The 144,179-nt window shown below is 35.0% G+C and overlaps 1 protein-coding gene across 2 annotated transcripts; it reads right to left on the minus strand.

Annotated features, from left to right (window-relative positions):
- Positions 1–27,726: 27,726 nt before the first annotated feature.
- PLPB (PAS/LOV protein B) lies at positions 27,727–119,894 on the minus strand. 2 transcript variants are annotated; one of them, XM_089788651.1, is made up of 9 exons: positions 118,878–119,759; positions 117,132–118,686; positions 116,788–117,004; positions 116,575–116,639; positions 81,907–81,986; positions 81,613–81,668; positions 81,378–81,441; positions 55,868–55,945; positions 28,070–28,356 (listed from the first exon to the last, which is right to left on the minus strand). In XM_089788651.1, exons 2-8 carry the CDS (start codon positions 117,805–117,807, stop codon positions 55,895–55,897), a joined length of 1,209 nt encoding a protein of 402 aa, XP_089644777.1. In that variant the 5' UTR covers positions 117,808–118,686; positions 118,878–119,759; the 3' UTR covers positions 28,070–28,356; positions 55,868–55,894. The 2 variants fall into 2 exon arrangements, with proteins under 2 accessions (XP_089644776.1, XP_089644777.1); XM_089788650.1 differs by lacking the exon at positions 55,868–55,945 and having other exon boundaries at positions 27,727–28,356; positions 118,878–119,894.
- Positions 119,895–144,179: the final 24,285 nt, after the last annotated feature.

Here is a 144,179-nt window from a genome sequence, read left to right on the forward strand (position 1 = left end):
CCTCAGTGGCAGAATTTACAGCCCCTCGATACTCAGCCTCAGTAGAAGACAGATCAATAGTAGACTGCTTTTTTCTCAACCAACAAACAGGACCTGACCCAAGTGAGAAGCTATACCCTAAAGTAGACTTATGATCCTCAGAATCACCTGCCCAATCTGAATCTGTGTAGCGCACCAAATCAAGCTCAATACCTGCTGCATAGTGAATCCCACAACTATGAGAACCTTGAATGTAGTGAAGGATCCGCTTGGCTGCTTTCCAGTGTAACTCATGGGGCTCCTGCATGAAGCGAGAGACCATGCCTACAGCATAGGAGATGTTAGGTCTCATATGAGTCACATAAATGAGACTCCCAAAAAGTTGGCGGTACAAAGTGCCATCAAAAAGTGGAGAAGAACATTGAGCCTCAAGTTTGACTCCAGAAAGGAAGGGAGTCAGAGCAGGCTTACAGTCAGCCATATGAAACCTCGAGAGTAAATCTAGAGCATATTTGGATTGTGTGATGGTGATCCCAGAAGGAGACTGAAGGATCTCAATCCCGAGAAAGTAATGTAACAAGCCAAGTTAGTCATCAAAAACTATCCTGAAGGGCCACTTTGACAGCCTTAATGGTGGGTGAAGAACTTCTTGTGATCAGCAAGTCATCAACATACAAAACCAAAAATAGAAGTGAATCACCCTGTTGCAACATGTAGACATTAGGATCAGAATGGCACTGAGTGAACCTAACTGATAGAAGGAAGGAGTCCATCTTGGCATACCAAGCCCGAGGAGCTTGTTTGAGGCCATAGAGAGACTTTTGAAGATGACACACAAGTGAAGAATCCTTAAGGAAGCCCTGTGGCTGCTCCATGTAGATCTCCTCATGAAGGTCAACACGAAGAAAAGCACTCTTCACATCCATCTGATGTACTTCCCAACGATTAGCTGTAGTAATGGAAAGAATAATTCGAATGGAATTCACTCGGGCAACTGGCGCAAAAGTCTTAGAGTAGTCAATCCCAAGAACCTGAGAGAATCCTTTGGCGACCAAGCGAGCCTTATGTTTGTCAACTGACCCATCTGCTGCAAATTTTGTCCGATAGATCCACTTACATCGAACAAGTTTTCTTCCTTTAGGAAGAGGGACAAGATCCCAAGTGTGGTTCCTCATCAAGAAACTATACTCTTCCTGCATAGCTGTATCCCACTCAGAAATACCAAAAGCCTCATGAAAGGACTATGGATCTGAGGCAGTAGCAATGAAGACATGTGGAGCATCCTGGAATTGTGAACGAGTTCGCCTAGTGTCTGATGGATCCCCAACCCAATCACCTAGAGACTGCAAGGTCTATCTAGCCCAAAGTGGGCAAGAAGATGGAGAATCTAGAGGGGAATCATTAACCTCTGAATGATGACTAGGAGAGCAAGGAGGTGAGTTCTCTGAATAACTTTCTGCATCAGAAGTAGAGGTAGAAGATTGTTTAGGTGAATCTGACTCATCAGAAGATCTGTCATGTATTCCAAGTGACTCTAATGTCAAGGTAGAAGGAGTTGGAGAAGTGATAGAAAGTGAGCTTGAAGATCCCTCCTCAAACTGAACACTCCTCTCAATGAATAACTCATGTGTAGTAGGGTGGAGCAACCGATAACCCTTCACACCATCAGGATAACCTACAAATATGCAAGGTTTTCTTTGCGGATCCAAGGCCGTACGTTTCTTTGTAGGAATGTGGGCCCATGCAGGGGAGCCAAAAACTTGAAAGTGCTTAACTGATGGTTTTCGACCACTCCAAGCTTCAAAAGGAGTAACTCCCTTCAAAACTCGGTGAGGAACACGGTTTTGGATATAACAAGCACAGTTAATGGCTTCTGCCCAATATTGTGGTGTAAGAGATCTAGAGTGAATCATACAGTTTGCCATTTCCTTCAAGGATCTATTATTCTGTTCTACAAAACCATTTTGCTGAGGATTGTATGGAACTGAATGTTGTAAATCGATCCCCTCTGAAGTGCAAAATCTTTCAAATCGATGGTTGACATACTCACCACCATTGTCTGTGCGCAAAACCTTGATGGCTTTCCTAGATTGCTTTTCTACAAAAATTTTGAAGTCTTGAAAATAATCAAATACCTCTGACTTCTATTTAAGAAAGTACACCCATGTATATCGAGAAAGGTCATCAATGAATGTGAGGACATATCGAGCCCTGCTGAAAGAAGGATGTTGAAATGGACTAGCCAAATCACTGTGAACTAACTCTAGTATCTGTGAAGCTCTCCTTGCCTTACTTTTGTCAAAATTTTCCTTAGGATGCTTACCAAGAATGTAACCTTGGCAAACACCTCCTGAGAATTGAACCGAAGGCAACCCTATGACCATGCTCTGCTGGTTGAGCTGATGTAAATAGCAGAAGTTAAAATGGCCAAACCTCTCATGCCATAATTTACTCACATCATTAGAGTGAGTGAGCAAAATAGATGAAGGAGGATCAGGAACAAAGTGAGAAAATAGATAGAGCCGTGACTGATGATCTGCTCTCCCAACTGCAACTACAGAATCACTATGCAACTCACGTATCTCCACTGAATCAGGAGTGAACTCAACTCACTTGCCTAAACCTATGTGAGTGATTTGGTATATTGATAGGAGATTAGTTGATAATGAGGGTACACAAAGAACATCATGGAATGTGCCATCCCCCACATCAACAGACCCTCTCCCACACACCTCAATAGGAGTGTCATCACCCATCAAAATAGAAGGCATAGTACATGGCTCCAAGGATGCAAGTTCTTCCTTAGATGAAGCCATGTGGTGCGAAGCACCCGAATCAAGAACTCAAGTGGATGGTGAGGAAGCAAATGCAACAAGAGCTTTGCCCTTTCCTTTCCCCTTGTTGTTTTCTTTTGCCTTGTTAGACTCTTCATTAGAACTTTGTTTGATAGACTCAGTAACACTAATATTATTCTTCTCAAGAATGTATGTCAAGTGATCAATTTGTTTCTTCAAACATTTATGTTCATCATCATCGGGTCTTTTACAATAGGCACATTTAACCTTTTCTTTCTTAGGCTTATCGCCCTTAGAGGATGAGGTATCAATAGTTGCTTTTGAAGTAATTGGTATTTGATCCTTCTTTTCCTCACTATTATTTTGTTTCTCATCCTTACTATTGTTGTTACTACTTTGTCCTTTTTGTTCTTTTATGCCTTGGTTGGTTGCTAAGGCATGTGACTTAGAGGACTTAAGAGTGCCCATCTGGATTAGCTTGTCCTGTTCTCGAGTGAGATTGACAACAAAATCATCTAGAGATGGCATGGTGAATTGAGTACCAAGTGCACCCTTAGTAGCATAGAAAGTAGAGACAAACACAAAATATTCTAAACTTAGCTTAGAGAGAATACTGAGAATCAGTTGTTTATCTTTCTTTTCAATTCCACATTGTTTTAACTGCAGCCTTAGTGATTTCAATTTGGTGAAAAAATCTTGGATTGTGTTGAAATTTCCTGGACTCAAACTAATTAATTCATTTTCCAACATATGACCCCTCATTGAATCTTGTGTGCCAAATAATGTTTCTAGCTTTGTCCATACTTCATTTGGTGTATCCAAAGACTCAATGTGAAATAGCAAGTCAGGAGAAACAGACAAACATAATGTTCCATATGCCTCATCACATTTGTTAAACCACTAGGCTTGTCTTCATCTTTAGCAGGTTCAGTTTCAAGTCCCATAGTTATCCTATTTAATCTAGCTTTTCTTAAGTGAATTATCATGCGTTATTTCCACTCAAAGTAATTGTATGGAGTTAGGATGGGCATATTTGTTTGATCCATGATGAAGAAATGCAAAGAAATGCTAAAAAGAAGAGAACCCAACCACGACAATGCCCCCCCTCTTTTTTACTCAATCAAAGAACCCCCCCAAAGAAATATGATTTGGCACTTTATTTTAGTGCGTTTACAACTACCACTAAAAAGAAATACTTAGTGGTCTTGATTTCAGTCTATTACAAACCCTCATGAAGAGCATATGCTAAAAGTGAAACTTGGGCACAATAATCAAGGAAACAAATAGCACCACTACGATCTACTCAAAAAATTATGCACTTTCAAAAAAAGAATTGCCTCGATATGAGTTCGTATGAGAAAGTTATGATCCTTCGAAGTTTCCAAAATGAGAACTGTGCACAGTCATGGCTGAGAATCTGCAATTTCTAAAGAATTCATGCATGAAAATCAAAAAACAACTCCACTAGTGGATAAAGCATAAAAAAATAGCCAATTTCATAACAAGAATCATCAAAATTGGAGTCCATATGAGCAAGAACGAGACATTTGAAAACTGCATTCAAATCTGTGACTACCAACGGAGAGGGGTATGGTTGTAGCCTTTCATGCTCGATTTTGAAAAATATACACCTTGCATGCAAAATCTAAAAGATACCCAGATGGTTGTTTGAGGCTGCGAACAAAACCCAAAAAGTGTTTTCCTTTCTGATGTATAGAAGATGTTGTTGTAGTGTAAATCAGACGTCTTTAACAGTAAAAAAAAATGGCTCCAAAAATCAAGAAACGACCCCAACAAACAAAATATGACATGCAAATGCTAGATCAGCTTCCTAAGTCCATTAATGGCATGCTGGAACCTGCAATATTGATTGAAAACTCCAAATATGCAAGTTGGTTGTCAGATTTGAGATTGAATCCCCAGAAAAAAAAATCCTTTTTGTCAAAACTTTTCTGATTCTCAAGATCATCCAAAGATGCAAGAGAAGAGCATACTTCATTTTTCAAAAACTACAATAAAATTTATTAGCCCCCCTACCCCCCCCCCCCCACCGAATCTCTCAAATAAGAAAACTAAAATCTACTCTTGCACATAGAAAAGCTTTGATACCATGTTAGAATCTGAAAAGATTAACAACCCAGAAAACTAGTGCAAAGAGTAAATATTTAAACTATGAATACAAATGATACAAAATCAAAATAGCAACATAGAGTTAGTCTCCAAGAGAGTAATGCAAATGCTAGAAGCAAAATAGCATTACGAGGATGCAAAAACAAGAGATGCAAATACAAGCTAGGTAGCATGCTTATATAGGCTAGGAAGAGGGAGGAGGTGGCAACACCAACCAATAAGGAGCAACCATCTATCGGACTAAAGATAGCAAAGTATCTTCCCAAGATAGCTAATGGATGCTCACATGTAGGAAGGTGACACCTCACAACCATTCACCTAATAAGACATGCTTTATTAACCTAAGCGAGATTAATAAAAGTGTAGGAAAAACTTAGCAAAATAGGAAAAATAAAAAACTACACTAACAAAAACCACCACCTGTCTAATGATCCAATATCTGCAGTGTTTAATAAATGCCATATGTTGACAAATAAATCTTTCCAAATATCATATGTTCACAAATTACCTTTCTTATTTTTTTCAACTGAAAAACAAAAATATTGCTCGGAAAAAATAGCTTTGGCCAATCAAACAATAAAATAAAATTACAAAATATCACTTTAGTAAAAAAATTGTGCAAATTATAGGATAAAAGTAATGGGCGCAGTTTCCAAAGAATGAATTAATAAGACATGAAAAATTTAGTGTCTGCCTATTTATAGGTGAGATTAATGAGACATGGTGATTAACACTAAAGTCTACATGGGTAGAAATAATACACATAATAGACATAAATGAAGGATGGAATAAACAACGATAGATAACAATGATAATGGGACAGTCCACAATTATAGATGACACATGGCCTTGATTAAACACTAAAAAATATCATAAATATCAAGAATTGAAAGGGAAGTCAGTATATGATACGACAAACTCAACTAACATATTAAAAATCAATAGATATGCATAGCTATTATTATTAATTCCTTTATGGCTATGAGAAGAAACAAATAGATCAATGTGTTACGTGCATTATAGGCATGCTATTGGAAATAACAAAGATCAATAAATAGTAGTGGTAAAGTATGTGGAATATATATTGAATATGTATGGAAATTTAAGAAGAATATAAACCAAATGTTGTATTTAGAAAATAGAGAGATCTAACCAGCGATGAAAGGATTTGATAAATTTCAATAGCCCAAGGAAAGAGTATCATCTTGGTTAACTATATATGTCGGCATCTTGTGGAGAAGCTTTCATATACAAAACTATAATTAACGAAATATTATATGAAATAGCAGTAATAACAATAAACAACAATCCAAACTATCTATGATGGTGATCAAGCTAAGGTTAGATTCTAAGTGATTTCAATCCAACCTTCAAAACATGATAAAGCCTCTACCAAATATAAAGTATCAATTGACCAAATAAATATAATGAATACTCTTACATGATATCAAAGGAAGGATATTATTGGCTATTAATTCTTTATCATTTGCTATTTAATGGGCTACAAGTTATATAATTAACAATTATTCATAGAGAAGCACATCAGGACCAAAAGTATTATCCATGAAGTGATGTGGTCATGGAGGGAACATATTTATTTCACAAGTAATACAAAATTTTAAGAGTTGAATTTCATTCATAGAGGAGATTATGAAATCTTAGATCATTAAGCATACATGGATTGTTGATCAAGGGATTGTGAGGATGATTAAAGATAAGAGAATATAATACATATATTTCTTTTTATTCCTATTAGGTATAATCACTGAGAGTAAGTATCATTGGGAATATTAGTTCCAAATCTTAAGGTTCACATTGCTCCCTTGGCATATCAGGAGTTACAATAAGGGCATCCTTTTGAGACAATCACTGAGAAGGGAATGCCATCCAAAAATTAAGAATGGAGATAACATCCAAATATCTAAGAACATTCGACATAGGGAAAAGAGAGCAGCAAGTATAATTTTGGAAGAATACGTATATTAAATAAAATTTATATTCTAACAAAGAAGAAGAATACAAGTTTGTGTAATGCCTCACCTGGAGATCCTTGTAAATGAGGATAACCAAAGATGAACATTTTGAAAAAAGATAAAGTATGGGCACAAGAAATTATAAACATAAAATATCAAAAGATCACAATGGAAGACTTAAACAACCTCCAAAGACCCCCAAGAATTCATTACTTACAACGCATTCATTTTGAAATGCAAAGCATAATTCCTAAATGATTAAAAAATACAAGTTCATTCTAATTAACATAATGGGAACCCAATGACCAAGTTCCCAAAAAAGCTCGATATAAGATTTGATATGATCTAGGAAGATGCAAGACTCTAAAAGGAATCCAAAACTACAAGTCAACTTTCTAATCAGTCTTCATACACAGTTACTATTTTTCATACCACCAAACAACTTGTCAAGCTTGTACAAATCAGATATGGTTGTTCGATGAGCTTTCTGCACGAGCCATACAAGTAACCTTCTAGGGCTCGTACAAGCCAACAAAGGTCTATACAAGTCTTTACATCCCCATACAAGTGAATTATTTCCTCGTACAAGACTTTGTAGTCATATATGACCTTAGGGAAACAACATAGCACAAAGTCCAAATAATTAAGGCAAGAAACAAGGGAAAACCTCCACTCTAGGGGACACCAAAACCACCAAACTCGAGGAGAAAACACTCAAGAGCATCAACGAGTAGAAAGAGAGTAAACATACCTAACATAACATAATACTACTCTAATCTATGATAATTAATGTCCTCATAAAGACATGTACATAAAAAACATCACAATGAAGGCAAAGTACAAGCATAAGATGCAATCAAACTAAATCAACTATGTTCATCTCCTCCCAACCTTAATGGCATCATGAGATCTCATGGATCTTATCCATACCCTCGAGCATGAATTCTTAAAATGCCAATAAGGTCATTGTTGTTATCTCAAGAGATCTATATCTTACCAATAAGCATAAAAACATCACATGAACAAGTACATCTAACATGCTAATCTACCAATAACACCACTAATCCATAACAATGGTAATAAATTTCATCTAAGTAATAAGATCTATAATCATGACAAGGGTATGCAACAAGTAAACATACTAAGCATCATCTAAAACAAGATATCAATCATCCAAGGTAAAACATAAATAACAAGAAAATATACTCCAGATAAACCAAAGGACTGAGTTAACATCCAACATTGATCTCAAACAAGAAGTAGACCATCTTCGTACACCAACCCCCAGTAGTGGTATAGATAGCTACGCCTCAAAACCATGTGATACCCATAGATCCACTCCCATCATGTTTATGGAGAAAAAGACATGGCCACAAACACATAATACAATCAACCATGGCTAACACAGATACTAATCAAGTAAGATACCAACATATATATTCTTATGAAGATAATGCAGTACATTACGTCAATTGTCGGACCCACTAAAGGATAACTAGAATCAAGTAGAGAATAAGTCACTTGGTATCAGAAAGCCCAAGTTGTCTATGGTGTGGAAGCAACTCTCTCATGAGGTCATCATACCAGTACAAAATCAAATCCAACAGGAGGCCATCACACCATGCCCTCAAACCCGATACAAGCCTATCGTACAGGTGTTCTCTTATTTTATCATTAATTTTTATTTCACATTTAATAATTTTCATTATCACTTTTTAGATCCTCCTCACATTACCTTGTCAAACACTTTAGCGTCAGGGTACACGAGATAAGCCACTCCATAGCCTACCCTACATACTTGTGCTCATCACATGATGAGTGTCCATAGGCAATGCAAGTTCCCAACCCAACCACAAATGAAGCAATCTCTCAACTAGCCTATATCTAAGAGTTCAGGTCTCACAAGATTCCATCATACACATGCGCACATGCTCATGTGTGGGCACAACCAACTTCACAAATATAATCAGGTAATACCAATGCAAGGGTTGGATATGACAAACACAACAATGATACAAGTAACAAACTCACTCGATTGATCTATATCTAGGAGTACAAATTCAACACAAATCTTTATGTTCATGAAATAAAAGAATATCATGAAAGGGAACATGGAATACAATCCATTTCCACAATCCAAGAACACAATGTCAAAACACCAACAAAATATGGGTGGTGCGCAAAATGAGACAAGAATAAAATACCCAAAATCCAAACTTCTCAGATAGAAACAAAACTAAAACCCCAACTCAAGAATAGGATCACAAGACTAAGGGTCCAATAAAATTTACCCAATAGGCTCAAATTTACAGACCAACATATCTGGCAAAACTCACAAGTCCACCAAAACCAATATCAGGGCGTATTTTCTTATCAGGAACTAAAATACCCCAAAATGTGCTATAACCATTCTAATTCCATGATCTTGATCATCAAGACAAAGACTGCAAATTGAAACCTCTAATTAAGCCAAATGGAAACCCAAGAAAAAACCACATAGCACGCAAAATATGACGATGCCAAAAACACCCAAAATTAAAACACCTTGGAATTCGACGAAATATAAAACCTATTGAGGAAACATGCCCAAAATGAGGAAAATCAAATAATATATGACTTCCAATCAACCACATAAAAATTGGCATCATAACAACGCCTAAACATGAATTTATAAATTCCTACAAAATAGAAATGCTCAACCCTGTCCAACCAAGTGATAGAAAAACATAAAAACAAAGGGTAACACTATTTTTCCACCCCCTAACATTTAGCACTCAAAAGAATAAAATAAAATAGATTTAAATTAATTAAACTAGAAAGCCCTGCCTTGTAGCCAAAAGGGAAAAACAAGAATTGTTGTCATAAAATAATGGGACCATTGAATTGGATAAAACCACCGGTATAGTGCACCAATCTCGATACGAATCCAACGAGACTGATTCAAGACGATCTGTCGAGCCAAAATCCTGCAATAGACAAAACTCTAAATTCTCACAAGTGGGTTTTGAGGAATTTCCTCCAAAACCAAGAATAGAAAAGTGAGAAGTGAGAATAAACTCATTTTAAAGCCGATATATGCATTTTTACAGTGGCATAATTAGATTATTAAAATAAAATAATCTAATTAACTCCCTTAACCCAAATAAATAAGGCAATCCCAATTGCTTGGGATTTAACTATGACAAATTAGTCGGCAATAAAATAAATATTGAATCAAATAAATAAAATCCCACTAAGCCATTAAAATAGTTTTTGATTTAATATTTTTTGTGACAACTACAAAAACCTAAATGCACACACACACTTATGGGTCTAATCACATAATGCATTATGAATATGGATTTATCAATTATCAGAGGGTAAACATAACACTAAAAGATACATTGCCCATGCAATGACGATATTGGTTCAACATAAAAGGTATGATCACTAACACCATGTGCCACTGTCGGTGATATAATTCATGTACAATTAATGAACACAATCAAGTGTAGATGCACAATATATCACAACCAAAGCAACAAGTACATAAATCATGTAATTAAGGCATCTAATTAATTTCATCTAAATAGCCCATTTTGCATAAATTACTAAAAGAGACAAGATGAATATTCATAGCACATAAAAAAATGAATGCAATATGGATAACACATTTCCAATTGTTTTAAGCATTTAATGATGGAAGCAATACAATTACTCAATAACTAAATGATGTTATAAACATATGAGTCAACATAGTCAAACACATGAGTAAACATTGCTACAAGAACCTAGTGAAGTAGAATAGGACAAATAATACGCAATGCAACCACTAATTACATCTCAAAGTAATCACATGACAACATCAGGACACCATATCGATCCAAGTAACCACTAATAAAAACCTCAACAAAACCACCAAATACACCATAATCTCATAAACCAAGCATAAGCATAATCTAATAGCTAATGCAATAATATAGATCAAATCACCCCAAGGGTCTAGACCACTCATGGGTTCCAATCATGATCACTCACAAAGAAAGATCATCAAGGTTGCATCCATTAGGATGACTTACATAAATCAAATGGGAGAGGCACTACATCATCAACCCCAAAGATTAGGCTTATTCCTGAAAGCCTCTAATCCAAGAATAGAAGAAAAATACACCAAGAGAGAAATCAAAACAAGCAATAGTCAAGAAAAACCTCATTGATTTCTTCACAAGTTGAACCAAATCATTTGAACACCTAAAAACCATCTCATCGACCCCCAAATAGGTCAACTACAAGAAAAAAGGTGTCACATCGGTATGAAGTCCTTTAACATAGAACTTCTTATGTACTAGGAAAACTCACCTAGCCACAAACTCTACACTATGAGGCAAGGAGCATATTGCCCAACATTGTCGTCAAGTTCCCAACTACAACATGCACCTACCAAGGCAAAAACATTATACCGTTCCAAATCAAATTGAAAATATGGGGAAGAACCACCCTAAAAGTGCTCAAGACACTAACAAACCACATGAGAGAACCCCAAAACCTATCCAAAATCTCATTTACTCACCTTTGAACACCATGGATGAAGATTCCCTGCCAAAATTGCCTTCTAATGAAGGATACTACATCCAACTTAGGGAAAAGGAGAGGTACAAATACACCTAGTTGCATAATCACAATAATAAGCACTCATAATAAAGAGGCTCAATAATGTACTTCTTCCTTACATAGGGACACTCACCATGAAACTTTCCACCAAGCATAAGAGCAACATAACCTTTATAGTACAGGAAGCTCCACTATCACTTAATTTCCAATCTTGAGGAATCCATAAAAGACCAACTCAGCTAAGGTAGCAATAAGAAATATATGCATAAGGATATACCACTACGAAGTTTCCTTCTCAACCTTCACACTAAGTCATTCCAAGAAAAGTTGGGGAAAACACAAAATAACACCAACCATCTGACGCTCACTCATCCCTAACTGCACTAGTGGTATAATCACACCCAACCTTATCACTCTCAAAAGTGGAATAAAAAAGGAGATGTGTCAACATCAAGCTCCAGAATGAGGCTATAAAATCCCAAGTGGACCAAGTCACTCCCAAATAACCAAGGCAAAATCCACCCACAACAGAGAACACTCATAATCCACACTTCACATCCTAGAAGTAGACTAGAGACAAATAAACACACAACCCTAAGCACGAATCCCACTCAAGGAAAAGTAGATAATGAGGAATAGGAACTCATCCTTAAGACATAATAGGAAGGTTTAAACTTCTCCAATAGCCATGGATCCAATTTGTTATGATTGAATTGGCCTCTACTCACAAAAGGGTATCTGGAACACCAATTTCCACCTTTGAAACATGAGCGAAAGTGCTTGCTATTTCCAAAACAACATCTATCTTTACTAGGGTCTCATATGAGTAAAGATGCATCCTAGGAAAATTATTTAGACTTCCCATATGAGAATCCACATTAGAAAGTTTTTCTCATATGAGATTTTAGGAACAACACAAAATTGTCTTCACGCAGAAGGCCATAACTTTCATGTCCAGACTTTGATTGACTCCATTCAAATGTGTTGGAAAGCCTCAATGAGACCTATGACATAATGGGCTTAGAAAGTCTTAGGACCTAATATTTTTAGTCACCACTGAAAGGAATGAAACCTAAGTAAAAGAAAGCAGTCCTAGTTACCAAGACAAGCAATAGATGAATTGTCCTAAACAACCAAAGAGGAGACATACCCAATTTGGCATAAGACATGAAATGAAAGATAATTCACACATTCTAAACCAATATTACTTCATTTTCACAATTTCATTAATTTAACTATATCACAAGCATCTATGAACAATGAAACTGGAAGGTTTTCAAAGCAAGGTTTCAAGAGTCAAATACCATATAAAAAAGTACGTATCTTTTCAAATTCCTTGCAAGAATAACATTACATTTAATCATCATTTAAACAAGTCAATTTTCATTAACAATTTTCCATCTATTCACAAACACACTAGTATTTCTAGTGTGATATTATCCCTTGTACATACTACCAGAGGTTTGAAATAAACATGATAGAGTCACAAAACAAGACTAGCTAGAAGTATAGAACATGCAGAATAGCTACAGTGAAACAAAAGAAAAGCCCAAATGGGGAATTTTTCAATTCCAACAATAATTAACCAAAATAGCTAATTTCAATAATAAGACAGGTATGACAATTTTTCATGAAGAGAGAGAGAGATAGAGGAATTTGATGACTAGTCCAAGAAAGGTAAATATCAAAAACCAATGCTAGCCCACACAATTTGTGGAAAGATCCACCAACCAAATAAAATAAGACATCAATCAAGTCACATTATATGTGATGACTAAGAATAGTCAGACAAGAGAGACAAATCACCACACTATTCTAAGGAATACATCATCCTAACGACATTAGAGAACACATTCACGGACAACAAATAATATAACATCAATGACCTCATGCATATGCATACTACAATATTCTTATGAATGCAAGAGCATGAGATATCAGTTACAATTTTCCTAAGATTAAGAAACAATTTGTTTGGGGACATAAGTCATTATCCCAAATGGTCTAATAAAAAAATTTACCTCTTTTACAATGATTCCACAACATATAGTCATTTCTTTCAATCCAAAGGAATCATTGCAATATTATCATGAAGTGACAATGAAATACAAGTACATTTCATTTCTTTACTTTAAATAGGATAAATACAAGAGGCACTCAAGGAAAAAACATGGGCACCAATTAGTGACATTGTCTAAGGGATCAAACAAGCAACTAGCCATACTAAGGCACATCGATTCCAACTGCATAACAAGGGTTAACACAATGCATTAGAATACATGCTAGACCAAAGAATAAAATAGCTCCAGCTGCCAAGGCATCCACATGCATGAACCACACAAGGGTCATGAACCATTCAAATCCACGAGAAACCACCCCAACATAGTCAAGTGTGCTTGAATGAGGTTCCCACTAAGGGGTATTATCCATCCCTGAAAGGTACATAGAATCAAAAGAGTCGATTCCTTCTCCTCACGTTACTCAAGTCTAATCTATTGGATAAGCAAGTTCATCCCAAGTAGGTACCCAAGCAACATGATATCATGAGCTCACAAAAAGACACACACTCACATAACAACAACATCAACCATATGGGAAACATATACATAGAGATCTCAATGTTTGAACATGGGCTTTGATACCAGAAATAATGTCCAGTCTAGAGATCCTTGAAAACAACGATAAACAAAGATGAACATTTTTTTTTTTTAAGATAAAGCATAGGCACATGCAACTATAAACATAAAAGATCACAACAGAAGACTAAACACCAAACACCAAAGATCTCTAAGCATTCACTACTTATAATGCATTCATCTTAAAACCCAAAGCATTATTCCTAAATGATTAAAACATACAAGTTCATTCCAATTAACACAATGGGAAACCCAATGACCAAGCTCCCCAAAAAGCTTGATATTAGATCTATTATGATATAGGAAGATGTGGGACCCAAAAAGGTATCCAAAACTACAAATAGACTTTTCAATAAGTCTTCATACACATTCACTATTTTCCATATGACCAAACAACTTGTCAAGCTCGTACGAGTTAGACTAGCTCCTCAATGAGCTTTCCCCACAAGCCATACCAATAACCTTCTAGGCTCATAAGAACCAACAAAGGTTTGTACAATTTTTTGCATCCCCGTACAAGTAAATTTTTTCCTTGTACGATACTTTGCAATCTCGTCCTATACGACCTTAGAGCAACATCATAGCACAAAGTCCAAATGAAGGAAAGAAACAAGGGAAAGCCTCCACACCAAAGAGTGTCAAAACTAGCAAACTTGAGGAGAAAATAGTCAAGAGCATCAATAAGTAGAAAGAGAGTCAACAACCTAACATAACAACATACTACTCTAATCCATGATAATCAACATCCTCATTAAAAAATGTACATAAGAAACATCACAATGAAGGGAAAGTACAAACATAAGATGCAACCAAATTAAACCAACTGTTGGGTGATGCGACACGCTCCCCTGCCCACAGGTGGTTAATTATGTGGTGTTCCATGTTCACTAACAGTCATGGCTTTTGGTGCAATGGTAAATGGGCCCTACAATTGGTATCAGAGCCTAGTTTTGGCCTGGTCATGGGTTCAAATCTCCCCGGTGCCTTCCCGACCCGTGTAAGCACCTGGTATGTGCGTCAAGGGGGAGATTGTTGGGTGATGCGACACGCTCCCCTGCCCATAGATGATTAATTATGTGGTGTTCCATGTTCACTAACAGTCATGGCTATTGTAGGGCCCATTTACCGTTGCATCAAAAGCCATGACTGTTAGTGAACATGGAACACCACATAATTAACCACCTGTGGGCAGGGGAGCGTGTCGCATCACCCAACACCAACCGTTCTCATTTCCTCCAAACCTGAATGGCATCATGAGATCAAATATCCTAACCATACCCCCCGAGCATGAAAACTCAAAATATTAACAAGGTCATTAGTATAACCTTACAAGATCTATCTTACCAATAACCATAAAAAATCATCACATGAACTAGTACATCTAGCATCACGAATCTACCAATAGCATCACTAATCCATAACAGTGGTAAGAAACATCATCTAAGAAATAAGATCTAACATCATAATAACAGAATGCAACAAGTAAACATACTAAGCATCATCTAAAACATGATATCAATGCATCCAAGGTAAAACACAAATCATAAGGAAACATACTTCAGATACACCAAAGTACCAAGTGAACATCCAACATTGACCTCAAACAAGAAGTAGACCATCTCCTTACACTAGTCCCTAGCATTGGTATAGGTAGCTATGCCTCCCAACCACATGGTATTTATAGGCCCACTCTAGTTGTGTTGATGGAGATAATGAACCCACCACAAACATATAAGACAATCACCCATGCCTAACACACACACACACACACACACACACACACACACACACACACACACACACACACACAAATCAAGTAAGATACCAACATCTATATGCTCATGAAGACAATGAAGTACATCAAATCACTGGTTAGACCCACTAAAGGATAACTATGTAGAGACTCAAGCGGAGTGTAAGTTGCTTGACATCAGAAAGCCAATGTTGCATATGATGCAAAATTAAATCCCTCGAGAGGTCATCACACCAATGCAAAATCAACTCCAACAGGAGTCCATCACACCATGTCCTCGAACCCGATACATGCCTACCATACATGCATACACATGCAAACCCATTATAGGCCTACCGTATAGTGGTTTTGTTATCTTATCATTAAGTTTTATTTTCTATTTATTAATTTTGGTTCACTTGTCAAAACCTCTTCATGTTACCTTCTCAGCCACTTCTAGACTGGGGTACATGAGAGAAGCCACTCCACTGCATACCCTACATACCCATGCTCATCACACGTTGAGTGTTCGTAGGCAATGCAAGTTCCCAACCCAACCCCCAAATGAACAATTTGTCAACCAACCTATACCTGAAAGTTCAGATCTCACAAGATCCTATCACACACATAGACACATGCTCATGTATGAGGACAACCAACTTCATGAATATAATAAAGTAATACCAATGTAAGGGTTGGATATGAGAAGTGCAACAGTAATACAAGTAACAAACTCACTCAATCAACCCATATCTATGAGTATGAATTTGACCCAAATCCCAATATTCATGAAATAAAAGCATATCATGAATGGGAACATGAAATACAATCCATTTCCACAATCCAAGAATACAATGCCAAAACCCTAGCAAAATATGGGTGGCACACAAAATGAGGCATGAATAAAAAAAAACCCAAAATTCAAACTTCTCATATAGAAACAAAACTGAAACCCCAACTCCAGAATAGGATCACAACACCAAGGGTCCAATAAAATTCACCAAATAGGCTCAAATTTACCAACCGACAAATCCAAAAAAACTCATACATCCACCAAAACCAATATCAAGACACAACTTTAGATCAAGAAATAAAATACACCAGAATATCCTATAACCATTATGAATCCACAATATAATTAAGCCAAACATATGATTAAGCCAAATAGAAACCTAGAGAAAAATCACATGGCATGCAAAATGAGACGATGCCAAAAACACCCAAAATTAAAACACCTTGGAATTCAACAAAATCGAAAACCCATTAAGAAAACATATGCAAACTAAGGAAAATTAAATAAATTTGACTTCCAAGCAACCATGTAAAAACCAGCAGCATAAGAGTGCATGAACTTGCATTTCTAAATTCCTAAAAAATTAGAAATGCTCACCCACATCCAATTGGGTGATAAAAATGAGTAAAATAGAGGTGAACACTAGTTCTCCACTCCTTAACATTTAGCAATTGAAAGAACTGATTAAAAAAAATTTAAAGTAATTAAATCATAAAGCTGTACCTCGTAGCCAAAAGGGTAAAATGATAATTATCGTTGTAAAATAATAGTGTCGCTGAATTAGATGAAACCATCGGCATAGTGCATCAATCCCGATACGAATCCAACAAAATTGATCTCACAAACTCCTGTAACGAGCAAAACTCTGAATTCTCACAAGAGGTTTTTGAGGAATTTCCTCCAAAACCATGAAATAGAGAAGTGAGAAGTGAGAAGTGAGAATAAACTCACCTTTTAGCCAATATGTGCACTTTTATAAAGTGACATATAAATTAGATTATCAAAATAAAATAATCTAATTAGCTCCCTTAACCCAAATAAATCAAGTACTATTAATTACTTGGGATTTAACTACAATAAATTAGCGAGCAATAAAATAAAAATTAAATCAAATAAATTTAATCTAAGTCATTAAAAGAACATTTAATTTAATCTTTTTCGCATGAACTATGGAATCCTAAATGCACAAACAAGCTCATAGGTCTAATCATATAATGCATTATGAATATGAATTTATAAATTATCGGAGGGTTAAAATAACAATAAAAGATACAACGCCCATACATGGACGATATTGGCTCAACATGAAAAGTTTGATCACTAACTCCATGTGTCACTTCCAGGGATATAAGTTCTAATTAATTTAATTTAAATAACCCATTTTTGCATAAATTACTAAAAGACACAAGATAAATATTCATAGCACATAAATCAATGAATACAATATGGATAACTCATTTTCACTTATTTTAAGCATTTAATGATAGAATCAATATAATTACTCGACAACATAAATGATGCTCTAAACATACAAGTCAACATGGTTAAACACATGAGTAAACATTGTTGGAGGAACCTAGTCAAGTGTGATAGGAAAAATAATACATAGGGCAACCACTGATCACATCTCAAATAATCACATAACAACATCATGATATCATATCAATCTAGGTAATCAATGACACAAACCTCAGTGAAACCGCAAAATAAATCATGATCTCATAAACTAGGCATAATCATAATCTTCTAGCTATTGCAACAATGTAAATCAAATCACCCCAAGGGTGTAGACCACTGATGGGTCCCAAACATGATCACTCACAAAGCAAGATCATCAAGGTTGCATCCATCGAGATGACTTACAGAATTAAATGGGAGAGTCACTACAATTTGTAAGTATAAGATAGTTTATAAAATATACAAATTAGATTAATTAGAATCGAAAAAATTTATACCTTGATGCAAATCATATTAAGTATAAGGATAATGAATAAATATTTTTTCAACAAGGGAGAGATCAAAGGTTATCTTATTTGAAGTATGGAAATATTCACTTTCAAGTAAAGAACATTATATTGACTAAGCAAATTTCCATTTCTAAACACAATCTAACCATATTGGGAATTTGAGGGCATATTATGAGTATTTGTAAATGGGAACACTACAAGGGTATTTTTGAATAAAACAACAATGAAATCAACTACAAAGATACGAGTTGCAATTGTGTGATCACCAATGATATCTAATGTTGTGTACATATCATATCATGATTAAAACTTTCTTTTAAAATTATATGTATGTACATATTTGTACTTTATGGTTGCAAAGTTCATAATTAAGGCCATTATAAAGAAATAAATTTTGTAAATCCTTTCCTTAGCCTTAGCTCAATGCAAATTGTAAATTGTAGGAATCTAACAATACATGTACTATGTGTATACATCATGTATGTCTCGTTTCTACATACATTCATATGTCTACATCTTGTATGCTTCATGTTTATATGCATCATTTTGTATGCTTCATATATTCATACATTCATGTGTCTACATCGTGTATGCTTTGTGTCTTCATGTGTTTAATTTTTCTTTAAAGTGTACAATTTGTTATAGCTCTATTTTTTTGGTTGATCTAATAGAATAGCTATCTCTCAAAAATATCCCAAACTATATCATGTCAGTCCTTCTACTCTCTAAGGATATTTTATCTTTGATTGAGTAAAAAGTGAAATGTTTTCTTTATGGAGATGGTCATTGAATTTAAAACTCTCTACGAGTAGATTGACAGCACCAGGTCTCATCTACTCACGGTGGGTTGGATTCCTCGTGCCCTAGCTACCACTTGCCACTTGTTCCTGTGATCGATTGGAGATCCCGTGCCCTGTCCCACGCTTTTGACTGGTGATCTAGTGACAAAAATTTGTGCTCGTGCCCTACCGTAGCATGGCCAGGGTCTAGGCTACAGTGAACAGACAAGGAGCCCACATTTGGAGATGTTGTGATGTGACGTCGTGACGCCATGTGCAGGTTCTAGTTCATGCTCCATTCCCTCTACAGGTTGAAGTTGCGGTAAGCCATTTTACGTGGGCTATAACAAAGCCATTATACCCTGGAGGGGTCAGTTTGCAAGTTGTTGGTGCTTTTTCTGGTTGAGGCCCAAGTGTTTAACAAAATACCTCTGCAAGTAGATTATCCATTGCAAGACAAGATTGTGTGTGAACTGTTTGACATAATGTCGGGTATAGTATCTTCTTTGGTTTATTAGTATATGGGTTAATTTGCTCTGTTACTGGATCTTATCATGATTGCACGGGAAGTGTTTGACAGAATTTCGAACCTTTATCTGTATTGATTTTGGGTAGATTTAAACACAGAATGGCAGACCTTGGTTTGTCCACTTTGAACTCCCAATCCGACCCAATCATAGTTCAACAACTACTCGACCGCATGAAGAAAATAGAGAGTGACAATGCAGCCCTAAAGGACATTGTTGTTGATGCATCTTCGCTCTCTCTTAAGCTTTGTGACAAAGTGGTCAAGTTAGAAGCTGACAACATCATATTGAGAGATCAGATTGGGAACCTAACGGCAGAACTCACAAATCTCAAACAGTCAATTGAATCAAATATCAAACATTTTGCAAATACCTTCATCTCCAAAACAACAATGTTGAAATCCAATATTGGGGCAATTATAGAAAAACTTGTTGAACTAGATAAAATCAAGGATTAGCATACCGAAATGGTTGCGAAAATGAAACAGAAGGTGAAAGCATGGGCTTCTCTTTACATCAATACTGATAATACTACTACTCTGAGATTGAGCATAGAAAAGATTGTTCAAGGTAAGATTGACGACGAGAGAGTGCGGCGGGCACATGAGCTCAACTTGTGCGTTCGGGGTCTTTCACCCAATTCTGACCCTGCTGCTATTGGGCATGGCTTTCTCTCTGAGCAACTTGGCATCTCGAACATCACCTTGGATAGATGCTGGTTTCGTACGGGGGACATCCTTTTTATCAGATTCTTCTCTTTTTCGAATAGGCTTTGTGCCCTTAGAGCAAAGAGAAATTTGTTCTCTCTCCCCTCTAAAATTTATCTAGATGAAGATCTTACTAAGGCACAAGTTATAGAACTTAAACAGGCTTGAGGTATTGTGGCGGAGGCTAGACGTGCTAAAAAATGGGTTGTTATTCAAAATCTTAAGGCAGTGGTCTGTGATTCTCCTCCTATTGGTTGGGTAGAGAGGACAACCTCCAAATTGGCATGACCGTTCCGATAACAGTCTGACAAGAAGAGATGTTCTTCTCTTCTTGTCAACTGCTGGAATAGTAATGGCTCTTTATGGTCATTACCTGGCCTTTTTCAGGATGTGGTGGGGTCTTCAGATATTTTGGCCATTACTGAGACTCATGAGAGCCCTATGCGTCCTCTTCTAGGTTATCATGGTTATCAATAGTTATCAGTGTGTAGGGATGAGGTTCGGACGTCTGGTGGGGTCCGTGGGTCTGGGGGTGTTGCTTGTTTGATTCAAGATGATATTTCACGGTTACGTCGATTGTTCACTTTGATGCCTTTGCCAGATTTATGTGGGTCCGGATTGGTCGGCGGAAATATAGACAGAGAGATATTTTTATTGTTGTTTGTTATTTTCCTCTGACATCTTCTTCCTATGCTATTCATGACTCGGAGGATGGCGATCCTTATTTCGACCTTCAGGAGAGTATTTCACAGTTTGAGGCTTTAGGAGATATTGTTATTCTTGGTGATTTCAATGCTCGTACCAAGGATCGTCAAATCCCTTTACATGATCATGGCTCTAATTTGTACTACATTTCTGAGTTAGATCCAATTAATATGGGCCTGCAGCGCAGTTCGGAGGATGTTCTTGGTTTGTTCTTTGTTTACAGTCGCCACCTCCTCCAACTTTGTGAGTCTTCTGGGTTGTTGATCCTGAATGGTTTATCCTTTCTTCCTAGATTAGACCTCTTTACCTATTGGCCACACTATGGTGGTGCGAGTGTTGTTGACTATGTCATTTCCTCTCCTTTCATTTCTTCCATTCGCAGTTTCACCATTTCGCGTCTTCCGCTAGCCGATCATGCTCTTCTTAGCATTTCTATTTGCATTTCACCCCATCCTTCCTCGCCCTTGCTCTGCTTGACTAGTACTGTCTCCCTTCCTACTCGCTTCCATTACCCTGAGAATGATGGTGAGCTCTTTAATTATCACCTTAGGTGTCTTTTGTCACCTGCTAGTTTTGATGACTCGCTGGCTGCCTTAGACATGTTTGATTCGCTTGCTTCTACCATATGGGATTCTGCTCTCCTTTCTATTCCCCACCGTTCCCCTCTCTCTTTCACAGCTAATTGTCAGAATACCTGTCCTATGAATAAATAGTTTGATGCCAACTACAAAGCTTTCCATCGTGTCACCTTTGAGTTTCAGTCTCCTACCTTTACCCATCTGTGCGTTTCTTATCTGCATTTTCATCATAAGAAACGTTCCTTTGCCTCTTTTCAGTGCAGAACCCTTTGCTCCACGCTTATCCAGAATCCCCAGATCTTTTGGTGTACCCTTTTCCCTCGTTACTCCCCCCCATCCTCCACTCTCGACTATCGTTCTCTAACCTCCCATGTCAAGACGCTTTATGACATTCCTGGGCAGCCTCCTCTCTACTCCATTCCACCTCCCCACTGCCATTTGTTCACCTATTCTAGCATTATGGAGGCCATCAGATCTTTTAGATGCAGCAGAGCAACTGATGAAGAGGGTTTTCAGGAAGAACTTTTCAAACTTGGTGCTTCAGTTCTTGGATCTTACCTTCCTACACTCTTTAATAGAGTGGTTGGCACTAGGTTTCCTGATTCCTGGTCTAGACATGTTGTTTACCCTATTCACAAGTCTGGGCCTATTTCTGATCCAAGAAATTACATAACTATTATGATTGATCATACTTTTGCCAAACTTTATGCCACTGCTCTGAACACCATGTTATCTAGTGAGCTTGATAGATGGGGATGTAGGGCAAGAGTTCGGGTTGGCTTTCGGGAAAACTACCAAACTATGGATCATGTTTTTACACTACGGGCTATCATTGAGGAGGCTAGACACCACTCTCAGAAGGTCTATTGTTGTTTTGTGGACTTCTGTAAGGCTTTTGATTCTGTTCCTAAGTTGGCTTTATTTCAACGGCTTTAGGAGATTGGGATTTCAGATATGTTATAGACTGCTATTTTGAGACTTTATGAGAAGGTTACTGGTAGGCTTAGAACTCTGGAGGGCTTTTCTGATCCGATTCAGAGCACCATTGGCATGAAGCAGGGTTGTCCTCTTTCCCCTATACTGTTTGGCTTGTATATTGATGAATTGGAGGATTTCCTTATGAAATCCTCTCAACTAGGAGATGGGTGTTATTTACATAAGGTTTTGATCTCTATTCTCCTCTTTGTTGATGATGTCATTCTCTTGGCCTCTTCTCCCGATAGCTTACAGAGACTCCTTGATAGTCTTGCTTTTTTCTGTACTCAGCGATAGCTTGTGGTCAATTTATCTAAGACACAGCTTATGGTCTTTAACTGTTTAAAGACCTCTCATCTCCATTTCTTCTTCCAGGGGAAGGAGGTTGAGATTACTCCCTCTTACATGTATCTTGGTGTGAAGTTCTCAGGACCACGTTTCAGTTTGAGACCTGCTATTCAATTCAGAGTTAGTAAGGGTATGCCCTCCCTGGCTTTGCTAGAGAGACAATGCTTCAGGCATCATTTTCAGGATATTTCGTCCAAGTTGTCCCTTTTTGACTCCTTGGTTCGTCCGATAGTCCTCTATGGTTATGTGGTTTGGGGACCTTCTCTTATTACTTCTGATTGGGCTTCTATTGAGCGGGTCCAAACACTGTTGTTGTGTCGTATCATTAGGTGTTACAGATTCACCCCTCACAGCATTGTTTTAGCGGAGTTTAGTGCTCATCCTCTCAAACTTGCCATTATTTTTTACTTGATTTGGTTTCTTCATCAGCTTCGTGGTTTTATGGAGACTACTGCTGACCGACATAGATACTCTTTTTTGGCATATTGTTCTTCGGTGGAGATTATGAGATCTGACACTTTTGCTAGATCAAGATGTTGGTACACTCAGGCCACCTCTTTGTTGGGTTCGATCGGGATTGAGATTGATCATCTTCCTCCCTATCAGTTTTCGCTGGATGCCCCAGCTCATCTTCTTCCCTCTCGTCAGGAGTTGAATGAGCATGTCAGACAGGATATCTATAGGCAGTACATTACCACTACTTAGTGTCATCCCCTGGGTGGTTTGCATCTTAAGATGGCCTTCTATGTTGAGCATTTTTTTGTTATTTAGGATGGTATTGTTGTTCCCCTTGCCTATCTTTATCGGCCTTGGAATCATGCATTACGGTTCTCTTTGGGCTCTTTTAGGGTTGGTTCTCATCATCTCAGGGCTCGAATTGATCACCATATGGATCAGGCTAATCGATTATGCTAGTTATGCACTATGATGGAGGTTGAGACCAAGATTCACTTCATATTTCATTTTCCTCATTACTATGAGATCAGAGGGAGATTCTATTGCCTTTTCAGAGACTGTTCTTCTCTCTCGATGTTCTTCAGTTATATTGATCAGCGATGTTTAGCACTTTATCTTCAGGGGGCCACCCATCTTCGAGAGAATACCCTACAGTCCTTTCATCAGAGACAGACTTCTAATCAGCTCATTACCACCTTTTTCTCTCCCTTGTCTCCTCTGCGGGGTTTGAAAAGGCCTTCCACTACTTCACATTCCAGATCTGTCAGACATTGTACCAGTCTCTACAGGCAGCATCAGTCCTTTAGGGGTTCTTCACGACATCCGAAGACTATGGATTGTCTACAGATGTACCTCTCTATTACGGATTTCTTTGTGACAATGAAGGACCCTTAGTCCTTGCCTTGTCTTTCTTTCTTCTTGTTGCTTTGTTCCTTTTCAGTCACCGTTTGGTGCCTTTGCTTGGTTGGCTCTTCTATTTGTATGCTCAATCCCATAAACCGTTTTGATTCTTCGTGGACATTAATAATTTTATCTTATTTCATTTTAAGATCATGAAAGACTTATTGCTCACACTTTAAATAAAACATATATGAAGTTGAGTTGGCAAATTATGATGTGACAAAAGATGGATCATGAATAAGACTCAATCTTTCTTGAAAACAAGAAAAAAATGAGTTTGAGGGAGGAGGACTGTGATGTCCTCATTTCCAAATAAGTTTTAATTAATTAATTAATTAAAATTTTAATAATATTAGATTATTATAATGATAATATAAATATTATCATCTATTATTATATAAAAATTATATTATATAAATTTAAGATATAATGATTTAAATCATAATATATATGTATGTATGTATGTATGTATGTGTACATCTGTATGTATATGTATATATATTAAAATTGAAATATTGACAAACATGTATACAAATATAGAAAAGTTCAAAACGACAAAACAATCTGAAATTATGTAAGAGCACCAATCAAAGATACAAATTTGAGAATGGCTTTCTTTTTTTATTGAAGAATCTAGGTTGATTATTAGTCTAAGAAGGTCAAACTAGCCCAAGCAACTTACAACCAATTTTGGCAAGATATAAACAAACTTACATTTGCACCAAGGGTGATTAGGACGATCTTCATCGGCGTCTCTAGAACAAGGCTCAAGTCACAAATAAAAAAATTGCTTGTCATTTCAACGTTGAAGATAGATGAAAACAATGTTGATGCAGAAGTACATAAACAATGTTGACCTTGGAGCACATCAGACAAGTGTCGTGAGGTGTCAGTTAAACATTACTGACTGAGAAGTTCAATCAAGATTCGCAGCAAAAACAAACACATTTGGGACATATTTTGGTCATATGAGGATTGTTTGGCATGTGTGTAGAGAAGATATCTAATCTAGAAAAAATCAAGCATAAAGAACATGTATTTGAGGAGTGTAAACAGAAATAGAGAAAAACATAAATTCAAATTGCATCACTGTATTTAAAAACCCTTGGTTTGATAATATACTGAAGAGTTGAGAAAATATATTGAATGTTACTATCAATTCATAATCCTTACTTCAAAACTTTTCATTTTACTAGCATTGAGTCCATTGTATTGATTTTTCTTTTAAGATATTAGACTCTTTATGACAATATGGAATTTGAACACATTTAGCTTTAGGCCCACAGTTTTATCGTGGTTCAACAGAAAAAGGGCTTAGCCTTACAGGTTGGTAGTTTAGCCAAATAAGTGTGAATTATCTTACTATTAGAGCATTTATGGGTTCTCCCCCATCTCGCACCTAAATAAGACATTTAGGTACTAGAAGACAAATTGCTTGTCTCCAAGATGGCATGTTTTTCTTGTCTAAATAATATTGTTGGCAATTTGAGTTGTCATATCCCCATTTTAAGATAGAATTTTAATAACAATTAGATAATACAATGTTATTAAATAAACAATGATAATAAAATTATATTAAAATTAATATCAAAATATTAATCTAAGAAATAATAATTATTTAATAATAATATTTAGTATGATATTTTAAATAATTGAAAAATAATTAAATTTCAATGAGTAAATAAAGAAATAAATTAAATGCAAGAATATTGTAAAAAGTATGTAAACTTTCTAAATAGAATTTAATAATAAAAACAAATAAGTAAATAAATAATATAACATAGAATAATATAAATTAACTAAATCTAATAAAAAGTCGAGATGTTTAACAAATAGATATGACTTTTTAAAATTAAGATATTAAAGGAAGGAGAATTTATTTAGAGGGAAAAAAAAAAGAGGAGAAGAGAGGAGTCAAAAAAGAGAAAATGGAAGAGGAAAGTATTATGAAAAAAATAAAGAAGCGACTTTCTGAATAGGTATCAATGATATTGAAAGGACATGAACCTTTGAAAGAGGTATAATTATGAATAGTTGTGACTATTCAAAAATATTATAATTATAAAGTATTGGAGTTTTTCCAAAGGATTTTATTTATGAAGTGTTGTGACTTTTGTAAAAGAAGAAACAAAAGTATATTTTGTCATTTTCTTATAATTAAAAAATAAAGAATTTTGAAAAGTAAATATAGAGTCGAGATAATCTAGAAGGAATAATTCATTGATAAAGCCAAGCAATGACTAAGGATAGAGCCACATGAACCAAGAAAATAAGAAGGTAAGAAATATGTGTTTGAAGACATTCTTAAGATTGGGGTTAAATTAGAGAGTAGAATAATATAGTTATTTTTGTTATTGGTGTGATTCTAACCACTATTTGGCAGAAATTACTTATCCCAAACTAACTCTCATAATGAAGACATTACACGCCAAAAGAAAATAGAAAAGATAAGAAATAAGATGTTCTACAACTGATTATTATGCTAATTGAAAGTGTCCATGATTTATAACCATAAAAAAAAAAAAAAAAAAAACGTTAAAATAAAGATCAATTTGTAGCATTAAAGATATGGTCTCATTAAAGCATGAGGTTCCAATTGGTAGACAACGATAATAATTTACAAATCCTTGTGGAACCACAAATTTAGCATACAACTTTGACTAGGGAACTTTGAAAACAGGAAAAGGAAGAACTGGAGGAGGAATAAGGATGTTCCATAACCATCGAGTTCCCAAAAGCTAACAAAAGCTAACAAAAGGACTAAATTTTATTTATATACAGCATATGATAAGATTTGGAGGGTTAGATTCCTATGCAAAATTTATATGGTAGAACAATGAATATGGAAATGGTACAATTGCATCTCATGATTTATTAAACCAATTTAATATTACATTAGGTTTTCTTAGGTTTTCTTACTTTCAAGTCCAAATGCCACCGTTTACAATATGGTAGAAAGGAAGGAATCACACACACTGTCTTCATTTCTACAAGAGCACATAGACAATTCATTCTCTTCTACCAGTGAGATGAAAGGAAAGCACAAGACAGCAAAACTGAAACCCTTTGATGGTGTCTTTGCTTAATGCCCATACTCGAGAAGATGATACCAAATTTTCCGAAGTTCCATAAATTAGACTCGGTAAAGTACCAAACTTTAGGAAAGTAAAAGAATAAATATATTTCAACGTGAACCTGTGCAATTAATGCTACCTGCCTTTACAGTGTATTTGTAGGGCAATCCTAGGACACGATCAGTTATTTCAACATTTATCGTATCCAGGAAAAAAAAGTTGCCACATCTCTTAACCAATAGTAAGATCCTCTTGTACAATGGATGTAAGATACCTGTCTTGAAAGCTAAGGATATGTTACTATCTTTGTACTGAGTTAATTGGCTTCAATTTATGGTGTAACTAATATGACATAAAAAAAAATTCTCAGAAGCCTTGAAATGTTGATTATTGTCTTCCACATACTGGATTCTCTCAGAGAGCTATTTCAATTAAAGGCCTTCAATATATTGAATGTCAATGGAGTACATTTCCACCAAAGTTTTGGAGAATAATGTTACATAGAGCATTTCAGCTCGTGCTATAGAATTCTCTAAAAGTACAGATAATATCTTTGTTATCTTGAGGGTTCAACACCTAGTAAGCTGCGGACAGCAACCCGAACTGCACCTACGGCTCCAAGCTGTTTCATGTTTAATGTCATACCATTATCTGTTTGCTTCTCTTCTTCAATATCTGTGATATCTAACTGAACGCCAACATAGAAAGCTACCTGTTAAAAAAATCCCACATTAAATTAAGATGAAACACAGTGTTGGTTTGGCAAGCAACAACCACATGTACACAGCATAACAAATGATAAATCATATCTACAGAAACAAGTCCAGATAAAAATAATATGAAACGTGCATGTTTGATAACTGGTGTATGGATTTTTAGTTCAATGAGTCTTATTCATAGAATCTCTTTCTGTATGCTTACCATAAATATGCACTATGCAAGTTACCTGCAGTGTGTAAGAAAAATAAAGAACTTTGACTATGCAAGTTAACAGCTTTTGGAATCAAATCTTTTAAGATAAGCCTTGCAATTTCCCAGGAATTTATAGCATGAAAAAATGACTACCAAATAAAAAACCAATTGTAATAAGCAAGGTTTAACTACAGTTAGCATATCAACATTCACAGAGATTAACAAAATACTAAATGTCACCGGGAAAATCATAGAATTTGTAAATCAAGTTTATCAGTCTGTTTTTGTGAACCATAAATCTATTACCTTGATAAGTTTGGGCGACATCTTTTTCAGATATTCAACCAGTTCTTTGCCTTTACCGATGCCTGTAAATCTGTTGAATTTGTTTCGACTTTCAAGGATTAGCTACTGAAAAAGCAATACCACTAAACTTGTATCCTTTTCCTGCTCTGAATTGGTGTACTTGTTTGAAATATTTATTAAAGTAATTAGGTTAATCACCTAATTAACTATCCAATTAAGTCCTTTAATACTTTATTTAGTTCATTACATTTAATATTGCTTTTTCTTTTATTAAATTGGGCTACTTTTAGCACCTGATGTCTCATTCATTATGATGTGACCACTTGTCAAGTTCTCTTTTAATCTTCCTCTAGAGTTTTTTCATCCTTTCTACAAGGATTCATTGTATTTGATAGTAATCACTAATCTTTTGTGAATCAATAAAACTCAGGTTGTTGAGGAAATCTATCTTGCTTGATCTCCATTTGTGACAAGAATTTTGCTTGCAAGTGATTCATCGGCTTGTGAGGGGTTGAACAAACAACTTAAACATGATATCAAAACTTCAAATCTACTATGTTCCAATCCAAGGTTTGAGAGATCCATTATTGAGCAATCTTCTCATGTCTCTTCATTTTTAGAGGAAAAACTACTCAACCCCTAGGTGTAACTTTTTCCATTTAAATTTTGACGTTTAAAGTAATAGATACATTGATAAAAATAAAAATCGCTTTTCTCTTCGCTTTCTAACTCTTCATTATTTTATTTTGCAGATGCATGGTGGCAAAGTTCAAGTGGAAATACCACAGATTTTTTTTAAATCGCCCTCATAATCTTATGCTAGCCTTGTAGTTCATCCAATTGTGAGCGCAATTGGAGCTTGTTTGAGGCCATCCACTCTAACAAGAGCAACAAATTAGCCCAAAAACACCTCAATGACCTTGTCCTCATGCAAGCTTCTAGGACTAGACCCTCTCGTTGTACCTCTCCCTTAGTTTTTACTAGAGCTGAACGAGAAAGATGCAACTGTTATGATGTATTTACTTTTAGTTTTACAGAGACTATTTACCATTTTGCTTCCATCCATTACATTCCTCATGAGAATGCAATTTCGTACCCATTTTGCATTTAAATATATCTAGAATCAACTTATTTCTTTTGAGTTCTCATTAATTGACTCATTGGACACATCTTCTCATTGAATTTTACAAAAAAAAAAAGAAGAATTGTTTATTAAATTTATCTTGAGTTTTTGCCAAAAAAAGTTTTGCTTACAATGACTAGGTAGCACCAGAGCAACCTCCATTGTTTGCCAAGGATGACATTAATGTTTTGGAGAGGTGGGCTATGGAGGGTTTGGATTAATATAAGATGACATTGAGGAGGATGAGGAGGTTTAGGATGATGAGGAGTCATTGCTTGTACTAGCAACATCTATATCCAAGATGGAAGTCAAGCCACAACCTATCATGTTGAGCGAGGATGCACAACCACAGTGGACTCCTAGGACTAGACCCTCTAGTTCCCCCTCCCCCCTAATTTTTACTAGAGTCGAGAAGAGAAGATGTAATTTTTTTAGGTATCTACTTTTACTTTTACAAAAAAAATTTACTATTTCAATTTTACTTCTGACTATCAAATTACCTACTGCCAACATTCCACATGAGGATACCATTTTATACCCAATTTCCATTTAAGTGAATTAAATATATCTAGACTCAACTTGTTTCTTTAATGTACTTATTTACTGACTCGGTAGATCCATCTCATTGGATTTTGCAAGAAAAATGCATTTCTATTTTAAACTAAGCAAATTTTCGAGTTGTTCATTTTTTTGGAGAGTTTTTCAACCTTTGTGAACTTTTGCTTTAGACAGGTTTTTCAACTATGCTTTGTCCTAGGTTTAACATCAATAGATATTGCAACTTTTCCACATATTTATGCTAACCTTTTATCTCCAAACTTATCAAATCCTCCATTCTACCTGTTAAGACTAATAAACTTTCTTCTTATCACCGGTCAGGTGATTGGAACACCCACTATCAACCAGCCTAGTATATTTGCATAAAAAGAAACCAACACCATCATTGATTTTCATTGTCCCTATCAGTTTGCAAGGTACCAAACATCTTAAATCCTTCAAAATTATTCCTTTTATTATCAATTCTCAGGGCCATGAAGCGTACTTCATCACTTGAATCATTTTGATCTTCATCTTCTGAAGAACTAGTATCCTTATAATTTAGCCTTTTTAAACTTCTCATTTTTGTTACCATATTGGATTCTCCAAAAGGACATTGAGAAGCATAATGGTGAATTCTACCACAATTCAAACACTTAGCAGGTAACTTACATATAAATTTTCCAGTGCCTTTCTTCTACCTTCTTATAAAGTGTTCTTCGACATCTTCAAAACCATCAAGCTTATCAACGCCATCCTATATCTTCTTGCCATGTTGAATACACCACCCTCTTTGGAACATCCTTGTCAAACTCTCATTTCATGTCATTAAAGTACCATACAATTGATCTAATAATTATTTATCCAAGTCATTTCTTTCCTCGATGGCAGAAACTATAGCTTTTTGGAAGACATCTAAGAGTTTTTTTTTCACAACTACATCTTTTATTTTTCTCTACCAATACCTTTGATGCCATTTACTACTTATACCCAAAGCATATAGTTAGCAAAGTCTTCATCTTTAGCCATCCTCAGAGTTTCAAATTTGATTCTGAAATTTTGCATCCTCATCCATTTCATCCTATTGTCACCTTCATATGTCATTGCGTTTGTATCTAATTTCTTCAGCACTAGTGCAATGCATCAACTCTACAAGTTTTGGAGTCACAAGTTCATTCGTGATGGCATTTCTTGTTTTTCCATTATTTTGATATGCCCTGATCTCTACAGCATCTGTAGGATGACCTGCAAGAGAGTATAACCATTTTCAACTAAGCTCAAAACACCAAACCCAAACGAGGATAAATGTGCTCCATTCTTACTTTCCAAAGGATGAAGTTTGAACCGTCAAACTTAGGAGCCTTATGAGATCCATCATTTTCCATACCAGACCTTCCTCAAGCAGGTAGCTTACTCCAGAGAAAATTTTCTCTTACACTGATTGTTGAACACACCTAGAGACTAAGAGGGGTTGGGAGAGGTGTTGAAGTATAGCATCAGTTGAGGTGTTATACTCATTACATTGAGTATTTGTATTCATGATTTATATGAACATTGTTTTATGTCTTATATTATTGATAAGAATAATATATATCATTTATGTAATATAATATATATTATATATTATTATATAATAATATATTACATATATGGTTAATATATTAATATTATATATATGCTTAAAGGTGAGTTATACATATAGTTAATTAAAGATGATTAACTATAGGGACATGTCTCTTCAAGAGACATGTCTCCACTCATATTCATATGAGATCCAAATCTGAATTTGGAAATCATCAATCACATTGGCAATGTTAGTACACTTGCAGAAAATGATCCTGTTACTTAACATGGTATCAGAGCCAAACTACAAGTGTACGGAAATAAAGAAGGAACACATTAGATGACAAAATGAGTAATGGGAGAGACACGATCTAATGCTGAGAGAGAAGCAAGATTACAGAAATAGATATTTTTCTATTGGCAAACAATAATATCTTGTCTATTCAAACCCAAGCTCATCACCCAATATTTGGGCAAAACAATAAACAATGGTGGAAGGTGTTTTATATATTTTAAAAACCTCTGGGGGAAAGGATGATCATCGGTTAAGTCCACTACTTCATGCGAATACAAGGAGTCCAAATTCATTTTTCCCACCACAGAAATTAAAAAAAAATTCATCTTGTCTGCTTTCGAAAATTGGTTTTCAAAAAGTCGGGAAACAAATACTCAACAATGAACAGTACAAGAAAGTGAATAAATCATCTCCAGCATATATGATGTATTCACAGAGATATTGATACAGGAATATACTCAGCCAATGGAAAAATACACTGCAACGTAAAGGAATCACATATATAACTAAGGTAGCAAACAGAAATTAGTATATTGGAGATGTGATTCGCTCAGTCAAGGAAATACTAATGGTGTGATACGTATGTATGCATTTACATAAAGTTTTGACTTATGTAAAATCGATGATATGAAACTATGGACACTTGCGGCAGTAATATCACAAGAAAACTAATGAGTTGGGATTACATTTAATTTAGAGTTCGTCAGCGTCACATAAACACAATGATGAGGACTGTCCATTGGCACATAACGTATGACACAGATTATATATCGTAAGGAATTTTTACAAAGTTGGGTGTCATTACTCTTAAGGAAATTGGATCCTAGTCTCACTTTCTCTTTCTTTCACAATTTCATACATTTATCTACAGAGGTGGCAGCTAGTTTGTAGGTTTCAACTTTACACCTTGTAAATTGCATTTTCTCAACAACTTATACCCACATTCAAACTCGGTGTGTACTGGCATTTAATCAAACACTTGACATACATGTGTTAAACCAGTCCATGCATTTATAACTTTTATGTCATGGATAGCATTACTCCCAAGCACTCCTCTGCATTGTTTTCATTAAAGCATCGCAGGTTGTATAAAGAGGTTGCTAACTGTCACGTTGGCATGTTAAGTCAATTTGTTTGGTTGTCGACTTAGCAGCCTAGGTGCTGGCTTAACAGGCTGATGGACCTTGAATGGAGACCAGCTTCCAACCAAAACAATGCATGCAGGTTGAAAAATTGTGTCACTTCAAACAAAGTAATTCACCAAGTATTGACAAGGTTCTGCTGATAAATACTACTGTTCAGAAATAGGCAATGTTAAGACACTCACAGTAATCAGTAAATGACGATATATATGGCGATCAGAAAATAATGTGTTAACGATTAGCATTATAAGAATTAGGGAGAAAATAGAAGTACATCAGGGTAGCTCCATTATGGGCCAGAATAAAATGGTATAAGAAGTATCAAATATCAAATCCTATGAATGGTAATAAAGGCAAATGTACAACACATTGTCCTTTTCATGCCTTATGTATTTGTTAATATTTCCAGAGCACATTTCTTTAAAACCTAATGCAAAATAAATAGATAACCACATGAATGGATCCATCATATTCTCAACAATCAAAGTTCCATTTGATGAATGGAGGAAAATAGTCAAAAACCCATCGCAGAAGGGGCAAAGGGGAGAACCACCAACATGGAAGGATTTGCACGGATCTAATAAGGAAAGAAGAATATTCAAAATAGAAATGAAGGGAAGGTATTATGAGAAAAGCGCACATTCAATGCATATTAATGTCCCACCTGCTCCATGCAATGACGACAGTCAAGGGACATACAAATGGAGTTCAAGGTTGAATACATGTATATATAATTAAAGCATACATTTAATAATAGCAATACTCCAATACAGAAGTAAGGGATCGGGCAACTTTAAAAGAATAGTCGCAATCGAGGACATTGGAGGAGATCAACGAAAACTTTAGGACATGATTAGTATACAGCCTGATACACTCGAAGAGGCATCGCTTCACAATGAAAGCATTTCTAGTGAGGTTCAAGGTAATATATGTAATAAACATACAAATCACTAATTGGTAAGTATAAAGGTATGAGTTCATTTCACAAATATTGATTTCTATGTTCAATGTTTATTAGATATGTTTTTTTATATATTCGATTATTTTGAAATACTTGTCATTTCAAATGGACAAATATCTAATAAAATAAAATGCATATATATGTGATCATATTTTTTAATTTAATAATTTGACATTATTTTATGTAAAAGGATTAGTTGATGTGCACCAAGATTGTAATATAATTTATTATGAATATAAGTGAATCCTTACATTAAATTTTTATCTATATTTAAATAATCGTATATTATTACGCAGAATTATTCAATATCCTTGAGTATTTTATTTAAAATATAATAAAAATCAATGAAGTCTCTCTCTTATTTGTATTAGATGTATTTTTATAAGAGCTGTGTGCCTTGAATTTTTCCTCTGAGAATGTTCTTGTAGGAAAAGAGGAAGATTGAGATTCAAAGGGAGACAAACATTTCAGGTAATCTTGAAAGAGAGGAAACATGTAGAGGATATGATTCAGTCAACCTTGGTGATCTTGATCATATTAATTCAGAGAGAGTAAACCACATTGTGATAGATTCACCAATGATATAAATTTGGAATGCAAAGATTGCAAGATGTCTGTAATATTGGTTTAATCAAAAGATCAAACAAATACCTTTGCATGAACAAAGGAAATTTGAGATGTTAATGAAACTTTAAAGAATTTATTTGAACCATCTACAAGTCTCTCCTTGATGACATATGAGTTCTAGATTCATTCACGCGGCACAATTATCCTCAATCAAGATATTGGTGTATCATGGATGAGTTTAAGAAAATGGAAGGACATGTTTGCTTCTACTATTAAGCTTAATGAATGTTTGGAGCTTCAATGGATGAAAAGAGCAAGTTGGAACTTAGAAAGAAATTACTATATTTGATGTGATTTAAAAGTGTTCAACGATATAAGAGTGGGAATTTTACATTGTGGGGGGGAATAATAGCCAATGTTTCATTCCCACTTGAACCATTCTTAGAAAAGGAGATGTTCCATGACCCTCATGGGCAGATAAGTACTTGTATCTTTTACATTTATCTATTCATTTATTTGTAATTCTATACATACTATAAGGGTTATTGGCTTTGATCTTTTCCTTTATGTTTGAGAATATTTTTACAAGAAAAGAAGGTTGGTACTTTACATATGCTACCAAAATTGTGCAGACTCGATCTAATGATAGTACTTCCAAAGACCCTAATGATCAAGATGGATAAAATAAGGCTCTCATATTTGATGATTGAGATTATGAGATTCTTCTACATTACGAGGGAGTATGACACTTCTCCAAAGGCAATGCAGGAGCTTAGAAGATTGATACTCAAAGGGAGTCTAGAAATACATGTGAGTGATTGCATTATGTTGATGGGCCTACTACGTATATCATGAGGAGTGATTAGTTCGATAGGCATCCTTGGGTAAAGAGAGTTTCTAAGGAAGTAACTAGAGGACCTAACTTCCTAGGATCGATGTTTAGCGGGAGAAATTTTGAGATACAATCCTTTGTGGATGATATCTTCTCTTTGAGGAGAATTTCTAAGAGAAATTCTTTATAATGCACTCTACTCTATGAGAGAGAAGTATGAGGTGAAAACCCTTTGTACCACTCTCTGACTGGGTTCATGGTGGTTACCATTTCATATATGATATGTAATGAAAGGTGATGATCTTTCACTGACATATATAAACAGAAGGTAACCATTATAAGATGATGATCTTATAAATGGTAGACCTGTTATCATGGTTCTTTGTCCCAGATTTTGCCGGACACCATGATAACAAACAAACAGAAGGTAATTTTTGTAAGATGACGATCTTGCAAATGATAGGCCTATTATTATGATAGTTTTTGTTTCGGATACACTGGAAGTCATTGATAATGAAAGCATTATAATTACTCTAGATATTGTTTCCGACAATTAGAGATCATTATATATGTTATGATAGTGTTCATAACATTGTGATTGTAGTTATTTGACAAGTCACCATTTCAGAGTGTTAAAGTCAAATAATATGTTGTGTATAGATATCCTTGATACTGATATCTCATAAAACGTTTTTTTGTGACTTCTCCCTTGCTAAGAGGGAGTGTTGAAGTATAGCATCAGTTGAAGTGTTATACTCATTACATTGAGTATTTGTATTCATGATTTATATGAACATTGTTTTATGTCTTATATTATTGATAAGAATAATATATAATATATATTATATATTATTATATAATAATATAATACATATATGGTTAATATATTAATATTATATGTATGCTTAAAGGTGAGTTATACATATAGTTAACTAAAGATGATTAACTATAGGGACATATGAGATCCAAATCTGCATTTGGAAATCATCAATCACATTAGCAATGTTAGTACACTTGTAGACAACAATTCTAGTTACTTAATAGAAGGGAAGGGAGGTGAATCAGTCTTCAACAATGTAGGATTTTTACTTTAATTTCACCACATGTAACTTTAATCAGCAAAAGTGAAAGATAAAACAATCAATACCAATACACAAGAGAACACCAAATTTACATGGAAAACCCAATGAAGGAAAATTTGTGGTGAGAATATGTTCCAATATAGGAAAAGTATTAAAAGAGGCTCATTGGCGGACTTGTAGCCAAGACTCGCTATCTTAGAGCAAGATACAGATGACTTGCTGCAAACAATTGCCATCTCCAAGAAAGATACAGAGGACCTCTAAAGGAGATTTGTCATCTCAATGCAGGATAGAAGAAATGAGTTACAATGAATATCCCTAGTACAGGAGCACCTTAGGGAAAGGCAATCCCTAATATCGATTTTCGCTTGTAGATGGTCTAGCCAACCATTCACCTAACAAGGACTAATCATGAAGTCCCAAGGTGTGTTTAGTGTGTGTGGATAGGTTTGAGCCTAATTCTTGCTCTTGGTTAAGTTGATAAGGCCTAGTTGTTGTTCTAAGGTCCTAGTAGAGTCAAACTTGGTCAAAGTTGCAAAATACCTCAAAAATGAGGGATAAGTGTTAAAATGTGGTCCATAGGTGTTTTTGGACCAAATTGGATGGACATGAATCAAACTCGACAAGTTGGGAGTGATATAAGGTCATATTGACAAAGTTGACAAAAGTTCCCCATGACAACTTTGCAAAGTTGCCATGGTAACATTTCCTCAAATGTCGGAGGAAGCATTCGTTAGGCTTGAAGCTCGACCTTAGGGTCCAGACAGGTAGAGCTGGAGTATTTAAGCTTATCCAAACCCTAATCATGGGTGGTGGACATTTTGTACGGACTATATCAAAGAAATTGAACTGACTGCTATGACAGTTTGGGTGTTTTTGGCTTTCATCTATACTTCAATGGATTGAAAGGCTGACTATTTCAATTGAATAAGTTAAGGTTTACCATGTCATTAATCTGTGCATTGTTATTTTGGTGTTTTGGAACAATCTACTACTGTTTTGTAAATATTCTTGTTTTCCCAATTTTGTTGTCGTATACATAACTATTTGTGTGAAAATGTCTACAACTTAAGTTCCAACTGTGGGACCTTGAAGTCAAGAAGTATACACTGTATATTATGTAAATATGGAAGGAGTTGATTGGAGTCAGTTTAGTATTTTTGCAAGCCCTAGGCAAGCCTAGAGTAGTTTGGCTAGGAAATGGAACACTTGCAAGATAGTTTAAGGGAGTTTGCTTGATTGATTTGAGCCAATCTTGCTTGGGGCAATGATGTTGATGTAGTCAAGTGACCAGATGCCAAAGGAGAAGATCTGAGGAGAAGATCCAAGTACATTGTGAAGACAAACAAGCAAAGTTGTTGTCATTGCCCTAAAAACCCTTAAAAGTAGGGTTTTTCAAAAACGTACAATACAAACACTTGTAGGTTAAAACCTATAAAATCCTTGAGTCTAGGTTGATGTGATGAAAAACTTAGGAGACATCAAAGGGTCTTGTTAAGACAATTTTGGAGTTATTCCAGTTCCCTTGTTTGTAGGAGGCCTAATTGGGGCTCATAGGGCTGCCAGGCCTAATAGTGCCAAACTTAGATTTTGAAGTTTAAACCGTTGATAGATGGTGTAGAAAAGTTGGGAAATGATCAAGAACCTTATGAGGGTGGTCGAAGCACCTATTTGCCTTGTTGGGGACCAAAGGTGTGTCTAGGTGCTTGTTTGTGCCTATAGAGCATAATTGCAGTTTGAAGGCTTAAGAGGGTATGTTGAATTAATTGGGTGAGTTTCTAGATTGGAGAGGACTAGGAAGAGATCCTCTAGGGTAGGGTATGGAGAAAGAACCCTAGGAAGGCTAAGAGAAAGCCTTGGATAGAGCAAGAAAGATCTAGGTGTGAGGAACTCCCCATCAATCCCTTCAGCATAATGCTTCCAACATTCTCCTTTGAACGTAGATGACTTTGACATTAGGTCTCAAGCAACCATTATCAATTAAGTTCCACACCTTCCACCACACACTTGCCTCCTTAAATTTGCATCTTCCACGTCTCACACATTCCATGCTCTCTGCAACTAATTTGGCCTTCTATATATACTAATTCTAGACACAATGCAACACCGCGGAACTTAATCACTGCTATGTGATCACATAGAGATGTTCCTTGAATAACCAAAATCATGCCCAAGAACATATTTCATGTTTCCTTATCGATCCAGTCATAGCCATTCAAACACAGCCAAGAATATGCAGTTATGAAGAAAAAAACATAATTGCAGTACACTTCTCTACTAGAACTTTGAACTAAGAAATTGTACAGACATTATTAAAATTCCCTTAAAGCTGCAACACTACAAACATCAATGCGGAGAAATAAAGAGTCTTTTTTGCATCAATCCTGACAAACACCCAAACTACCAACACATTGCATAGATCAAAGATATCATGACAACACTAGGGACCTAAAAGGATAGGGATGCAACATCCACAAAACATATAATCTATGTTTCAAAGGAAGAGGAATGTAGAGCATTCTTCTAGATGTTGAAGATTGTAGCTGCGATAGAGATCTTTATCTCTGATTTTATGAAATATGACCGTTATAGTCATCTTCATCTGATAGAGAAATTTGTGATAATATTTAAGATAATATTATATAAAAAGACACATGCCATATGCCATGAGAAGAGGCATGCATATGGAAATATAAGTGTTGAATATTTGGAAATTTGAAGGGTCTAAAATTTGGGATTTGAAGAAACCTTCGTGTGTAAGATGAAGAGTCTAAATGCAATATATTTATGTGATTGCTGGTGAATTGTCATTATTAAGTGGAAATCCTTGTACTCAAACATTTTTATATCAATAAAAGTCATATTTTGCTAGTGAAGTTAGGGTTTTCGCTTCAAGTGGAAGGGTCTTCCCAAGATAAATCTTTTGAGTCTTTTGTAAATTATTTATGCTCCTTTATTGTTGTTTATCTCTAATTTTTGGGTTAAAACCTTTGTTACTGGGTTCACACCCTACAACCGGGATTTCGGTCTAGGTTTACGCAGGTTCAGATTCACGTTCGAGTTCGTTGCGGGTCTGGGCAGCGTCCGGATTAATTGTAATAGATTTTCACAAACCATGATATTATATTCATGCTTTTAGGTAAGATTGTGCATGAGTTTATTAGCATCACTGTTTCGGATCATACTCAATGATCCAAATCATACTCAAGGGTCTAGATTTCAGATTGTGGGTCGTCCGGGTCTTTGTTGACACAAATCCAAGCGAACCAAGTAGGACCCGCAACAGTAGGGTCCAAAAAATGAAATAAAACAACTTAAAATAATGTTTATTTTTTAATAGTTTTTTTATGTAACCCTAAAAGGAGCCTAATAAAAAACATTTCACTCATCTAATCTCTCATTCTCTCTCATTTTGGTGTGTCCATTTTGCAAGTTTTTAGAAAAGGTCGTCGAGATTATTTGTTCGAATAATGAGGGTCTAGATATAGTTGCAGCAGGGGATGAAGTCATTGATCCCTCATGGTTTGATGACCCATTTGACCCTTGAAGGGCATTTGAAATTGATACTATGACCATTGATAAACTATTAAACTCTTGCCATTTATTATTATGTTTCAAAATTTATTATTTGATGAATGATGCTATGTTTTGAAATTTCATTTTGCAATTTAGTAATTCAATGTATGATTTTCTTTACAATCATGAACATAGATTAATGAGTGGGTATTTAATGTATATCTTTGACATTTGGCATTGATCAATGATCAAGCAACATATATTCATACTATGAAATGACTAAGTTTTGCAATTATGCACATTTCTCCTTTTTTTTTGTATATATAATGCATATATATATATATATATATATATATATATATATATATATATATATATATATATATATATAGACACACACACACTCACGAACCCACTCGTAAACCCAAATGGGAAAAAGATTGCTCGAACCCACAAACCCTAACTCGAACCCAACTTTGTCCTCGACCCGAATCGATAACTTAGGTTGAAACTTAACATGTTATCAAAGCCAAATTAGATAACAACATCAATTAAATCTCATGTTCTTTATTTGTATCTATTCAAACATATTTGAATATTAATGGGAACGATTGTGGTATACATCTATAAGAGGCTTCTGCTCAACATCCTCTTGATTGTCAAAGCAGCTATGGTATCTATCTTTATTCTCAGTCTTCATTGTTCCTGTTTGTTCTATTCATGGCTTTGTTTTGTTTGGATTCAACTTGGTTCGAATTCTTTTCAACTCATTTCATGGTATTCCTTGTGAGTATTGTTGATATGGCATATTTAGTAATGTTTTGGCTTTCGTGTCCACCTCAACAAACTCTATGAATGTCTTTTCACCATTTCTTATGTATTGTGAGTCTTTTGTGTTCTTTGCCATCTTCATTTCTTGTGTAACGACAAGCAGTCAAAGGCTATTTTCACTACATTAGAAATGTTCAAGTTTGTCGATTCTTTTCCTTTTCTCCTAGACACCATCATTGAGCTAGTCAACGTTATCTTTGCTTCAAGGCATTCGATCAAGTGTTCAGGAAGAGGCAGAGAATAATTCCTCCACTCTCCAAGATATCGAAGCCAAGCTTGGAAAGGCCGACCTCAGGCGCCAACAATGTCATGAGAGGCCGAATGACAATTCCATACGACGCCAAGTGATGGAGGATGGTGATGGAAGGGCGGTAATAAAGTATCTCTTGAGTGTCAGCTGCTGATTGAAATGTTGTCAAATTAAATCCAGTGGTCTCTGGTATCGTCGGGATTTAATCCCTGATTGTTTTCTTAAGCACTCCAAGGTTGTGCTGGCATGGGCGTTTTTGATAGATTTCTTGTAACTGACATCTCACTTTCGCCTCCTTTGCAAGTTTGTTAAAAAAAGATCTTTTGGCAGTTACATGTTGAGCAGATATCCTTGTACTCACAGGAATTGTTTGATCAAGAACACAAAAATGAGCACTGTCGTGATCATTGGTCAACTTTATTAGAAGTGTGTGTTTCAATTTTTCTTTTCACCTTTTGTCAGATTTCTCTCTTTTACCATCGATTCATGCAGCCTTCTTTATCCCTGGCGGTCTGTGCTTGTATAATTTGTGTTCACTGACTCGTGTTTATAAATGTCGAGAAGTTTCGTGGCAGAGAACGCATGTTTCTTTTGTTCGATTGTTCTTTTTGTGTTTAATCTTGCTGTCAGAGAATTTCTTGTGCTAGTTCAGAATCTTTCTGATATTCTTACGAGTTTGTCAGTTTTTGGTTCCTGTGCCAGTCATCTTCCTTTGATGTCAATGATTGCCTTTTGTATGTTCAGTGGCAAAGGTATCGCTCAGTCATGATGGTGACTTGAATGATCACATTAAAGTGTATTAAGCGTGAATATCTGTCAATCAATGTGTATTCTTTTGTATTTGCATCTGAGTCTCCATAGTGGACATTGAGGAGTTATAGGCGCTACTGTACAAATAAAGAGTTATTTTCTAAGTTATGGGAAATTAGTCATTCCAAGAATATATGCACTTCAGTGGGGAAACCAAGAAACACAGTAAGGGAAGATAATGTACTGTTTGCAGAATGGGTTTTGTCCAATTCTTTTCAAAAGAGCTCTAAAGATCAGGAAGAATATCAAAGATTATGAGGATGCAATGATCGCAGGGTAATTGCAAACAACAGTGTACCCAAGGACAAAGGCAATCAGGAGAAGTTGAAAATTTTAGCACTTTCGTAGAATGATGTGGACATTATGAGAATCACAAAGATGATATCTGTTAACATGGAGAATACTTTGAGACAAAGATACAAAGTAGCTTGAGTTGAATGTCAACAAAGATTGCTAATTTGGCATGTGTAGCACTTACTATAGAAAAAGGAATCTCTTTCCTAAGAGAGGAAGAAAATGACATTATATCAAAGCTAGCTGGTGATGGGCAGGAGATTGAACATATTTTTGATATAGGAAGTTGGTGTCGCAATAGTAAGAAAGAATTTCACCTCTCTCGCGTTCATGGTACTTTGATTGTAATCAATTATCTTGAAAAAGGAGGCCAGCCTTGGATTGTCACAGGATTCGAATTGGAATCTGTGAATCTAGTGCTGCTGACAGGTAAGTATTGATTATTATGTTTTTACTTTCTCATCGATTTTTTTTGAAGTCCGGAACTATTATACTTATCAAGTTTGGGGCTTGATTAATATTTGATGCTGACAGATAACATTTGATGAATTTGATATGCGAGCAGTATCATGAGTATTGGCTATCACCACTGGTGAAGGGAATTGCTTCTAGTATCACAGGTGTTATGGTTCCTTGACATTATGAGCGAAAGTTGTTTTCTGACTTTGATTGTTTTCAATCTCATAACCTTCTGTTGGGCAAGTGTTTCTGTGACATAATATGAATTTGCACAGACTTGCAATAGTTTGCAGAGGCCAGATCTGAAAGGTAAAAGTAGGACTGGTTTCTGAATTTCATAGGCACTTCAAATAGTTATCATAATTTGATCAATTCTGCTTTGATTTTCGTATCATTCTTCTACAGCAATTACTTTCTATCTCGAAATGGGGCCTATTATAGTTTTGCTCTTACACAGAATAGCTTAGATGTTTTGATGCCTGGAGACAGCTGCTATTTTTGGTAACATTGTAAAAAGAAGAATTGGAAGGAGGAACAAGTCAAGACGCAGCCCTGGTAAGCTCCTGGGGTGGCTTTGGGAAGTCTGTTATTTGTTTTGATTCAGATAAACCTTCCATAGCGACGGTGTGGTAATGTTTTCTTTTCTCTCACCTTCAGGCTTATGTTTTCTTCTTTATCTGCCATCAATTTATATTTATATGGGCAAGTAATATTGTGTAAGCTTTTGAAAGGAGGCTTGTATGCTCGTATCTCCATATCTTTGTGGATCACATAGAAATGTTCCTCGAACAACCAACATCATTCCCAAGAACATATTTCAGTTTTCCTCATTGATCCAAGCTGCCAAAATCATTCTAACATAGAATTCTTCATAATTAGAAGGGCAGGAAAACACAATTATGAAGCATATCACTGTTTACATACTTGTGGTATACTTCTCTACTAGAAATTTGAACTCGGACACTGCACAAACATTATTATCATTTCCTCAAAGTCCCAACACTGCAAACATCAATGCAGAGCATTTTTCAGACTAGTCTTGATAGACGCTCAAAGTTCAAACTACAAACACACTGCATACATCAAAGATATCAGGGGCAACACCAAGGACCTGAAAAGATTGGAGTGCAACATCCATAGAACATACAATCTATGTTCCAAACCGCAAGGCCATACCATCAAACATGAAGAAATAAAGAGCATTCTTCTATAAAAAAATTTCTTCACTAGAGCACTTCACTGCAAATACACTCTGCAACCTTCTCTAATGATCAAAACACCTTTGTAGCAGCAATAACTTATCAAGAGCAACAAGAGAGATACTACAACCACCTGTAGCATCACACAACTATCTGGACTAAAGCCATGTTTCTAATCCTCATCTCAATTATCATGATATCATCATTGTCACCATCTCTCCAACTCCAACTCTAACTCTAACTTTGCATATCAACACACACCATTGTCAACACAGTAGAGGGTTGACACCCAATCTTGCTACATTATGAAAACAATTTTGACCAGCAACATAACATCTCACAACAATGTCAACATTAGCATCCCAACCACATCATTACCATCACCTCAACACAACACAGTGTAGACATCAACACCAAGAAGATAGACATCCAAAACAGACAATACCATTAGCCACCAATCACTTTCCCAAGCTTCTATATTCTGCAACATACCAATACTAAAACATCACATTTGATCTTCAACAAACTTCTCCATCTCTTCACAACCATATCTGTAGAGGGCTAACACCATAATCATTAACAACTTCCATTACACACTTCTGCTTCCTTAAATTCACATCTTCCACACCTCTCACACGTTCTACACTACTCTCAACTAATTAGATCTTTTGTTTATACCATCTAGTCTTCTCCATATCTTTGCAGCCATATCAACAAAGGGTTGGCACCATAATCATCAATGACAACATCCTCACACTAAAAAGAGGATTGACATCAATAAGTCAACACAACAATGCATATCATTGTCATCACAACGATAGCATCACTACACGTCATCAAGCTCTCAATTGCAAGCAAGTAGAGGGTTGACATTAATGACAACACCAACTACCAACAAAGGCACTATCTAAGACTCCATCTAAATTTGTCGAAAACAACTGTCTAAAAGATTTGATTATTGGGGACAAAGCTACAAAATCTTAAATGAGGATATTTGCTAGTACATCAGAACATGCCAACCAATGGTCGCTCTCCAAAATAGAACCAAAGAACTTAATGAAAACAAGTGAGGACAAGCACTGATAAATGAAACTTAGGAACAAGTTCCAAGAACTTAGGACAAGAATGGCCTTGGCACTGAATGGGTCTTCAAAAAAAGTTGAATGAGGATGGCCAATTTGATTTCGAAGATATATTTGCCCCTATTGCTCATTTAAAAGCTATAGGGATCTTTTTAGCCCTAGCCAATTTTAAGAATGTCAAAGTCTACCAAATGGATGTGAAATCAGCCTTTCTCGACGAAAACATGGAGGATGTGCATATTGAACAACCTAAAGGGTTCGTCCTATTGGAAAATGAAGACTACGTTTGTAGGCTAAAGAAGGCACTTTCTGGGCTATAAAACAAGCCCCAAGGTCTTGCCACTCAAGACTAGACAAGTATCTATAACAAAATGGCTTCATGTAATGTCCCCATTTTCGGCCAGCATAGGAGTTTGAGAGATTAGCCTATTATTGTGATCCTCGTAGGCTGATTATTGTGAATAGAGAGTCTTCTAAGGCAATGGCTTGGCTTGGGAGGGTCTTGTCTTCTCCACAATTCACTAAGCTACAGATTGGTCTTCGTTTGGATCAGATTTGTTGATGTTTGGTAGCTTTTGTCGAATAAACCTATATATAATTATATATGAGATATAATTTATATATATAAGTTTATTGTTAATTACAAAGATAAATACATCGTTGGCATCTCTATTTTTACAACACATTTGGTATATGTATTTGTTGCACCTAATCGTCATTTTTGACATCTTTGGAACTGTTGTAGCTGCACATTCTAGACCTGCGATTTGCAGTGAAGCTCATGGTTGAAAAACTTAAGAAATGCTAAGAGTGGGAGAGGGTGAATCAGTATTTCAAAAATTTAAAAGTAAATGCAATTGAATGAAAACAAAGAAAAAAAGACAAGGATTTGTCTCGTGGAAACCCTTTTGGGTAAAAAGTTAAAACCACGGTATCAGTAATCACTGCAAATGTGGGCTACAACCCAGTACATCCAAGGCTCCAACCTTCTCACCAAAAGCAGGCTGCAACCTAATCAAACTGAAGCAACTACCTCTAGAGGCCACAACGTCTAGATAACTGATGAAGCAACTATATTACAACCAGTTTTTAATCTTGTTTTATCATTAAGTGATAAAACATTGTAGACAAGAATACAGATATAGCAATTTCTTCCTTCCCCATTTTCTATCACTATCTTCTTGCTTCAAATGAAAATTTCACTCTAATTCACCCTCTACTTGAAGAATAGAAAAACCTTTTTATGTTCCCCACTCTCTGCATGCATATCAAAATCATGTCTCTGACATGGGTACGCAACCTGTACACAATGTTTCATTGATACCTGCATGAAAGTAACCACTAAAATATGATCATTGCATCCCACCAAAAATTGTTCTCTGTTCAGCTTCAGCGCACAAAAGAACATTTGTTACCTTCAGAAAATCAGAGCATCTACTATGCTGTGCAGTAGTTTGCAACTTTGTGGTTTGAAATTCAAGAATCCCACACACAGAGTGTCGATAGTTACAAAGGGTGCAGTGAAGAAATACTACCGACTAAAAATATTCTCTAGTGGACTTCACTTTCCCGTGGACTAACATTCTCTCGTGGACTTAACTTTCCTATGGACAACTTTCCCGTGGACTAACTTTCTCGTGGACAAAATTTCCTCTGGACAACTTTCTCGTGGACAACTTTTTTGTGCACAAACTTCTTGTTGACAACTTTCCTGTGGACTTCATTTTCTCGTGGAAACACAAGCGGACGACCAGTTTTCCGTGGAATACCATTTTCCCATGGAAACAAGTCACTCGGCCTAGAAGATTAAAATGAAAAATACTAACAATGGTTTACAGTGTCACTCATTCACTCATTCCAAGTTCTATGTTTTTTTTTTTAAATAAATGATAAATGAATGCTTGTGATACAATAGTGAATGATTAAAGGAATTTTCAGTTTATGGTTTCAGCATTAAATTGGAATATTGCCTTAGCTAGTAGATTTATTTGTGCGAAGGAATGAGAATGTAGATGATGGATATCTGGAAATATATGAGCAGTTAACTAATTCAGTCAAAGCAAACTTAATTATATCCTTTAGCATGAGAAAGTAGTAGCACGTAATTGCCAAGTGTTTGATAAAATGCCTAACTATTGATTAGTAAAGGGAATCGGTGTTTAACTGGCTAAGAGGGTTATTACACTTTAGAAGAGAAATTGTGGATAACAATTGTTATAGTGAGAATCAAGGCGATGACCTATTGAATATTGTGGCGTATGTGGACTATATCATTTTTAGAGATAGCAATTACAAGATGTGCAAAGAGTTTGCCATGAAAACATAGGAGCTTGAAATGTCAATGCTTGGTTTATTGTCCTTCATTGGGTTGCAAACTTCCCAAACAAATGGGGAAATAGAAATCCAAGGTTGCACGGGGACAAGGGTACTTTGGTACTTAGGGTAGCAGTATTGGTACGACTATTTTTCAAAATAGGCAATGGGAGTACTTGGGTACATCAAACTTTTTTTAAAATATAATTTAATATTAATAGTGAATCTGAAAACTATGAGTCATGACAATGGTTTTCCAAAATAAGAACAGTGATAAAGTTTGCAGATGTAACGTATTATTTTCAGTTTCAGATTTGCAATATGTTTGTAATAATAATATATGATAAATGTTTAGGTGCATAACAGAGAAGACAGACTTTAAACATGAACAAGAAGATCATAAATAATAACAATGACATGTTGCGAATGATAAACTTGAGCAGTGATCAAGTTTACTGTTAATTAATATTGTATCAAAGCTTCAAACTGATTATGTATTGAATTAAGCTTGATAAACAACAAGCTGATATAGAAACCAAAAACCGAAACAAAAATCAGAAATCTTAATCAAAGCCCTTAGCTATGATGCTCTCCATTGAGTACCCAGTACGTGGGGTACGTGTACTGAGTATTTGGATAAACATCCCAGGCGTGTGGGTATGTGTACCCATGCAATCTAGCTTATTTCACAAACCAAGTATATTAAGGAGATGTTAAAGAAAATCGAGATGTAAGAATACAGTTCAGTGAGCACTACCCTAGTTACAAAACACAAATTGAGTAAAGATGATGAATCTCTAGAGGGATAATCAAACTCTATAGAGGTCCATGATTGGAAGTTCATTACGTGGGACAGCTCAAAGGCTTGATAATACGCAAGAGGCTGTTTGGTGGCATGGTTTCAGGCAGCACCAAAGAAAACTCATGTGAAATAGGTGAAACGAATATTCAAATATCAAAAGGAAACCATGGATTTTGGGTTGGGGCATCCAAGAGGCGAAATTTCATGCTTGCAGCATAGATAAATGTAAATTTTGCCAACAATATTGATGACAAAAAGTCCTAGTAGAGGAGCATTCTTCTTGGGTAATAGTCATGTATCTTGGTTGAGTATGAAACACGCTTCAATTTCTTTATCCAAACCAGAAGCCATAATACATCACAGCAGCATTTTTCTGAATAAAGGTTGAATTTGATCACCCCGTTTCTATATTCTATGATATGATAGCAGGACTGCAATAAATATGTTGAAGAATCCAGTTATGCACTCCAAGACGAAAATTTCAAATAAATTTCATTGCTTAAGAGAGTAGGTGGTTGAACAGAAAGAGACTTTGGGAATATATTGCCAAACAGGAGCATAGAGCAGACATTTTCACAAAGCACCTTCCAAAAGATACTAATAAGTACCTAGGGGAGAAATTGGGAGTGATATCATTCTCATCGAGTCACTAAATTCTTCTGAAGAAGCATACGTTTAAGAGGGGCTAATTCGTTGTTTCATCTTCTATCTGTAAAGTCCTTGCCATTGATGTCAAAGGGAGGGGAGTAGAGTAAGGTGGGGTATTTCAGTTTGGAAGAGAATGTTTGCATTCCGAGATCATTTCTACAAGAGATAGTTATCAATGGCATAGGGGAGTTTGTTGGATTATTGTCATTGATGTCTAAGGAGATCAGTGCTGGAGTGAACCAAAGGCCAAAGGCCACTACATCGAAATGTAGTTTTCAATTGCAGAAATGTTATTAAATGAAGTTCCTTATTTAATGCTGGCCTTGCCAACCTTTCTCTAGGTGGTACCCATATTAAGAGGTGTTTCTGGAGCCCCATATGTGGGTCTAAAATTAGAAATAAATTATTTTTCAAAGGGCCAACTTCCTTGAAGAGTCCCCCTTCATAAGTGAAAGGATGTATTTGGCAAGGTATACAAGAAGATAAGCCTGAGATGAGAGAACCAAGAAATTTCCATTGGATATGTTCTTTATGAGCAGCAGCAATAAAATAGACATTTAAGCACATTTATAAGAGATATTGGAATAGACTTATCACAGTTGTTTGAAAGTGATCTTCAGCAGATTTTGACAAGGTTATCAGCAGATTTAAGAAGGTGAATAAGAGATGTTATCTTGAATGTTGGTGCCTTCTATCTAAGGAGATCAAGTGGTTGATACCTCTCATTGAAGCAAATTGGTGTCTTGTGCTAGGTTGGTGCCCAGTTGTATAGAATGGAGTATCCTGAGGTTTGGCAGCTACAAAGCTTCATAAAGAAGACTTCATTTTGCTGAGGCTCAATTTGGATGCTAGATACAAGAAGCTATTCACCATGGTCTTCTCCTGAAAGGGTTTCCACATAAAATCTTGTCTTTTATTGGTGTGGATGTTTTGGATTGCCTCATTGTGATTACAAAAGTTTTACTAAGTAAAAATTTGTTTTATACTGCTTCACTCCCCTTGTAGTATAAGGGGTTGGTTTCTTCATTGCCAAGTTTCTTCATTATTTCTCTTGGAATGGGATTGTGGCAAAAGAGAATTCATATATTTCTAACTGTTACAAAAAAATGTCCAAAACATTACTCAACAAATTTAGTCTTATACATTGTAAATCAATAACTCCTAGGTTACCAGATGCGCATCACCTGCCCCTGCATCCTAGTGTGGATGCATTTGTGTCCAGATGCACAGGGGGATGTGTTCAGATACCATATGGATACACATATATAGGGCAATTGAGCACATCCAGAATCAACTTTTGAAGGAGATCAGCCTCCTTTGTGTGGTTTATGCAATGTACTGAAGTACTAAGTCTAGGTATGTGGTAATAATCATAAATATATTATTGAAGACATCAATACTCAATACGTGGGCCATATAGAAAAAAATTGTGTTATGCATCATGACAATCAATCATTTTAGATGCTGAATACGTGGATCTTTCTTGCTGTTAGGTAACATTGTTAGACTCTGTCAATTTATCATAGTTTTCATGGGCAATTTGAAGATAGTAATCATTAGTTAGGCCCACATGCTTCCCTCCTATGTACCTTACCACTTGACATTCTCTATCTAATTTGTATACATGAAATCAGACTGTGAAGCATCCTATAGAAGATCACTACTTTGCATGGATAATAAGTTTGGATGTAATATTAATTGTAAGTCTAATTGCTTATGCCAGTTGCTAAATCCTGAACTTGTTTAGTAAATGGATCGCAGGTCCATAAGACTATACCTTGGAATACAAGCAATAAATTGTAGACCTGTTTCTGTATGATGCAAAGTTGAGACAGAAAAGAAAGATGAGATCATGAGCAGGTGAGTAATTTCATAGACATACAATTTCATATTGCATCATCTCCACTTTTCTTAAGATTTTGATAAATCCAGGCCCCACGCATAAAGGTTTAAGTGTTTGTAAGGCATTGTGCTATGTGCCACTGTTACCTCCTATTTTTCTATATTTTTGATTAATTTAGTATACTTTTTTTATTTTTGTATATATAAATTTATGATATATAATATATTTTTAAAATAATATATACACACACACACAACCCAAATGCATTCAAAACCCCCAAAAAAGATTTCACATATCCACATACCAGGTTCTTGTACCTGCCTCCATACCATGATCCGAACCAGTAAATTAGAATAACTCCAATAGTGACAATCTTGCAGCTACCAAGGAATGATCCATCAACACAAGGGAATGCTACTCTTTATCATCAATTGATTGGGGTTCTTATTTAAGTAACCTACACTATGCCAAATATCAGCTATCTTGTCAATTATCTTTCAAGGTTCGTGCACAAACCAAAGATACATGATTCGAAAGAAACAAAAAAAGAGTGTTAAGATATGTATGTTGCATGATGGAAGGTGGCCTAGAATATAAATAAAAAGATAACTTTAAGGAAAACTAAGCAACCACCGGTACTCTGCTTTGGGGTTCAGGTGAATATCACAAGTAGTAACCAAACCACAATTGTTTTGTTAAGAGTGTAGCTTCTATTGGATTGATTTTAAACATGCGATACCTAGTTGATGTTAAATCATCTTTAAGAAAAATACCTTATATATAATATATATTATATTATTATATAATAATATATTATATATATGGTTATTTATATTACTATTATATTAATATGTTAACTAGTGATGATTAACCCGTAGAGACATGTCTCCTCCTCTCATATTTATAAGGCTTCATTTACATTTGGAAAATAATCAATAATATGGCAATTGTTAGTACATTTGCAGCAATCCTAGAAATTAACATGTTCATTCTTCCACAAAAACATAATATCACACCATAGGTGGCTTTGTTGGCAGAATGATATGGCTGTCGTATTTTGATAGGAATGAAGATTACCAATGTTTATGTATATAGATAAACTTACTCTTGCAACTACCACATTAAAGTTACAACTACCATATTAATGACAAAACAACAATCTCACTAATGAGCTACAAATACAGCCACTTCATTTTATAAGTAACACTTACTGATTACAAGATTGATACTCAAAGGGAGTCTAGAAATATATGTATGTGACTGCATGATTTTGATAGGTCTACTCCTATGTATATCATGAGGAAGTGATGACTTATCACCAGAAAATCAGAAAATTGATATCAAATTCAAAGTAAGTTTGGCAAGAATCTTTGGGGGAAGAGAGCCTCTAAGGGAGTACCTACTGGACTTGACTTCCCAAGATCATTGTTCAGGGGGAGAATTTTTGAGGTGCAATTCTTTGTGAATAATATCCTCTCTATGAGGAGAAGTTCTAAGTGAAATTCCTTGAAATGCATTCTTCTCTATGAGAGAGAATTGAGGTGAAAGCCTTTGCACCACCCTTTGACTTGGTTCATGGTGGTTACTATTTCACATATGATATGTAATGAAAGGTGACAATCTTTCATTGACATATATAAACAAAAGGTAACCATTGTAAGGTGACGATCTTATAAATGGTGAACCTGTTATCATGACAGACTTCATTAAGTTGTTGTCCCAAAGTGCTAGAAGTCATGATAACAAACGTATCAACCAGAAGGTAACCATTGTAAGGTGATGACCTTATCAATAGTTTAACCTATCTCCTAGATACGCTACATTAACTTGTAGCACCTAAATGTGTTGGATGTCTAGGAAAAAGTGTTATCAAGGTTCTTTGGGCTGGATTTTGTCAGACCCCATGATAACCAACTCGTCATGGTTCATTGGGCCGGATTTTGTTGGACACCATGATAACCAACTCATCATGGTTTTTTGGGCCAGATTTTTCCGGACACCATGATAACCCACTTGTTATGGTTCTTTGGGTCGGATCTTGTCAAATACCATGACATGGTTACTATTATAGACCACACACACGATTACTATTATAGACCACACTTAAGGTGGTGTTTAAGCTTATATTAAAGTTAAAGAAATTGTTTCAATTGTGTGTTATGAAAGGTGAGAAATTTTAGCCTCGTAGTGAATTGAATATCATACTAAGATGATATCTCTTCATATACATGAGAGCATAATGTGTTCTACAAATCCTACCTAGCTAAGAGGAAGTGTTTAGGTTGTAGCTTCTGTCGGATTGATTTTAAACATGAGATACCTTGTTGATGGTAAATCATCTTTACGATAAATACCTTATATATATTATATATATTATATATGTAATATAATATATATTATATGTATAATATTATTATATAATAATATATTATATATGGTTATTTATTACTATTATATTAATATGTTAACTAGTGATGATTAACCCGTAGAGACGTGTCTCCTCTCATATTTATAAAGCCTTCATTTGCATTTGGAACATAATCAATAATATGGCAATTGTTAATACATTTGCAGCAATCCTAGAAATTAACATGTTCATTCTTCCACAAAAGCATAATATCACACCATAGGTGGCTTTGTTTGCAGAATGGTATGGCTGTCATATTTTGATAGGAATGGAGATTACCAATGTTTATGTATTCAGAGAAACTTACTCTTGCAACTACCACATTAAAGTTACAACTATCATATTAATGACAAAACAACAATCTCACTAATGAGCTACAAATACAACCACTTCATTTATAAGTAACACTTAACGATTATTTTATCATACACCAAGGGTAAATATACATTTTATTATCTCATTGGTTAAATACATAGCAATAAACCCCTAGTGATGAAATGATAAGGATCTACAAGTTTGTTCACTGAATAACAGAATCAGCCTTCATGACATCAAGCAAATCAGAATAATACACAAAAAAAAACATAATTAGTATGCCCTCCCATGGATTTATGAACTAGTTTTCCTATCTTCAACAGTGACACTCTAATTTGGTGGTCATCATCAAATTTGCCTACAAAGTATCAGTAAGGGGCCTCCAAGGAAAAATAGGTGAATGTTGTAGAGACCATCTAGAGACAATCTCAACTAGAGGTGGAATCTATATGAGTTTGATCTCAACAAAAATGGAAACACTTTCAGTTTTGTATTTCTTCTCCACCTAAAAATTAATGCATTGGAACCAAAGAGCAAAAACTCGGAATTGGCTAGGAATCAACAAGGCCTACTCGACTCGTGAGTCGGCTATGAATTGCCCATGAACCGGCTATGAATCGGCAAAGTGAAAAAGCCCTTGAAATTTAGAGATTTTAACGATTTGAAACTTATTTCATGCACCATTTATTGAATATAGCTTAAAACACACTATAACATCATCAAATAGAAGCTAACATACATAGACAAGGAACATAAATGATAAATCCATCACATACATAAAATGTAAATTGTGGTTGAAGGAAATAGAAAACAAAATCGTTTGACATAGATATATAGAATTAATGACATCAAATGTTCCATGAAACACGTATCTATAACAATAAAGTGTAAAATTGTATATAGTAACACTGTAACTTCGAATCAGAGTAGGTTGATATCTTTACTTCTAATCGTTGGAAAATTTAAGTTCTTTGGATTTTGTTAGTGCATTAAATTATCTTTCCATTGGTTTTGATCACATGTTATGTGGCTTTGTATTTGAGGAGAAATGGCGAGTCCATCCATTTGTGGATGCTAGGCTGATGGAATGATAGGATAGTACCTAGTTTCCTCCATAAGGTCTTCCAAAATTGACCAACAAACTTTACATCTCTATCTGACAATATGCTCATAGGGAATCCATGAATCCTTATTACTTCTCTAAAAAACAAATCTTCTATGTAAGAAGCGTTGCTAGTGGATTTACATGGCAAGAATTGTGTCGTTTTGCTAGATCTACCCACAACAACAGAAACACTATCAAATCCCCTTTGTGTCCTAGACAATCCCATCACAAAGTCCATGCTTACACTTACCCAAGGTCTTGAGGGAATAGGTAAGGGTTGGTATAGACCTAAATTAGTAGTTCTTCCTTGTTCCTTTTGACAAATTGTACATGCTTCAACAAAATTTCTGACATTAACCTGCAACTTGGGCCAAAAATAATGTCTTCTCACCAATTCCAAAGTCTTATCCAGTCCAAAGTGACCACACATAGCCCCACTATGTGTCTCTTGTATGATGTTTGTTCTCATGCAACACTTGGGAATGCACAATTGCCCTTCTTCGAATAGAGTCCATCCTGTATCAGAAAATCTGAAAATTCATAGTTATATTTGTCACTCAAATCATGGCATACCTGATATATCTGTTTGAAGTCTTCATCTGCTGTGTACATATCCTTTAAAGCATCCATTCCAACACTTTTCAATTGGATTTCTGATATGGTAAGCACTCTCCTACTTGGTGCATCTGCAACCTTGTTTACAACTCCCTTTTTATGCTTGATTGAAAAGGTATATGGTTGTAGGGATTATGCCTGTGACTCAACTTATCTTGATTGTTGACAATTATACACTACAAATTTCCTTGGCAACAAAAAGTGTCTTCATTTCCTTAGGAATTAAACTAATGCATACATTTCTAAATCATAGGATGAGTGTCTCCTTTTTGCCTCATTTAGTTTTTCACCAAAGAATGCTTTGGGTTTGCCTTCCTGGCTTAAGACTCCTCCTATAGCCACATGACTAGCATCACACTCAATTTGAAAGACCTTATTGAAATTTTAAAAATCAAGGATAGGTTGTTGTGCTACCTTTTGCTTGAGAAGTTCAAAGGCTATCTACTTCTTTTGTCCAAATGAACCTGCACTTTTGTCTCCCTTTAATGGTATCTGATATGGATGCACAAATCAGACTAAAACTAAAATATCCCTAACTGAATATTTGCTGATTTCTTTCCCAGATAACATTCAGAACACACATATGTGAAGTTGTATAGTAAAAGCCAGTAACAGAAATACTAGAGAACATCCCCAATAGTCATAAATCCAGTTATTTCCTCAAAACCAATATTCAAAACTTAAACCATAGGCAGATGTACTATGAACAGTAATAGATAAACAACAGATCTCCAATAGATATAAACCCATCTTTTCAAAATAATGTTTAGGAATTCAAGCATATAACAATGCATACAAACCAATAATATTAAACCCAGCAAACTATTTAACTTCTTAAAATACGTTATTGCTTTATACAACAGCAATACAATAGCCAGCACTACGAATCCAATCCTTAAATACACATTAACAGTCAAATTGGAATACTAGAAAAAGAACCTATAAGTGCATGTGAAACACCTGAACTAATGTCTCCCAGGACAATGGGTTTGCATCCATTGTCTACCAACATGAGGGGCTACGTCCTCAAACTAGCTGAAAGCTGAAGCTTTCTAAAAACTCTCACAAGAGAGAAGTCTGAAATGAATCATAAATCAAGCATAGCCCGAAATGAGCCTCTTTCCCCTTTTAATACAAAAACTAAGACTTCAACTCCCCTTTGGCTTCCGTCCTATTCCCTTGCGACTCTTCAACTTCCCTCTAGCATTTTGTCTTATTCCTCCTTGACCTTTTGCCCTCTTTATAACATTAATTGACCTTTTAATAATTTGAGTCTACACTCTCATAGTCAATTTTAATAGTATATAAAATAAGATTTCAATATTTCTAATGCCCCAAAAAGGTGCTATTACCTAAGTTGCCGATTCGGGGACGGGGACGGGTTCGGGTTCGGGGTTCGGTTCGTGGGTTCGGGCAATTTTTTTTTCCCCATTTGGGTTCGTGGGTGGGTTCGTTAGTATATATATATATATGTGCAAAAAAAAATATAAACTCATAGTTGTAAAAGTAAAACTAAGTCATTCCATAGTATGAATATATCAATGTTACTTGATTATTGATCAATGCCAAATGTCTAAGATAAATATTAAATAATAAATACTCACTCATTAATCTATGCTAATGTTGTAAATAAAATCATACATTGAATTACTAAAATGCAAAATGGAATTTCAAAACATAGACTACTTCATCAGATTGATAGATAATAAATTATGACTTAATAAAGTTTGAAACTGTGAAACATAGTGATAAATCATAAATGACTCAATGAGTCAATGACAAATGTTTAAACATAGTTTATCAAAGATGCAAATGCCCTTCAAGGGTCAAATGGGTCATCAAAATATGAGGGATCAATGGCTTCATCCTCATCTATATCATTGACATTTTCCACATCATTGGAACCCAAACCGGTTCCACTAGCCCCAAATGCAGCCACATCCTCCTCCTCGTCCTCCTCAACATCTAGCAAGGCAATTCTAGATATATCTTGGATAGTCATATCCAAGTTAGAAGTCTCAGGTAATACATCCCACAACTTCTCTGGTCCCTTCTTATATCCTAGATCCTTGCGTGATAAGAGGCGCCAGTTGTTGTGAATAAATACCAAGTCCTCTGCTTTCTTTGAACCCAACCGGTTACGCTTCACTGAGTGGATAACGGAGTATGTACTCCAATTCCGCTCAGCAGCAAAAGAGCTTGCAACCTAGAGAGACAACCAACAAATTTTAAAAAATTAGCTAAGTAATTTTACAATACAATAGGAATTTAAGAGTGCTAATTCGACAAGCTAAATGGCCATAAGAAAAGGAAAAAAAACTTAAATACATACTTGTGACAAGATCTTAATGGCAAGAGGTTGGAGGTACATGTAACTTTCCCCATGTAAGTACCACCATCCAATGGCATCCAATTTACTTTGGTCATTGATTGCATCAGGCTTTGCATTTTTGCTTGAGACAAAATCAACAAACTCTCTCCTAACATTTGATGCCACATCAGGATCACTAAAGAGCCTGTTAAGTGCCCTCTTATACCCAACAGCAACTTCAGGATCTCTATACGGTGCCACTCTACCAGGAATAGCAAGTATCTCACTGCTATAATATCTAGGAGAAAGTGCATATGCCAAGAGGTGTAAAGGTGTAGTCATCTTGTTCCAACGATGTAGAACAATTTTCTCCACCTTAGTGTACAAGGTATCAGGATCCTGCTCTCTCCTCTGAATGACCTGGGATGTCAAATGATGTACATGTAAGTTGTCTTGATGTAGTGTTAATAACTTAATTAAAATCAAAAATCAAAATCTCTCAATAAACAAGGATAAAGTATTGTATAAAAATTTAAACTTACTGATTTCATTCTTTCTAGCATAGAGTCCATGGCATCATATATGTTCCCCAAACAAGGCTCATCCGTGTTGGCATACCGAAGCATAGACATGATGGGCTCGGTGAGTTCTAATGCATATTCCACCCTATTCCAAAAATTATCACTCAAGATCAAATCCTTTACAGTTTTGGCCTTTTCTGTATCAGCTTGCTTCCATCCACCCCATTTGTTGCTAATAACCATTTAACCCAATGCCTCTTTCACCCTCACAAGTCGTCTAAGGACGATTGTGTGCGAAGCAAACCTTGTTTCAGCAACCTATTACCATGTTAATTCAAATTGTAAGTTAATATGATAAGTTGATAACACAAAAATTTAAGAATATGTATTAAATTTTGTAAAGTATGACACAAAAATTAATATGATAAATGAAGCTAAATAAAGTTTAAAATTTACCTTCAATAATTCCAAGCGGGAGAAAGTTCTGAAAATTGCTTGTGACATATGGTGGTTTGTCACAAACATTTGGATCTGCTCACCCTCCTCATACACATTTTTCATCCATTCAATTTGGCTGCCCATTGTTTTCATCACCAAGTTCAAGGTGTGGACAGTGCATGGTGTCCAAAAGATATGCTCATATCGTGCTTCTACCAAAGCACCTGCAGCCTTACAAACTTTAGCATTGTCCGTTATTACTTGGACAACATTGTCAACTCCCACGGACTCTATGGATTCAATGAGAAGTTGGGCAATAAAATTTGCATCCTTTACTTGCCCTTCACAATCAACCGCCTTCAAAAACATTGCCCCCTTGGGGCAAACAGCAATCACATTTATTAATGGACGGTTTTTGCAATCTTTCCATCCATCAGAGACAATGCTCACCCCCGTTTGGATTCAAAAATCTCTTATTGGTTTGAGAAGGTTTTCTACATTCTTTCTCTCCTTATGCAATATGGTGGTTCTCAACTTTTCATATCCAGGGGATTGGTAACCATGAGGTGCATCATTTATTGCTTTCACCATCTCTCTCCAATAAGGGGATCTCACTAGATTGAATGAAACACCATTTGTAATGAGGCAACGCCCAACCTTTATGTCTGCAATTTCTCTCTTGTCATTTTCAAATGTCGTATCTAATGGGCCTCTCTTGCGGGATGCGGGTGTTTCTATTTCATCTTCATCCATAGATTGGGTAGGTAGGAAGGGATGTGGTTTACTAATTGTTTGAGAGGGTGGTGTTGGTGGTATTTGCTTTGACTTATCTTTTTTTGCCTTTGACACTAACCTATCAGCCTCTTCTTGTTCTTTTAACATGCCTGCTATTTGAGGAGCCGACAACCCTTTTTTACCTCCCTCTGGGGGCCCCTCACACATGGAAATCCCTTGACCTGGTAGACCTATCAAATAATGTTTAACCCGGAAATAGGAGCTTCTATATTGGTTTTGGCAAAAATTGCATTTCCATATATACCCTCCCCCACCAGCACATTGCTCAATTCTTGTTGTATACTTCCACAAAGGAGAGCCTTTATCAATTTTAAATCTTTGGGATCCCACCCCACCCACTGAACCCTGACTACTCATTCTTGGATTCTTGCAATCTATAAAAACAAATTTAAAAAAATATTTCAAAACTTATACAAAACTTGATAAAAATTTAGAACAATAAATATAAAAAATTTTAAAAACTAAAAACAAACTATGAAAGAAGCAAAAGGAAGGATCAAATGCATACTTGGAACACTCAACACTGATTATTTGAAGGATTTGAGACTCCACAAACAATTTCTACAACCTTCTCTTCAAACTTGCAAAATGGCCACACCAAAATAAGAGAGCAAAATGACAAAGCAAATGAGAGATTAGATGAATGAAATGCATCTAATAGGCCTTACTTTAGGGTTTGGCAAAAAAAAAAAATTAAAAAAAAATAATTTTATTGCTTTTTTGGGCCACTTTTTGGCCCCACCTGCCTCAGGTCCGCCCAGATTCGCCCGGGTCCGCGACCGGTCCGGGCAGGGTCTGCATTTTGGCCTGCGGGTCCTCCCGGGTCCGTGCAGCACGGACCCGGGAGGACCCGCAGGCCAAAATGCAGACCCTGCCCGGACCGATCGCGGACCTGGGCTCGGATCCGGACCCGAATGAATCCGGACCCGGACCCGAGCTCCAGGGTGCGAATCCAGTAACTTAGGATATTACAAATCACCCCTTCTTAAAATTGCTTGTCCTCAAGCAATCAGTACCAGGATCCCATACGAGTCTATATGTAGCCTTGTAGCCCAAACTGAAAACAATTTTGACCACACTGCGAAGCAAGGTGTCACTCTACAATCTATCTCTCAACCGGATCCCTGGATTCCATATAACTCTCTGAAAAAACTCCGCACTTGTAAACTAAACAACTCTGATCATCACTATATCCAACCTCAAACTAAATAGAATTACCAGGTCCTCAGTAGGCCATAAATACACATGATCAACACTCGGATCCCAAATCCTGTTGTCATAACCAGCCGATATGATAAGATAGAAATGTATCAGTGAACTATGCATAACCTAGTAGATGATGGCAACTCAACCTAAATAGATGATGTAATAAACAAGCCGCTCAAAAACTGAGTGTGACACCCTGGGCGCAACATAAGCCAAACTGACATCTCCAATCTGGAGAATCTCCGAATAAATAGGTACTATGAATAAGAATGCAACTGAAAGAGCATTCCCTATGATCAACACATAACTCTCCTCAATGCTACACCAAAAACTATCCAAAGACTAATGTAAATAATGCAACCAACTTGTGTATGGTGTGAAATCAGGAACCCTATGTGGACTGATCCAATGATGCACAATCGTAGTCAAATCATCACTCCCATCTTCTAACCTGGTTTTGTTGTTAAGAATTGTAGCATGATCCGAATCTCTTAAGTCAAGATCATCCTCTTCCTGGAATCCAAGCGAAACTCTCTCCTCTACCTTAAAAAGTGGGTTATCAGAAATCCAAACAACATCTACCTCAAATAGAAGGTTGTCTATAAGCTGAATGTGTTTTGAGGTTTTGAAACTTGATCGCTTGGGGCAACTATCCAAAGATACGTCTGTTGAATGTTATCAAGTTCATCAATTACCTCTAGGAAGAATTCCGGTCTCTCTTTATCCTCCTGTTCCTGAGAGTGATTTGTGATCCTAATCTTATTTTCTGCTTCCTGAAGGGAAATTTGAGCATCATATAATGCCTCCTGGGTTTCCTCAAGCTCTCTATTGAGCTCCTTGATCTCATTCCTTTCTTTATTCAGTTGATCAACATGTGCTTCAGCAACCTTAAGAATGTTATCCCTATCGGAAAGCAAATACAAATATTCTAATTTCATAGTTTCAAGAGTTGTTTTGATACTTGCAAATCAGAAACAAGCCATTCTTCTTACACTCCCTTTTGAACCTTCCTATCGAGATCCTCAACCATCTTGTGTGTTGTCATAATGTACCAGAGGTGCCACAATTGTACTCTCATTAACCTTCAATTGGTTCTTTAAGGTGTGCATTTCATTATTGTCATTTCGAAGCGCTTCATCGTTTTGTAGTGTCCTCTCGGTATGTTCCTCTAATTTTATGACATGGTCATAAGGAATACCTGGTTCATGACATCTCTCAAGTTCATAGGTTTTCTTTCCTCCATTCTCTTGACTTGCATGCAAAGGCCAAGGTGCTGTTAGGTTATCATTTGAATATAAAGACTCATCATAAAAAGTCCTTATCATGTTATAACCCTATGTGCAACCGATTTTATCAACCTACTCGTCAAGGCTAACCTCCCATTCGCCCACATAGAACTCACACCCTGCGCCACATCATCTATGGAATCATGAGAAGGTTGTAAATCAAAGGTGGTGGATAATTCTTTTTCAAGACCATCTGTTGGAAATTCCTCATACACATTTTTGCCCTAGTATTTTGCAAGGAGATCCTGGGTCAATTCCACATACTTTCTTTTTTACATATCCGTCTTGTTTTGCTACTCTAGATGAAAATCCAAGTAATCATTGAATTGTAAGTCATTTTGAACTCATTCGCGAAGTTTTTTATACTCTCCGTAATTGTCAATTATTTTTGCTCTTATATCATTTTCGGAATTCTAGGCTAACTACTCTTGTGGCTTCATAATACCCTTCCTAATTTTATCCAAATCTTTTTCCATTGCTGAAGTTGTTGCCTGTCTCATAAAGACTGATGCTCTCTTGCCAATTCTCTGAATTTTGGAAACCAAATTTGGATTCCTTGCCCAAATTTCACTCTTTCTCCTCCAGGGGTTTGCAGGTTCAATTTGCTTAAAAGATCTCTGTCAGTGGAGCTCCCAAATTGATTGTAGGTTCAAAATATGCAAGTGTTGATACTTGTGCAATTGTATTTATAATTTTAAAGCAATGTCAAATAAGAATACCTAGGATCATAAACTACTGACCTTCCCTTTCTTGTACCCAATTCTGTAACATCACGAACTTATCACAACAAAGTTCGAATCCATGCACGACACCATCCAGATGTGTCAAATAAGTAATCTAACCTCACTAATCGGCGACAAGACATTCGAAGACCATGTGAATTAACATCCACTCAAGATGCCTTATCGGAAAGGACTTCTCATTTTAAACAAACAAAATATTGAGCTGTCTAAACTTGTAACTACCACCATCATTTAATGTGGCCTTTTGAAGCACTATTTTAACTTTTTAAAACTACTTACATTCCGGCAATTATAAAATCACTTACAATATCCCTTGAACTCGACACAATAGGGAGAAGAATATTTGTTCAAGAACTATACAGGTGGCAGAACTGATGAAATTACCTCTCACTCCCTTCAACCTTGTCAAATGCCTCTTCTTCCAGAATTTTTTGTGCCTTCTCTCTAACTTGTCCCTTTCAACTCTCGTGTTAGTTAGGTCTCTTTTTTCTATTGCATAATGGTCAGGTCTAAGACAAGTTTGAAGCAAGAAGCTTCTCAGCGCACACATTTTGCTCACAAAGAAGTGATGCTCCCAATAACGATAAGTATCAACAACCTTCCAAACCTTTTTTTTTCTTACTTTTCTAGTCATAAGAAATTAGTCTCATACTCAAGAAAGAATCTCCCAACCTGTTTCATTTTCACACGTATCTTGTAACCCTGTCATTCCTTGAATGCATGCTACTTGCTTACAATATTCTTTGCCATCTGTCACACAGGTTAATGCTTGGCCATCTCTTTTTGCCGATCATGATGCTATTACAGGCCATCATCTTTATGTGGAAAACATAACTACCAAATACTTTAATGGAACTATCACGCATTCCATTACTTCTCTTACCGACGCTCACTGCACCAAATATTCAAAATAACATGTGCAAGTTTGGAACAATGAAACATTCAGAATATGCAAATTGCTCCTGTTACAGCTACTTCTCGATGATCCTCAATGTTATTGATAATGGTCGGCTTCCCAGAAGATCAAATTCTAAATACAATGCAGATTAGAACACTTGAATGTCCTTCCAATTGTAGTCCTAACTGAAATCAATCATGTATAATGCACCCGTTTTCAAACTCTGAATAAGATAGCCCGAATCTGTGCTCCTCAAATAACTGTTTGTGGCATTGAATTCAAATAATTATTACTTCTAGTGATATCCTCTAGAAATGGCTTGTGAATATTCTCTACCCTGTTGCTTGCTACCACTTCAAATGCAAGTGTTCTGAGCGAGGTGTGCCTCGTAGAGAGGTTCAAGGAACCGGCTAGCTAGTACTTGCTCACCCGTGAATGCTACTATAGTTGACTCACCGCTGACTAAATATTGTCACTATCAGTTCATATAATGTTCATGTTACTTTCTACTACCCACATATACCAGAAATGGCAAGGTGTGAATGTCATGTTGATGCAAGAGCATCCTGAGTTGTCTTGTAATCCTACACTTTGGTTTCTTTTTTGGCAGTTTCTACCGAGTTGCAGTTGATGCCGAGTGATCTTTATTGCCGCACTCCTTTGGTTGCCGAGTGATTTTCTTTGGTTGCCGAGTTCCTTTGGATGTTGAGTCATTTCCTTTGGTTGCAGAGTGTTGGAGGATGTCGAGTTTGCAGTAGCTGCCGAGTGATTCCTTTGGATGCCAAGTTTGTGCAGATGCCGAGTGCTAGTATTTGCAAAGTCTTCATTCGCTAAGTATTCTGTGTCTAGTTCCAATTTGGGCCGACATTGCTCGCATTTAATTTTGGTATAGATAGTTAATATTGGTTGTGAGCCGACTTGTGGCTTCCCTATGTTCTAGAATGTTCTGTAAGTCGTTTTGGCAAGTATAAATAAGATGTTTAGGCTTAGAATTAGGGCAGATTTGGCGAAGTAGAGAGGAAAGAGAATAGAGAAATAATTGGAGATCCAAATTGGAAAGTGTGAATTTGAAGCTGGTTCTTAGATCTTGCATGTATTTTGTATCCAGCCGTAACCCAAAAGGCCTCACAGCTAGGCATGTATGCTGAAATTTCATGAATCTATAAAGTATCTTTGTTCTTCCACTCCTTGGTGTTGTTCCTTGTTTTGTTTCCACTGTGTTAACACTTGCAAGTTGGATTGGATTAGCTGGGTGTGCCTTTGGCCCTGGTCTTATCCCCTCCTACCTGCATCACATGTGCCTGTAAACACTAACCTTGTTGATACTACCACATACTGCCTAGTTCCCGAGTAATGTAACCAAGACCAAAACAAATACTTGCCTTCCTGAAAGCAAACTGCCATTACCAATCTAACACGTGGAGAACCTAATAAGGCTTGTCGAGCAGTTAGAGATGTGGTGTCCACGCCCAAAAACAGCTCTCAATTAATACAACTAATAACTCTCATTGTTGGAGGACATGTCAAGACATGACTTCTGTTGCATTCCAATCTAATGTCAAATATCAATCTTCTTGCAACCTTAGACGCCAAGAAAACTCACGACAAGTGATAAAAGGAACATTTGATTCTTTCAATTTGCTCCACCGCACAGGTAAGATATGAATTCATGCGACCAAGAATAAATCTTTGTATCGTTTCTCAAATACTCCTCTATTTTCCAAATCAATCCTATATAAGAGAAAAAACACTAAGGTTGCTCCCTTCACCATGACGAGCAAGAATGAATCACACGGAAGCTTGTCTCTATATACTATCGGGCTCCTGTTGTGATAAATGCTTGAAATCAATTCAAGGGGAAGATATTTTGAAATCCCGAGTTCAAAGATTGCATTTTCATTGTCGCAAAATAGTTTGTTACCCCCAGCTTTAGGGCATTCCATAGGCCTACAAAACGTTCGAGCTTCACTCGGATCACCATCTAAACCCTCGCACAAGAAATACTCTGAAGTTGCCTAAAAATTCTTCCCACCAGGAGCTCCTTTAACAATCTTTATTCTTTGGCCGGCCTTCCATGATTGTCCTCTCCTCCTTATCTTCTTAAGAACTCGTACCACTATAAAAGAACAGGTGTTTTCTTTTGTATGATATCATTAGTCAGCCTTGTCAGTTTCAACATAAGCGAATGCTCTATTAGCACCCTGTACTACTATTATTCCTAAAATCTCACCATCTGATAAGAGAAAGGACTGAGGAAAATTCAAATAAACCCCTCCTAAAATCTTTGATTAAAGCAATTTCCCCCTTTATATTTTGTAAAACCTCAGAGGCTGGCAGAAAAGCCGGCTCTGATACCACTGAAATATCACTAACCAAATATTTGCTGATTTCTTTCCCAAATAACATTCAAAACACACATATGTGAAGTTGCATAGTAAAAGCCAGTAATAGAAATACTAGAGAACATCCCCAATAGTTGTATATCCAGTTATTTCCTCAAAACCAACATTTAGAACTTAAACCATAGGTATATGTACTATGAACAGTAATAGATAAACAACAGATCTCCAATAGATATAAACCCGTCTTTTCAAAATAATGTTCCGGAATTCAAGCATATAACAGTGCATACAAACCAATAATATTAAACCCATCAAAATCTTTAACTTCTTAAAATACGTTATTGCATTATAAATAGCAATACAATAACCAACACTACGAATCCAATCCTTAAATACAAATTAACAGTCAAATTAGAATTCTAGAATAAGAACCTGTAAGCGCATGTGAAACACCTGAACTAATGTCTCCCAGGACAATGGGTTTGTGTCCACTGTCTGCCAAAACGAGGGGCTATGTCTTCAAACTAGCTGAAAGCTGAAGCTTTCTGAAAACTCTCACAAGAAAGAAGTCTGAATTGAATCATAAATCAAGCATGCCCTAGAATGAGCCTCCTTCCCCTTTTAATACACAAACTAAGACTCTTTGACTCACCTCTAGCTTTCATCCTATTCCCTTGTGACTCTTCAACTTCCCTTTAGCATTTCGTCTTATTCCTCCTTGACCTTTTGTCCTCTTTACAACATTAATTGACCTTTTAATAATTTGAGTCTATGCTCTCATAATCAATTTTAACATTATATAAAATAAGACTTCAATATTTCTAATGTCCCAAAAAGGGGATATTACGAAAATCCCTTAGGAATTTCTTATAAAATGTGGCTAATCCATGGAAACTTTTGGCATCAGCAATTGTCCTAGGGGTAGACCAAGGGAGAATGGCATTTACATTGCCTTTATCCATTTTCAAAGTACATTTGGAGATGACAAATACAAGGTAGCTGAGCTCCTCTTGTAGAAAGATACACTTGTACATGTTGTTCATCAGCTTCTTCTCATGTAATCTCCTTAACATGTCTAAATGCTCTTCTTTAGTTCTGCTAAAAATCAGAATGTCATCTAAATAAAATATCACAAAATTCCCTATAAAATCCTTGAGGACTTCATTCATGAGCCTCATAAATGTAGTTGGGGCATTAGACAACCCCCAAAGGGCCTCACTTTCCACTCATATAACCCTTCATTTGTCTTGAAGGCAGTTTTCCACTCATCACCAGGCTTAATTCTGATTTGATGGTATGCACTCTTCAAGTCAATCTTTGAGAAATATTTTGCACCCCCCAAACAATCAAGCAAGTCTTCTATTCTGGCATTAGTAATCTATACCTTATTGTGATCTTTTTGAGGGTTCTCGAGTCAGTACAAAGTCCCAAGTACCTTCTTTCTTTGGTGCCAAGGCCACAGGCACTGCACATGGGCTTAAACTTTTTCCAATCAGTCCCGAGTCAAGCAATTCTTGTATTTTCTTTGCCATCTCTTCATTCTGTCATGGGGTTAGCTTATAAGCTGCCTTGTTGGGTAATGTAGCCCCTGGTATGAGATCAATACAATGATTAATCTCCCTCATAGGTGGTAGACTCCTTGGCATCCCATCTGCAACTATGCCCTTATACCTTCCAAGTATGGAGGCTACTTCTTGATTTACCTCACTCTGCTCCACCTTTTATTTCTCTGTCTTCATTGTCATGCTCCCTTTATCTGACATTTTTTTATGTCTTTGTCTGTTCAACAGTAGCAGACTGTATACTGTCTTTGAGGATGGGCATCAATGCAAAATATAGCCACTTTTTACCTTTAATTTCCTTGAGAAACTCCTTGCCTTCCATTACCATGAGTTTGGCTTCTTTCCCTTTAGTTTCTTCTTGACCTCCTTTTGCCAGAGGTAACAACTCATTGACCTTTTCCATCCTTTATTATGGAATAGGTGTTTCCAACTCCATCATGTTGTGCCTTCAAGTCACATTGCCATCGACTCCCAAAGAGAAGACGACCTGCATCCATGTTCACCACATCAAACAACAATTTATAAGCTCCAATCTGAAACTCTACACATGCCTACACTTCTGCAAGAGTTTGTTGACCTTTATTGAGTCATGAGACCTTGTATGGATATGGGTGAGGTATTCTCCTTAATTTGAGCTTCTGTATCATTTTTAGGGAAACAAAATTTTCAGTTGACCCTGAATCAATAAAACTTTATATTCCTTACCTCCTGCTTTGAAATTTGTCCTAAAGATGGACTTACTTTGAGGCGGCTCCCTAGTTGTTGGTACTTTGAGGTGTGTTCTTCTCATAATGAGTGCCTCTCCTTGATCTAGATATCCATAGGAATTAGGGGTGTTACTGCTCTGGCAATCTGATTCTTGAGCTAGGTGAGTTCTCTCTCCATGAGAACTAGGTCCTACTTTCTCCGGGCATCTATTTTCCATGTGTCCCTCTTGATTGTAATTGAAATATTTGATTGGTCTTGATCCTCTACCTTGAGATCTGCCTCTGAAATTAGGCCTTCTTCCCCTTAAGGTAGCTCTGTTGTTATCAGTCCTGATTGGTTCTTGACTTTATTCTCCTTGGGATCCAAAATTTGATCCTCTTCCTCTAGATTGTCCCCTTCCTCTAAAGGGTTGTCTACCTCTGCCTCTACTATTTTGCTCCTGCATTCTCTTTACCTTCTCCTCTACCTTAAAGGCACACTGATAGCATTTGTTCACTGTAATAGGACTCAATAAATTCACTTCCTCTTGGATGTTCATTCTCAACTCATTCAAGTATCTTGCTACCTTGACACTTTTACTCTCCACTGTTTTGGTTCTGAGACACAGCTTTTGCAACTCCTATGTATAGGAACTGACATCCATTTCTTTTTGCACAAGATTTTGTCTTCTCTTATGCACGTGTATTTCATAATCTTCAGGTGCATAGGCCTCTTTCACCATTAAAATCATCTTCTTCCAAGTAGAAATCCTATTATTTCCTTCCTTGACTCTTTCCTTTTGTACAAAGTTCCACCAAATTAATACTGCTCCTCTCATCTTGGGTTTGGCCACCTTTAATTTATGAACTTCAGTAATTTCTTCACACTCAAAGTAGTTCTCGAATGCTCCAATCTAATCCATGCCTGCTTTTGCATCCATCTTACCACTAAAAATAGGTAATTTTGCATGCTCTCCTCCAACTCTTCCACCTATGGACTTCAAGGCATTGAAGATAGTTCTCTGATCCACAAGAATACCATCCTCTTCTTGTTCAAGGGTTTCAATAGTTCTCTGATCCTCAAGAATACTCTCCTCTTCTTGTTCAAGGGTTTCTTCCTCATCCCCATCTTCTCCCTTTGTCTCAGATGGTTTTTCTACTTCTTTCACCTTTTCTTCCAAATACTCCAACCCGTCCCTTAACCATTTATTCTCATTTTCTTGCTCTTGTACCTTCTTGGCAAATACTACATTTGTCGCCATATTATGAGTTTCACCCACAGACTCTATTTTGACATGTACTAAATTACTTTTTCCAAGAGATGTTGCCTTTCCTCTGATACCAAAAAAGATGCAGAGCCCTTTGGTACTCTCCTTAAGGGATCAATTCTACTCGAGGGATTCAACAAAAGACTTTATACATCAATGGACATACTTTTGAACAAGCTCACTATCCCAAATCTCATAAAGGTGAGTAATTACTCACTAAGGGTACTAACTTAGACAACAAGATGTTACCAAAACGTCAACTCACTCACTAACCACTAGGTGTCCCTAAGTAGGCTCTTCCCTCTATAAGCCCAAAACACAAATCAAAGCTCAAGAGACTCTATAACCTTGAGGAAGGTGATAATTCCATCAAAACAAAATGTTCCCACCATTGGATTAGGTTTCCCAACTCATTGTGTTATACTTGCTTCACAAAGGGTCTAAATTCCTTTAAGCCCTACCATCTCACTTTTTCACACTAAACTCTTAACATTTCTACAAGACTTGGGAAACTAATGGGTGTTCTGAATACCATTTTGGGACCTCTATCCAACCCCAAAGAATCAAACCCTAACAATCAAATCAAGGACCAAAACCTTTATGTCTTGCAGAGACCTAATAGGCCTAGTTAGGTCAGTTTTGTGAAGCAACTACTAGATAGAGATAAGACTTACCCAAAACAATACTTGGAATGTCTCAAGGACACCAAATACTTCTAAGTCATTATTAATTCTAAACATTAGGTGGCCACATGAAGATGTCCACCTAGAGCATCATTTTTCTACTATTTTCTTGCAGATACTTATAAAAGACCTTCACAATCTTGAAGTACATTGGCCAAGATTGAAATCCTCCAAGAGTCATTGAAAACCAACGCTCTTTAGGTCAGTTTTGTGAAGCAACTACTAGATAGAGATAAGACTTACCCAAAACAATACTTGGAACGTCTCAGAGACACCAAATACTTCTAAGTCCAAAGTGTGTGCTTCCATCTCAATACCCATTAAGAGTTATAATCATTATTAATTCTAAACATCAGGTGGCCACATGAAGATGTCCACCTAGAGCATCATTTTTCTACTATTTTCTTGCAAATACTGATAAAAGACCTTCACAATCTTGAAGTACATTGGCCAAGATTGAAATCCTCCAAGAGTCATTGAATACCAACGCTGAAACTCAACCTATGGCCATTTCTTTACAAAACCCTAGACATAGGTGTAAATTTAGACACGTCAGCACAAAAACTTCCTTATCTTATGAATCCTAGCACCTTAGAACTTCAAACTTAATGCAAATGAAAGCTAACTAAGCACTCTACCTTCTCCAATTGATTGCAGTCTTGAACCAATCCATACACATGCGTGGGGTAGCTCTGTTACATCAAATTTGCAGGAAAACGTTAGTTTTTTCATTACTCCTTCAATCTCCATACATGAACTCAACATATTTTGACATTTCCTTGACTTTATTCAAGCTCTATCACCCTCTAAACACCAATCTACTTGGTTTCCATCAATTACACATGACCATGACTGTTGGAATTCTAAGTTCCAACATCTTGCAAAAAGTGAGTACCAACATCTTGCAACTTTGCAAGATTGACAAGAAAAGTTGTCAATGCCAACATTTTTGGAGCTCGTTAGACAATTCAATCTTCAACCATGACTTAGACCTTCCTAGGGACTCAAAACACCTAAACCACCAAAATTTAACATCCAATGTCCCCAATTAATCATTTACCCAAGTTGGCTTATAGACATGCCAACATGGAAATGCCATTATAGATTAGGACTCATTGCTCAACAAAACAACTATATGACTTGATTGACTACCTTAAACTAACCTAGGGTCCCAATTGACCTTATCCTCTTCTTTACCTTTAGTGGTTGCCCCTGCACCAAAAGGATAGAATAGTCTAGCAGGTCTGTGTTCCTAGTAGTCAATCCTATAAACACTTTGTGCCTTCTAGTGACTTTGCATGCATGTGTGTGTGTGCTTCTCATGAATGGAACCGGGTTTGTTATCCATGAGAATGTTTGTGTGCAAAATCTATATGTCACCATAGGGTTTGTGTGGGTTTGTGCTCTTTGTCGATGGACAAGGGTCCCTTATCCATAAATAACCAAATCCTAGGGATGGACAAGGGTCTCTTATACCCGTTAGGGATTGGCTACAACAAAAATAAAAGTAAATGTATAAGTATAATACAAGGGAGGTCGTACGTATGCCCCCCACCTTAAGACGACTATGTATATATATGCGTCATAAGGAAGAGAATCAAGAATACTTTCATCAACAAGGAGATACCCTTAGATAACAATATATGTCACAACCTTAGCTAAGAGAGTGAACTCTTATAAGCTAAGAAAATAGATAATCATGAAAGGATATTTCTCTTATGAGGAGAGATCCTTGAAAGTAAGAGATCTTTTTGACAAGACATCTACCTTCAAGAAGAGCGTCTGAACAAGATATCATCTCCAAGAAAAAAGAGAAAAAAAAAACAAAAATACACCCATTTAGCCCACTATTGCTAGATGGAATAGGGATTCTTGATGGAGGATGACAAACTTTGTAGTGCATCATAAGGGAAAATGTTTATTACAAACATAGTTTGGTACGAACCATTGCACCAAAACCCTGAGGTGCTAGTAAAGGCCGCCCTCCAAGATCATAACATCCCACCATGCTCTGCAGTCCAAACTCTGGGCTGGATGTGCACCCGTACAATGGGCCCTCCCTTGGCTGTACGAGCCCCAGACGAACACTACAATGCCAGCGTTGCCACCTGCTTTGAGACTCAAACCTGGGTGAAGGCTCTGATACCACATGGTACGAACCATTGCACCAAAACCCCAAGGTGTTAGTGAAGGCTGCCCTCCAAGATCATAACAGAGTTTTGCAAATAAAGAATAGGTGATGATTAGGGACATACACCTCTTGTATGTAAGAAAGGATACAAAACAAGACAACAATTCCTTAAAGGAAAATAATGTCACAAGATAAACAAATGTCACTAAGGAAAGTAGATCCTTAAAACAAAAAAGGAATGTACAAGAAACCTTGCCCCCCAAGCGCAAAGGCAGGACACCTCATAGGATATATAATTCCCAACAACACAAGATGCTAGAAAAGATATCACATATGAAGTAAACAATACAGAAAGAATGATACTATAGATGTTTATTAAATGACAAACATACAAATCCAAGGCATGAAAATAGTTGGTGAAGCAATGACAATTATATCTTGCGTGAAACAAAGTATAACATGCCATAAAAAAGAATGTATCATAAAATAATGCAAAGTCATGGAGAAATGAAAAGGAAGACAGAAGGATGTCATGTTATACCTACTTAGTAGTCATCTCAAGTATACAAGATATGCACTTCCAAGTAAGGACATCATAGCATAAAAGAGAGAAACAAGAAAGAGATAATGGAATCTTCAGAGAAATGAGAACGAATATCCAATATATGCCTATGAGAATCTTTAATAACAAAGGCAAGCAAGTATAAGGTTGCAACCCAGGATATAAATATCCTTGTGCTAAACAACAAAATCATGCAAGAAAGAACATCAAACTATAAATGAATGCAAGTTCATATGGGATATTGGATGCATTGAAAAAAGAAAAGAAGAGGAAGGTCACATTATGCATCCCTAAGTGGTTCCCACTTATGCCAGACATGATTTTAATCAAATATAAGATTGCACTTGAGAGAAAGAAAAGATGTCATTATATAAAAGAAAGCAAGTCAACAGAGGGAGAAAATGGATCTTGTGATGTAGATAGAAGAGTGAAATAGGGCCCTTGTCCCCCAAGTGAGGAGACAAGAAAAAGGACTATTATATCACAAAGTAAGCTTGCATTGTCACATAATGAGAAGCAACATAATAGGAATATAGATGTATTAAGTAGAGTAATAATGAAAGAGATATCATTCGTCGTTGCAACTCATTTGAAGCATACCACAATCAATGAATTTTTGAATTTTACATTGCAAATGATAAAATTCACTAGTCTTATAGCTATGAATTTGATGAAACATACAAATGTTAGCATTGTGTTGTTCAGAGGGTTGGAAACCTAGATGTTTAGAGGGAATGTTGGACATACTAGAATAGTATTTAGGTGGTAGTAGATTAAGAGAGAACTATTCAATATCCATACACTCATCAAACAAAGGTATTTCATTTCCAAATCCAAGGATCTCAATCATGCTATAGAATATTGGTATGAAATCCAAAGTTCCTCAATCATCTTGAAGAGTTGATGTGCTAACTATTTGTATTGGAGAAAGGTTGGGAGAAGGAAATGGAGATGGAATAGGGTCAGTTTGATAAGAAGCCTTACGCTCCAAGATTAAATCTGCGAAAAGGTCATCATGGTCATCATTTTCAACAAGCCCCAATTTGATTTGAGATTTATCTTAAATAGTATTGGACAAAAAAGAAAAAGCATCAAGTGTTTGATCCTCTACTTCTAAGATACTCTTAGGAGAAGGACAAACATAAGTCATCAAGGCCTATGCATAAAAGAAATATTAATGAAACTCATAGGAAGTGGTTGTTTATGAGTTGAAAGAATCATATTATCATCCACTTGTATCAAGGTGGCTTCATGAGGGAGGGAATAATCCATATCCTTATCCAAGGGTTCATTCCAAATAGGAGAATCATCATAGGAAAGAATATTGTGTTGAAAAATGGACATTTTAGGAGAGGAATAATAATGATAAAAAATGGCTTCATGGAGTAGAGAATAATCAATATCTCTATTTAATTGTTCATCCCAAATAGAAGAATCACCAAGGGTAGGAACATCTATATGAATAAAGCACATTGTAGAAGAGGCATAATCATGACTTACTAAAGCTTGATCCCTAAAGGTAAGGGGATGAGAGTAAGTATTCATCTCTTGCACCAAAATGTCCATATAAGGAGATGCATCTAAGGAGAAGGATCAACATCATCTTTCAAAGTGTTGCCCTTTGGAGGAAGATGCTTTGAAGAAATAGACTCTTCTTGCACCAATATGATTTCATATGTGGGATTGGTAGGGCAAACAATATGGTAATCAATGAAAGGAAAAACTAAATTGCCATCATATGAATGAAACAAAATGCCATGAAGGTCATGAAGAAAACTTGAAATTGAACAAGCAAATGAAGATAAAAACTATATTGAAAATGAAATGCAATGACTGAAATATATTTGTATTTTGGAGTTGTTTTAAACAAAATGCAATGCAATATAAGAATGAACTAGATGTAGGATGCAAATTTTGTTGTATTTTTCACAATGCAAATATAGTTACTTAAACAATGAAATTGATGAAAGTAAAACCAATAGACTTAGATGCAAAGTAGTGAAAATGTTAAAATGAAAAAGATCTAACTATCAAATCAAAAGGTATGAAGCATGAAAGTGACGGGTTCACCAAAATGTAATGTGTAAAAAGGGATACACATACAAATATAGTAGGAAAACCAAGATTCCTCTACAAAAGAGATCTGATTAGCACAAGGGAGAGTACTAATGCATATCTTCTCAATCTAGAAGTCCCTTGGATTTTATTTAATCATCCTTTCTCTAAGAGAAGGAATCGTCATGTAATGAAAAATGATGAAAGTAAATGCTATGCAACGGAAAAGGGGAGAGCTATGCTTACTAAGATGCTAAGCTGAAATGGGTTATCAAACTGTAACAAAAACAAAAACTAAGCTAGATCTAGACTCTCAGACCTGAATCTACGAACCCTACGAATCTAGAGGTCTCAAGTAAAAGGCCAATCTAGAGGGTCAAGGATGAGATGGATAGGGTAAAGGTCGAAGTCGACCTGGACCCAAGAAGTTGTCTTGGACCTTCTCTACACCAATTTTCTAAAATCTGAAAACTTGACAAAAAGTAAAACCCTAACTTTGCAATCTTGAATCTACAACTCCAAAACTTGTACCTACACAAAAGAAAAACGGAATTTTGTTGGTGGGGAGGGGCTTGCCTCAATCAAGCTCTGGTTTAGGAATTAACCTTGAATTGAAATAAAGGAAACGATAGCATGTAGCAAAAGTAAATCTAACAATAGAGAATATCATATCATGTTTGATATGTGATCAAATGTATTAATGGAATAGCTTGACCAAAACCAAAAGAAAATCATGAAAGACAAAACCTCAAGTATGAAGATGCTTGTAATTCATCTCAATGATGGATTGATGAATGCATGAAAGTAGAATCTCCTTCTTACTGGCCAACTGCACTATCTCCAATGAAGAAAGAGGCTAGATCTAAGAGAGGAAACACATGATGGACGAAGGTCTTGAATACTTGGATGAATGAATAAGAATGCCTTGCTTGCTTGCTTGCTTGAAAAATCCTTGAATGCACCTTGAGAGCTTGAGCATAGATTTCTTATAATGATCATAGATTGTCAAATGAAGTGAGTAAGCCTCCTTTAAATCGATTTTAAGCATCAAAATCAGAAGGATGGACTGTACAAGGTGGGAAAAAAAGATAACACTCCCATTTGACCCGAGAACCAATGAAAATTGGCCTGCTAGGTAAAGATTGATGTTGACCCTTACTGCAAGGGTATAGTTTGACCTCAACTGTTACCCAAGATAGTAGTCGATCTTGACCTCTACCTGAAGATGTACACTCCAAGGTAAGATGCTTACGGGTCAAAGCAATTTAATTGGTCTAAGGAAAAATGATAATAGATGCGGGAAAATTAGTCAAAAATGAACTTTAAGCCTAATTTTTTAGATTGGGGATAGAGGTACCATGCATAGAAATTAATGCCAACTTAGAGTTTTGAGTAAGATTGTGAGAGAGAAAATGACCTTGATTTGAAATATAAAATGCAATAGGAGATCCAAAACACACCAAAAAACACTAAGGAGGGCTAAAAGGTCTTGCAAAGAAAATGTACACTTTTTAAGATGGTACAACATTTATGCTTCTTCTCTTGTTGACTTTTGGAGAAGTTTAAGGAGGCCTTCAACTAGGCGCTCTTTTGTGGCTTGGCCTATTGGACCCTCATCTATCATTTGGCAAATTTTGGCTTGAGTAAAGTCATAGGGTCTTCTAAGGTAGGAGTTGGAAATACAACAACTTTGGAGTTGGATGTTTGTGAGGTGTCTTCCCCCTTAGATCTTTAAGGAGTTAAAATGATGTAGGGTTTAGGCTTTTTGTGTTTGGTTCTATGCCCTCTTTGACCTGTCAAAGGGATAGTCCCATTAAGAAACCCAAAGACAAGGTAAGTCATTGCCTCCCCCTTAAAGGCTGCTCAAGATTAATACAAACAAGTTGTTTAGAAGAAATACTAGACATGCTAAGAATGGAGTTGGAAGAGACAGTTGTAGCACTATTCTTTTTGTCTTCTTCATCTATAAGTGAAACTAGAACAATACACTTATGGAGGATCTTGCTCTTCTTTATGCTCTAGAATGGGGTTGTTTTCTTGGTTCATGTTAACCATTTTAGCTCTCCTTGCTAAAATGCCAATATTGCCAATCTCACGAATATCCAGGGTAATGGCCATGATCCCATTCATTTATTGCCAAGCAAGCCAATGGCGATGCGAAAAAAATATTTGACTTTTCTTTTATACATCCCTAAGCCTTAGGAAATTATGTCAATGGAGGCTTTCTAAGTCACGACGATGTGAAAATCCCTTTTTGCTCGATCACAAGGAGTTAAGGTTTAACCTTCAGGGGAGCTGCGACAGTGCGAGGCAATCAAATTCACAACCAGTCGCATCATTGCAGTTAACTTCAAGCTTAGGCGGAGATAGGCTATGATCGTGCGAAGTCTAACACAAGTAGTCAAGTTTCATGTGTTATCGCATAGTCACGGAGGGTCAAGGCTAACCCAAGGTTAGGGTGGCGACATAGCAATTGCTTTGATCGCTAGCTTGCAGGGTTAAACATCAAAGTTAATAGTTAAGTTGCGATAGCGTGATGGTGGTTAGTCTAATGGTTTCGCATGATCGCAATGGTTAGATGAAAGAAGCAAACAACAGTCACGATAGAGCCATCATGGTTAAAGGCAACACAAGCAATGAAGTTTACAACGATCATAGGGTTGCAAACATTTGATGCCAACCTTGGTATCAAGCTGCAAAAGGGCGACAAAGGCAAGATAACTAATTCGCACTGTCGCACAGTTAGAAGACTATTAAGTCTAAACCGCGGAGATGGTGCAAAGGGCCAATCTCATATCAATCGCAAGGTCATAACGGTTAAGGAGATAAAGTGGAAACAAGTTGCGAAGCCGCAAACAAGCGCAGACCTAGGTCAACGAACGAATAGATGAATGTTGGCGACGTGGCAGAATGTTTCGATGACATTGAGACACGTGGCAAGTTTGACAGCTGAATTGATGATATATTTGATCTAGCACATCAAAACACTATCAGAGGCAACTCTTTAATGGCGAACCAATTCCTTGATCGTCTGCAACTACTTTTTTGATGATCTCCATGCATGTTGATACAAAGGACATTCCCTCACCGCTCTAAGTTAGCTATTTATTTGGCTATGCAGTTATGGTCATCATTTCTATCTCTTCAGGGCTCAATTTGCACACAAAGATTAGATTTTCTGCATGGAGACGTGCATCTGATTGGATTTCCCTTCTGATTCTCAGTTATTGCTCTCCTCTGTAATCCACTGTAATCCAACTCCACTTGGTTGGAGTTTGAACTCAATGTAGCATCAGAGTTATGCCTAAACTCTATAAAAGGCAGTTGTAAATATTTGTTAAGGGTTCTTCCCTGTTCTATCATGTTTACTTGCAATAGCCTTCTGCTCTACAACTGTATTCTTTGCTTTCCATTAATGAGAATGAAATAGAAAATTAATTGTTGTGTCTTTATGTGTCTAAGACATCTATGCTAGTTGATGTACGTGACTAAATGGTCAGTTAAACGAATATTTGACATCCACTTGAATGTATTTTACTTTTGATCATGTATAAATTTCACATTGTATCTCAATGCTTTTTATTAATGAGAATGAAATTGCTAACTAATTATTTTCTATTCACCATGAGTAAATATGCAGTAGCAAAATTCGCCAAGTACTTGCAAAAAACACTAAGTATTCACAAGCCAATTCACTAGGTGAGTCACCCAAGAAATTGTCACAAGTTTTTGAAAAACTCGAGGCATTTTCTACTTGAAATAATCACAAGTAAATGCAAAAAATTGTGATTTTCCTTGAAAATCTTGTTCAAATTTATAAAATTTAGTTTTTCTTGCCTATAGTTAAAAAAACATGATTTTTATGGGTGATGATCTTCAATCCTCTCTCACATGTAACACCTTTTGCAGCTTATCATTGCTACCCCTCAAATCCATTAGGATCTTCACTCCCAAACCTACACTAGTTATTGGGGTCCCTTGTCCTCTAAACACTAATGTCGATTCGTATTTATGATGGAAATTAGTGATATGCTCAACAAATTTAGTAATATGTATGTTTTTGAAGAATATTTCTAAAAATTTATGCATTTTAAAATGTTCAACAAATTCACCAAGTAATTGCCAGTATTTTGGTAAGTCCTCAGTTCTCAAAACTTTTTGAGTCAGACAAGTCATTGTTTTGTCCAAAATTTTCAACTATGGATACTGATATGGTTGGTTCTACCATGAACTAAGAGATACGAACACAATCTCTATAATAAGAAGATAGGAAAGAACATCCTAGCTGATTTATTTAAATAGAACAATGGGGGATCTGGATTCAAGAATACAAAATTACTATGTGTGTGGATCCTTCCAAATCAAATGAGAATGGCTTAGTCACATCAATCATTGTTGTTTTGATATAGAGGGCACCAAACAGATTGTGTTCACAATAAGCCTAAAAAACTATTGAACATGCACCAACATATGGATGCCAGTCAAGTGAAGAGTAATTTCTGGAAGAATCATTTTGTAGAACAGCACTTGTGTCTTGAATGAATGGCACTAATGTCTTAGAGGGAACCAAAAACAACGTGTTCACAATAAGCCTGAAAAACTATTGAACATGCACCAATCAAAGGATGCCAGTCAACTGAAGGGTATTTGCTGGAAGAATCATTTTGTAGAAGAGGACTTGTGTGTTGAATGAATGGCACTAATGTCTTACAAAGTCTGTGGTCTTGAGTAAGCCCCATTATGCTAAAATTGGATCCTACATATAAGATGGATTGATTTAAAAGAAGGAAGAATAGCATGATCATATCAATAAGATAACAAATAAAATGATATGAACTTATAATAAGAATATTTGAGTTTAAAAAGACAGCTAATTACTCAAGGAGAGGACTGGTAATTGACTAATCAATTGTAATAGAAGGCTAACTAGATAGGTAGAAGGATCAATCGAGCAAATGTGTTATTACCGTAAAACACAACATTACAATACCCATTACCTTACCACCCCTCACATTTATTCATAACTTCTTATGGGTGAATGATTGACCCAACCATTCTTCCACTCACATCATAAGGTTTTATGGAAGGAAAGAACAGAGCTTGCAGTACGTCAGAGAGTAAAAGCATCTATTTTAATGTTTTATCCCCTAATTGAAGTAGTACTGAAGAACCATCTATTGTATTTTTTATTATTCCCATCAGGAATACAAATTAGACATTTATCCATGATTCTATCATGCACAATGCCATCTTAAAATGATCAAGTGTGATATAACATTATTTATGCATGTGTGTTTATTGTTTAACCTCTTACATTATGTTACAGTTTAATGTTTTGTCAGATCATATTTGTCAACAGAAATGGTTCCAGGTTCCTTGAAAAGCTACAGATAATGTTTTCCAGCTGAGCCGAATTCCTTTTGAGAGTATATATAATGGTGCCCAATCCAAAATTGAGAAAAGAGGTCAAGAAACATTAAAAGTGCTTTATCTTTTAGACTGCACATGCTCCTGGTAAAATTATGATATATAACATTAAGCAGCAGTTAAAACACTATTTTCTGATTATGATTATGATTTATCCAATGGTTTTACTGAGTGTGTCCTATATTAAAGATATAAGTACTTAAAGATGTTTCAATGCAATAAATTGAGTTAATATCTTCCAAAAAGTAGTGATCTTACTAAAAGTGATAAGTGAATGGTACCTTCCTAAAAGAAACACAAATTCCTAGGGTCTGGAAATTCAGTTCCATAGCCAGCATAATGCATGAATAGTCCAACTATACTAAGACCTAGATGATGATTAACATCTTCTACTAAGATATGTCACAAAAACCAAAAGCATTAGTGAGATATTTTTTATGAGAACAAAAGGGATGCTGATTTTTTTGAATAACAGAAGAGTCGTGTGGCCCTAGTAAATCTGATAAGTGAATGGTACCTTCCTAAAAGAAACACAAATTCTTAGGGCCTAGAAGTTCAGTTTCACAGTCATTGTAATGCATGACTAGTCCAACTATACTTAGAACTATATGATGATTAACATGAATTTTCTTCTACTAAGATACATCACAAAACCAAAAGCATTAGCAAGATTCTTTTTTAAGACAAAAGGGATACTGAGTTTCTTATAACAACAGAAGCCTAGTGTGGCCCTAGTAAATGTGATAAGTGAACAGTATCATCCTAAAAGAACACAGATACTTAGGGCCTGGAAACTCAGTTCCATAGCCGCCATAATGCATGACTAGAGAAGCTATACTAAGAACTATATGATGATTAAAATGAATTTTCTTCACCTAAGATAACTCTCAAAACCAAAATCATTAGTGAGATTTTCTTTTGGTAACAGAAGGACACCAGACAAGCTGATATACAAAAAAAAATTTATCAACAAAATTAAAAGACTTGAAATCCACGTGACTATATATTACCTTTCCAGATGCATTTCGAACAGGTGCTGTATGCAAATGATTCCAGAATGGACTGCCATCCTTCCTGGGATGATAAGAACACATAGTGGTCAAAGATGTTTCTAAACTATAGACACATTCTATAACATAATAAATATGATTAATAGTAAAGTTCTAGCCACTTTATAAGTTCTTAAGATACTCTCTTTTGTTTGCTCCCCAAAGAAGGCTTTCCAACTTTCAAAGACAAATGTACCTATAATTTAGGATGCGCACCGTACAAGATTGCTCTAATTCAATACTTTGTCGTATCTGCAAGTAATTTTCATATATATAATCAAAATACTTTAAAAACTGTCACATGCTTTTAACTGATTTAGGGAAAATTTCAAAATAACTAGAGCAGCATAACCACAAATCAATGGAGAAAAGCATAAAGCAACAGAAAACATTAAATCAACCAATGCAATGTCTTATACATAAAGCACTGAAAATTCAATTCATGTGAGGAAACAATTGAATAAATTGATATATAAGGCAAGAAACACACTTTTGTTATGTGTGCTTGGTTTGTGTCTTGGCCCTGTAAAAATCTGCAATTCTTCCCCAATACTTCGTCTCTAGAATAGCCTGCAACGTATTTAACAGTTTATAATCAGCTTATGTTCTATCCACAATTCTTCAATTCTAGGATGTTCTTCCAAGAAATGCCAGTTGATCTAAATTATTTTAAGAAAATTCTCCATACCCAATAATCTATCTTGGTTACACATTGAAAGATTTCCAAAAATTAAGCAGGTTATTTTTTAAGCAGAAAGCACAATGCAAAACTCATAATCCACATGGCATAGCAATTTAAAAATGATACAGTTACATACACGCACACAAACACGATAGCACAAAGATGGACTTTAACATGGAACAATTACACACCGTCAAGCACGCACACAAAAATGTTACAAAATATGGACTTTCATATACAAGAATTAAGGCCATAAACCAGAAACAAGGTCATAAAATATAGACTTTCACACAAAGATATGAAATGTCACAAAATATGGACCTTGAATATGGTGAATACCCCCCCACCCCGAACACATGTTCATGCAGATGCAAAAATGTCAGAAATTATAGACTTTCACACACACAAAATGTCAGAAAATATGCATTTCGAACATAGTAGTTTTGAAGTCAAAAACTATCTCACGCAAATTCAACAACATGAAATTCAAACTCTTAACTAGATGGACTAAGCATTATACAATTAAGGTCAACCGTCAAATAGACACAAAATTCAAAAAACTATGGACTTTAACCATGATAGAATTAATATTAAGTATAATAACACAGATAAATAAAAATTCTTACCTAGATGGATTCTAAACATGTTAAAATTGAGGTTGAATATAATCTCAGATACACTAATTATTTATGCATGTGCACTTCAGAAATTCACCAAACTATGACTATCCAATTCTTACCTCGATGGTCTTTAAACATGGTACAATTAAGATTACACACTAAAAAAGAATCAACTAAATATGAAGTTCAAACTCTTGACTACATGGACTTTAACCAGGGTATAATTAAGGATATAAATATTAACACAATCTACAATGAGGGCATAATGCACTTAGATGATATTTCAATAGGATTGCAGCAACCCCAAGTCCATACGATGAATCGCATGGTAATATGCTAATAAACATAGATTATAATAGTAATTTGTGAATAGAATTTGCACAAGCAATCAAACACACAGTTAGATATTCAAGGAGACTTCCAGCATCATAAATTGCCCCTATAAAGTTTGCATATTGTCTAGAACATAAACCATGGTTTACATCATGCCATATTTTAAGGAAAAGAGAAACGTTTCAACAAGAAAATAATCAGTAAAGACATAAGTGAATTACCAATTACACTATGTAATACAAATAACTTAAGCGCTTGGATAAGGTAATGGACGTAATAATTTTAATACAACAGTATATGGTGCCTTTGCGATAATAATTGCATACTTGCATATGTATGTATGTAAGTAAATTGCAAAGATCAATAATTCTCCAAGTTTGAACGATGGAGATGGGGGAATATGTGGCTGATTTTTGGGAGAAAAAAAAATTGTCCAAATTTTAGTGGGGAACAGCAGCAGAACTACCACTAAGATCATATGTAAAATTAATAAGTGAGCAACAAGCTCAGGAATTAGAATAATCATTTGATTGACATCTCAAAACTGCTCCTGTTTTCTTTCCGGTTCCCATTCATCCATTTTGCTCTTACTCTTCTCTTTCACGGAATGCAAAACAATGATAGCAACATTACCAAAAAGTCTAAATTGTATTTTATATAGGGGTGCCAAATTTTTTGACTAAAGATAAACCGATTAAGGGGTAGGCCTTTATAACTTTTATGAAATCAATGAAATTGTGAAAATATTATTGAATGTTTATTTATGCAGGGCATATTTGCAATTCATGTTTCTTGTTATGTAAATTGTCAAACTAAAAGCTGTAAGACTTTCAAGTCAAAACAGTTTCTTCAGCATAAGAATTGTAGAGAAGAAAAAGAAAATATACCAATGCCTCCAACTGACCAAATTATGTCAATGGGACTCAAAAGTACATCCAATTGCAATAGGAATATACCAAGGCAAAACAATCCCTATAACAATGTAAACATGACTGCATGAGGTAAAACCTAGCCATTATATCCATGTAGCAGTCAGATTTCCATCCAAGAGACAGCACATCCAAACTTGCAGGAGGTTCCATCCAGGGCCAAAGAAATGAAACCAACATTGTTACATGTCTACATCAAAGCTAGAAGCAAAAAGAGAAACAACAAAATCTTCATCCACCACCAAGATGAGGCAATACAAAATGTGATTATTTTCTTATCTAACATCTCTAAACACCCAAATGAATCAGATCTCGGAAAGTACAATTATGTCCCTCCCCAAGGCCCATGTGAATGAAGAGAGATAACCTTCAACAATGAGTAGAAGCACATCCAAAATGCATGGTATTAAGTGTGAGGTGAATGGAATACACAAATGGCACAGCTTTCAGGAGACCAATATCAATACCGGTACGTCTGTTGTTGGAAAATAGGAGATGGGGGTATACTTGGAGATGTCATTCTTGTTTATATAATTTCTTCATTTCTTAACATTAAAATATAGGCAAAACCACATCTACCACTTCAAATCTGCTTTAAATCTTCAAACCAATAGAATTTTACCTACCAAAAACAGTTTGTGAATCAGTCAAAACTGATGTTTTTATTTTTACCTAGAAACTTACGGAAACATGGGGGAGATGTTTCTCAGAAGCAAGGATATCTGGAAATGCATTTTTAGTACAAGAAATGTGTCCCAAACCCTATGACACATCCAAGGGTTTGGAGTCGCATCTCCACACAACACAAACAAACAACAAGATGTAGAAAAGCACTAGCAATATCCAAAAGATACTTTATGCCCATAATTGGGGAAGAAACCTTGTTTGCAAGAGAAATCTAGGCAACATGATGTCATGTGATAAGACTAGGTGTTGTAAACTTTGCAAAACATAATTATTGTAATGTGCTGTGAATCATGTGATATTTGGGCCCTCAAGGAATGTTATGGTAAATCAATGTTGTATTAAACAGAGGAGATGAAAGCTCCTTATACAGATTTACAAAGACAACATTTCTAAAAGAAACAATAGTGAGCTAAAGACGAAAAATAGAAACTACCAAATAAACTAAAAAATAACTAAGATGACAATTAACGAAACATTACAATATTCTAATACCATCCTTTAATGGTCATCATCTTACCACCCCACAAAAGATTGTCAATGTCTTGTGGTTATAAAATCTTCAAAACATTTTATTTCTGCTGAGACCTTCCCTAGCTCTACATAATGTTAATGACCAAGAGTAGCCAAAATCCATCTAGAAAAATAGAGAAGCGTGTCGCCTTCTTCAAAATGCTCTACAACGAGAGACAAGAGTTTGTCACTAACTCTACCACTAAATAGAGCCCACCACTAACCCTCCCATAATCAACAAAACTTATAACCAAAAATCATCACAAAATGTCCAACCTGATGTTGGATAACAAAGTCCACCACCCCCCCCCAAACACTACAGCCAAAGGTACACACCAAGAACAACTGTCGTGATTTTCAGGAAAAATTGGCAAACCCTTCAAATGTTACACAGAAGAGCACAATGACCCGAGATAGACAGGAAGAATTCACGATTTTTGAGGAAAATAAGCCCAAACCCAGGATTACAAATCAACATTTTTTGGGAAAAAAAATGGTAAAGTGCTACAAAGGAATCCCACGAAACCCTACAAATTATTGAACCCAGAAATGATTTTTGAGGATAAAATTGAAAACCCTAAAAGAGAGTTGGCAAAAAAATCCAAGACAGGGATCAACATTCAAAAAAATCATTTTTTAGGAAAAACTGGTAAAAACTGGAGAGCTCCCCCCAACTAGGAGCAAACTCTTAATTTTTGAGGAAAAAAATATGAAGCTAGATTTATTTTTTTCAAGGGACAAAATTATTAAAACACACCAGAATTTTTTAAACGAAAATATTATGAAAAACCATTAGGAATTTTTTAAAGGCAAAATTTATGAAACCCATTAAAAAAATTAAAGGAAAAAAATTATGAAAACCCATCAGAAAAGCCTCGTTTGGTAAAACACAAGACTTCACATCGTAAACAACATATGCCAACTCACAAAAAGAAAATGCAAGGAGCATATACTTCACAAAATGCACATGCAAGCAACTTGCAAGAATATGCGACTTGCATGCAATAAAGATGCAAGTACATGCAACCTTTGAAAATGAAAGACTTATACTCAAACTAGGGAATCACGCGATCAAAAACCTTGACCAACCTCACGATTTTCAGAAAAAATCTTTAAAGGAGAACCACAAAATTTTCATTAAATGCCTCCAACAATTTTTATTTTAAAAAATCAGAAAACAAATTTCTAGAAAATTTGGATTAGAAGAGGCTCGAATTTTTCTTTAAAAAATTGCCAAATTTTATGAAATTGCATTGAGCCACTCTAATACCATGTTATGGTAGATCAAATCTGTACTAAATAGAGGAGATAAAAGCTCCTTATATAGATTTACAAAGACGATGTGCTAAAAGAAACAATCGTAAACTAAAGACAAAAATAGAACTTGCCTAGAAAACAAAAGATAAACTAAGATGAGCATTAAAGAAACATTACAATATTCTAATAAGGAATGGAGCACCAAATTGGAGGGAATCTCAAGATCCCTTGAAAGGCACACTATAACACTTTACAACTTTACAATTATATTGTAAAAGGTGTAAGAGAACATTGAATATTAGGGTTACAAAGTGGAATAAGAAGAATATCTTTGACTAGCTCAAAATAGTCTTTTGTAAGAGGTCAGTATGTGTAACTGGTGCTTTTACATGGAGTGCTTGCAAATTACATCGGATCCCTTGGTCATGGGGGTAAAAAGTCTTCACTAGTAGCAATATTATTTCCCAACAAGAGTTGGACTTGGAGGATGGTGCATAGGTCGAACTTAAACTATTTAGACCAAGACTTGGATAATGGTTTTGAGCACATACTTGGTCTATAAATTGAAGATATGAGGAGTTTGTATGGTGATCTTATTATAGGTACATGTCCAAATTCAAAGGTTGAAGGCTTCCATTGAATTACTAAACTCTACATTCTATTGTAACTACCAAATTCCATATTAATAAATTGAGTGTCCATTTTGTTGTTTGCTTCTTCAAGAGGAGTTCTCCCAAGATATATGTTTTGTCTTGCATACATACGTACACACACACATATCTTAATTATGGATGTGCTAACCATTCTAACATTGCCTATACTTGAAAAATACAATATCACCTAAGGAGTTCCTTCACCAACAACATTGAATACAATAACCTATCTTCCTATATTAAAACAATGGTTGTATTCATCCTTGTTTGTGTGAGAGCTTCTCAAGTAATCTTGTTTTTCAAGTATGGGTAATGGTTAGCACTTCCAAAATGGAGATTAGGAAGTTTTAAAAGCACTAACTTTGAGCTCTAAAAGCTCAAGGTGAAAGATCCCCTTAGATAGAGATGTGTAAGCTGGAATTTCTAATTAGAAACCTTCTAACATGTCTGCAAAAGGCTAGATAGAGATTGATAACCCAGGATAGAGCTTGCTTCACCTTTGTCATTCTAATCTAGTGCACTCCCCAATGTTGGTTTGTATCAGAAATTCTCCTAGAAGAGAACAGAGATTGCATCAAGACAATATTGCTTCCTTACGAAGCTTGGTTCTCCTTTGGTTAGTTCATAATAGAAATTTTCTAAGAGGCTTAGATTTTGCCTCTAGAAAGAGTTCTAACATAGAATCTTCATTAAGGGTTTCCATAGTTTGACTCAATATCCACTAGGTCAACATTTATTGGATTGTTTCCTAAAAGGAAAATGTAATTCCCTTTGTTTCTAAGGTTGTGGGATCCTGGTTTGTAAACCGTCCTGTGCAATCTAGCCTTTATATTCATTTGTGGTGATTGTTGTTCTTTGGATTGTTTTGGGCTGCTAGACATTGTTAGCTCCTTTTGTGGCACCATCTGGCTTTTTGTATGGTTTTGTGAGAATTTCTTCCCCACTCCCCTCTTTGTTAAGTGTTTTGAGGCCACTTCAAAACTTGCTTTTCCCTTAATCAAGAACATTTCAAAAATTCACGTCTCTTAATACAGCCTATAGATAACCATTAATATTATATTTGTTTTACTCGATTTAACATTAGCTAGCATTTTCTTACAAGGAACATGGAGGATTAATTCAAGGTAAGAAAATCCTAGATCAAAATTCTTATGGTACAAAAACTCCTATTGTCCTTTCAAACTATTAAAAGAATAGCATAATCTTTAAACAAAATATGGTGCAAGCTCATGACAAGCTCAATTGGAAGTTGTAAGAAAATATTATCTCGTTTTTTGGTTTTTCTTAAAGCTAGACTCTTGCATACAATTGTTATTCCACTTCCTCCAAGATATTGATTTACAACTCACCATCTCAGTAGCTCAAAGTTAGACAATCCTTTATTAGTAATCACCTTATATTTTATCTTAAGGTGAAGTGCAGGATATTGTCTCAATTAATCCACGTCTAATGATGCATTTAAAAGGACTGATCATGAATAGATCTCTCTCATCTTGAATTTGTTGATTATACAATTTTGGCTGCAAAAATAACAATTGGAGAATTACTTGGAAGGTGTCTCTGTCATTCCATGTTGCTTTGGGCAATTAACATGTGGCCAACAAGACAAAGGCAACAACTCCAAAGATCTCTAGAAAACTGCTCCTCCAGGGTAGATAAATTTAAAATTTGATGGAACAAAGTATAACTCTAGGTTGCTTAATGTGGTAAGGTAATTAAGGACCACAAAGGACAAATGCTTATAGCCTTTGTGTAGTGCCCTTGGTATTGCCACCAAAGTTATTGCTAACTTGTTGTAGCCTACTTCTCAGCTTCATAATTGCCACGGTAACCTCATAGCAGATGGGTACTCAAAGAAATTTCTTCATAAACTCAATTCCCCTCATCCACGGAGGTATGTGTACAATTCCTCCCAAAGGAGAAATCTAGAAAAAAGAAATAAAAGTATTAATATAAAAATGGAGGCATAAAAAACCCTACACTTGTCATTTATGGCTGATATATTCCTTTTCCTATGTCATTAAATATCTCTTGCATAAATATGTGTGTTCCATCCATCCCCTAGCCATACAATATTCTAAAAAAATTTAAAAATAGATGTCTACAAAAGATATTGCACTTGAATTGGACAGTGAGTCTATATCTATGCAACGTAGTTTTAAACTTATCATTGTACTATGCACAACTCTCATTGTAGCTCTAGCTGGAAAATTCAACATCATCTCTTCAAGAGGATAAATCACTAAACTTTTCACTCCGCTTGTTAACAATATTACCTTCCAGCACAGGATAGAGTGGCAATATAGTGACACACAAATTGAAGAAGTATGAAGTTTATAGCACACCGGGTATATCCAAGAAGGTCTCCTTCAAGGGCTTGGTGTTTGATGATGGCAAGACTACATGACATAGTTACCATTGTTAATAATTATCACTTCCATCTTGATTCTAACTGGTTGTAGAAGGCAGATTATGGAAATATCATGTTTGGGAATTTACTCGAACACATAGAAGTTGAAAGTGTGGACTATCTAAAGATATAATGGAACTCGAAGCCATTGCAATCAATGCTACAATTTGTAATGTCCACACTAAGAAGATTTAATAATAACATAATATAATTATATTGTAAATAAATTAAAATCAATTATAATAATAAAAGTAAAATAAATAAGTCAATAAAAATTAATATAATCTATTATTTTTAATGTCCCTAATTTACATAAGCGACTTGAAATTATTAATTAAGTGATCCCAGAATTTTAAATAATATTATAAGGATCTTGAATTAATTATTAAATAAAGGTAATAAAATATTGTCGGCATGTGCATATTATGACTTTCTAGATCCTTGGAGTTCTTTATAAGGTGATGGTTGGGCACTATAAATTGTCATGGATAGTATTTTGACTCTTCTTTGTATTTCTAGAGACTGAAGGCTAAAGGTAGTTCATGCGCAATTTTGAAGGTGGAAGATCCTCGCTAGTCTGCATTCGCATTTTTGGTGGTTCACAGCCACCCTAGTCTGTCATTAGAAATACTAGCAATCACACCTTAGTGTGCAATGGGTACGCCGTAGATGTATGGAATGTCAACTATGTGTCCCACTCTCTCTCTCTCTCTCTCTCTCTCTCTCTCTCTCTCTCTCTCTCTCTATATATATATATATATATATATACATATACATATATATATATATATACATATACATATGTATATATATATATACATATATATATGTATATATATATACATACATACATACATATATATATATATACATATATATACACATACATACATATATATATATATATGTATGTATGTACATACATATATGTGTGTGTGTGTGTGTGTATATATCATCCTTTCGCTCCAAATCTCAACAAATATCCCTCTCCCCCCTTTCATGTACCTTTAAATCTCTACATCTTTGTTATTTTCCCACTATATCTTCCTCTAGATATATCTCTATTTTTATCTCTCCATCCTTCTTTACCTCTAATATATCTCCCTAATTTAGATGGTCATATATCTTTATCTTTCCCTTTCCCTTTCCCTTTCACATAAATCTTTATCTCTTTCTACCTTCCTCCATCTATCTCCCACATTTTACTCTTACATTGTCTAGTTCTCCCCATCTTCATATCTATTTTTTATATATGTATATTTCCCTTTCCCTTTCACATAAATCTCTATCTCTTTCTCCCTCCCTCCATCTAGCTCCCCTATTTTACTCTTCTATTCTCTATTCTCCCCATCTTCATATCTATTATTTTATATATGTACTTATCTTTTATCTTTTTTTGGCAAAAGGCAATAGAAATATTATTTCATAATACATATAGGTGAGAGTACACTGAGATTTTATAATTTATAAGGACACCAAATTATAATATTGGTGGCACATTGGAAGTGTACTCTTCTCAAGGTTGGGATATTTCTTCTCAACATAACGTACAATCTAGATGTTGGAAACTACTAGCCTTTACTCTTTGCAAGGCAAGGGCGATTCCTTCAAGCATAAGTGTCAAGCTTGTAGTAAGAGATATATCTTACTCTTTACAGGTTTATATATTGTTATGCCTTAGAGATAAAAACTTAAGCTTTACCACAGTAAGCCTATGGTGATTTCTCTAGCAATCCATAGATTAATACCCTATAGTCCATTGGGCTTTTTCTTGCTTGGAACGAGGGCATCCTCACTTACCATGTTGAATATACTCACCTTCCTCTTTCTATTTGATGTCATCAAAGTGAGGAGATCTCTTTGGAGTCAAGCGTGCGACCTTACAATAGAAAAAGAGATTGGAGATACAAGAATAGTCATTCTTAACTAGTGAGCTTAGGGCTGGCACATTGAGGGGAAGGAGAATGCCTCCTTTGGATCATGATGACAACTTTTGTGTGTTGGTGAGGAAGACGACATGAGATGAAGTACGAAAGATGGATAAAAAATCTTGCTCAAAATAGGCAGCATAGTAAAATATTGAATCTACAATCCATGAATCTTGAAATGAAGTAATATATGGTAAATCAAGTTCTGACCTTGCTCAAGTCCTTGTACATCTATAAGCATCAAGATGCAATAAGTGCTAAGTCCTCTACTCGTTCTTATGAGAGATGGATTTTTGGAAACCACTACTGATGAAATAGAGGTCAATGAGTTTGACTAAAAATACTACATATTTGAATCTTGACAACAATGTCACTTTTTTTTTAAGTATAAATTTTATATTTGATTTCATTTGAGAACTTGTTATCTATAACTTAGATGTCTAACTTAGTTTCATATTTAAAACACAAATGATTCAAACTAAAACACTTATTCTCTTGTAATAATATAAAATTTATATTTTTACTTGAAAAAAAAACATACATCTTATATCCTAAAAAGTTATCAATAATAATATAATTATTATTTATTGCACGTAGTAAACATACATAAAGCATCGCATTCATCTTTGTAAATTAAGTTTTGCAAGGGATTACAAAAATGAGGCTCACACGGGTGAGTAATTGCCACATTTTTGCAGCTAAGAACTCATCCACATTCGAAGCCAAGAGATAGAAATCCCAAGTTTTAAATATAGTCTTCCTTTCCTAACTAAGGAAATAGTTAAGGACAAAATAAATTGACCAGCTAGGGAATCCATGAAATTCAAACTGCACACTTGTATTGAAAAGTTTCTCTATAGAAAAGTGAGATAGCAAAGAGACGGTGGCCCTTTTTTGGCATGTTAAGAATCATAGATCTTGGGTCAACTTTCAAGTCGCTTTCCTCCATCGAGAAATCATTTATCGGATCATTTATTTTTAAATGAGCAAAAAATAATAACTGAAAGAAAAATGCGCCCACTAAAATGACGGACGGAGATGATTATTTCAATGGTTATGTAAAGAGTGAAAATCATTGGCCGTTGATTCGCAAAATCTGAAAAGGTACACCAAAAAGTGAAAACAGGTGATCCTAGCAAAAAGGTTAAAACAAACAATGAAATGGACCGATAGGATATATTCAATTGTCCACCACGACTTTTAAAGATCTTGAGTCGTTGATTGTGAAAAGCAGCCCCATTTCATGGGATAGAAATCCGATGGACATAATAACTTCTATGGTCGTCAAGGCCTCTTCTAAGTTTTGAGCCATTGGATTGAGATTCAACTCTTGAATCCCATATAAGGAAACGCCTACGGCGTAATTACTTTGATATTTCACATTGTGCATCAAATTTTGTAAGTCTTCAGTTGAAGGTCAATCTATATTCAACTCTTGGTTGGAAATCATCATATTAAAGATCTAGAGGATATAATCTGAAGTGCTATCCTTATTTAATATAAGATCCATTCTTGAAGATCTATTTGTTGTCAGTTATTTATATTTTAAGAAAATAGATTATTTACTGCCCTTGGTAATTCGATTCCAACTTGCATGATTCTATGTTTTCTCCTCAATAATCATTGCACTGCATTCCGATGTCAAGGGGTTAGAATTCAAATCTAGTGGCAGAGATTTGTCTTGTTGTTGTAGGACCAAGTGATGGAATTGATCCATGTCGTACGAAATTGACTATATGAATCACCTTGTCTTCATCGTAAAGGCTGATTGGAAGGGTCATGCAGGCTTCTTCTTGGAGGGGTCCTATATTGCATCATATGGAGGAGACTAACTGTACGACTAACTAGCATCACCGTACATAGTGTAGTTGTACAACCTTTTGGGATTCTCGTTTGTGTTGAGTATCGAGTATCGAGTGGCAATATTAGTTGTAGTCTCAAGTAGCGGTCTTGGCAGTGTCAGATGATGATATGGGTTGGTAGTGTTGATGGCGGTTCCTAGTGCAGTGTTGATCCACAGTGATGGGTGGTGATGTTAGTCAACACTATCAAATGGCGGTGTCATTTGGCAGTACCAAGGGGTAGTGTCAGTTGGCATTCTTGGTTGGCAGTGTCAAGTGGCACTGCTAGTGGCAATGTCAATTGGTTGTGTTAGGTGGTGGTGTCAATTGGCAATGTCGAGTGGTGGTGTTAGTCGGTAGTATTGGGTGATAGTGTCAAGTGGCAGTGTGCCGACTAGAATGGTTGCAATAGTGTCAACTAGTACAATGGCAGTGTCTTACTAAGTAGGGTGGAAGGTCTTTACTGTTGAGGTGTGTTGTTCGATACATCACAATGGTATCAAAGTTAGTGATATTGCCAGCCTATGTGGAAAGATACGGCACCCAATGATGGAGATTGATGATTGAATGTGCTACATAAGATTGGCAAAGATCTCAGTGACGAGATTGATATTCCATTAGATGAAGCATGTTTGAGCAAGGTGAACCAATCACCTTCAAGATGTATACAAATGATCCTTTCTTCGATTGAGGTCACATTAAGACAACCCAATTTGCTAAGACATCATGAGAGAGAAATCAAGTTAGCAGTTGCAACATGTCTAGTAAGATTTTGATAATCTCAACTCCTTGAGCACTTTATGATGATGATACCCTGATAGAGATATTGAACTTCATTATTGACAGCTTTTAGAGCCTTGATGACAATACTCAAGATCTATGCAAATATCACAATAATCTCTTACATCTAGGATTGCAAGATTTGATCTGCAATATCTTTCATCACTTTTTGGTCACCATTAAGGAGCACCATGATAATAAGATTTTCTCTACCATGGAGAATATTATGATTTCATTCATAGTTGAAAAACTCACCAAAGCCAAAAACTCGCCAAGGTTTAAAAAATAAATTCGAGGAAAACTTGACTTGTTTTCAACAAAAACTCAACAACTTAAAAAATTGCAAACTATAATTGAAATGCATTTTTTTGCAAAATTCAATGAGAAGATACATCCAATGAGTCAATAAATGAGAACACAAAACAAACAAGCTTAGTCTAGATATTTTATTTTTTAAAGTGGGTACAAAATCGCATTCTCGTGAGGACTCATGGCTTGAAGCAAAATAGTAAATAATTTATGTAAAACTAAAATTAAATACATCATTCCAATTACATCTTCCTCTTCTCAGTTCTAATAAAAACTAAGGGAGGGATAAAACTAGAGGGTCTAGTCTTAGAAGTCTACACTTGCCATGATTGCCTTCTTGCTTGGTATTGTGCAAAAACATTGACATCTGAATTGCACAAGGCTAAGGAGGTTGGTGTTGGCAATAAGGGTGATAAGGAGTTGCATGAGAATACACAAGAATTTGTTCCTATGCCTACAAGTGGAGAAAACCTAAGTGTACATGACTAAAGCAAGGTTGAAGAGGTTACTTGCATGCAAATGGTCGGATATGGAATTTATCCTTCGATTGTGCAAGAGGCGTATCTAATTACAATCTCTCCATGTGAAGGGATCTACCTAAGCTATGAGATTCTTGAAGAGATTGATGAGCATGATGACAGAAAGGATTTGGATCAGAACATTGATATGTTTAATGATTGGCTTCTTTGTGATCCTGGTGACTCTAAAATTAGCAATTTTTATATCATAGTGGTGCAGTGGAAGCTTGATGGTAGTTTACTCATGTATGGTGATTCTGAACATGGAAATGCTTATATCACAGTGGCACAATAGAAGCTTGATGGTGGTTCATTCATGTATGTGATCCTAAAGAAGCATGGAGATTTCAATGGACACAGCTACCAACGACTATACATGGTTTGGGGTCTTGGAGCTTCAAGTGGACAAACAATGTGATGGCGAATTAGTTGAGGGCAAGCAATCTTTGGGCGACAAGGATTTGTAATATCCCAGATTTACATAAGTGAGTTAGTCAAATTAATTAATTAAGTGGTCCTAGAATTTTAAATAATATTATAAGAACCCTTAATTTAATTATTAAATAGAGGGGGCCCAATTAATAAAATAATAACAATTTATTGTTGGCTTGTGCATATTTTAACTTTCTAGATGCTTGGAGGTCTTTATAAGGTAATGGTATAAGGTAATGGTTGCAAATTGTAAATCATCATGGATTGTATTTTGATTCTTCTTTGTATTTTGAAGGCTAGAGGTTGAAGGTAGTTTGTGTGCAGTTTTAGAGGTGGAAGATCCTCCCTAGTCTACATTTACAGTTTTGGTAGTTCACATCCACCGTAGTTTGTCATTGGAAATGTGTCAAATCTATAGAAGTCTTCATTCAAAGGCCAATCTGTATTCAGCTCTTGGTCCGAAATTGCCATATTCAAGATCAAGTGAATATAATCTGAAGTATTATCCTTATTTAATACAAGGTTCCTTCCTAAAGATCTATCTGTTGTCAGTTATTCATATTTTAAGAATATAAATTATTCCTTGTCCATGGCAATTCGATTCCAACTTGCCTGATTTTGTGTTTGATCCTCAATAATCATTGCACTACATTCTGAAGTCAAGCGGTTGAAATCCAAATCTAGTGGCAGAGGTTTGTCTTGTTGTCTAGGGGTCGAGTGGGGGAAGTTATCCATGCCTCACAAAATTGACCGTATGAATCACCTTGTCTTTTTGGTATGGGCTGATTGGAGGGGTCGCATGGGCTGCTTGGAGAGGTCTTATTTTGCATCGTATGCAGGAGAGTTACCGTACAACTATTTGGCACATAACATGCTATCCACTCATCAATATCCTAGTTACATGTACAATGGGCCCATATTTTTCTTAAGGTCGTTGATTCTTCCAAACATCAAAAAGATGCAGAATTTCAAACTCAAATCCTCAAAGATGTTATTGAGGAGGTTGGGTCACTCAGTGTGACCCAAATAGTGATAGATGTGACCCATGTGTACAAAGTTGTGAGGAAGTTAGTTCAAGTAGCTTACAGACAGATTTAGTGGACACCTTGAAGATGCCATGAAATAACGTACTCAAGGACATGCAGAAGATTGGGTGGATTAGAGAAAAGGTAAGTGAAGTTACGTGTGTAGATGTTTATCTACAACCACCACACTTCACATGCACTCTTCAAGAGCTTCTCTAAGGAGTTCTTGAAACCTCTTGAGACCAGATATGTATAATAACCCTATATATATAAATATATATATATATATATATATACACATCAAATCAGTATTATAAATAAATAATTATTAATATATAAGTAAGAATGAATATATATATATATATATATATATCATAGTTCAAATATAATAATAACTTATGACATATAAATGTTATTACTTAAATAGATGTGGTGTGATAATAATTATGTACACTATTTTTCCATATGAATTATATAACTTTGTTTCCCAACCATATTTGAAATATATTCATTTAGATAAGGCTAAAAAATTGTGGCCAGATTATAATCAGGATTTAATATGAATCGATTAACAACCCAAATAGAAGTAAGTGATTAGGATATATAACAAATCAATTAGTTGGTAAATGAAGTGGTACAATTCATTATGAAGAGATATTATTATTAAAAGACAACTGGTATGTCTTTCCCAATACTCCTCTCATACTTGGCATAAGATAAAAGGAGACAATACCATCTCCATTCGGTGGGGGAAAATATCATCAATCAGAATATAAGTTTTATCCGCTAATCCGGAAGCAATGAGCAATATAGATAAAATGGAGAACAAACAAGCACACCAAATATATATCGAAAAGGAATAAACAAACTCCTACAGTGCAGGTCTTCAGAGAGTAGCAACAAAGAAGCAAAAGACAAAAACACATCTTTCAGAATCCAACATGGAAGGCAAGTGAACGGGTTAAAGGCAGGACCAATTAGAATCCAAACAAAATTACAATTCCTTCAAGTTGCAGATTCAGTAAGCCACTACAGACAAATCAAAGGTGACATGAGCCACATCAAATCCATCTCACACTAAAGGCAAGCAAAAAGGAAGATGGAAATATAATAACACAGCATACACTGTCGACGGAAGTCAAAAGGAGATAATAATGATTCTAGAAAACAAGGATAAACGATAAAGTGAGTTCCGCATCAGCCCGATAGGAGAAGATAAATTTATATCAGCAGACAAGAGGAATATACATAAACAAACAGAGATAAGTGTAAACTACAGCAGACACTACAAATCACAGAGATAATAATAATACCACTATGAATGGGACTTCATCAAAAGATATTGAAATGATAAACTAAGAGATAAAGCATTCAGCAAGAGGATAATTAGATAGAAAATGTATGCGAGGTGGATGTCAGAATTAAGTGAGTTCTTATAAAATTGAGGGAAGAATGGTTATTTTAGAGATAACATCATTTAGTATATTGTGACTTAGTAGTATAGAGACCAAGTTAATCTTGGTAGAGGATATCCATTTATAGGTATTGAATTCTTAAGGAGAACTCAGAGATTAGAGAAGATTCACAAATGAATGTTGGGATTTCCAAGGGGATCCCAGAGAGAGAGATTTGTAGAGAATCTCGTAGAGACAATATATATTGTAGTGGTCCAACATATGCATATGTTAGAGATAAGAGACTTTGTTAGAGGTGGGATATCTACCAAGTAGTGTTATAATCATAGATCCCAAAGGCCTTAGGAAGTGCGCTCTCCATATGACGATTGCCTAACCGAGAATTAATTCTCTTAGAGTGTTAGGTGATTCAAGAAGAGTCCCTTTCTAAGGATTGGGAGGAATTAGTAAGGTGTGATAATTAGATTGATATTTAATTAGCTTAATATTTCTAACATGTCTGTAGAATTTGATATATTTTTCGTAATGTACTAACGACTGTTGCAGGTTCCAGCATTTATTTTCTTAAACTAGAAGTGGGCACATTACAATATGCATCCTATATAATCCTCTTGGGGAGGAGAATGATTAAATTGCAAGAGTCATTGCCAGCCATGGCTATGACAACAGAATGGAATCGATGGGCCAAGTCAGAGAGGGAAAGGGAGGAGAGTGACGGATACAATGAACAATGACTTCTTTTTTATGTGATGAAAAATATATAGTCTTCATCATTACTCCCATTGTTTAGGTCATCAAATATTGGTATGTCGATGCACCTAACTTTGGACAAGTATATGAGGGCCTCGACTATGCTTGATCTAATGAGGGCTACCATGTGAAATGAGGACCCCATAATTAGCAATCTACAATGAACACATTCAGCTGGTCATTCAATGAAGATGAAGTTAACTCAACAATTCCTTGCAAAAGGCTGCCTATGCATTAAGTCATAAGTGGTACAAGCATAGGACTACTAGAGTTTGGCCAATAAAGGATGCTAAGGTGAAGGTGGAATCTTTAAGGGTTATTCAGAAGATGTATTATCCAATAAAGGCCAACATGATTCGGACTTAGTGCATCAAGTTTGCCACTCTTAGGAGTAATTCTAAGGTAGCCAAGATCGATATGGCAACTATTTGATGGGATTTGATTTTGAACAAGAATCACCATGGACAAAATTCTTTGATTGCCACTCTAGCCATTTGATTGCTATCTCACAATTCTAGTTCTCCATCTATTAAGAGGGACTAGTCTTCTTATAGCTTCATCCACTATCTTAAGAGGAACAAGCTTATCTCTAGCAAAGAAAAGAAGCTTAGGGTTCGTTGTGCTGTAAACACACATGCCAAATTGTGAATGGGGGTCCACTCACTTTTCGCTCAATAGCTTAGTTGTCCTTAGGTTGGAAACCTTTTCTAGGTTTCCTAGTCTACTAGCTCGTGGGAAATAGATGGTTAAGTTACAAATTCCTAGCTTGAGGTTACGAACGAGAAATTTTTCCAAGGATTAAATATCAATTGCAAAATTTGGACAAGGAGATTTAACTTCAAGAAATTCACCTCTAGGTCCATGTCCCCTTCAATCCTAAATAAAAATCAAAGAACGATAAGTAGAAATTTCAACCTTCAAAAAATCCTTTGATATATTACTTCCATATATTCTAAAGTTTGCTCCAGTGATATATTTTGTATCTTTTCCCAAATTGCCAATCAGAATTTGACATTTTGCAGTCTAAGTGCATAAATAAAAGCAACCAATGAGAAATGCAATTATCATAATTGAAAACTTGTGAACATGTCGCTGTTGCAGTAGATCAGCTAAGAATGTGGGAGAGGAGTTTGTTTTATGGAAATATATTGTGAGTGACATTAAATGCATCTAAGAAATAGGTGATGTTTTGGTCAATACATCAATGTTCACATATGTTGTAGCGATATGGTTAAAGCATGGATGAAGATTGAGAACTTACTCAAGAAGACAGATTTTGCCAGATGCTCACAACAAATTGGTTCATAAAGGCTTTAGAAATTCCTAAACAAAGGAGCTGAACACAAGGAAGAGGTGGAAGGATCTATTACTATATGGTGTAATGAACATAGCACCAAACTTTTTAAAGCTTATCTCATCTATGTTGCTTTGTCAAATGCAAATTAATTAAAAAATGGTCCCTAAGGAGTTAAGGTTATTAAATAGCTTCTCATTACCAGTACATGGTCATAGATATTTATAAAGGAGGATGAAATTTTATCAAGTGTCCATGAAATATAGGCGGACACTAGTTTACATCAAAATAATTAAAAGAATGTAATTGATGATGAGTACAAATGTGGGGAGAGATAATTGTTTAGATGTAATTGAAGGGCATTAAATTGAAGAATTAGTTCTTCAACAAAGCTAACTCATAGATTACTTTAGATATGTTCGACAATTGTTATATTCATGTGCAGGGCAATTGATTTTTGACTGCTTCTATGTCAATGATGAAGACATCAAGCTTGCAGCAGATCACAAGAAGACTCGGTGTCACACAAATCATCAAGATCGATTATTCAAGCTTCTTCTCAAAAATGTATATTTCAAATAATTTGCAAATAGTCACTTTTGCCACTTTGGTCAAAGGTTAATCAGTTGACCATTTTCACATGAAATCTCAAGGTTAATTAACCTTTCCAAATCATGCAGAAAACGAGTTAGTCATTAACCCAGAAAAGAAGTTTGCTATTAATAAAGCCTAGAAACCCAAAGCAATTTGTAATGTAAAAGGGGCTCTTAGGAAGGGGAAATGCTAGAGAAATTTCTAAAGGAACTTTTGTGTCTGTGTTATATACTAAGTGTTCTATTGTTAAATTTCAAGAAAATAATGAAGAATGCATTTAGTCGTATGTCTTGAATGTGTTCACTAGTTATTGTTACTTAATTTTCGTATGTTAAATTGGTAATCTGTTATGTAATGGTGCAATCTAATAGTCGTCCTAATCTATGTAATCAATTTGGCAAAAAGTATTGATTTCTTGGTATCTTGGTGTCAATAGATTGGAATAGCTTATCTTTTTGTATGCCAGGGTCTATTATCCATATTTTGTCATCATTACATTTATGTGCTCTAATCCCTTTGGTAATCAATTATGCACCATAAAATCCTATTTAGTATTTGTATGTCTATCATTGGGGTTTCTTCAATTACTCTTTCTTTATTTTTATGTTTTCCCCTTTATGTACTTTTTGGTTAAAATTAAACAAAAATCCTAAATACCCACATTTACGAGGAAGCTGCCCTTTCAAATGTAGAGGAAGATTACAAATAGATAGTGATCCAATTGCAATCTCTACAACGATTGGCACAATTGGCATTGCCCACAGGGCAAACATGGTCAATTTTGAAAATAATATCACAACGACAAATCTATTTACCAACAGATTTTGGCGAGTCTGTTGGGGAGGACAAATGCCAACACATATCAGTCCTCAAAATATTTCAAGGTACCTTTCCTAGAATGAAAGTTGGTGACTCTATCTGAAAGTTCAAGTTCATAACAATGGTTTGTTATAAAAGAAGGTGGAAACTGATAGTGATGAAGATTTTCCATATTAGAAGAATCAAGCTCTTAATAAACCCATATAGATTGAGTTCTTGAAGAAATTCTATAGTGACGTACGACTTTGTCAAAGACAGGTTCATCCATCTTTACTTCAAATTCTGCAAAAGATTGTTAAAAAGATAAAAAGAAAATCAGGCTCTTTCTCATAATCAAGAATCTTTATCAAAGAGAAGTTCTACACACAAAGACAAAGAAGATTTTAGTGACAAATGCCATTCATGTGAATTAGAGATGGATAGTTGTGATAAGGAAAATATTCCATCCCCTTTACCTGATTCTCAACAAAATCAAACCTTGGGTGATCGAAATCAAACTGATTTTTTTAAAGACATTCTATAGATATGTGGGACTTTCTCCTGACAAGTTGCATCCCTCATTGTTTCAAGAATTGAAAAAGATTTGAGAAAATGATGGAACAAAATGTGGGTTTCTTTCTCAGGATCAACTATCTAAATCAATGACATACAACACTAATGAAAAGAAAAGAGATCATTCTCATGCACTTGTTACTCAACAGAATCATGTTTTTAGTGATCTTGACTAGATTAAATTTTTGAAAAGTTTCTATTGTAATGCACACCTTGATCCTAAAGCACATCCTGGTTTTGCTTCAAACGTTGTGAGAAATCAAGAAGGACAATCAATGCAAGAATTGTTCTCTTACTAATAAAACATCTCATAATTAAAATGTTAGAAGGATTCCATCAGAGCTTTTATGGATGGAATAATCTACTCAAGAAGATTATCAAGAAATGGTGCCTAAGGAACATTGCATGGATATATCAGGACAACATTGTGATGAAATCTTTGATCAGTGTAATGTTCCCATTTTTGCTAGCAATTAGAGTTTGAAGGATTAGCCTCTTATTGTGATCCTTGTAGGCTAATTATTGTGGATATAGGGTCTTCTATGGTTGAGGCTTGGTTATGGGAGGGTATTATCTTCTTCACAATTCAGTATGTTCCAATTTGGTCTTCGTTTGACTCAGATTAGACTTCGTTTGGGTTTAGTTTCATGCACCTGCTATATATATAGCAAGCCTGGTGATGGTTAAGAGGGACCCTTTCTACTTTAGAAATGTGCATTTGGTCATATGGGGAAATCATAGGTGTAACTCTTGTTTCAGATGACATATTTAAAGGACAGGTATTTTGGTAGTTATTATTATTTTAGTTGCCAAATTATTATTAAATTATTAAATGGGAGCTTCTAATTGAAAGGTGTATTAATGAAGGCTCTTTAATTAAAAGTGTGAGAAAGAAGCCAAGATGCATTGTAAAAGGGAATTCATGGAGAAAAAGAATTTATTCTCTTGGCTATTATTTATAACTTTATATATTTGTGAAGTGTAGAAGGTTTTCAACAAGGGTTTCTTGAGGATTGATTCCTCTTCTGGTTCGCACTATGAGTCATTGAAAGACATGGTGAATTGTGCTTTGATTATCTAGTAAATTCTAATCACAATTTTGGTGCTGTATACCAAGATTAATTTTACATTTGCAGCACATTATTCAACTAAATTGGGCGTTGAAATTTTCAGCCTTCAAGACTATGGTAACAGTGATTTGAGGGTGAGTTTGGCTGCAACTTGGCATTGATATTCATCTGATTTTTTCATTAGGTGGATAACATTTCTACTAGTCTTTTGACACTGCGATTGAGTGCCTAAAACCCCAATCAGTTTACTATTATTTGGATGCCAAGAGTGGCATTTTGAGTGTTTCCTTCCCATGTCATTGGACATGAGTATTTCCTACTGCGGTTTGAGCATCATAGCTAATGTGGCATTCTTCCTAGCAGACATAATTTGCCTAGTGTGGAGTGGGCATTGGATATTCAAACCTGCTGCAAGCAAATTGGCACCCTATCTATGAGGTTTGTTTATTTATAATTGCTATGTATTTGAGAGTTGTTGAAGTGATTTAAAAATACCATACTTGCAAATCATTGGCTTTGCTTGATATTTCAGTTTGTAATCAATTGCATTAAATTCTAATATCATTGGAGTCACGAGGAGTTGAATGCCAAGAGCTGTCTTGTCAATATTTAGTTTTCATGCCAACCATTTCCAAAAATATCTAGCTGTTGTAGGTGCATATTTACTTTCTGTGTGACATCTATATGCATTCAAAAGGTCAAAATAATTGCAATTGCACTATAGTTCCTTGCCTAGACATCTTAGTAACCATTTGAGAGTATTTAAATCACATTTTGCATCATTTCAAGCAATCATTATCAATAAAGGACAGTGAGATAGAGGATGCATGCTAAGTGTTTGACAAAATGTCAAACATCTAAAAAGTGAAGTAATTTGATGTTGTTGAAGTTGGAACCGGTTGGGTTTCTTACAATCAGCTTGATACCAAAAATCCTAAAGAAGAGACACCAAATGTTTCCCAAGAAGAAAATCTTCGTCATGATAAATCTCAAGTAGTTGTTATTCCCACATGGTGCCTTGAGGCTTATGATGATGATTTCCTCTGTGGAGAAATTATTCATGTTCGTTCATTGTTCCTACCTGAAGAAGAAACCCCTATAGTCGAAAAGAGATGCAAATTATAGGTCATGATGCTAAACAGCATCTTGTGTATAAGGGTGATGGTGGTATGGACGACACAATGGAAAGTACAAAAGTTTCATGTATAAGTGATAATAGTGGAGACCATCTCATAGAATTGGACCATCAAAATATAAGTATTGATAAATCTAAAGAGGTTCAAGATTATGTTCAATTTGATGGAATCTCATCTTTTGATCACTGCCCCAATTCTTTGAAAGATGGCCTACTCTATAGTAAAAAACCTTCTCAATTTTATGTCCGTAAGCATGACCCATCATCAATAGCGAGACATACATCCAAAGAGAAAATTGTTCTTGAGGTGGTTAGAATAATTGAAGACCATTTGCATTGCAATACCCACAAGAGGCATATAAGTAGCATAGGACCTCAAATAATGCTTTGTTATCAAGAGACCAAAAAATATGGAAATGGGCAATATAGTTGTGATTATCATTTAGAGAACTCCTCTTCACATGAGTATTAATTTCTGAATGGTACATTTCATTGCTTGGATTCGTTAGAGAATACATGCACCAAAAGAGAAAATGTTATTGTTACTTCTTATTCCAACAAGGAACAAATGCATGATAAAGTGGGAGAAAAGGAAGAACATCATCTTACACAAATCAAGTCTGAAACGGATGTGCATTCAAATTCAAACAATTATTTAGAGGGTTCAACCACAATCATACCAATGGAAGCAAAAGTGTGTCAGTGTCAAAGAAGGATCAAGGGATTAATGATGACCGATCAAGAGAGATCCAAGTAAAAAAAATTTCTAACTGACCAAATGATTAGAAGTATATTAAGAAGGTTGAAAATTTGATACTTCAACTCATTCAAGAAGAGGTCGTTGAAAACATGTAAAGCGAAGTTGAATTGATTTAAGACTCGGATATCTTCTATGAGAGGTGGCTATTTGGATTTGCAAACTCACCCAGGGGAATTCAACATGCTAGAAATCTCAAGATCAAAGTTTAAGGAGCGAGCCTACGATTGAGTTTGCAAGTACTCCAAGGTTGTCATATGTTATCTCCCTATGAAGTTTATTTTCCTCTTCCTATCAATGGGTTTACATAAGCCACACGAGATTCTTCGATGTAGGTGTTGTCTACCATGTACATATTCTTGTTAGAAGTTTTGTCAGTCTCGTTTTTGGCTTGCCTCAAATTTTTCCAGTTGATTCTTTGGTTGTCTCCCTTTATGACTCTATGGCCCTTGGATAATGCACTAGTCATTGATAGTGTTTGGGTTCATTTTGGGTCCCTCATGGTCCTTGTCCCCAAATAGAACCATTTGTTTCCCTGGTAATCAGTCTGGCAAAAAATTTAAAATTTCAATTCATTTTAAGTGAAGTCACCTATGGGCTCGTTTTCCCTATATAATTATACATGGAATTCCCACAGTTTGCTAATGTCAAATGTTTTGAAAATCCTTTTTTTTTTAGTCTATGGTCAGATATAAAACATTGAAGTTCCACCTTTAAAATGATCGATCTTCTATCAAAACTTGAATGGCTTTATGAGTTAAATGTCTCTGGCTCATCTTCTTCCATCTTGCATTTCGAATTTTTGAAAGCGGGCTTCTAAGTCAAAAGTTATCTTTAGTTAATCGAGCCTCGCTTTTTGCATTTTTCTTGTTGATTCATTAACCGCATCTTTTAACCTTACTTAAAAATATAACTAATGAGGTTAATATGTTTTTGTAAAATACGTTAAAAAAATTGATTGCTTTGTCGAAAAAACACATTTTGAGGGATTCATTAACCTCAAATGTTATAACTACTTCATGGAAATTCTTGGAGCAACATAAACCACAGATGGGAAATCAATACCACCAGCATATCACTTTCAATCTCCACAATGATTGAAGGCCTCCAAACATGGAATAGTCTCACCTACAAGAAATGAAATTATGTGCATGAGGAATTAAATAAAATGGTTGCAAAATGGAAGTCACTAATAGGCTATACACACACATTAAATTTGCCTCTTATTGAAAAGATCTCAAGATGCGCACTACTGTGTTTGGTAAAACACCTCAAGGGCATGAGGTCTTAGTGGGCATTTCACAGATGTCTACGTCTTCAAAAGTCATTATGCACATATAGTTGTCGAGCTCTATAGCTAGTTTAGAGGCAATTGCTAAGTTGTCGAGGGCTTCGATAGCAGATTTATCTTTTTATGAGCATGTAATGTCACCTATTTTTAGCTATTGGCAGGTAGTTAGTAAGGCCAATCCATCATTGTGATCCTCGTGGTCTGGTAGGATGTCTATAGGGTCGATGGCAATCAACTTACTATTAAAAGTAAGTCAATGATGGTGGTTTCCATTTCTAGCATGCACCTAGGCATTATATTCAGTCGGTGATGATATTGGCATTTTCAGTGGTATACATTGAGTTTAAGTTTTATAAATAGCTTTTGGGTGCCTAGTAGAGGGTATTAATCATTATTTATCATGGAATATAATGCTAAGTCTTAGAAGCAATGCTTTTAAGTGAAAGGTGTGTTGAAGAAGTCTTTTAAGTAAAAAATTAATGAAGCTTTTAGGTTGGGAGTTATTTATTATTAATTCAAAATTATTAAACAAAAGCTTCTAATTAAAAAATGTATTAATGAAGGCTCTTTACTGAAAAGTATGTGAGAGAAGCTACTTGCTTTTGGTGTCTTGAAGAAGACATTTTTAATTATAAAAGAAATGGTTTTGTGAGAAAGCAATTCTTTCTACGATGTTATGTTTGAAAAAATTATGTGGGTTTGAAAATATCTCTTCAAGCTAAGAAGAAATGTCTTTGATTTTGTTTGCACTTTGGGGCAGGTCATACTAGTGAATTGAGTTTGAATGATGCTGATGTATATCATTTAATTGCCTTATCAGCTGGAAATAGTCTGCAGATTATCAAGGTCTGATTGGATATTTGTTCTGCAAGGGTTTTTATATAAATTACCTCTGAGTGTTGGGAATTGCACAGATTTCTAGGCAACTATATTAATGATAATTCATACTGTGTTTGGAGCTGGTAATACATACCGTGTCTGATATCTGAGATTTGAAGTACTGTGTTGAGGGCTTATTAATTAAGTCTGTTGCAATTTTGAGGAATTGGAGATTTCCTATTTCTGGTCTGCATTTTGAGTTCGTTAATATTACCAATGAATTGTGTACAATTTTTTGATTAGCTATCTGCTCTTCGATCCCATGATTGGAAGGATTTGGGCTGAGATTTTTTTATTGTATTGACTGCAAATTGGATAAATTGTGGTTTGATTTCTACAGGCAAATATGTCTCCACAATCCCTTAAGAAAAGAAATCAGAACAAAGTAGAATAGGATCTACTGGGTCGCAAATAGTTGTTGGGGCTGCTTCTTCCATTGGGCCATGGAAACGAGGGTTGTCATCAGACAATGCAAGTGGCCATATATCAGACTTCTGGGTTCCACATAACACTATTGGTGCTCAATCTGGATTACAAGGCACTACATGGAACAAAGAGATGGATGAGAAGACAAGGGTGGCACTTGCAAGATTTCGGTACTACAACGATATTCACTTCAATGCTTTATTAGTCCATATTGGGCTCAATTAGTCGTTGCAATGACTATCCGATAAGGGGTTCAAGCCCCCAAATCATTACGAGGTGAGTTGTGATGTCCCTTTTTATTGTTAAGACTAATAGGTTGTTTGTTGAAAGTAAATGTGGACTGGTTACAATTTGTTATAATTACAGAATAGGAAAAAAGCATATATTTTTAAATATGATTAAAAATATAGCTTATTCTTTAATATATTATTATTTATTATTTCAAAATATGGACATCACATGAGTGGGACAGTGTTACAAAATGAGGTCAAAACCATTCACCAACTTGTGAAAGAGTAAAGAAAAGTTTGGGAACAAAGTGGTTGCACAATTATATCCAATAAGTGGACAAATATAAGGAATAGGAAGCTCATCATCAACTTTCTAGTTTCTTCAAGGGGACAATTAGTATTTCTAAAATTAGTTGATGCCTTTGATCAAGTGAAAAATGAAAATAATATTTGTAATGTGGTGAATTTGGAGCTCTTGTGTTGCCCTTTGTCTTGAATTACTCCTTGAGGACCTAGGAAATTGAGTTGAGTGGAGAAGGTGGTTGAAGATGGAAAGAATATCGAAAAGTACATCTACAATTGCACATGGGTCCTGAGTCTTACAAGAGAGCACATTAATGGTAAGGATCTCATGCAAGCAAGGGTCACACACTTCACTACTAATTTTCTCAACCTACAAAGCGTACTAGCCAGCCACATTGCTTGACCTAAGGCATATGTTTGCAAGTGTGAAATGGTTGGAGAGTCCTTGTGCAAAGAAGCTTGAAGCACACAAGATTGTGAAGGTCATGTTTGATGTTAGATTTGGCAAGCTAATGGAGGAGATCATCAATGTAAGTTTTCATTCCTTGATTGATGATTTATTAGTTAATTAACGGTAATGCAATTCACTATTTTTTGTTAAAAAAAATTATGTCCAAGTGTCAGAATCGTTGGTGAGGGCTCTATGAACGACGACTGGGGATAAAAATCCCATGGAGTATCTATATTAGGCCATGGATAGTGATAAAGAGGTCATTCAGCATTAGTACAGGTCAAAAGAAACCAACTAGACCCATATGGAAAATAATCAATCGTAGGTGGAACTCACAACTCCACCAACATATTCAGGTTGTAGCCTACTACTTGAACCCCGAGTTTTACTTCTCCAACACTTTCAAAGAAGAGGTAGAAATTCAAATTGGCATGGACATGTGTATTCAAAGATCGGTTATTGATTTGTGTTGGTTTTTCAGGATCACTGCAAATGTACTAAGCACTACCATGTATTTGGTATGTGTTTTCCAACTGCAGCCTCCCCTTTTATTTATGAGAGTGAGAAAATAGACATGTCCTACTGTTCACTACCATAATTAAACTCATATATATATATATATATATATATATATATACACACACATATATACATATATATATATACACATATATATACACACATATATATATGTACATATATATATACACACATATATATATGTACATATATATATGTACATATATATATGTACATATGTATATGTATATATATGTATATATGCGTATATCTATATATATATGTATATATATGCGTATATCTATATATGTGTGTGTGTGTGTGTGTGTGTGTGTGTGTGTGTGTGTGTGTGTGTGTGTTGATGTGTCTTGATGTAATCCGAGTAAAGCTACAAAACATCAACACTCCCTCTTAGCTAAGAGGATAGATACATGACAATATATTCCCTCAATATAATATAAGAATATCTTTGATTAGAAGATATTTAACATTTTGATATCACATTTGATATCATGAGTATTGGTCACATTCAGAATATCGACATTTGATATTCACCAATTATTCAATAAGGTTCGATATCACATCTGATATCATGAGTATTGGTCTCCCAGAATATCAACATTCATTATTCACCAAGTACTCAAAGTTTTAATATCACATCTGATATCATGAGTATTGGTCTCCTAGAATACATGATATTTACCAATTACTCAAAAATGTTTGATATCACATCTGATATCAAGAGTATTGGTCTCCCAAAAATATCAAGGATATTCACCAAATAATCTGAGTAATGGCCTTCCAGAATGTTGAAATGAAAAATGTTCACCAAGTATTGTGAGTTATGGCCTTCCAAAACATCAAGTTGCATGATGTTCACCAAGTACTCTATGTAATGGCCCTCCAAAACATCAATTTGCATAACATTCACCATGTACTCAAAAAAAATTTATAAGGTATGTGCATATGCGTTATCATAATGTTTACCATATAAACATCCACCATACAAAGTATAATCTATCATGATCCAGACATCATAAAATATCCATCATAATATAAAATTAAGCTATTGTAAGATCGTCACCTTGCAATAACTTCTGCAAATACAAGTGACATCATTTGGAAGTCGTGACTTCCTCATGATGTACACAAGGGGTAGACCCATTAAAATCACATAGTCACGAGGTACATTCATGAATCACAATCCTCTTGACTGCTACAATTTAGTGATCATTGGAGAATCCATCTCAACTTGGTTTACTCACTCCGAATCAATATGATCAAGATCACCGAAGGTTGACTGAATCATATCCTCTATCTTCTCCCTCTCTTTCAAGGTTGCCTCTAATGAAATGTCACTCCCTCTGAATCTCAATCTACCTCTTCTCCTTGCAAGAACATTCTTGGAGGAAAAGATCAAGGCAAATAGCTCTTATAGTAAAAATCACCTTTAATAATTATGTATGAATATTTATATCTCTATATATAAATGAACATAAATTCATACAAACATGAAATAAATTCATAAACTTACCTCTCATATCCTTCCATGTAAACTTTAACTCTCTTCCTTCCAAAATGTAAATTGCATATATTTTCTTCTTTTGATGTAAGGGATCTTCTTACTATTGCTTTAACCATTTCACCTTTTAGTCTTTGATAGCTACAAAGGACTAGTCTTGCATTCAAATAATCTTTGTGCTTCTATATGTATTTCCTAGTCACGTGTATATATATTTACTTATGATGTTATGGAGGCAAAATGTTAAGAACAACTGACAGTCATTTATTTTCTTATATTTTGTAGCAAATGAATCATCGAATTGATTGGAATCATTCTCCATGTTTATTTAAATTCAACTACCCTCATTTGCTGATAGTGATTAAAATATGTATTTGATTATTGAAGGCCATTTTATGTGTTTGATGGATCGATCCAAATGATTTCATCTCTCTATATTGAAATGACTCATCTTTCTTGTCATTTTTCTGCCATATTCCTTACATCTAAAGGATGTATTCAACTCCATTCAACACCGATATTAAACACAGTATTATTTTTGATATAAACGTGTTTGATTACCACCATCTGGTACCTAAGAAGGCGATTAGTTGATATGAGTAAGTACCAAAAGATTATGTATAAAGGCTATCAACTAGAACATCAACTTGGCTCACTATAGCCATGCTTTTATTTGTCAATTTGCATTTTAAATGGCATGATGATGATTATTAGTAATTGTATTCCTTTGGCCGGTTAGTTTCCAACTGTAGTTCAGTCTGAAAATAATTGTTTCAATTCTATTTAATGTAACATCCCTCTATTGGTTCGAGGATATTCTTATCACTCACATTGATTAGTCTTCAACCTCATAGTATTAACCCATTCTTTTCTTTGTCGTGCCTCCATATATTGTATGTGACAACTGTATGCTGATTGTGTAATCAAAGTGCTAATTTGAATGATTCAGCGCTGCTGCAATGTTTCTTTTCATTCCAGATACTTCTTAGCATGTATATTAATCACTATGTTCTTGTTGACTATGATTTGGTGAGTAATCTAGGCGACATCATATATGCTCCTATCTTATTGGTTATTCATAGCCTTTTTACTTCTCTTAATTTTGGCTGACGTGGGAGGTCCAATTACGGGTTTCTTTCCCTCACAAACTGATTTGTATTTAGTTCTTTGCAACTTGCTGATGATATGATGTGTTGGATGAGAGATAGGTATATCTGCGACTATCAACAGAACTGAAGTCTTCAAGCTGATTTGTATTTTGCTTTTGCTTTTTCCTGCTGGGTATATCTTAAGTCTCATTGATGATGAGTATGAATAATTCCACTTATTGCCAATCTTCCATGAGCTATTTTATGCCTCCTTCCGGGTTCTCTTTAGCACTTATTCGTTGTGTATTGGCAAAGTTTCCTTCCTTTTTGTAAAACTATTTTAAAATTGTAAGATTACATATCACAGGCATGAAATCATTCTACCATGTGTTTTGATTGCTTTATTACATTTGCAGTCTATCTCTGATACCATGTTGGTTTCCTAGGATAACTGCAAATGTACTAGGCACTACCATGTATTTGGCAAGTGTTTTCCAACTGTAGCCTCCCCTTATATTTATAAGAGAGTGAGAGAATAGACAAGTTCCATGTGTTCATTATCATAATTAAACTTATATATATCTTGATGTGTCTTGATGTAATTTATCTAAATAAATGTTATATATATATATCTTGATGTGTCTTGATGTAATTTATCTAAATAAATGTTATATATATATATATATATATATATCTTGATGTGTCTTGATGTAATTTATCTAAGTAAATGTAATGTCCCTCACCTGACTTAGCTATCAAACTAGCAATATGCATGAAATCTTATCTTTGTTTCTGCTAATCCCTTGTCTATGTTATGAATATTCAGATTTATATATGCCCCTTGCGTTCTTGTTGCTAGTAATTTGAATATACCATTTAAAACCAATTCCTTGCAAAGATAGTTATTTTGAAAATATATATCACCAAAGAAATACTGAATTTCACATTTATTTGATGAAATGTAAAAATATAATTGAAGGAAATATCAAATTGGACAATTGATACTGAAATTGCACCATGCAATTTTATTGAACTTCGAGAAAAACTGAAATTTACAAATGCAACTAATGGCACCTGATTTTTATAGCATATGCGCTCTTCTATTTCACTGATCGCTGCTCAATTCTATGGTAATGGCAGCCTTTGGCAAACCACTGGCTCCAAATCATTAGATCGCAAGCTTATAATGTAGACCAAGACCCTCAAACTGAAAATGCAGACCTGTCATAACAGTTCGCAATGCCAAGAAATATGGAACACAGGCCTTGTGCTGTGCATTTCCAGCCCTTAATAATTCGCAGCCTCCCGAATATGAATTGCAAGCACTAGAGAAATAACATCCCTCCTCCAAGATTGATATCTTAGCTTTGGCAATGGTTGTAGACATTAGCAATACCCAAATGTGGCCTCTAGATGAAAAATGACATCTGAAATATGCCCAAATTGACCCTCCAATATGCAGATGCAAGCAGGTGTAGAAGACTCTAATGGATCTTCTCACAAATGCAAACAATAACCTTCAACAACGCAAATCTCCTTACACACAGTTAGAACAGTAGGAGAGATTAGCAAATAGTTTTACCTCAGCAACTATTTGCAAAGCAATCCCAGAATTAAATCTCAATTTCGAGTCTACAATACTTTAGCTGTAGATCCAATGAAACAACCTAGAATTCAGACCCTTAGACTTCAGCAAGGACATGAAAATCAAAACTCAGAAAAAGCGACAAAGGCAACAAAAGTGAATAAATAATCAAACATGCTTTTCTCAACAAATGGGCTTGTATTTATAACCTCCAAATTCTCTTTTGTTGCCAAAATGTAACTTCACTCAAGAAGCTTCACCACACAACATTAATTAGAAGCTTCCATTAGATTCTCTCACTTGACTTGGCTTAACTAATTAATAAATGGCACCTTTCACTGATAACTCAACCTTCAACTTAAGTGAAATTATAAAGTTAAATTATAATTTTATAATAAGCCATTTAATTATTTAATAATAATTTGGCCACTAAAAATATAATAACTCCCAAAATACTCATCATTTAAATATGTCTGAAATAGGAGTCATACCTATTATTTCTCCATGTGACCAAATGCACTTTCCAAAAATAGAAAGGGTCCATCTCAATCAACACCAACTTACCACAAATAGTAAGTACACAAAATTAAGCTCAAACGAAGTCCAATCTGAGCCAAACAAAGACCAAACTGTAGCTTACTAAAATGTGGAGAAGATAAGACCCTCTCAAGCCAAGCCACTGCCTCAAAAAACCTTCTATCCATAATAATTAGCCTCTGAGAATCACAATAATAGGCTAATACCTGAAACTCTGATACTAACAAAAATGGGGTTATTACAGTAAAGCTACAAAACATCAACAATTTGGACCTTCGAGCCCTTGTACTTGATGAGTTACACAGTTACAAGAGGGAAGAACCATCATTTTCTTCCCCTAATTGCAAATGTAGGAAATACACCCTGCAGCCAAGTAAAGAAGAACATGTGTTTGGTTTGATTATACCATTAATTTCGCTCATTAAATTTATTGAAATCTTCACCACATAATGTCTTTTTTATCATTCCATATCTGTGGTGGGAAAATTATGGTGCCACAACACCTAATCTTCAAAAATTTTCCATCCAAATATTATCGCAGCCCTACAATGCTTCTGGTTGCGAACAAAGTTAGAGTGTTTTTGAAAACATACACACAACAAAGTGCAATAGATTGACTCAAAAGTGCTTAAATGACTAGGTTTATGTGTGATACAACCTTTAGTTGCATGAAAAGAAGGTGCAAGCACAGGCTTCATATGAAGCACTTGACTTGGATCAGATTGATCCATATTTTGTAGATTGGATTGCTCCTCTTGATGGTGATGATGTTGAGGTGCATGTAGATCCTCCCCTAACTAATGATCAACTAGCTGACTTTGAAGGAAGATTACTGAGATGCAGTAATGACAGCATGTGAAGAGGAACATGACCTTGGTCATCCATCAAAGGCTTTTGTTCAAGCACCTGTTGAGGATGTTGCAACTACTTCAGCACCACCAACCCTGCAACAGCGATCTCTTTTGAGCTTTAGTCATAGATGATATTTATGATTTCTACATCTAGTTTTCATTGATACTCAAACTTGAACTTAATATGTATTTAGAAGTTGTAGTTTCATGGAGTTTAACTTTAATTACTATTGAACTTTTTTTTATTTAGATGTCACACTAGTTTTTTTGGTATATGATTCTATGTTAATCTTCTAATTTTTATTTAACTCAAAATTTTGATTAATATATAGTGGATATCTCAAATCAGTATATGTTCTACAAATTTGGTGTATATGTCTGTTTTTTTAAGAAATTATATATTTTCAAATGTTCAATAAAGTGCCAATTTTTTCACCAAGTTTTTAGCAATTCAGAGTTTTTCAAATTTTTGGGGTTTGTCGAGTTATTGTTGAGTCTACGTTTTTCAACCTTGCTTCAAACGGAGATAGTTCCTAAACAAAAGGTTTTCTAAGTTGTGACTTTTGGTCTTCCATAGGTGGTTTCTAGTGTGGTTGCTCAAAAGGAGTTTACATTACTCTCACGGTTGTGCTCACAGTAGCTAGTAATGTCCCATGTTGGTGCTTGTAGTAACAACATATTTGTAAATGATTAGCACTATAAAAGAACAACGTTTTAGCAGAGGAGGAAAACATTTTTGAAAGAGAAACACCAAAGCCTCTTACTTTTTTAACTTCATTAGAATTTAATCTTTTAGCATGAACTTGGTTGAAAGTCATGTGGAAGATAATAGCCATTATTATGAACTAAATCGTTAATAAAAAATTTCCGGAGTAGATGGAATATATGCCCTGAACTTAATCCTAGAATTATTTTCAAATTAATGAATTTTAAGGCCAAGTAAATTTAAACAAGACAGATGCTAAAAAGAATGGGTACAAAATTTGATGCCTCTGGTTCAAATCCGACTGAATCCAGATTTTTTGGACCGGCCACATTTGACTGATTTAGTCTGAGAGTGTTCAATACCTGTACAGAAATTTTATTTTTTCTTTGTTTTGAGAAATCCAGATTTCCAAATTTTGTTAACTCCTGAACAAATCAGTTTATTTCAACCAGGTAACTATGCTAATAAGTGTACTCCATACAGTTATCAGTATTTTGGAAGCCTATTGTATACACATACTTTTGGCTTCTTAACATTACACATTCCGGCTTTTTTACCAAGCCAAAATCCAGTGTTTTGAAACATTGTAAACTGTAAATCGCATATTATTTTCATTAGAAGCATAGTATAAGGACAAGAAATCTGCCAAGGTAAAACAAATCCACTAATGAAAAACAAGAGAACAATACCTAGAATATGTGAAAGAGAATGTAGTTGTAGAATTGCATTAATGTTCATGACAACATTTCAAGACAGTACTCCTCTAGTAAAGCACCAGATCCAAATACAATATATAGCACTCAACTACCTGTAACTACCACTTCCCCACACCTGTACAATAGATGCTTTATTTCTAATTAGATAGTGGAATGACTTACAAAGCACATACACCCAAGTCTTGATTTACTAATAACTAGTACATATGTCAGAAAGGAGCTCCTGAAAAAAGGAGGTCCAAGCCATAGAAGCTTTGACCATGTTATCAATATCGGGCACACCATTACCACACACAACCTTATAAGACCATTCTCAGGAACTTAGGACATGATAAAACCATTAAATTTGCCCTAACTAAGCCATACCCTGGCAAATGGCACTGTTCTATAAACCATGGATAAATTAGTAGCACAAGAATATATGCAGTGCACTTGTATTTAAATTTTAGGTTCCATCCATTCAATATGGCTACAGAAGATGCCAACAATACAGCGCCATGACCCATTGTCACATTGTTATATAGACTCGACAAGTTTTTGCTTTCTACTTCAACTTTTACACTCCTTAGATTCTTAGTTTCTCTTCTTCCTTCTTCACCATTGATTGGGCAAAGCATACTAATTCACTTACTTTGGAAAGCTAGACAAATTGCATACAGTCAAACTGAACTTAAAGTAACTAGAAATCTATTGCTCTGACAAAATTTACTATAGCATTTATAAGAAGAAAGGAGGCACTATGTTAAAATCACACCTGTCAATTGTAGAAATAAATTGCTCGCATACACAATGGGCATGTCATGTAAGTGTGGCTCAGCTCTGTAAAACACACAAGAAAAAATTATGACTCAATCTAGACCATTATGACAATGCTACCAAACAAACCAATGGAAAAAAGTCTCTTTAAAACTAGGTAAGTGTTGAAAATATGTCGGAAATTCATTTACTGGTAGGTATGAATACTCACAGTACAAAACTTTGTTGTATTCTGCTCAGTGCAATTGATAAAGATGAACTAATAGGCGTTAATCTTGTTAGATCACCTGATTCACATCTTCTATTCAAAACAGTCTTCCTTGTTAACATGCATAAGTGAGCCAATTCAGACAAAATATCCGTTACACCAGTCAATGCTTTTTGCTTGTCAGATTCCTTAGCTTCACATATATGTTTCTCCTCTATACCTGTATACCTCAGTCAGATGAAAGAATGTCCTTTAGGAGAAAACAAAGAGACAATCAGCCTTGCAGAGGACCAGAAAGTTCCTGCAGAAGACTTGGAACTATATATAGATGAACTACCAATTCTAACCTTTATTGCCGTCGTCGGCAAACGAATTGTATATTCCACAGTGGCCCATGTCTCCTGGGCAGTCCCTGAAGAATTCCCTTCGGCATGAACCAAAGTAAATTGAATTGCTTGAGGAATTCGCACTTGATGCATGCTGGCTGAAAAGAACCTTTCCTACACATGTAGGGCAATTCCTATCTGTACTGCAAGAAAACTTATTGGTGGCACCTGATCTACAAACACGTGAACACTGTGATATGGGAGTTTGCAGTCCAAGAAAATGAATTACTCGACCTTCCTCCTTGGAAAACACTGGAGCCAAGTGGAAAAAATTCCAGAAGGTTGTTCCATCCTTTCTATAATTCAAAATGCTAACCTGACAAGACTTTTCTTGTCTAATAGCCTCTCTAATTTCTAGCACAGTTCTCCTATCAGTTTCAGGTCCTTGAAGGAACCTGCTATTTCTACCAAGCACTTCTCCTCTGGAATACCCTGTCATTTTCAGAAAACCTTCACTTGCATACACTATTGGGTGGTCTGAAAGGTATGGATCTGTTATGACAAAGTTGTACTCATACTGATCAAGGGCTTCTCGTATGCTATTTGAATAAGGCTTATTCAAAGATTCCTCTAGTAGTTGGCTGCTACTCGATTCAGTGGACATCCTGCTGTCTTTGACAAGTAACTCACATCCCATAACTCGTTGATTGAACTTTTTGGCACCCAATACGCAAAGATGGTATTGGAACAAAATATACTAATAAGAGCCGTATTGTCAATGATTCCAAAACCGTAAAATAGGATACTATCAAAACAAAATGATTATTTTTCAAACTCGGTCAGGAAATTTAAATTTGTCCCTCTCATAAAGAAATTCCAACAGTTACAACTAGATCATCTCCTGAAGAGTATTCAATCCATGATATGTGAAAGCTGAATTCAATCTCTGAATACTAAACATAAAACCAATTTCAACAGTATCTACGTTAAAATCCTGCATTTATAGTCTTCAACTTTGATCCTGGTTTTCATCCGTTGTCCTCTCAGATTCACTCAATGGCCAATTCGGCATTCTTATTGCGATCATTCGCACTCTTAAAGATTTAAAATAAAACTCAGTCTTCCCGGCTCAGCTGATTTAGGTCTCTGCTCTCTAAAATTCAATTCGGATTGAAAGCGGTGTCCAGAAAATTCAATCTTCTTCCCCTAAAGCTTAAGCAAGCTTGAAAGAGTTAATCAGAATTTGATGTTTTCCTCCTCTTCAAAAGCCTCAATCTTGCAAACGGGCGTCCATATTTCAATGTTTTATGATTTATCAGTGACGACCTAATCAATGTCAGTTAAAATCAAAGCCGAAACCAGATATTATTAATCTGAGTCTGCAAATGGGTATGAACATATCAATAATTTACTACTGAAGCTCAAGTAAATGTACTGTTAATGTCAGGGAAACCCTCACAATATTTCCATCAGAAATTTAAAAAATTTAAAGTTCTGAAAACCATTCAGACTTTGAACCACATGTTAAAGCTGAGAACCAACTCATTCAGGATAGATGCGCCCAGCCAAAAGCAACCTGGGAACAAATGCTCTGTAAGTTACTTAAATTAAATGATAGAAGGGTTAAATTAAATTTTAGGGCAGCATTACACTAAAGTACAACCTAAATCAGAAAATACGAAATCAAGCCAATCTGACAAAACTCAAGAAAATTCGATTTAAAATTGAATATCCATAGAATACACTCTTCTAAACAAGTAAATATACCTTTATGAGTTTTACAGTTCAATTTGACCTTAAGGCTTCATCTCATATACAGATGGAAAAATTATCCAGGTGGGTTTTCAAATCTCAATCTCTCCTTCTCTGACAAGGTCCTTTTGCAGATACCAATCACCTTCCGTTGTTCCCGAAAATCTCCCGCACCTTCTGCAGAGAAGCAGTGTATAACAAGGTATATATTCTTTATTATATATGTGGACATCAAAACTGCGACTGCTATACTATATAAGCCCAACGGTAAAGACGCTCAGCCTAAAAGCACATGTCGGGTATTTGCAGCAATCTGTCGGGATCGGATGACAAGGAGATGCCCTCAACCATAAACCAACCATTTATTTATCTAGATGAGTAACTACGAAACAATAATGACAGGAGGCGTCTTTTTTGGGGGTTTTGGAACTTGATACAATCTAGCGGAAAATTGATTTGCAGGGATATAAACCAAGGATAACTGTCAAGAAAATAAATGGCTAATCGAATCAGAAGGCAAAACGGTTGTTGGGAAAGAATTATAATTTTGAATGGGTACTTAAAAACATAAATCGGTAATTCTATCAATGTACGAGTGCTATGGAAAGTTACGAGTTCATTCATCTGATAATGAAAACTGACAAAGAAGACAGCGTCGTCTCTTCACATTTATTGGGTGGGTCAGCTGACAAATACATGGCCTACCATGAAATTATTCGTGCTAAGCGACAGCTTAAGTCAAAATATAGAACAAATAGCACATTGTAGTTTTTGAAAACTGTTGTGGTCTAATTAGCATCACCTCCAAGTTTCCAACTCCATTGTTAAACAGGGCCTTGTTCTTGAATTTATCCACTAAAATATCTGTGCCTCCCACTCCCTCATCATTATTATAATGAGAATGGCGTAAGCAAAGAGATGTTGATAAACTTTTGATGGTTGGTCGGTTTCTGTGTGCCGGGATATTTCAGGTATTCAGAGATCGTCGAGACAGGACACGCGTGCCTCGCAAGATCACAATGCCCGAGGCCTAAACAACCCAATAATATATCAGATATTTCGAGAAAAATGATTGACACTTATCCAATTGCTTTCTGTATTCCACGTATATATGATTAGCCTTTTCAATTTGTTTTTTCAACGGGCTAATACTCATGCAAATCGAAATTGAAATGACATTTAATAAAGGGCGCATGCGCCAAAGTCCCTATAGTGCTAAATTGAAAAATATATTATTATAGTGCTAAATTAAATTAAATTATAAAATATAATTAACATATTATTAAATTATATAACTGTAATGATATTTATTAATTAAAATTGTAAAAGAATATATAAATAAACATTATAGTATCATGCTAAATTAAAATTAGATGACATTTTAAAGAACATTTATCATACCAAAGATATTTATCGATTAATTATATATAAGATATAAATAAAATTATTTTTTTTTTTTAAAAAGAGTTAAATTGATTAATTTTAATTATTAAATTGTTTGATATATTTTGTTTAAGTGATAAATTCATCTAATTGAAGAAGTTGGACAATATTCTTAAGCTTAAATCTAATGTATAAAAATAAATAAACATAAATTAATTTAAAAATAACATTTATGCTTTAAAAAAATCAAACACACTTATAATAAATAAAGTTGATAATATACCAAGCTAAACAATTTGAACTTTATTAAAATTGATACAAAATTAATATTATATATTTTAAAATATAAATTAAAAATATCAATATAACAAAAATTATATATGTTGAATAAATGTATAATCTAATAAAATTATATACAAAAATAATAAATAAAATAAATTCTATTAAAAGCATTGGTTTAGATATGTAAAAATAAAAAAATTAAATTCTAATTTAACCTTATATATAAATTAAAATAAAAATAAATATGAAATTAAACTAAATAAAAAATATTTTTTCAAAATTAACAATGTAAAAGAGTTAAAATGTTTTTTTTTTAAGTTTATCCACTTGTCACAAATGTGGAAAAGATAAAATTGAAATTAATGCATTAATTAATAGGTGTTAGAAAAATGATTTTTTTAAAAAAGTTTATCCACTTGTCATTGTCACAAGAAAAGATAAATTTGCAATTAATGCTTGCATTAATAGAGGTGTTGGGAAAAATAGTTATATTTTTGTTGAAGGAAATTGAATTTTTTCATTGCCTTTTTCATCACGAGCCACTAAAGTTTTCAAAAATTTGTATTTTTCAATTCTAAAAAAAATGCAAATTAATAAACCTTTTGCAAACATTAGCATATCAATGAAATTTTTTAATTATTGAACTAATATGGAACTTGGTGATTCCATTAGTTTCCTGCCAAAGGCAGGAACTAATATGAAAGGTAAAGGCCGAAGTTCCAAAACTTTAAAAAGCAAGCATTATAGAATTGAATTGAATTAAAGGATTTTTACGAGATTGAACAATCTTAATTAGAATCATAGTCTTTCGGTAATTTGATATTATTATTTTTCTATCTGATCTTTTATTATCAAAATTGACCATTAAACAAGGAGTTTAGTTGATCTTATCTTTGAATAAATTGCACATATTGTTGGTCTTCAAGATGAGTTAATACTCATCTCGAATCTTATCATACATGTCCTCTCTTCTTAGTTCTTTTTGAACATTTTCCATCTACTCATCTTGTGTTTAAGATGTTGAGAACTTGTCCTCCATTGTATCACTAGCACCGTAGTTTTCCCTTTAATAATTGCCCCTTGAATGAATGAAGGAATTTAATGATGTCCACTAGACTAATCAATCTAAGGGCCGAAGGGTTCACAACCAAGTTCATTAGTTACTCATTTGAAATGATTAAAACATTAAAAGAGTGGTCCAACAAGTGACTCTTATGTTTTATTGGCTAAAATGATAGAAATATTAAAGGGGTGTCTTGATTAATTTTGTTTAAAGAGTTGCAAGTTCAATTGGCGAGAAAGATGACATGTGATAAAAATATGCTCAAATCTTTGAAGACGTGCTTGAATGACAGCTTCTAGTTTAGATATGTACTCACTCATTATTGATGTATGAAGATAGAGATGTCAACATCCATGTAATCCGCCTATTTATTGTTTTTAAATGTTCTCATTGATTTGATTTGTGTTTTAGGAAATAAATTATGTAGTTTGGAATTTTGGAAAAAAAATCACTTTAATTATATGAATTGGTATTTTATTTTTATTTTTTTGATCAGTAATGTTATTTTATATTAAATATAGATAAAAGTTACATACAGATATTCAAATAACATCATGATAAGATTCTAAAACCCCCATACTACTAACACCCAACCAACTACCATCTCCTACTACAATACTATCCACAGTCATACATACAAAAACTACTCATCCTATATTGAAACCAAAAACTCTCCTACCTATATATCTACCAACTCAAAAAACATAGCTTTTTCTGCATACTTCCACCTTTATCTGCTTTCACTTCCCTGTAACCAGTATCACCATCCATTAGGATATCACTACCCTAGACTGTTTTTGATGATGCACGACAACCTTGAGGGTTGCGCTTGCGGCGAGGAAAGGTGATCCATTCATTCACCGGTTACTCCATCCCGCCCTCCACCTTGTTAAGCTCCTCCCACGTCTTCCCCCATGCATCTTTTGCTGCTTTGTACAGGGAGGGCTTATCTGCTTGCATTTTCTATTGTAGGAAAGGAATATATCCATATCGTCTACCTTCATCCTCATCCTCAAAACATTCAGCAAAGTCTAAGCCGATACCTAGTACCGACCACTTGAGAATGGAGTCCAATCCCCCCAGCATATCTTCTGCAAACAAAGTTCTTGCCACATACCTCACCTCCTCAATGGGATTATTGAACTCCAATCCCCATGCTACCACCATTGCAATGATATCCAAATTAGAGCGTCGCTTAATCACTCTTTCCTAAAACTGCATTCCACCCACCCCCAACACTGCTTCAACCATTGCATCTGTCTTAATCTTCAATAGGCCCTTCATTTGTTCCTTACTGACCGGCCCCTTAAAAGCCTTCATCTCCTTATTTGAGTCTAGTGCGAAGGAGGCTTCCATTTTGCACAAAGTCTTTCTATTCTGCAAAAAACTGAGAGCTATGCTTCAACCAAACCACATTATGCTTAAATCCGCCTTCGAAAACCACCTATAAAGGCATCCACCACACATGCAAGATCTTCCAACAAATTTCCTCCTAAATGACTACCGCCATTTTAACAATATGAACACTGATAGGAACCAAAATATCAATTAATATTTTCAAAAAAATTCCTAGCCACATTTTGCACGCGCCATCAATCAGCTTCACAAAAATTCCAAGCACCAACCATAAAGACTGACACTCATAATAACTCCAAACGCTGTCGCCATCTCAAAAATCCCATTGTTTCATTCATAAATCATTTACTTCAACTAAATTTATATGGGAGAAAGTTGTACCCCAATTCGCCAACTTGTCTGCTTCTACAGTTCCCTCTCTGTACACGTGGCTAACTTTAAAATCCAAAAAGGTGCTCAACATCTCTCTAATTTTTTGAATCAAATGCTAATAAAACCAAGTTTGCATCGAACCTCTACTAATGGCCTCAATTACCAATTTTGAATCTCCTTCCAAATGGAGATGCTTAATGCCTAGCTTTTTGCCTAAAGAAATTGCTAACAGTGCTGCCTCAATCTCAGCTACATTATTGGTTCCATCCACCAACTTTTTCACTGCAAACCCAATAATTTCTCCTTTATCATTTCTAGCCTCTACCTCTGCTCTAGAAACACCTTTGTTTCCTTTTGATGCCCCATAAAAGTTGATTTTAATCCAATCATTTTTAGGCAGGTGCCATCTAATTTCTTTCCTTTCAATTTTATTTATCCTGTCCAGATCACCATCATTTGCCCATTTAATTTTGATCCCTATCCAAAAAATTTGCACTCTGATATCCTAGTAGTTGAAACATCTCCTTGGGTGCTGAAGTACACCATTTTTATTCATGCATTCCTCAATAGAACAATGAATTCTATTCCAAACACTATCCACATTTTCCATTTTATCCTGAAAAATACGTTGATTCCTCTCTTTCCAAATTTCCCAAACAACTAATGCTGGACTAACAGACCAAATATTTGAGTAGAAAGATTTTTTGAAATTCTCTGGCTAACATAGAGAAATACCTTTAACCAAATCCGGTAGAGGAGTAGACCAACACAAATGCATCTTCAGCCGCATCCAACACTGTTGAGCAAAATCACATTGAGCTAAAAAGTGATTTGTTGATTCTGTTGCCTTCCTACATAAAGCACAATGAGATGGGCCAACAAAACCATACTTATATCTTCTATCATCAGTTTAAATCCTGCCCTGTAGTGCCATCCAAGCAAATACTCCTGCTTTTGGCATGCAAAATTTATTCCAGCACAACTTATATGGCCACCCCTTAGGATTAACCATATTTCCACTAAGCTGATAGCCCAATTCAGCAGAGTAACGTCCACTCTTAGCAGCACACCAAACTACCCTATCTTCCTTGTTACTCAAAAAAATCTACCTATCCTTTAAAGTGCCTTCCAATCGTAATTTCAATTCATCTGACAATGGAAAATTTGAGAGGTCCCTCCATACCCAACATGGACCCAACTCCATTTGTTTTTCTTCCACATAACAATCCACAGTTGTCCCCCAAGCCACCTCCATCACAGGAATCGGATTCTCCATACCTTCCAACTCATCCAATTTACCTAACCCATTCCAAGAGTCATGCCAGAATGAGGCTCTTTCCCCATTTCCAATGTGCCAAGAGATATGTTTGGTAATAATAGACCTACACTCCAACATAAAATTCCAAATAGTCGAACCTTTAGGGGGATTCCTAACTGTCAAGATGCGCAATGGATCCCTAGAGTTTAAATACTTTTCCTGTAGAATTTTAAACAATAATTGATTTGGATGCTCGTACATCTCCCATATCAGCTTGGCTCCCAAAGCCTTATTAACAACTTGCCACCGTCTGAGGCCCACTCCCCCCTGTTTCTTCAGCTTGCACAAAGACTCCCATGATATCAATGGGATTTTCTCTTCATTTTGAGTCCCATTCCACAAAAAATTACTCATTCTTCGCTCAATATACTTTAGCACCTCCGTAGGTATTTTCAAACAACTCATAGAGAAAGTTGGAATAGCTGAAATAACAATTTGTAGAAGCAAAATTCTTTCTGCAAAAGAAAACCACCTCCCTTTCCAACCATCTAGCCACTTAATATAGCTATCAATCAGTTCTTTCCATAAGTTAGCACTATTCCTACCTTGGAACAAAGGTATACCTAAATAGTTGTTAGGTAGCAAACCTTGTCTTACCCCCAAAATTCAACATATCTTGGTCTGAATTTTACTTGCAGTATTAAAAAAGAAAATTTCTGATTTTTGTCAATTAATCCATTGCCTAGTCACTTTGCTATATTCCTCAAGCATAATTTTAATACATTCAACCTCCCTAATACTTGCTTCACCCATAAGGAAGTTATCATCAACAAACTGTAAATGTGTTACTGGATCAACACCCCTAGCAACCTGCAGTCCTTTCCACTTTCCATCCCTTCTTGCATTAGAAATTGCTCTCCCTAGTACTTCTGCAAGAATAATGAAAAGAAAGGGAGATAACAGATCACCTTGATGTATTTCTCTTTCCATATCAAAAAAAACTTGAGGACTGCCATTTACTAAAACAGAAATAGGAGGGAAATCAATACAAGAAGAAATCCACTTGCACTAGCTAAAACTAAAGCCAAACTTATCCAAAGCTCTCATTAAAAATGGCCTATTCACATTGGCATAAGCCTTACAAATATCCAGCTTTAACATCATACCAGCTTCCTTATTAATTCTCAAAGAATGTATTGCTTCATGGGCTATGATGACACCCTTGAAGATTGACTTCCTAGGAGCAAACCCACTCTGTTCTGAGGAAATAATTATGGGTAACACCACCTTAAGCCTATTTGCAATTACCTTTGATATCACCTTATAAACAATATTACATAAGGCAATAGGCCTAAAATCACTAAAGGTCTCCCTTTCACCCTTTTTAGGAATGAGTGCTAGGAAGGTATTGTTCAAGTCTTTGAACACAAATTTCTTCCTTCTAAATTCCTCAACAACCTCCCATAGCTCTTGCCCAACAAAATCCCATGTTTCCTGAAAAAATAGAGCTAGAAACCCATCCGGGCTAGGTGACTTATCCTTCCCTAAACAAGAAAGAGCATATTTGACTTCCTCTAATGAAGCTGATTGATATAGCATGTTATTCTGGTCATCTAAGATCAATTTTGGAACACCATCCAACAATCCTAGACAATCTTCCTCCGAGGCAATTTGATGTGAAGTTCCTATAAGATTCTTAAAAAAGCTGGCTGCTTCCTCATTAATCTGAGCTTGATCCGTGAGAGTCACCCCTCTTCATTCTTGATAGAAAAAATCTTATTGGATGCTCTTCTTTCCTTGACTGAATTATGAAAGTATTTAGTGTTACGATCACCCTCTTTAAGCCACACTTCACAAGACTTCTACCTCCAAAAAATTTCCTCCTTGTATAAAACTTCCTCGTAATATTTCTTCAGCTGCTATTCTTTCAAAAATAAAGCCTCATCCAATCCCCCTGCCATCACCACCTCATTCACTTCCATTAATTGTTCCTCCAAATTTAAATTTTCAGCAAAGATATTTTTGAAGACTACCCTATTCCACACCTTCAGTTGTTCCTTCACATATTGCAATTTATTAAAGAACTTGAAAGCACTAGAGCCCTTGCGTTTAGGAGTCGTTATCCACCAGCCTTTAACCAAATAAAAAATATCTTCTCCCTACATCCACATCTTGTCAAATCTAAAAGGAGCACGCTCCAGAGTTGACTCATTTAAAATATGTAAACAAATAGGAAAGTGATCAGAACCTGTGAGGGGCAAAATATCAGCTTGACATAACCAATCCGTGCTACTCCAATCACCACCTAGTAAGAAACAATCAATGTTCTCTGCAATATTAGTAAAACCTTTCCTCTGATTTGTCCATATAAAATCTCCATTCATGTAAATCCTGTAAATTACTTCTTAACACAAAATCAACAAACTCTTGATAGTTTCTATGTAACTTGACCGATCCCCCAAGTTTCTCATTTGGAGATAAAATTGCATTAAAATCACCTCCAAGGACTACCAACCTATCTTTCCACTGCATCAATTTCTCCGATAAAAGAGACCATAATTGTAATTTCATGGATTGTTGGCATGGCCCATATATATTAAAAGCTAAAAAACTCAAATGAAGCTGAAAAGAAGATATCAGCACTAATTGCCAACATGAGCCAGATTCAATCAAGGAAACGCTAACTAAAGACTCTTTCCAAAAGACCCCTAAGCCTCCAAATGTACCATCAACATCAACCATTAGACATTGCCATGAAAAAAGTTTCTTGGAAAGAAAAACCTTAACATCATAACCACACGTTTGATCAAATGCAATTTGTCAAGGGCACTGTAGCCCCTGACATTCCATGAAAGGAGCTTCATTGCTTCTAGGAAGAGGTATATCCTCTTCCCGATCTTAGTAATTTGGCCTGGTCTATTGCATTACTATCCATGGCAAGTTTGACTTTCACCAATTTGGGGCCCCTTTTTTCTTCTCCGAAACCTTCAGTTTGCTTATAACTACTAGAGTCATACTAATGGAACGCTCCTCTTCCATAACCAAAGAATCTAGAATCCCACACTCAGTCACCACCACAATCCTCATCCCCAAAAAACTCTGATTCAAAAGCCAATGTATCTCTACTTCATGCTTTCTCACTATTCAAAAAAGAGTCTAATGTTCTAATCAGAGAAATTCGGATATCCTTGAAAGTCTCCTCCCCCATCCAATCCTTGCCCCCCTTGAAAAACAGTCTCCCCCACCTCCTGATTAGTGCATTTCTCCTCCTGTGGCTTCAAATCTCTCTCAACCACCTCTAGAAATTTACCTTCACCCAAATATTTATCACAAGTGTTCGAAGCAAACATATTTTGATCCTAAGGAGTAAGACCATGCACCATCCCTTGATTATTACACATCTGAGAGAATGGGGTTTCAACCACCACTTGTGTTGACTGGGCAACAAACCCACAACACTCTCCTACCTAAAAGTTGTAGCTAACATCCCTTGGGTTAATCTCTAAATCAAAAATCGGCTCAACCTCAATTTGTTCTTTGCATATCATTTCTTCCTCAAAAGAAATGGACCACAGGGGAATGACCTCTCTCTGTTTCTCAATGAGCTTCATCATATCTAGGCAAAGGTTCTCCACCTATCCTTTCCCTTTGCCAATATCTTCTTGGAGCGAGACTTGATTTGCATAATTAGCATCCACATTGACTGAAAATTCCCTTTTCAAAGTTCAAATGGCAATACAATCCAGAACCAAGTAGTAATCCTGCATTCTCACCAGAATTTGGGAATACTGATACAACTGGTTTTTATCTAAAGATTCTTTAGATTTAATAAAAACTCCTAAACTGTCCCCTATCATCTTTAGAGTTTCCTCATCCTTGTACTCCCAAGGCAGATTTTTTAAATTTACCCAAATCAAAACCTCTTTTACCTTTTTTAGTTTTCGGATTGAAATTCAGCCTCCAATCACACACATAAAAGCCTTTTCCATCTAACATATGTGGATCAGTATTTAGAATACACCTTTTCTCTTCCAGTGAAGGGAAAATGGCCAAGAAAAATTCATTAGCTAAGGGTTTAAGCATAATATTCTCTCCCCAATTAACATTCAGCCACTCCTCAATCTTCCTTATAGATGGCCAAGGTCCCAGCCATTTTAAAAATAAAGTGCTACATTGTAAACGTTTCACAAATTCACTCCAAGAAGGATTTTGTACCTATAGAGTGGAAACCCTACTTACATTTTGGATTTAGACCTTTGAACACATACCCATTTCCACCATATTCTTCTAGTTAGCTTGTTTTGGTCAGCAAAACTTGTGCTCAAACTTCTTGAAGTCAAAGGCTTAGGGGATTGAGAGATTTCCATTAGACCGCTGAAAGACCTCATCCCCTTTCCACCTAGGCCTTTGAAAATTTGGATCATCTTTTTCCCTATGCATTCCATTCCATCGTGATAGCTCCCGATTGTTAGCTTATGTAGTCCTGGGAATATTGAAACGTCTTCTTCTAAACCTGTAGTCTACTCTTCCAAACCTTTCCCCATTAGTACCGAACCTCTCTTGCACCAAAGGCTGCAGAAAAAAATTCCCTAACCTTCTACTATCTCTCCGTAGCCAAGGTGCCATGAAACCATCTTCACCAACGCCTGAGTTCCACCTCGGCGGTTGCCATTCCTGCCTGGTCGTCATATATGAATTGGTATTTAAAGAGTAGGGAGTGTTGATGAATATTTTAAAGTTTATTAAGGATTGTCTCCTTTTAAAGATAATATTTATATTATACATGATACTGAGAGACTGTGCTTTTGGTTGAGATTGTACAATAGCTTTTTGTATTAATGTTTTGAATCACATTATGTGATCTATGAATGTCTTTTCTTCTTGAAGACAAAAAAAAATTGAGTGCGATATAAAATGTTGATGGAAAGCAATACTACAAGATCCAAAAGCACTCTCACACCTCTATATTCTAAACTATTTTAATCAATTTTGGAGCAACAAGCAAACATGCAATATGTCCAATCTCTTACTAAATTCATGTTATGATGTAAGTCGATGATGTGATGGTGTCATAATACTTTAGTGATATTTTCATATGATACATGAATGAGTCTTGGATGCCTAATATGAATTTAAAAAAATTAGACAATTCCTACTACAAAGATTCATACAATTTGCACTCAATCCATAAAGTAATCGCTATGAGTAAGGGGAATGCCCTAGGCCTAGATATAGTATCTTTTGTGGTTGCATTATGTTTCATATTATTTTGATCAAAGATAAACTCTTGGTATTATGTTGTGATTATCTCCATGATGAGATGCATTCTCTAAAAGTGCATTATTTTGGTTACTAGTATTGTGGATGATTTAGATTGTTAGATTATGTTTTTGTTTTTCATTTTGATCATGTCTACATGATAATGTTGTTTGATGTGACATAATTTTATATGATCATATATTTTTCATTCAAGAACATTAGATCAATATATTTTGATGACTATATTTGATTTATGCTTGTATGGTGCCTTTATGTCGATGGATAAATTAATTCAAGGTTTTCATTTATATATGCACATATTGTCATAGATGATTGTTTTAATATTTTATATTTAAATGAAATGTTTAATCTAAATGCAATGTTTATTTAAATGATTGTATATCGTGGATTAGAATATGGAACAACCAATATAGAGACAATCTAATACATATGTTTGATCATGTCACTAGAGCATCAGTGTTCCATTGGGAATATTTCTTTATTATAGTATAGGTATCAAACATCATTCTGCTCGAGTTATAGGAATTGAGTGTGCTTTTATCTTTAGTAATGGTACAGGAGATAATTGCATTGGTCATTCATTGTTGAGCTAATATTGTCTCTATATATGTAATGTGTTCATTATCATTATTATCCCTCTGGTACATGTTGGTAAACCTAGATTTCATATGCATTTTGATAGACCATTTTGTATATCTCTACTTTTAGCATTCCTGCAATTGTCACAACTAAGTTTTTTTTTTATGTTGATTTTTAATTGTTTGTGTGTTTTGAATTTTATTGTCGACTAATTAGTTGTTGTGGAATTCCATTTAACTAGAACTAATTTAATATAATTTTGAGAACTCTATAGTTGCTTAATTTATTTTCATATTTTTATTTAAAGTCCTTTTTGGGAAAGTGATTCTATATTTGAGGAAAGAAGTCATTTTCCTCACTTTTTCTTTTGGTAGATAAGGATTCTTCTCCAAATTGGTTTGTAGAAAATCAATGGTTTGTTTGTTGTGGTTGATCTATTTGTCAAAATGATATGGGTAGAGGTTATTTCCATGAAGAACTCAAATTCTTTCACTTCTTTTCGTGTTTCACTCTTTGGTGTAAGGTGGGGCATCTCACATATTTTGATTTTCTTTCTTGTTTTCTCTAGAATAAAATGTTAAAGATTTGTGGGCTAAGAATTAGCATTCCCTCACATTCTCATTGTTTTCTTTTAATTGATTGGGATTTTATATGCATTTTATATTTTCATATTTCAAACATTTGAAATTTGTGGAGTTATGTTGCCTTGCATTTCATGTGTTTTTGAAATAGGAATTTTATTGGATAAGTGTGTTGTTGGGTATATTTGAGAAAATGAGATTTAATTTTGCAACTAGATTTTGAGCTTTTTTCGTGGGTGTGTCATTTTGTGTTACATCCAAATAATGTTTGTCACCATGTTTGGTGTGATTGAATTTATAAATGTTGCAGTACTCCATGTTTATATTAGGATTGTGCTACTAGAGTGGATTAAGGACATATTGGATAATAGCAATAATGATCCAAACTCATGAATTCAATGTTAAAATGGTGATTTTTTTAATTTGCTAGAATTTGGGTATATTAATGTTTTTGAGCATTTTGAGCCTTCCTTGTGTTCTAAAGATATTATTGATGGATTTCATGGGAGTTTGTTCTCTTGGAAAGTGCCCAATTGATCAACTAGTGATTTTTCTTTGTTTGGCAGATGCTCATTTTCTTACCTTGGGTGCTCGAGAATTGTTTGACCTCCCATTATTACTTTTTCTTTTGCTTTTGATGATTATTTTATTCCATATCCTTGGGGTAGACCAAGTAGAAAATGCATCTTGTGCTTTTTTCCTCGATGTAGAGACTAGAGAGACTTTGTAGTATCTCATCCTCGATGTATTTTAAGTGGATAAAGTCCTTATTTCACATTCTTCGTGCAAACAAAGTGCATGAATTACTTATGTCCTCAACATAGACCAAGCAGACAACTTTTTTATTTTGGTATTTGTCCTTTGATGTTTATCTATAGGACTAGGTACATTGAGTAGGCATGGGAAGTATTTCCATATGTGAACCTTGGCGAAAAAGTGGCAACTTTTATTTCAGGGAGTTTCTCAAAAAGTGAAAATATAATAAAATATATAGGGTATAAAAACTAAATAAGATTATTTGGTATTGTGAAAACCATCAAATCCTTGGATATCATGTGTGACCTGAGCATGAGTGTAGATGGTAATGTAGATATCATTGAATCTCTAAAATTCATGAGTGATATAAGCATGACAATAGATGGTGGATACCATTGAATCCCAGGACATCATGAGTTATTTATGCATGAGGTAGATTATTGTGCCTTGGATTTCAATATTAATCCATATGAGTGGATATACTTCCTATGATTGGTACTCTTGTGTCAAGGTATAGTACTGATGAGTAGCACCTTGATGTATTATGTTTGTGGTATCATGATTTGTACATTGACCTCCATGTTAGGTGTTCTTCATGTGTCATTATATTTTGTATCTATGTGTATTGTATTCCATTGTGGTACCATTCTTTGAGTATATGCATTTGATTGGTGTCTATGCTAGCCATTCTTGGTGTATATGCTTACCATGTGTTTTTGGCTAGGTTATTATCTCTACGAGCATGATGGGGTGAACCTTGGGGTTTTACATGGCATGTTGGCATTATAATTTACCATTGCTAAGGATTAGTCTACAGATGGTGGAATCCTTATAGAGACATAGATTATAACATGATGTGCCCATTCCTTCCTTTGGTCACTTACTTTCAGTGGTTTTGTACTATGTATTATGATGCTCAATAGATTTGAATTGATTTTATTTGATTTGACTGGTAAGGATGTATCGAGTGCTTATAACCTCAAACTGTGATATGTAGTACTCTTTTGTGTGAACCGAGTTGCTTTATAGTTATATGTTGGTGTTGTCTTAATTGATTGATTATTATCCTTTAAATTTCAGCCAATATTTATATATTGTCATGCCCAAATTTTACTAGGAAAAACACAACCAACAATTTTTTTTTGAAAGGTGAACTAAAGGATTATATATATATATATACATATATATATATATATATATATATATATATACATATATATATATATATACATATATGTATATATATATACATATATGTATATATATACATATATGTATATATATATACATATATGTATGTATATATATATATATGTATATATATATATATATACATATATGTATATATATATACATATATGTATATATATATACATATATGTATATATATATACATATATGTATATATATATACATATATATATATATACATATATATATATCTACATATATATATATACATACATATATATATATATATACATATATGTATATATATATACATATATGTATATATATATACATATATGTATATATATATACATATATGTATATATATACATATATGTATACATATATACATATATGTATACATATATACATATATGTATACATATATACATATATGTATACATGTATATATATATGTATATGTATATATATACATATATGTATATATATATATATATATGTATATATATATATATATGTATATATATATATATATATGTATATATATATATATATATGTATATATATATATATATGTATATATATATATATATATGTATATATATATATATATATATGTATATATATATATATATATGTATATATATATATATATATATGTATATATATATATATATATATATGTATATATATATATATATATATATATATATATATATATATATATAGTCCTATACTTTGTTATGAATATTCTATCAAATTGTGGGGTGTTTGGAATATAACAACTCATGTTTTCTCAAGAATATTAGGATGTTACTTATTCGATCATTGAGTTGGAGATAATTAATTCTAGTTGATGTGGGAGAATTTTTTTTCATTCAAAATTTCTCGACTTGAAGTTACCAAGGGGGAACAATTAGTTTTCCTAACATTCGTTGGAAATCTAAGCTATAGCATAAGAGCTAGATGATGTTATCTTTTCGATTCTACATCCTAACCTTGAAATGGGACATTGCGTATATAGATGCAAAGTACAATTATAGCTCAAGAACCTAATAATTGAAAATGTGTAGGTATACAAATTTGTTTTAAATATTCTGCTTACAATGCATCATTCTATATATATATATATATATATATATATATTTGCACTTATAAAGTGATCTTAGTTCAATATATTTTCAGGCCAATTCCATCCCATTTTATTTTGTATATATATATATATATACATATAAATATATATGTATATGTATATATATTTACATATACATATGTATATGTATATATATTTACATATACATATGTATATGTATATATGTATATATATACGCATATACATATATGTATATATACATGTATATATGTATACACACACACACACACACACACACACACACACACACATATATATATATATATATATATATATATATATATATATATAGGCATACCAATTTTAATGAGCTCTTGCATAATGTCATTTCATTGAACTCTAATTTATTAACCTAACCATATACCATTATTTTGGCTATTGAAAATATATATACTATTTATTTTAGTTCTAATACTGTTGAAATCTTATTATTAGTTATCAACTAATTAGTGTTGATAAACATCCAAATTGGGTTATTTCTAATACAAAAATAAATAAATTAAATTTCTATACTAAGGGTCATTACCTAACTTAACAACTAATTAACTACTAACTAGTCTATACTTAACCCAATAACCAATTTTCCCATTCAATTTAATCATATCATTAAACTTTACTAATTTAAATTTCCTACCAACAAATTTAATTACTGCACATCCTAATTCTCTCCCCTACTTCCTAACTTACCACTTTCCAAGCCTAAAATGAAATGATAAAATAAAACCAAACATAATTATTTAGTTTAGCAACTTAAATCCTAACTTTATTTACCTATATTTCTACTTTACTCACCCCTTTTCCTAACACCCTCCCTTTATCATGTGCTTACACATGTCTAAACCCAACCTTGGGCTATCATTTTAATCCCTACATTCTTCTAGGTGAATTCCCCATGGCCTAGGCTCACGCGCCCCTTTCCTCCTTCCAAGATGATGTGACATGGGTCCCATCACCCCCCTTAGGTGCCTAGGTGAATAAGCTTAGGTAGCATTTATAAACAAAGGTGGGCTTACCTCTTTCCAAGGGTGGAGGCACCCAAGAGGGTGGGGACCACTGTTCCCCCTGCCCCCCTCACTTGTATTATTGACTTTTCTTTATCATTAGCAAATGACGCCTAGGTCTCTTTTTATTTTATTTAGTATTTAAGTTTTGTTTTTTTTTTGTTTTTTGTTTTGGTTCTAAGTTTATATGTAGAAAGCACCTTCACTCATGTGATTTCACTTGAAGGTGCAGTACTTTATAGTATTTCAAGGTGAGTAGACATAATTGTGTCCCTTATGTAGTTATTTATATTAGTTTGTTTCTTGTCTTTTAGATAGGAATGATTGTTTTTTTAGTACTCTATAATGAAGGATCTAGGCATATTCCTTCTTAATATTATACTAGTCTATAATAGGAAGAGGTTTTAATTCCTTATCCTCATACAAATTCCAGAGAAGAAAAAGTGCACCTACAACATACTTTCTATTATAGATTTTAGAATATATATTACATTGGAGATAATTCATTCTTCACTACTAGGAAATTTAGAAAGTTCCCTAAGTGATAGTTTAGTATTATTATATTCTATTGATGCATTGGTATTGTATGACTTAAATTTACACCCAATGCACCAAGCTAGATTTAAAAGTTTTCTAAGGAATGAATTAAAATCATGCACTAAGTTTCTTCCCATTGAAACAAAATGAAATCATTCTTTCTCCAAGCAAACATATGGACAAATACAATAATGGAACCCTCATTCTCATTACATTATTCACAAAATCTAAACTTTACAATGATCTCAATCATCCTACTTTAACAAATATTTCATGGACTTTTTCTCATATGAAAATTACACAACTTCACTATGCATTAAGTTTCATGAATCTACTTGTGTACAAGAGCTATTTGCAACTTGAATTTCCAAACAAAGAATATACATCCCTTACATGAACCATTCTTTCTTATTATACAAAAATGAAGATACTATATTCTTTCTTCCACAATGCCAACTACATGCATAACATAGCCGTATTTTACATCTCCACATTCCCCTTTACATTTTAGAGAACATCACAATGAGGATTTGACCCTCATAACTCATAAAAAAATGACATAAAAGGGATGAACTCATCACAATACTTGATTCTTCAACAATGTCAAGGGAAGACCCTAACTTCTTCATGGTGTTCATTTCCACAACCTACACAAAACTAAGAACCATGGAGGATCACCTCCCATCCTAGGCTTCTATGAAACCACCCACTGAGCAAGGGGAAAAAAGCCTAAACATGATACACACACAACATTTGCTAATGCATACACTCACACAACACAACACAAAACAATCCATTCCATGGCTTGCACAATGATTCATCATTAGAATCATGAATACATTGGGTGAAGGTGGACTCTTTAAAGAGGAGAATGCCATATCCATAACATAAAAATAATCAAACTGCAATTGCATTTTTTCCTCTCAAGGCGACCATAAAACCTCCTCCTTCTTACACATACCCTTATACCTCCAAAAAAAACAAAAGGCATATGGCTTCAATGGAGCCCATACTCCATGAAAGAAAGAACAACTCCTCACCATGAGGTAAAACTTTCTCAACTACAATGTTGAGCCCAACTAACCACTTCACCCAAGGCTTCTCTTCCCTCCCACGGCTGAGTGAAGCCTTCACACCCATTAATAAATTCGATATTAAAAAAAAACAAGGAGGAAGAAAACCAAGAAAATGCATGTAACACAATGCACAATCACAACACAATACAAAGATTACAATAATAATACATGATCCCATAACAACACTCCATACTTGCAAATTCATTATGCAATGCTAAAAACAAAGTGGTCATGGTTTGAGCACCAACCTTGGTCCAAGCTAAAGTCAATGATAGTTGATGAAGTACCCCCTTAGCCTCCCTCCAAAACCCTAATTTTCTCTAAACTTAGAGAGTGGGTGAACACCCCACTAGTTTGTCACCACTCCTCTAAAAAGACTCTCTACTAACCCATTTTTGGTAGGAACATCAAGCCTCCTATTTCTTACATTGTTGTCCCTTTAAAAAAAGAAAGCTTAACCAAGTGAAATTGTGAGGGTACACTCATGGGAAACCCCAAATTTTAAATTGGTTCGAGAGTGCATTGTTTAAGGGGTCTCCTAAGTTAGCTAAGCACTAAAATGGTTGAATTTAGGCCCCTAACATGTTATACTACCATATGGATGGCTTATTTTCAATAAAATGGCACTTTAGGATCACATTTAGGCCCTAAAAAATCCTTGACAAGTTTGAATTCGAAAATTAATATGATGGTGGCACATCCTAACACTCTCTCCCAAGTGAGTGTACTTAAACATTTAATGAAAAAAAGAAAAAGACTAAGATTAAGTGGCCTTATTACCAACACCCTAGGTGACATGTCATCAACACATGGACAATTACAAGTGTCAAGTGACACATTAAAATACATTACACATTACAATGACATGTCCCTAATTCATTCATGAATATATATTTATTATACACATGCAACTTAGATTTATGAAATAAACACATCACAACGAGGCTTTGAATCCTTCCAAAGATTCATCTTGGCTATATTGTGTCCACATAAGTTTGGACCTTGTTTCCCCAATTAATTTCCCAATTTCCTACACACTAAACTTGAGCATCAGTAGTCCAATGCAAGGTCATATAAAATGCATATTATAAGTTCATACAAATTCCAATGTTGCATAATCCAAATTAACACATTCAATTAACTTTCCTTTCTTAATCATTCCATATAAAATATTCAAAACATTAAAATATCAAAATTTGCATATCACATTTAATCTTAAATCAATCATGATCAAATTAACATTTTGAATCACATCATAATCCATTTTCTATCCTAGCATGATGTAATGTTGCATCCATACTTTTTATATCATCCCATATGAAAATTTGGTTCTTAATACATATCATAGGTAAAAATCACTGCTATAAATACCAAAATCAAATAGTTAGTATAAACCAATGTCCATCTAAATCTTGAATATATGTCAAAGTATCAAGTCATGAGTATCAAAATGCAAATAAAATGTCTATGCTATGATGGGTTGGGGTGAGGCCTCACATATATTAGCACCTCTATTTGGTGTAGGAGCACCTAGGCAACACAATGAACACTTGAAGGATCAAGGAATCAAAGAAGATAACAAGTAATTACAAAGAGTCAATTATAACATTTTGAAGCCAATAATGTTATTTTATAATGATAAATCCAATGTACTAGCTAAAAGTCCTAAAGGTTCTGATAAAAACCTTATGACCTAAATGATTGTAATAAGGGTTAATAGTGCTCAATGGGGATTAACATAGAATAATAAGGTCTTAGGAAAGTTAAATGAACTTTCAAAGAATCAAAGTTCAAAGTTCAATAGGTCAGAGTACTCAAAAAGTTCAATAGGTCATTTAGGAGGGAAAGCATGTGTAGGAGTCTAAATGGGATTTTATTCATTTGGAACTAATTGGAATCAGTTAGAATAGTTGGGTCTAGCCTAATAAATCTTAATCAAGGCATGAGGAAGTCAAGATGGTATGAAAGTAACATCAATTTGTATAGATAGGGAATACATACAAAATAAAATCATCATCTTTCTGCAATTTCCTTGTATATTTGGATGATTGATCAATCACATTGATTGAGTTTTCCATTTGGATGATTGGAGGACAAGGATAAACCATCATATTTGGCTTATGCACTAAATAAGGTATCAATAGTTTCATAAGGGCTTTGTATTTTTATTGACAAGTTTGAGTACTTTGTGAGACTCATGGCCATTCTATGAATGTTAACACTATGTTCCTCATAGGATGGTAATAACTTGACTTGTATCATTTCATACTAACACTAAATGTGCAGAGAAAATTGATTAGAAGGGTGATCATCATGGATGACTAGTTAAAGGAACACTAATTTGGAGGCTAAGATATTATAGTAAAAAATCTATCTTAAAAAGGGCATGTTTTTATGATTGGTCCTATTTATTTATGTTATGGAGAAGGTGTAGGTGCTTGGTGGATTCATAGAGGTGCGTGGAAGGCTGACATTGACCCAACCCCAATTTTGTGAGGGTTTTTAGGAGCAATTTGGGGCTTTCATTTTTTAAGAGTCCATAGGACACAATTTATTGCATATTCCCTTTACTGGAGGCAAATAATAATGTTTTGGAGATATTCAAAATCAAAAGTTGAGTATTTTATATAGTTATCTTTAAAATTTAGGGTAATTTAGGCCTAAAAATAGTGGCAGTTGGTCAAACTAATAAATTGGTCCAAAATAACAACTTTTTGATATGTTAAACTACTCTCAAATGGGCATTAGAATCCCCAATTATTTTTTAAGCTCTTTTGGAAGGTTTTTGAGAAAAAGGCCAAAAATAGTCTCTTTATACCTAATAAGGAATTAGGCATAGTTGGACAATAGATTGAGTTTTTCTATAACATGAGCACCTAAAACTTTGAAAGTTTGTTATTCTAATTGGATTGAGTGATGAGAGGCTATCAAAACCTTGGAGTCATTAAGAAAGTTGGATTCACCTTCTTGGTCATTTGAGCCATTAGATGCCTAGGAAGATATTATGGAATAACACAAACTTTTGAAACATTTAGACAAAGGTTGTAAAGCCATGATTTCTCCTCATAAATGCCTACATCAATATTTGTACTAATTAGTACTTCTACATGTTGGATCATCACATGCAAGTCACTAGTCTAAGGTATTTTGTATCTAACTTTTTGAATCTGACTTTCACTAGTTAGATTGATGTTAATGCTTGCTAGATCAATGCTTGCAAAAACTAGCATTGCTACGTTTGCACCCAAATTGTGTGGCTAGGAATAAAAATCCTCTGAACACAACTAAGAGGGGGAGGGGGGGTGAATTAGTTGTGTTCTATATCCATAAACTTTAAATTTATCAACCAAATCACCAATAAAAGATATAGCAATGCAAAATAGTATGAACAAGATATAAGAGAAAACTATAAGACATAAGATTTTTGATCTCAAGGAAACCCTATTAAGGAAACCAAAAACCAGTGGGGATGATACCCACAAGATCATGTACAAATATGAAAATTCCCATGTTACAAGACATAACCTTGTTAGGGGTCGATACAGAGCATTTGGTACATCAATCCATGTTAAAGGACAAGGTCTTGTTAAAGGACATAACCCCTATTGAAAGGTTCACAGCTGTGTGATGGAGAACAAAGGCTCACTACCCAAGTATGCTACTCAAAAGGTGAAGGTTAAAGGAACCTTCAAGAAGATTCACTATCCAAAATGATAAAGGTTAAATCCACCTTTGATGAATTGACTAGATGACAACTCAATTGTCTTTATAGTTCCAATAAAGTACATAAGGAATGATCACCAATTCCACTCATACCTCTATCAAATCATCTAACCAAACTCCCATTCTACTCTAATATCTAGCATCAAGGTTAATGACACATTCATCTTCCATACATTACAATAAAGGAATTTACTTTCCTTTATACAAGATACAAACAAGCAATTAGGTTGGTATGTTATGACTTCTCCAATGCACAAATGACTACATTAACCAATGATAAGGTACATATGATACCTATTACAAATATATTACAATTAAAATTTAAAACACATGCCAAGATCCATAATTAATACTCTCCAATCCTTAATACATGTTACACATTCTGGTTTTCTCCTAGAAGAATTTATCCAAATGCTACACACAAGTGACCAACACAACATAAACCAATTAAACCACAAATCCTAATGCATGCAATAAACTAATTCTTTTACCATGCCTTATGCTCATATACAATGATTCCTACTTTCCAAAAACTTATACTCCAAACCTGGTAACCACCTCTAGTGTAATTCAATGTTACTACTTCGCAAACAATACTCACCAAATCAATTATAAATCTCTCATATCATCCCATAAATCTTTGCAACCATAGCATAATATCTATACTCACTCTTCAACACAAATCCAAGTTTGTATGCTCAATAATATCATAAAATGTTCATATTATCCTTATCAATTATTTATAACACAGAATCATAATATGTATAACTCATCTTTGAAACATTGGAACATATGTTGACATCAATTCTAAAACATATATGTCAACATCTCATTTAGAAACAATTCCAATTAATAATCTCCCCAATACTCAACATAGGTTTCTAGTTTGATATGTTTGTAATGTATTTTGCATATGTGTATGGGATGCTTCTATGTTATTTCCTTGATGGTTTATTGATGGTTAGAAAGTAATTGACTTGTATGTTTAAACATATTTACTTTCGGTTTAAAATGGATATGGTCTCCTCTTTGTTTAGCCATGGATTATAGTTGACTTAGCCTCTTATGATTTGTGGATGTTATCTACATCCTAGTATGAAGGTCTTTTAAATATATTATCTATGTCCTAAGTGTGTTATTGGGTTGTCTTAGAACGATCTTGGAATTACTTGTTATTCTTTGGTTGTTCGTGATCATGATTTACTTCCTTGCATTTTGTTATTTTCTTATGCTTAAATAGTTAATTATTTCACTTATGTACATGATGATTAGTCCATGCTTAAAAAAATATTATGTACACAATTTAAACCTATGTTATGAGGGTTTCTTTGTGAGGTATTACACTAGATGTAAACTTAAATTTGAAAGTTTTGGGCCTTTTTGTACCCTTATATTTGACCTAATTAAAAGAATGGAAAAAATAAATATAAAGACCATGTTATAAACTTACAGTTGGAACAATTGTTGTTTTATCATTTATGTCAAATCTATGGATGAGACATATTGCTACCTAATCTAAATGTCGTATCTATTTGATTGATGAAGAGGATTTGAGAGTTACTCATACCTAGAGCACCTAGAGGAAAGGTTGAAGTTATGAAAAGGAAGTTACAATGGATATTTGATTAGATAGACTTTGATAAAATAAAGAAATTGTTTATGTCAAGAAAGCTAAGCCAAGCCAAGCAAAAGAGTAAATTACTAAGGAGTGTCAAGTAATGCTAGTGTCAAACAAGTCACAATCAGTGTTGAGAAAATCCAACATTGACCAAGCATTATCATCAACTGAGAAAGTTAGTTGATGTTGAGCCAAAGAGCTTAAATAATGACTGAGTCTTTAAGTGTTGATAGAGTGTCAAAATTCAGTGATTGTCAAGTGATAGTAAAAGATCAAATTCAAAGGAATCATAAGATCAAGACAACTCAATTGATTTCTTGGGAGATGTAAAACATGTTGAAGATTAGATTAATGAGTTGGATCATTAAATTCAAGATGGTGATTAGGTAAAGACCTAATAGAAGGATTCTAGAGAAGTTTCTAGAGGATGATCAAGAAGTTGTTTAGATACATTGAATCGATTTGAAGCTTATCATAAACCCTAAGATCTATCATGGATGTAGAAAATAGTAAAGCACAAATTGCCTATTTAAAGGGATACTAAACTAAACTTTTGGTGCGGTGTCTAGTCAAGCCTAGCTGAGTGCAACCAATGTGTGTGAGTGAGTTCATGTATAGAGCAAGGTTGATCAAAAGCACACAAGAGTGTGAATGTGAAGCTAAAGGAGAAAACTTGTAGATGTAATGTTGTTATTGATAAGAGATTTTGAGTAGAAGGCTTAAGTGTTGATGAGAACAGTATACTGATTGCTTGAAGGGTGTCCAAGAAAATCAAGATCAAAGATGACAATGAAAGATTTATTAGTGAACCAACATAAGGGCTGAACATAGATTTGAACTAGCAAAAGTTAGTTGTAATCACACAGATCAAAACCTACTATTTTCTTTCTTATCATTATAAACATTTTGTATTAAAATCCTTTTAACAGAGGTTGACCTAATAGTCATTGGAGACTTAATAGTCTATGTAAATCCTTTAAATAGGTGACATTGTAAATGGAATTATCAAAGTCCTCTTACAAGGCCACTCCTAATAGGGTGATTAAATCCTCTAACCAGGTCACATTTAACAGTGTGTATTGTAAACCTTTAACAAGGTTGGCTCCTAAAAGAGCTCACTTCGAAAGACTAAAAAAGAGTGACATGTTGTTGGTGGTTTTTCCAAAATTGGGTTTCCACATAAAATCCTAGTGTCAAACTGTGATGAATATCTTATGAATGTTTTACATGTGATGATGTTTTTCATTATGCAATGCAAGTTTAGTTTATGATAGTTTTACAGTAAAGATCGAGCAATATCAAGTTAAGTAGGATCAACTAAACATTGATGTGTTTAATATTTAATAGTTCAAGCGGTACATATAGACTGTGAGTAACTAATTCACCCCCCCTTCATTTATTCTAAAAATTTCTAACAATTAGTATCAAATCTAAGTTCTTAAAAAGAAAATTTTGAAGGCACTTAAAGCTAAAGATCATGACATAGGAGAATTTTCCTGCATGAAAAACCCTGATGAAGGTGCACATATCCAATATTAGTGACACTGCCATCAATTTTATGAGCAATGAATATGTAGAGGTAACAACTACTCCTCTAATTGCTAAAGAATTGAGACATGAGTTAGATCACAACCAAGCAATGTTGGAGATTGCCTCAACCCTAAGCTATGTCGAGTTTGATGACCTAAAGGACTGCAATATTGCAAAAAAGATGTGGGATAGACTGAAGATCATATATGGAGGTGATGACAATGTACTACGAGCCAAAATAAAAAGTTTGAGAGGAAAATTTGATGACATGAGAATGATGGAAGGTGAGAACATAATACAATATGGCACAAGAGTTAAAGAGATTTTTAATTCTATTCATGTAGCAAATGGAACAATTGAAGATGAAATAGTGATAAGCAAGGTATTGAGGACTCTGCTCCGTATCTATGCCATTATAGTCTCTACAATTCAAGAACTAAGGTGCACACTAGGTAACAATTTTACCTTAGAAGGTGTAGTTGGTAGACTTGCTACTTTTGAGATGTATAATTTTGATAACGACACACTTGCTACTATTGAATCTGCTTTCAAATCATAATTAATTTTTACTAAGAAGA

This window comes from Cupressus sempervirens, chromosome 6 (assembly GCF_028749045.1).
Source record: "Cupressus sempervirens isolate cs-2001-9-10 chromosome 6, ASM2874904v1, whole genome shotgun sequence".
In the NCBI taxonomy this organism is placed as follows: domain Eukaryota; kingdom Viridiplantae; phylum Streptophyta; class Pinopsida; order Cupressales; family Cupressaceae; genus Cupressus; species Cupressus sempervirens.

Bases quoted from the DNA above. Each gene is read 5' to 3' on its own strand.
- PLPB (XM_089788650.1), bottom strand. From the start codon at position 117,807: ATGGGATGTGAGTTACTTGTCAAAGACAGCAGGATGTCCACTGAATCG. The intron at 81,987-116,574 runs GTGTGATTTTAA...AATACGTTGCAG, and splicing joins TTTATTTCTACAATTGACAG to GCTATTCTAGAGACGAAGTA. The intron at 81,442-81,612 runs GTACATTTGTCT...TTATCATCCCAG, and splicing joins GTGCGCATCCTAAATTATAG to GAAGGATGGCAGTCCATTCT.